General features: G+C 50.8%; 4 protein-coding genes and 1 long non-coding RNA gene across 6 annotated transcripts; 3 read left to right on the plus strand and 2 right to left on the minus strand.

Annotated features, from left to right (window-relative positions):
* Positions 1-977: 977 nt before the first annotated feature.
* LOC308606035 lies at positions 978-28,745 on the minus strand. Of its 2 annotated transcripts, none has more exons than XR_014013767.1 (5): positions 28,656-28,745; positions 25,952-26,144; positions 20,639-20,846; positions 17,951-18,193; positions 978-1,296 (listed from the first exon to the last, which is right to left on the minus strand). It is a non-coding gene; the product is annotated as an uncharacterized lncRNA (long non-coding RNA). The 2 variants fall into 2 exon arrangements; XR_014013768.1 differs by having other exon boundaries at positions 20,639-20,851.
* SMPD3 (sphingomyelin phosphodiesterase 3) lies at positions 28,516-56,237 on the plus strand. Its single transcript, XM_081216450.1, has 8 exons — positions 28,516-28,803; positions 43,376-44,897; positions 49,842-49,917; positions 50,034-50,189; positions 51,209-51,298; positions 51,557-51,620; positions 53,484-53,646; positions 53,899-56,237. Exons 2-8 carry the CDS (start codon positions 43,587-43,589, stop codon positions 53,998-54,000), a joined length of 1,962 nt encoding a protein of 653 aa, XP_081072576.1. The 5' UTR covers positions 28,516-28,803; positions 43,376-43,586; the 3' UTR covers positions 54,001-56,237.
* A 1,718-nt stretch (positions 56,238-57,955) lies between these two features.
* On the minus strand, positions 57,956-104,591 carry PRMT7 (protein arginine methyltransferase 7). The gene is made up of 17 exons (XM_081217762.1): positions 104,470-104,591; positions 101,618-101,654; positions 91,045-91,194; positions 83,905-84,013; positions 78,377-78,489; positions 73,492-73,733; positions 73,114-73,294; positions 68,994-69,121; positions 68,446-68,581; positions 67,361-67,444; positions 66,924-66,971; positions 66,160-66,249; positions 62,337-62,498; positions 60,950-61,024; positions 59,444-59,604; positions 58,421-58,517; positions 57,956-58,182 (listed from the first exon to the last, which is right to left on the minus strand). The coding sequence occupies exons 1-17, from the start codon at positions 104,562-104,564 to the stop codon at positions 58,003-58,005; spliced, it is 2,088 nt and encodes a 695-aa protein (XP_081073888.1). The 5' UTR covers positions 104,565-104,591; the 3' UTR covers positions 57,956-58,002.
* Positions 74,000-76,866, plus strand: LOC308606660 (COMM domain-containing protein 6-like). The gene has a single exon (XM_081217803.1). The coding sequence runs from the start codon at positions 74,066-74,068 to the stop codon at positions 74,321-74,323; it is 258 nt and encodes an 85-aa protein (XP_081073929.1). The 5' UTR covers positions 74,000-74,065; the 3' UTR covers positions 74,324-76,866.
* Positions 87,044-88,586, plus strand: LOC308606289 (ras GTPase-activating protein-binding protein 1-like). The gene has a single exon (XM_081216970.1). It carries the CDS (start codon positions 87,148-87,150, stop codon positions 88,534-88,536), a length of 1,389 nt encoding a protein of 462 aa, XP_081073096.1. The 5' UTR covers positions 87,044-87,147; the 3' UTR covers positions 88,537-88,586.
* Positions 104,592-104,850: the final 259 nt, after the last annotated feature.

Genomic DNA, 104,850 nt, shown 5'->3' on the forward strand with positions numbered 1-104,850 from the left:
CACCAGGTAAGGCCCAGCCACGGAGCTGCTGGCCTGGACCTAACTCAAGTGCGAAATGGCTTCTGAGTGCTGCTTATTATTCTGAAGTCTGGAAGAACAAGTAGGAAGTCTTTTCTTTGCAAATGAATTTGGCCAAACTCCAGGGATGAGGAATGCCCATTGGGGCCTGGCCGGGCTGAAGGCCATGGCTAACTGGGGGAGTGATTTGGTCTCTTTCTGCATCAGCTAAAGACATGTAAACTGAATCCAGGGCCCCCACGTACCTGAGCCACAACCATGAAGCTTAATTAATGCTTGCCAAGTACTCCGAGGCCCCGGCTGAGAGGCCTCCCGTGGACGCAGAATACCCTTATTAATCACTGCTGCGGCGCCAAGTGGGCTGGCCTGTGGGGCAGTTGCCTCCATGCAGAGAACAATGGACTCAGCGGAGCAGTTAAATTGTGATTTTGAAGAGCGGTCCTGATCAGCTGGCCCAAAAGCAGCTCAGCTGGGGCAGGCAGGCCTGTGTGGGAGCCACTTAACTCACCTAGCCGTTATCTCTGTGCATTAAGTAGAGGTGGTAGAACCTCCCAGTTGGCTGGGCAGGGATAAAAGGGATAAGGGTGAAGCACCACTTATCATCCCGGGTAACCAGACTGTACAGCTTTGCAAGGGTTAGACAGGCTCCATATCGGGCTGGGTATCTTTGGGCAAGTCCGTCAACCTCTCTGAGCCTCAGTTTCCTCATCCGTAAAGAGTGATAATAATAAAATCTTCTCCCTTATAGGACTGTGAGATTCAAATGACACAGTACACGAAAAGGCCTTGGCCTACAGCAATGATATCAATAAAATAAGAATAATAATAGCAATAGCTGGTAAGGACGCTACCATGTGCCAGGCACCCATCTAAACACATCCCATAATTAGCTTCTCTGAGTCCCAATTTACAGATGAGGGAGCCTGGCACAAAGAAGTCAAGTGACCTCCAGTTTCCCATAGTCAGTGAGAGGTGGAGCCGGGATTTGGGCCCAGGCAGTCTGGCTCCAAAATCTGTTCTCTCCCCCACTCTCTGATGCTGCCTTTATCATTATTGTCATTATACTTACTTTAGGAATAAGGCTGTGTACTTCATCCATCCCATGGGGTAAATGCAGGAGCCAGTGCTTGGAAACTGGACCCTGAGGCATCTGCGATGTGGAGCATGAGGGAAGGGTCCCTGGTCGTCTCTGACCCTCTATCTTCCATAGGAAGGGAAGAAACTTGTTGTTATTGAGATGGAGGTGAAGTACGTGGATTTTCTCAACTCATCAAAATTCTGGAGGTACAAGGAAATGTGTAGATAACAGTTTTTAAGGAGAAAAGTCAATAGATGCTGAAAGAGACTGAAAATGCAAACCTGCCCCGCCTTCTTCCTCAGGCTATGCACATTGTCCCCACAGGGGATAGACAAGGGGCTGCCTGTGGGTGATAGAGTAGGAGGTCCCTGGTCCCCCAGGCATCGACTGTCCCTCTTGCATTGGTTGATCCCAGAAATGAAGGCTTCTGAGGCCTGACTTGAAGTCCTGAGGCCAGTTCATGTGCTCAGCCCATGTCCCAGAACTTCAGCTGGCCCAGCAGGGGGACCCTGGCTCAGGGCTGTCAACCCCGAGCCTCTCCCTGTCTCACTGGTGGCCATAGCAGGTCTGTGAAGCTTCCTCCCAGACTCACCTGGCCCCTCCCAAGCCAGCCTCAGAGGTGTGGCCTAGTACCCCTTGCCCCTCCAGGAGTAAATGCCCAGCCAGGTACTTGCTGGGCCCTAGCCTCCCCCCACTTCTTCGCTCCTCTCCCCCTTCCTGAGGCCCACTCCTACAGATAGACCAACCAGTGCCTCCTCTGTGCTTACCCCCTCTCCATCCTGCCCTTGAGCCCCCTCCTCAGCATCCTGTCCTCATGCTATCCCCGTGTCTTCCCAAAGAGATGCACCCAGGAGGCCTGTTCTAGATCTGCCTACAGATGGTTCCTGCTCCAGACCCCTCATCTCCAAGAAAAACCAGCAACTCCAGTTTCACACCCATTTTTGGATGAGCTCCAGGCCAAGGTTCAGGCCCGTGTGGCATTTACAAGGGGACAGAGCCAGGTACCTGTTGACTTTAGGAACAAATAAAAGATAGATTTTCCTAAGCCACCACCCCCTTGAAATGGGCTTTTCTGTTCTAATACGGGTTCCAAACTGGTTTGCAAGGTGACGTGTGACATATGGGATGCTAGGACAGACTACAAAATGCGTGGGATCCTCCTTAGCTGGCTTGAGGGGGATATGATGCCGACATGGATTTATTCTTTGCCTTTTCCACTTGCCTTTTGGGGAACATGTCCCTGCAGAAAGTGAGTCTCTCACCCGAGGAAAGATCTCAGCTTTAAAAAATTTAGTGCACTTCTTTTTATATCAGATAGTTATATTTAAAGTATTCAAAGGCCTAGATTTACATCATCTTGGTTAAATTACTCATCACATATCTCTCATCTACAACCTTTTTTTCATTTTCTGAAGGCTCAGTTTACATTAAGAGTTTTACTTTCAGTTTTTTTCCAGCCAAGTATGTGCTCATTTATATCATGAGTGTTTTAATTGTGTGTCCACCTGCCTAGATTAACAATCCGTGAACACCTTCACTGCCCCTGCTGCTGGTCCACACAGTCTGCTGGGAGCCGTGGATGCCTGGGTGGCCGTCCTTCTCCCACGAGAAAGTGAAACCCAAGGGCCTCGAAATGCCTCTTGGCTAATAGGCAGCATGTGACAGGGAGGAAGGAGGGAGATCAGACCACCTGATAGGGCAGGTTCATGAGAGCAACACAATTTCATTTAAAAATTATTATTAACGTCTTCCATTTATTGAGCACTTTATGTGTATCAGCCATGTGTTTACTGTATGTATCTTCAAAATAATCTTGTGATGCAGGAATCAGGCCCACTCCCTGGCTGAAGAAACTATAGTTCAGAGAAGTTGTCACTTGGCAAATGTCCCAGCTGGTAACCAGCAGCCAGGTCTGTCTGACAACACAGCCCTAACACTGTATGTATGTGTTTCTCATTAATACCTCATCTCGTTCCAAACAGACTCTGAGGCAGCTCAGAGGGAGCTGTGTGATACAGCAAAGCAATACAAATTAACAGTAGTGAGGAAGGTGTGTTAAGGGAACTCAGAAGGCACCAAGGGTGTCTTGCAACACGGACTGAGCTCCAAGCTACCTAGCAGCCAAAGCAAAGAAAGCCTGAGCTCTTCCCCAATTGTTGGTGTAGGTAGCATAAACACAAATCAAACACAGACCAAGGTCCCGAAGAAGCACAATTTTTCCTAAGTTCTAGTCCAAAAACAAATATCTCCCAAGTAACCCTTAGGAAGGCTTGAGTGTAACAGTAGAACAATTGAGACATCTCAGCAGCCCCGGCACAGCATGGCCAGGCAGGATAGCTCTGGATTGAGAGTTTGAGGGGGTTGGGGGGGTGCTGGGTGAGCCCTGCCTCTCTCTGAGCTCAGCCATGGCAGCTGTCTTAGCTTGGTTTCCCCGAGTTGTGTGCAGACTTGACGGTGAGTGCAAGGAAGTGACGAAGGCAGGATTGGGAAGAGGGAGAAACTGAGCCAGACTATGGTTGCACCTGAGGCCTTAGCAGTTCTGAAGGGAACTCAGGAGCTGAGATGGCCCCTCAGAGTTGTCCCAAATGGAGGCCAAGGGGCCTGGCCTTGGTGCTTCCTCCCCAGGCCAACCTCTGGGAAAGGGCTTAACCTTGAGTGAGGCAGTTCACCTCTGCCGAGGGCAATTCCAGGAAGGGATGCAGCTGCAAGATAGTCCCAGCATCTAGAGGATAGATGTGCCAGCCCTGAAGACAAGGTCTAGGCAGACACCACAGCAGCCACTACAAAGAGCCCTTGGGTATGGCATTTGTTTGGGTTTTTTCTTCTTCTTTTTGTCCGTGCTGTGCAGCATGTGGGATCTTACCCCAACCAGGGATCGAACCCCATGCCCCCTGCAGTGGGAACGTGGAGTCTTAACTACTGGACCGCCAGGGAAGTCCGGGTACAGCATTTGTGACTGAGTGCCCCAGAAATCTGTAGGGAGCTCTCCAGCCATGAGCTCTTAGGGGGACTGACACATCCTCTAAGGACACAGGCCTCCCGCCTGGACTTTGATAAAGCAGGCCCTTGGACAACCCAAGATGCCCCTGGAATACAGCATTGCCTGTGCTCTGACACACCAAGTGCTGAAGCCCTAAGGGCTGCTCTGGTTAGCGTGGGGAGTAATACCTTTAGCCTGGAAACTGCTAAACACCCACTGAAGGCACACCTACCTACACACACACACAACTTCAGAAACAAAAGATCCGCCAAGCGCCGGGCTTTAGCAGTATTACTGCTTCCTGGTGAACTTGCCAAGGTAAACTGTTTGCTAGGCATACAAGGAGGAGGCAGACTGAGGGGACGAGTTGGGTGACGCCTATAAGAGGAAACTGCCAGGGTTAGGGGAAGGCGACAATGGCCTTAGACTTGCAGTTTGTTGGTGATGTGCTGCAGGAGGAATTGGGACCAAGCCCTGCTGGGGCGGCTGCAATGACTTGGGGAGGGAACAGTGGGGCAGGAGTGTAGGCCTGGGACAGCTCAGGGTCTGAGGCCCCAGGGAGGGGGGAGATGGGAAGGGGCTCGCAGGGGACAAGGGAGAGATGCGGGAGGGGAGGAGTGAGACACAGCAAGAGGAAAGGGTCCAGCTCTGAGCCATGCCCCGTGACAGTTTTCATTCACAGCGAGGAGTCCTCTCTGACCGGGGCCCAGCAGGCAGCATCTGGCACCTGCCTGATCACCAGACACAGAGGTGACAGCAACCTGTACCTTTCCCTACTGGAGGCCTCTGCGCTCAGAGCCTCACGGAAGGCAGAATCCACAGCTCCATTCAGATTCCATTTGGCTCTTTCTGCCTGGCCTCACCTAGCTGCCCTTCAGCGCAGATGTTGTTGGTTTGTAGCCGATTCAATGAACTCTTTAAATAGCCACCCTAATGGATAACCAATCATTTCCGAACTTTAATACTAAATCAGGCTGTTGGACACATCTGGGGGCAAAGCTGCTGTATCCGAGCCAAGAACAGCCCTTTCTCTTTTACTTTGCAAAGCAGAGCATGTCACATTAAATACCTAATGGTCTCAGACAGGTCTCTTGTGACCTGAAAAAAAAGCTGAAGAGGTGGACTCTCTCCAAGAGCCCACAAATTACGTATGTAATTTGTAGATCTTTTAAAATTAGGCACTTCATTTGAAGAGCATAAAGGATAGTAAAATAGAACCTCATGTTAACGTTTAAAATAAGTGTTTTCTGTAAGTATTTTTAAAGTCAAGATTAAAATAACATAAACACAGTAGCCCTGGTTTCACTTTTATCTAAATTAAAAAGATCCTGCCAGGGAGGAAATTTAAGATGTGGGATAAAGTTTCCACAGACAGATCTCCTGGAAACTCCCAAGGAGCCCACTTTGAACCTTCTATCCAGGAAAACAGACCATCTGCAGAGCTGGCTGAAACCACAGCATGAACCTCGGCATTGCTGGTTGGGCTAAATGCCTCTCAGTTACCCACAGGTTAACCCAGCCAGGAGTCCAGTCTCTCAAGCAACGCTCCCCATGGCCCTGACCCCTGTAGACGCTTGTCTCCGGGTCCCCCTGACTCCACATTCTCCCTGTCACCCCTCTGTCCACTCCTTAGGCTTCTCCATGGAATCTGTTTCCTTAAGCTCGAATGCCCGTCATTCCTGGAGCTTGTCCTGGCCCTCTTTGGGCCTCACCCTATACTCTCTCCCTGTGGGATCTCGTCCGCTCTTTGGCTTCAGTTACCGGCCACCCGTGTGCTGGCCTCATACACTTTTCTACCTCTGGCTTGACCTTCTCTCTAACTGCACACTTTTATGTCCTACAGCACCTCAGTCCACCTGGATGTCCCTCAGGCACCTCAGTTTCTACCTGCTCAACTCTGACTCACCACCGACACCCACATTGCATACCATCCCTCCCATCTCATACTGAGCCCTCACATCTCAAACTGAGCCCTCACATCCCCCCAAGTGCCCAGGCCTCCTCCCAGGCCCACCTGTCCCTTGCCCTCCATGTCACACCAGCCCACCAGCTCTCCAGATTCATCATCTGTGCTTCCCCGCCACCATGTCCCTAGGTGACCAAGGCAACCGGGCCCTGCTGCCTCTGAGCCCTTCCCCTCCCGCAGCGCAGCCCGTGTGACCTTTGTAGGACACAAATGAGACACGTCACTCTCTCCACCCGATGTCTGCGGGATCTGGCTGCTGCCAGCCTCATCTCCTGCCACGCCCCTGTTGGCTGGAGCCGAGAGCCGGCACTTTCCCCTACAGATTCTTACCCATGCCATTTCTTCTGTTCCTACTTGGACACAAATCAAGAAACAAAAGCCAGCTCCCGTTTGTGGGAGCCTCCCACGTCTTAGCGGGACTGCCACCAGGAAACCTGACTGCATCTCCCGGACCCCATGAGTCAGGCTGCTGGTGTGGGAGACCAGGCTGAGCCTACTCCACAGGCAGAGCTGCACAAAACTGAGCAGAGAGGGAGCCTTAATTTGATAAAGAGGGGACACAGCTGTTCCTTATCTTCCCAAAGATGCCCTTAAAGATTTTCTCCAAGTTTTTAACAAAGAGGAAAGCCAGGATTTTCCTGTCCAGGCTGTGTTTTCAAAATACTCTCTCATTCCCCCATCACTTGCTCAGCTTCACAAAAGCAGTTAAATTACTTAGTGCCCTTTAAAATGTCCTCGTGACGGGAATCTCGCAGATACTTGTTTATCTTGCAGCTGCAAGGCCTTCACAGGTCACGCAAGTCCATGCGGCAGAGCCCTAGCAGAGTCTGGGAATGTCCTGGGGCCAGAGGCAGGGAAGGAGGCTGGAGCAGGGGATCTGTCTCTGGGCTGGGCCGTAGTCCGGCAGCGCCCTCTGTATCGCCAGCAGACCAAGCCAGGCCACACCTGTCCGCCTCTCAGGTGGAAGGCATGGATGGGCTGGTGGGAAGGTTCTCAAAGGCCCACAGGCCTACACCTTGCCAGGCAGCACCCCAGGCCAGTAGGAGAGCACTGAGACCAGAGATCCTCCCCATTTTACAGGCGAGGGAACTGAGGTTCAGGGGGTGAGGGTACTTGCTCCAGGCTTCACACTTGGTGTGGAGCAGCTGGTCAGGGATTCTGAACCAGGACCCCAGTCTGCACAGCCCATGCTCCACCCATTCAAAGTCACTTGCTTCGTGTCCTTGAACTTAAAAACAGAAATTTAACACACATAGGGGAGAGTAGAGAGGGGATTATTATGAGCTGTTTCCAAAGGAGGATTAAATCTTTTTTGGATTTTAATACACTGCCACGTTTTCATGACTAGCCTGGATTTCTCTGAGTCCACTTATCTTTTTACAGTTTGACCTTTAAACAGGAAAAACCTCAATGATTTTCCACTGTTTTGAATAAACTGAAATGGATGTATTTTTCTGAATGATTAGGGAATGGAAAACAGAGCCGGTCAGCATTAAAGTCCTTCAGGAGTGATTTTCCCTGGAGGACGCCGTTCACAAAACTACCCCTCATGATGGGGCTCTCGTACCTATTTGTTTGCCTTCCAGCTGCAAGGACTTTACTGCTCATGGTCTACCCAGAAGGAGAGGGGAGCTTCGTCCTGGATTCAGAGGCAGGAGCAGGGCTGGTTCCCCCGCTGCCACACCTCAGAGTGGCCAAAGCTGTGGAGGGTGAGGCAGGAACATAGGGCTCCACAGTGAACTGATGGGGCAGTGCCAGCATCAGCACTACCCTCAAGGGCATCACCGGGCTCCAGGCCAGTAGGTCCACCTGTTGTCAGAGAGCAGGCTTTCCACACTGGACACTGCCAGGACCCTGCAGGGAAGCAGAGGGTGACGTGGAAAAAGCATTCGCAGTGTGGCTGGGACAAATCACTTCAGCTTTCTAAGTCTGTTTTCTTTTCCATAAAATGGTAAAGATATGGGCTTCCCTGGTGGCGCAGTGGTTGAGAGTCCGCCTGCCGATGCAGGGGACACGGGTTCGTGCCCTGGTCTGGGAAGATCCCACATGCTACGGAGCGGCTAGGCCCATGAGCCGTGGCTGCTGGGCGTGCGCGTCCGGAGCCTGTGCTCTGCAACGGGAGAGGCCACAACAGTGAGAGGCCCGCGTACCGCAAAAAAAAAAAAAAAAAAAAAAAAAAGGTAAAGATAATAGTTACTTGCAGGATTGTTAGGAGGTAAACGTATTTAAGTTGGTGAATACATAGTAAGTGCTCAGTAAATCGGGTTCCATTCCCTGCTCAAGAGCCTAAACTTTTAAAAACACTACTTCCTAACATGTACCATACACTGCCCTACCTTCTTAAGCAATGGAGATGGAATATTATTCCACAATGTCTTCATAACTCAGGGATCCTCTTTACAAAAATGTGGGAATCACAGAATATCAGTCTTCAGTGGGAACCGAGAGCCTGTCCAGGCCAAGCCCTCCCTGCAGTGATCTCACACGTTTGAGATTTGCACAGCCATTTACCTTGTGCTTTTTTTTTCTCTTGATTTTGATTTCTTTAAAAATTGAAACCAGGTTACAATGTTGATCAGAACTGTGTGTTAAATAAAAGCAAGTCAGGGCTTCCCTGGTGGCGCAGTGGTTGAGAGTCCGCCTGCCGATGCAGGGGACACGGGTTCGTGCCCCGGTCCGGGAAGATCCCACGTGCCGTGGAGCGGCTGGGCCCGTGAGCCATGGCCGCTGAGCCTGCGCGTCCGGAGCCTGTGCTCCGCAACGGGAGAGGCCACAACAGTGAGAAGCCCGCTAAAAAAAAATAATAATAAAAAAATAAATAAATAAAAGCAAGTCGGCTCTGAGTGAGGGCTTCAGGGTCTCTCCTTACAAAGCAAAGCCCAATAGTATTGGAGGGGCGGTGGCAGCCATTTCTACTGCTTTCTGTTTACTTCTGGATTCACAGCTATGTTTTGGGAGGTAGACATGGCTGGAAATCTGTTGAATGTCCTGATCTTGACCTTTTATATATGTTTGGTGTTAGGCGGTTTGGTCACTTGTAGGACTTGGGGGCTGTCATCCTGACCATGAGCTTCCTCCCTGCCCACTCCCAAGGGCTGTGTCTGGCAGCCAGGAATGGCAGTGTATCTTGGCACTGGGCATTAGGCCAGTGGGGACTCATGGTTCCTAACAGGTTGCTGGTTGGGGGGACCTTGACAGTCAGTAAAATTTTCTTCCATGTCCTCAACATCCACTCATTCCTCGTAATCTGCACTTCATGCCCTCCCTTCCCTATTCCTCTTCCAGGAAGGTGCCTCAGTCTCATCCGACACTGCCTCTGCTGCCCTAGACTCCACGCAGTGTACTTTCCCAGCGTCCTCCCGCCTCCTCTCCTCCATCCTGTCACCTTGCTGCTTCTAGATGCCCACTCTCCCCACAGCACTATCTTTGGCTTGTTTCTCTGCTCAGCAAATGCCCCTTGGCTGCTCATAAACTTCCTGATGAAACTGACCCTCACCAGCCTCCCGCCTCTGGCTCCCCTGGTCCAGGCCCACATGTGCAGCTGCTAGCCGCCTTCTCAAACTCAACACATTACAAAACACACTTCCCCCATGCCCTCATTTCTGCTCAAGGCACACTGGCCTCCCAGCCACCCTGTCTCCAAACATGATGATCAGACTCCTGAATTCCTTTGTCTATCATTTCCACTTCTACCCCCCAACTCCCACCCTCAGCACTTCTTGATGGCCATCCCACTGCCCTGGGGTGTCCAGGGTATCACAGCCACTTCCCCTGGGTGCCACCAGAACAAAGCAGGGAGGGAGCTCCATTTTACAGAATCAAAAACCGAGATAAAGTTTGGGGCTTGCTTTAGTGACCCAACTGGTTTTATAAGGATGCTCTGCATGTTGGCTGCACCTTCCTCCACTGCTGTGCTCAGGCCTCATCTTCTTTGATCTTTACCTATCATCACTTCCACCTGCCCTGCCTTGATTCTTGTGGGCAGCCCAGCTGGCCATCAGCTCAGCCTCAGTCCATCCCCCGTCCCTTCCCCTCTAACCCCTCACTCCCCACCCTTCCATCCATGACTGCAGGGGAGGCAGGAGTGACTAAGCAGGGAGTCAGGACAGGGGCTCCTCCGGGCCCCACAAGCCCAGGCCGCCATCTTGAACTGTAGTGGTCCCTTTGGCAGAGGATGGTGGAAGGTGTCAGGGAACTGCCCTTGCCCTCAGACCCCAGCTCTAGGCCCCTATCTGGCCAGGCAGTGTGACCCCCGTAACTGGAGCTCCTCACTCCAACCCCACAGCGGTGCCCCAGTAACAAGTACCCAAGGACTTTGCCGGTTCTGATCGCTGCATTGAGGTGGTCCTGGCAGGAGGACAGGCCTAGGGGAGCAGGGGGACTGGGTTGACCCAGGGGCGGCACACAGGCCAGCGCTGCCTGGACGCTGCCCCCCCCCAACCATGCCCACGGGGGCACTCAGACCTTAAACCAGTTCAGCCACATGGTCTCCTCCTGCTGGCTTCTCGTTCTGGTCTCTCTCTTCACACCTTAATGCTGACAGCAGCCCTCACCGTCCTGCAGTGGCAGCCAACGATGGCCAGCGGGCTCCCTACCTGGGCAGAACTCACCAGCATCTGCTGCAGAGTCTGAGCGATTCCTGACCTGATATTTCAGATGCCGTGGTCCTGCCATTAAGAGTCTGCTCTGCCTAAATTCTCTCCATCCACTATAGGCTCAGGGCCCACCAATGCTGCTGGTATCCCTGTTACTGTTTATTTTACCTAAAGTACTTTTTGGGCCCTTCATCTGACTTATAAGTCCTTTTCCATGTCTGGGAAACTTTGGAATTAACAAACAAAAAAATTAGGATCTATTCCAGCGTTTCCATCCATGGTGATGGAGAAACAGATAAAATGATTCTCAGTCAAACCCTGCAGCAAAGTGAGGATTCGTAGTTGGGAAGGCTCGTGCGTGCACAGCTGTTTTGAGTCTTGAGTGATCAGTGTCAGGCTGATTTAAATCCTTCAGCCCACCCACTGTTTACTCTTTTTTTTTTTTTTTTTTTTTGGCGGTACGTGGGCCTCTCACTGTTGTGGCCTCTCCCGTTGCGGGGCACAGGCTCTGGATGCGCAGGCTCAGCGGCCATGGCTCACGGGCCCAGCTGCTCCGCGGCATGTGGGATCTTCCCGGACCAGGGCACGAACCCGCGTCCCCTGCACCGGCAGGCGGACTTCCAACCACTGCGCCACCAGGGAAGCGCCCACTGTTTATTCTTAACCCCTTTGCTTAGGGATGCCAGATTTAGCATATAAAAATATAAGACAGTCCTGCCCCTGAGGCTGGGGTGGCAGTGGTGAGACCCGCTGCGGAGGGGAATTCATGCGTCATCTGTGCCTGAACCTCAGAGCAGCATCTGGGGCGACAACACCAACAATGTTCAGGTGGGTGGGGCCGTCCGAGTGTATGGACAGCAAGGACCGCCCCTCAGCCCTCCCCTTCTCCCTCCCCCCAGGGGCATCTGCCACCCCCCCGCCCCAGAGCCCCGTGCTTCCTAACACCCACGGAGCAGGCACAGTGTCTAATACTAACACCGGCCCTCGTGGGGCATTTGTGTGCCCGGCTCTGGGCTGCGGACCTTCTGGGGACAGCACTTAATTCGCAGCCCTCGGGGGACAGGCGGGACAGAGATCCCCACTTCTCACGCGGGGTCAGACAGGCTGTGAGCCTTGCCCGAGTGGGCGATAAGCTCAGCGTCCTCCCCTGAGGGTGTAAAACTTGCGTGGAGGGAGTGAGGGCTTGGGGGACGGAGCTCCTTCAGCCTCCAGGGCAGGATAATCAGCCCAGGAATCAGCCGCAGGAGCGCGTGCTCCAAGCCAGGCACTGCGACGGGACTTCGAGTTGCCTTTAACCTCAGGACACCCTGATCTGGTGTTACTGAGCTATTATTCCAACCCTCACTTCAGAGATGTGGAAAACTGAGGCTCAGAGAGGGAACCTGATTAACGCAGAGCCCCCGTGCCGTCGTGCCCAGACCAGCACTCCTGCTGCTTCCCAGGTCCTCATTTCAGACACAACTGCCCTCAACACAGACCCAGTGCGGGAGGACATGAGGGACCCACACAGCCTGCCTCCACCACACGTGATGTCTTGTGTGCAATGCATCCCCCCTCCTGGGGACTTGATGTCCAGGCCACAGCGCTCTGCCCTCACTGCACTGTCCCCGCCTGGCCCCCCAGCCTCCCCGGCCTCAGCAGCCTCCACGAGACCCTGCCCCCCTGAGCCCAGGGCTCCATGTCTCAAGAAAGGCATTCTCTGCAGGGCCAAAATGAGCCCTCTAGGGACATTTCAAAGAAAAGCGTGAAATACAAAGGCTCTGTAGAGAAGCACAGGAATCTGCACTAAGTGAGGATAAAAGGCAGCTGCAAACCAGCTGGTAAAATGCAGTGCCTGCTTGAATCCCACCCTAAAGCCTGCTGGGAGGACAGCTAGAGACAGGTCAGCATTGTCACTGAGGGTCCCTCCCCCACCTACCCACTAGCAGGGCCCTATGAGACCCGACAGAGCCCGCAGAGCCCCGCAGTGAGTGCGCCATCAGAAGGGCCAAGACAGAGCCTTCTAAAAAGAAGTCCAGGACTTCCCCGGTGGCGCGGTGGTTAAGAATCCACCCGCCAGTGCAGGGGACAGGGGTTCTAGCCCTGATCCGGGAAGATCCCACATGATGTGGAGCAACTAAGCCCGTGTGCCACAACTACTGAGCCTGCACTCTAGAGCCCGCGAGCCACAACTACTGAGCCTGCGCTCTAGAGCCCGTGCTCCGCAACAAAGGAAGCCACCGCAATGAGAAGCCCGTGCACCGCAACAAAGAGTAGCCCCCACTCGCCGCAACTAGAGAAAGCCCATGCGCAGCAATGAAGACCCAATGCAGCCAAAAATAAATAAATAAATAAATAAAATTTAAAGAAATAAAGAAATAAATAAAATATAAATAAATAAATAAATAAAAAGAAGTCCAACATCACAACTGTACCCACTCATCCAACACATCATAACTGCCCACCTGCCCCTGGGCAGGTCCATCCAGGAGTTCTCCACAGTGAAAACCGGCAGATTTGATCATTGCCGGTTGAGAGTTATGAAAATGCTCCCACTAAGTTGCTTCCACTAATAGTGCTTGGCATTTTATGGTGCTTCTCCTATCTTTAGTTTGTGAGCTATTAGCATACAACTCCAACTGAATGGCTACTAGGAGCCAGCAGACACCCTGGGGTGCTGGGACTGTGTCCTTGCCCTCCTGGGGTTCTCAACCCAGGGGAGACAGAGCCATGGTTGAGTTCTTTACATGCAAAATGTACCAGGCCCTGGTACAGAGAAATAGGACACGGCCTCTTCCCAAGGACGGGCCAGACACGCCAAATGCCTGGGTCCTGGTCATGGCCTTGGCTGGCTCAACAAATCACAAATTGTGATTTATTCATCAATAAACTGATCGCAACAAAGCCAACCCAGGTTCACCCACCCAGATCTCAGTGAACGTGTCTGCCACTGTTGCCTACGCTTTGGCTCTCCCCAAAAAATTTCGATATCCATCTTTTCTTTTCTAAATATTTAAAAAATCTCTCCTCCATTTTCCTAGGAGTTTCCTCTGCCTCTCTTGCTGTTATAAATTCACAAATAATTAAATACTCATGAATTGACACGCTTTGTCCTAAATGTAACTGAAACTACAAAACTAATTGTTTTCCCTTTTCACCTTGGATTCCAGGAAGCTCGAGGCTAAATTTAGACCTTGATCACAGAAGAAAGGTTAGTCGTTGTGGTTAGAAATTTTGTATTCTCTTTTCTGACTGGGTTTTAATTTCCCATTTCTATTTTAATAACCTCACTGTCATATCTTTTGCTATAAGCCCCCCAAATCCTTTTTTGATAAGAGGCGAAGAATAAATGAAGTCAATTTTTAAAAAGGCATACTCTCCAGGAATTCTCTCAAGAGGTTATTGATCATTGGAATTATCCTTTTCTGAGGAAGATGGCTTTAATTGATCCCCATAAGCAGGGTGCTCTGCCCTTCCGGGATGCTGTCTCAGACGTGAAGTCTACAAATCGATGGAGACAGTTCTCACTGCCTACGTTCTGTTTTCCCTAAATGCCTTTAGCAACCTGTGTGTGAATCAACTCATCCCACCAAGCTACATTTATGATTAAGCAATAATTATAACGTGCCTGGACCTGCACCTCAAATGTTCACCTCAAGTCAAGATGTGTGTCCCCTTTAATCTTTTCCTGATCAAGCTTCTGCCTCATGTCTGGCCCCCACACCCCATTCTCCCTGGGAAGCAATCAGAAGACCACATTAATGAACAAACAGGCTGGAACACCCATCTGATTTTAGAAGATTCCCTCAGGCAAACATTAAATCCTGTCTCCACCTCCCTGCCCCCCATGCCCTGTTGTGCTGCTGTGAGCGACTTTCATTCCTAACAGCTGATTCTGTTCAGCAAATGTTTGTAAATGTCGGTGGTGTGTCTCCTCCACGCTACAGTGAGCTTCTGCCCCCTGCAACTGTGTTTTCTGAGGCTTTTGTGTCTCCTAATGGTGCCTGGAACATTTTGAACATGATAAGGAACTCAAATAAAATGAACAATAAGCGTCCCCAACCAGCTAGAGCTTTCAACAAGGCCCTTAATGAAAACAGTGAACCGCACTGACATCTGATAAAGGCAAACATCTGGAGATGCCAGTGGCAGATGCCCCCGATTCTGCTGAGGCTGATGAATGGGCACCGAGTTATCTGGGGCTCAGCAGCGTCACTCAGCTGGGCCTGCTGCTACTTCGACGACAGGCTGCCCCCTTCCCAGGACACAATCCCGCCTGGAGAGAGTTGGGAATGATTGCTTGTCCATTCACCAGCCTAAGCCATGCCAGCTGACCACCACCATGGGTCTGTTGCCTGTCCCCACAGAAGAGAAGGACCAGGTTAAATTTATTTTCTCTTTCACTTTTCCATTTCACAGGAATATCATATTTTCTAGACGAAGGTGTTAATTATACCATAGGCACCATCAAATGGCACTAAGTGATAACTAAATGTTCAGGAGGTTGACATGTATATTGTTTCAAGTAGCTCTGTGATTCATTATCTAATTTAGATAAACGGCAAATAGTGGTATCATAATAGCCCCCTTTTATTCTGGTTTACGCCTCATTGTCTCTGGGTGTAGAATAAGAAATGAATCATCAGACAGGCCGCATGGGAAAAATGGCAGGCTGGCTAAGAGCATAGGCTCCAGCATTAGACCCATGGGGCTCGAAAACCCAGCCCTGCTGCTGACCAAGGGCGAAAGCTGTGACCGCTGAGGGTTTCTCGGACGGGATCAGGGTTGAGTACAGAGTGGGGTAAACCCCTTGACACTGTGTCCAGCATAAAAAATGGGCTCCACCTGTGTTAGCTGTTGTTAAGTCTTGGGTCGAGGACAGAGGGATGTCTCTGGATTTCCACTCTCAGGGGTGAGGGGCACGTGCCCACATGAGCCTCCAAACTGTACCCAGTGAGAAGGGGGCGTGAACCGAGGGTTTTGCTGTGAAAGGGCAGTCCCTGAGGTGTGCCATCCTGCAGCTGAGCTGGCATCTCTCCAGGGCCCAGGTCATGTTTACTTACGTTTCTGCAAGAGGAAGAGGGCTTTCAGCCTACATGTTTTACTCCAAGTCACCATTTTCTTCTGAGTGTAGCTTGGCTCTTTGTGATGGGAGAGGAACATCAGGCCTCCCAGACAGAATGATTCTGTGCATCTCCTTTCATGAAGGCCGGCCAGGCAGCCAGCAGAGTCTTGGAAACCATGAAGTCCTGGCCAGTAGGACAGAAGCTACAGGGCAGCCATGAGTCCCAAGGATGTGACCCCAAACCTTTATCAAAACACCTGCCTTGGGGCAAGAAACCCAACTGTCCCCACTCACAGTGCCTCAGAAATAGGTCTCCACCAAAAGCTACAGATTCCATAAATAAGTTAAAAATCAAATTATCAGAAGAGGAAAATCCCATTTTCCAAGAGTTACCAAATGTCTGGGTAAGAGCCAGGGTCTACCCCAGCCTGGCCCACAGGGCCTGGCAAGTCCGGACACATGTGACTAGGGTTACAGAGGCTGCCCCACTTCTGGTGTCATCAAGAACAAGGTCTCCCACAGAGTGTGCCAAGTCACTGGAGTGGCCCCGCCAAGTACCAGTGCCTTTTCGTTTCCAATTTGGGCAGAAAGCTTTCTTTTCTATGTTCTATTCTTAGAAACAGTGTTTCAGGCTGTCGTGATAGCCCCTGATTCTGCACTGGGCTGGGCCACAAACAGTCTCTGGGGGCTGGAGCCTCAGTGACAGGTGGGCCAGGGACACAGGTGACTCCCCTCCTGCTCCCTGAGGGACCCTGACTCATCCTGCAGTCCTGCTACTAAAGGTTTCCCTCCAGACCCTCCTCGTCTACCAGCACTGCACACCCACCCTTGCGTTTGCTAAGCTGTGGTCACGGGGATTCCGGGAGAAAACACAGAAACCAGGCCAGGGGTGTGAGGCTGCCCCTCATCCCAGCCACGCCACAGCCTCACCGGGAGGACTGGTGCTCCCTGCAGTATAAAGCTCAAGGGCTTTCTGACAGCTCCTCGAGGGCCTTGGCGCCTTTAGTCACAGGCATTCTGTAAAAAGAGGAATCTTCTCTCCTCCATTGTAGGAGGATCCAGTGGTGTATCCCTCAGGGTGCTGGCCAAGCCTCAGGGTTGAAGTGAGCCAGGGTAAATTATCCTGCAGGCGATCAAACATCAGCAAATCCATCCTAATTCACTTCATTTAAAACTTTTGTTTTCCATAAAGGATTAAGCCAGGAAAGAATTTAATCACACCAAATCCACTTCCAAAATGGTTACAGATCCCACGATCAAGAGTAATGATTAGGGGTTTCCCTGGTGGCGCAGTGGTTAAGAATCCACCTGCCAATGCAGGGGACACGGGTTCGAGCCCTGGTCCGGGAAGATCCCACATGCCGCGGAGCAACTAAGCCCGTGCGCCACAACTACTGAGCCTGTGCTCTAGAGCCCTTGAGCCACAACTACCATGCCCACACGCCACAACTACTGAAGCCTGTGCGCTTGGAGCCCGTGCTCCACAACAAGAGAAGCCACCACAATGAGAAGCCCGCACACCGCAATGAAGAGTAGCCCCTGCTCGCTGCAACTAGCGAAAGCCCACACACAGCAACGAGGACCCAATGCAACCAAAAAATTTAAAAATAATAATAATAATAAGAGCAAAGCTAAATAAATGTCTTTAAAAAAAGAGGCAAGACTAGCTCCTCATCAATCCAGGAACAAAGCCTCCTCACCAGCAAGTCAACAGAGTGGGCCTCATTCCCAGTGAGCCATTCTTGTCCTCAGCATCTTCCTGGAAGCCTCCTAACTCAGCACACACTGGCTTCCCAGGGGAATGATGTGCCAACTTGGGGGTGTGTTCTGGACTGAGATACCAGCAGGAAAGGCTCTGACCAGCCATTGCCTTAAACTCTCAGTCACGGTACCCACCAGGCTGTACAACCAATCAGACCATTAGAAGAACGCCCCACGCCTTCCACCACCAGCGTAAACGTATCTTCTGACCTCATGTGGACCCTGCTCTGTGGGGCGCTGGTGCCAAGACTAAAAGCCCAACTGAGTCATGATTCTGGCCTAAAGCTTACCCTCAGATGATGACAAATGTACCTGCCAGGATCAATCCCAGGCTCACAGCCCTTAGCACATGGATGCAGTCCCCTTCCCGGGGCTGGTATATCTCACATCACCCCCATTTTATGGGGGAGACAAACTGACGGTGCTGTATCGCTCAAGGCTCAGTCAGGGAGGCAGAACCATGCAAGCATGATGGCATAAGGAAATTATTATAGGAGTCAGACCTTACCAATTGTGAGAGGAGCTGGAGAAGCAACAGTCCAAAAGAGGGACTTGATGGACCAGAGGTAGGTCACTAGCTGGCCCTGGTGTGGGTGAGGGTGTGTTGGAGCTTTGCAGAGAGGTCTGGAAGGCGGGCCCGTGCGGTGGAGGGAGGCTGGGGTAGGAGTCTGCGGAACGTTGTTGGCTGTTAGTCGCCACGACCTCCATGAGTTTGCAGAGAAGGGTCTGGGATCTCTGTTGGTCAGCTGGGCTGGCAGTCGAGAAAGAACCGGGGACAAAAATTTCAATCCAATCTGAAAGTAACAGATCCAATCACAGTCCCCAATAATCTGATTATTATTTGGCCTATGTGACTCCCAAACCACCGGTTAGAAGAGAAATTCTCTCCCACTCAGAGCTGGTCAGAAGTTTTCCAGGTCCATGAGCTCAGTGGCTGAGAGTTTTATGATCCTCAGGCACAGAAGGGGAAGGAAGGGCCAGCTGCACCTACTGGTTGATCTCCCAGCTTCGGTTTTGAACAGGGCAGTGTTCCAGGTGTCTAGGCACTTTTGTCAGGACTTGAAAGATGTGACCATGGCAGGATAAGGCTGCCGGTGTGCATGTGGCCAGTCTGAAAGTTGCCCCCATCTATGTCTGGGACACATGACTGTGTGTACCTATAATGTATGGTACTGAAAAAATTTGTCTCTTCCACTTAATTTTTTCTTAAAGCTGTCAGAAAGTACTGGTTGGTTCTTCTTGTCTGAGTCTAATCCAACCATCACTGTTGTCTAACTCACTGGACCAGCTTCTATATCTTGATAAATGTTGACAGAGCCACTACATTGAATTAGCAGCTGATTATATCTGATTTACCCTGTAACAGGGTTAGGTCCATTTCCTGGGATGTAGCAGAAGGGCCCGATGGTCACCAAGATGATCCATAATTGCCTCTTAAAATTGCAGCCCAAATGGGTCACGCCAACAGGTCCCTCAACTAAGGGGGACACACAAGCAGAGCTGGGCAAGACTGGACAAGAAGCACCATGGCTGCCAGTACCTCCATAAAGCCCTTGACCCAGGATGCATATCACCCCTGATGCTTCTGTTTGAGGGTGGCCCCTTCCAGAGGCCACTTGCCAAAGGCAAGAAATGAAACCAGGAGGCTGTGTGACAGGATAGATTGAGAAGAGCTCTGGTTTCAGAATCACGTGGACCTGGGTTCAAATCCCAGCTCCTCCACTGTGATCTTCGGCAGCACGCTTTACTTCTCTGGGCCTCAGTTTCCTCATCTGTAAAATGGTAACGACAATAGTAGCCACCCTGATATGGTGTAGAATGGGGAGGTGTGATGATGTCAGGAACTCAGTGTAAGCCCCATGGACCCGAGGGCTTCGGGGTATCATGGGTGTCACTGATGTGACTGTGTTTGTCCAGGCACTCCTCTCTGGACGTGGGCACTACAGAAATGATGTCGATACCTGGCAGCTGGCCAAGTCCTCTAATCAGTGAAGACAGGGAACCTGGCGGTCTGGGCAAGAAGCAGCTGACCGGGCTCTGAGTCACCCAGGAGAAATGGGAACCACCACCCTCCCCCCATATTGCAGTCAGCTACGCCTGGGGGAGCCTGGGCCTGGAGGGTCCTAGTATGTGGGTGTCCCCAAGATGGAATGGATGGCACTTAGCTCTTCTGGACCCCGTGGGACTAGAAGGGGTCCCCTCCACTCCCGCTCCCCTCCATCCCACATAGCAGCCGTGCTGGGGGGAAGGAAGGAGGGGGCCACCACTGTTGTCCTGTTTACATCCAAAGCCTGTGAAGACCAGGGACCAGTCCTCAAAAATGAAGCGAGGTGGTAACAGATGTGCAGTGGAACATCAGGCCACGGGGCAGTGGCAGCTGGATGGTAGCCCCTCCCGCCTCACCCGCCGCCACTGCCCACCACACCTCTACCCTGAACCCTGAGCAGGAGTCCACCTAGTAGGAGAGGCCAGAAGTCCCCACCTGGGCAAAGCCAGGCCTCACCCTTCAGCCCAGCCAGGCCTGATTTTGAATCCTGAAGTAACCTACCCCCACCCACACACAGAGGGACAGTTTTCTTCCTTCAGTGTTTGAATGAGAGGCCAAGAGCCCGAGGAAGCTCAGAGAGAAGCTCCTCGGCCCAAGGAGGCCTGGGGGATCTGTTCTTTTTTCTGAGCCAACAGCTACAGGCTCCGTGTTTAAAAATGTTTGAATCAACAGAGGAACTGTTTATCAATATTTAAAAAAAGAAATGTAATTAGAGGTTGGCAAACCCCCAGGGCTCCAGGCCATAGATGTCAAAGGCTTCCTTGACCTGTAGCCAGGCGGAGGGGTTGGGGGGAGACAGGGTGGAAAGCGATGGCAGACACCAGACACGGGCTGCTCCGCCATAAACCGCACTGGGCAGGGCTCCCTGCTGAGGCTCGTGAAAGCCTCTGTGGCCAATGGAATGGCATTTCACATGCCTCCACGTTTTCCTTTCCTAGGTGATTTTTCTTTCTAAACTTGGGAATACAGACATTCTATTTTAAGAACATTAATTACTGTCCAATTTTAATGTAACTAATGCGAGCAAAAAAACCAACTTTGAACCAAGGAAAGGAAACAATTTATGGGGTGATTTTGTGTTCACATCCCTCAAGATTGCCTGAGAACATTTGTCTAATGCATTTATTTCTGGTCAAGAGAAGTGAATACCTGACTTTTTGGTGGTTTCTGGAGAACGAGGTGAGGTCTGGCCACATCTGCCTCAGAGATGCCAGCTTGGTCCACCTCAGGCCAGGATGCCTCCTTGGGGCTCAAAGAGGTAGTGTCAGGAACGTAAAAATAGAGAGGGATTCGGCAGCCGCCTTGACACACGGTTTTCTCATCCCAGGGACTGCCACGTAGGGCCCTCCTGTTCCAGCTATTCTAAGTGAAACAGAAAAAAAGTAAGACTATCTGAGACCTAAATAAAAACAGTGCTATATCTTAGCTACTTTTTTTTTCTGCTTTCTTCCGCCTTCTCCCAAGTGCTCTTTCTGGCTCCGCTTTCCTCACCAAGCCAAAAATGGGATATGTCTCAAGGTTCTGTCCTTGACCCCTTTTTTCCTCCGCCTGCCTTCCTTGAGAACGGACGTCCACAGCTGTGGCTTCAGCTTGGGGTCCACGTGGCCACAGCCGTGCACGTTCCAGGCACTGCCCGCCTCTTGGACAGCCCCCCTCCCAGTATGAGGCCCCAACATCCTGGAACCAGATTTGGCATCTCCCTCTGGCGGGTCACATTTGGGGTACGTTGTCCCTCCTGGTCGTCAGTCCCCATGGCTCTGTCTGTATGCAGGTGGCCAGGTCCCTGCCCCTAGCCCCTCCAGAGCTCACCTCTGAGGCAGGGCTGGGAGCACCGGGTGCTGCCTGCAGGAGGCCCTCATACTGACCACTGGGGAGATCGGGAAGGCTTCCCTGAGGAAGACTTTTCAGCTGAGACCTGAAGCTGAGGAGCAGCCAGCCAGCCAAGGCAGGGGGGTTCCAGCATGAGGGGACAGCGTGAGGATAGACCCTGCCTGAGAGGGACCAGGACCATGGAGGAAACAGAAGGGCTCTGGAGGTACAAGCAGAGGAGGAGAAGACTGGCAAAGAGTGAGACGTGACAGGGTGGTGGGTTCAGGGCATGGATTTTATTCTGGGGGCCATGAAAGAGTTTTAAGCTTGGAAGGCACTCAGGTTTGCACGCAGAAAGATCACTTTGGCTTCTGTGCGAGAACAGATGGTGGGGGCCAGGCTGAAGGACCAGGTGAGAGACAATGAGCTTCGCCAGTGTGTCCTCACAGCAACTGCCCGGCCCCACAGCAATAGCTCCACCCTGTTCCTGAGGGTTCATACCTTCCAAGCCTCACCAGCATTCTGTCCAGAGCAACAGCCCTCGGACCAATCCACACTCTGGTGCTAAGGACAAATAGTGGCAGCATCCACCTCAGCTCCCTCTGGGACAGGAGGGTGGACACAGAGAGGGGGGAGGGTGGTGGCTACAAGCCTTCCCAGGCCCCTGGGGTGTTCCGCCCTGGTCTGTGGGTGACTCCTGAGCATTAGGCGGCCCTGGAGGGTCAAAGCGCTATCCAGGAGGGGCCCATCGATAAGCCTTCCCCACAGAGTCTGGGCTCTGCCACTCTCTAGCCGTGTGACTCAGACAAGTCACTTACCCTCCCCGAGCCTCAGTTTCCCTCTCCGAGTATGGGAGCAATAACATCCAAACCTTCCCAGGCTGTTCAGAGGATTAAACAAGAGGTTCTGCATGCAACATCCTTAGCTTAGCACAGTTTCTGGCATGCAGCGGGTGCCCCCAAAAAGGTTGATGATGATGATGATGGTAGTGATCTCAGCCAGCTGCAAGCACTACCACCAACACACATGAGTTCACACAGGTCTTTTAACATTTAAGGCTACATGTTTGCCTATTTCCCTTTATATAAGGCAGCCTAATGGATGCACTAGTTCAAACAATTAGGAGCAGTTTTCTCACAGCTCCTGCTGTGCCAACTGGTATGTACAGAGGGAACTGAACCTTTTGGTGACTGACTTTCTGGTCTGGCTAGAAACCATTTTATTAATTCAACCAAGGTTCCTTGAGTGCCTCTCAGGGACTGGGCTCCATGCTCTGCACTCGGGGGGCTCTGGGCTGCCAGCACAAAGCCCGGTGGGTGTGCAGTTGAAGGGAGGGGCATGACAGCTACAGAGCTGAGCCTTAGAGGCTGGGTGCCGGGTAGATGGACTGGGGAGGGTGTTCCAGACACAGGGGACAGCATGTGCAAAGGCACGGAGGCGTGAAAGAGCAAGGCATGTTCCAGGAAAGAGGAAAGCTAGAGGTTGAGGCCATCAGAATGAATCACTGGGAGGAAGAAAAAGGCAGATGTGAGGCTGAGGAGGGGGGGCCCCATCACCAAGGGCCCCCAAGCCAGGCAAGGTAGGGGGATTTGTTCTGTGCACAGAGAGAGATCTGAGATGCTGGACAAGGGCAGGATGAACTCAGACTGCTTGTGGTGGGGATCACAGGCTTGGACACGGAGCATGATGGTAGGGGCCACAGCCAGGCTTACTGGCTGTGCCACCATGCGGGCAAGAAATGAGGAGGCCTGAGGGGAAATGACAGCCAGAGAAGGGGGCAGCAGGGACTGGAAATGGACCGCAGAGCTCGGAGGGACTGGCTCTGGACAGGACACGTCGAGGGTGAGGAAGAGGCCAAGGACAGAGCCTGCCCACCCGACTGAAGGGGCCGGGGCTGCCAGGGCTGGGAGCTGGAGCAGAGAGGGCAGGGTGGTCCCTGGGGACAGGACTCTGACTCCTGCATTCCCTCCACTGCTTTCAATCTCCTCTCTTTCTTTCTCTCTTCTTTAAGTGCCACCAATAGGAAACCAAATACTTTTTTGTTTTGAATTGTGTTTATTTTTTTATACAGCTGGTTCTTATTAGTTACCTATTTTATACGTATTAGTGTATATACGTCAATCTCAATCTCCCAATTCATCCCACCAGGAAACCAAATACTTTTTCATTGTTTAATATATTTCCTTGTTTTTACTCTAAACAAAATGAGCAAGTGGAATGTTTTCTATTTCCTCCTCAAACAGAAAAGCAAAATTACCTATACATGAGCATTCATGTGCATGAATCTCTCAATTTTTATTTTCTCTGGGTGTATTAAGAAACAAAAAAGGGCATTTCAGGCACCAGAATGAGGTTTGGCAACATCATTTGGTGCCCAGCTGGCCCTGGGTGCCCCCCACCCCACCGCAAGAGAGACTCAGGCTGGCGGCCACGACTCAGCTCATCACTCAAGGGCTTGAGGGAGACCCTGACATGCTTTACCTGTAGGATCTGCAAATCTTCCCTCAAAGCCGGAGGGCACGTTCTTAAACCCCGGGGCGATGACATTTTGATAAAGTTTTTTTTTGAAAAAAAACGACTTCACTTTGCAAGACAAACAGCTAATAAAATAGAATCTTTTTTGGTAACCACCCATACACCAATCAATCTGTCACTCAGAAAACTTTCCTGAGAGGTGTGAAATGAGGCCACTCTGGTGTTCTATGGGAACAGAATGCCCCCCAGGAAGCCTTCTTCTCACCCGATGACACCTGCCACCCCAAAACAGGGAAACAATTTGATTCAGAGTACAGGAAATACACAGCTAAGTAGTTGCTCAATCAATACTGACTTTTGGAAGACGAGCATGAGGCAACTGTTCCAGTGTTTACAGGCAGCTGCCCACACATCCACATCATGAGTGTATCTCACCTCTTGTTTCCTTTCAATTCCATCCCTATTGGGAACAAAACACAGAAGCGTTTCCCACCCTGGGGGCCTGCAGAGTGAGCTGCACCATGTGGCCCGTTCTGTGCTGCAGCCATTCAGGTAAGAACTCAAAGGGTCAACAACAAAAATCAAACGGACAGGTTTCAGTCATAAAGCACGTCTTCTCTGTGCCCATTTGAGGCTACCGTCAGAATCAAGACCCTCCCTTCACTCACTCCATCTTCCCATCTCTGCTTGGCTGCTTCGTGTTTTTTCCACCTTTATTTTCCCTTAGCCCTAATTCTCTCACTGCTTAAAAAAAAAAAGTCGTATTATATTTTACATAGAACACAGTATAAGTCATCTTGAATTGTTTTTAGAACAAGATGGAATAAATCTCAGTTAATCAGAATCTCCCTCAAAACAGCTCTAACTGCAGAATTCTCCTGAGTTAACCTTGGAAGGGAAGCAGGCGCCACAGTGTTAGATACTAAGCAGCAGTGCCTGAACACAGTAGACCGTCAAGGAATGTCAATTAATTTGTTTTTAGATGATGGAATCTGCAAAGCCTCAGGAGCAAGTAAGGTGAACTGAGCAGTACCTAAGTTGAAAGAAATAAATGACCAAAATACTACTAACAGGAACAGATCAGAACAACAACAACAAAAAATGGCTGTAATGCCATGACTATAAAAGAATGGAAAAACATCTGGATGTAGTAGTTTGCCTAACTAAAACAGCAGAACAAAGGAATCAGTGATGTTGAAGATAAAATAAAACATCCAACCAGAAAATGGAGACACAGAAAACAAACAAAGGTGCAAATAACTGATCTGGAAAATGGGAAATGGGGTCGCAGCCCAAAAATAGGAGAGAGAGAGAGATGGATGGGATGAGGCATACGATGAGGAAAACATCTGGAAAGAAATAATACAAGAAAAGTTTCCAGAGATGAAAAAACAGCTCAGCCTAGAACTAAAGTATACACACTGTGCCTTTCAAGTTTGACTCTCAAGGAAAGAAAAAACATTTGCTAGTTCAATTTTTGAATGATAAATTATCTGGCAAGCCAAAATGAAGGGAGATAGGTTCTTTTGAAATTAGAATGACAAGAGAGCTGACATCATGAGAGTAAAGATACACCTCAGGAAAAGACGTGCAATTCTAACCACACGTGTATTCTAACCACACATCAGTTATGCTCCTAAACAAGACCTGCTCTGTACAAGTAGAAAGAAACAAACTCCTCTCACCGGCCATTCCTAGTAGTTATTCTAGGATACTTCTGCATCCCCCACTAAGGTCCCAACCAAACGCACAGACTAGCCAGCTCAGCTTGCCTGTCCAGCCATGCCTCTTCCCTTACCTTGGTGCTGGGGTTCTAGGGGTAACTCCTTCACCAGAGTTCAGTCAAGACCTTTCCCCAAGGCCAGCAGTTGCTCCCCACCCTCACCTCAAGGGGCTTCTGCCAACCCAACTTAGTCTCAGGTCTGCATGACATCTGACCCTGACACTCAGCTGAAGGGCTGTGCGACTTTGTGTATGTTACCAAACCTCTCTGGGCTTGAACCTTGTCGAAGGTAACCTGACTCCAGCATCATCATGTGGATAAACAAACCAACCTTCTAGGTGCTAGGCCCTTTGCAAACATTATTTCTGGACCTATAAAGTCAGTGTTATTATCCTCACTTCAAGAAAGTAGAAACAGAGGCTTGGTGAGATGCCCTGCTTGAGGCCACTACTTACTGGTCTAGGGAGCAGGTCCGTCCAACTCCACAGCTGGTTCTGCTCTCCAGGCTGTGTCTCAGGACAGGTAGAGGTATCCAGGAACCTGGACCAAGCTCCGTGCGTCTGGGCATGTGGTCTCACTTGGAGCTGCACGTCCATCAGGGGTCATCCCAGGTGACGGTCTGTGGTCTGTGGGCCTGTGGGCTTGAGGCTAAGGGTGGATAAGCAGGCAGGCGCGTGTTTAGGACCACTGCTGGCTCGGCGGACACTGCCTTGCTGTGCTGGGTAAATGGCCCACTTTCCATGCCCACCCCCCAGGCCCGCCCTAACCCCCTCCCACTGCCTATTTAAGCAACAGGCCCCAGCTCCACTGGCCCCAGACACCACCAGCTTCCAGAGCTAGGAGAGCAGTGCTGCAGGCCTCGCTCACTCGGGATGAAAGGTCCTTCTGTTTCACCATTTCCTACTGGTGCGTTTTAAATGATAATGCTGAGCTGGGTTATGGTGGGAGCTGATTCTGCTCGCCTGGGAGTGTATTGAGATGTATAACTGGCAGAGGGAGGCTCTGATTGAATTTTTCCCATTTCTAATCCCTGACTTGATGTGGTCTTATTTTCAAAGAGGGAGAAGGGCTGTAGTTTGTTTAAGGACAGAGGAGAGCGTATTTCAGAACAAGGTCTGGCTCAGAATATCAATGATCTGACATGTTTTTCTTTTCTTTTGAGAAGAGGAAAAGTCCTGTAATCTCAAGGTTGCAGAGATTCCATTTCCCCTCAGGAACCTCTCCCTAAATAGTTAGTTCCTGTCATTTAATTTTATTTTGAAAAAACACACAGGGGATTTTTCAGAAGAGTTTGGGAGGGGAGAGAGGCTATGCAGCTTATGGGGGATACTTTGGGGAATATCTGAAGACAAAGACACCCTCCTTGGCAAATCTCTCATTGAGAGATGAGGTGTGAGCTCCTCACAGCTCTGGGAGAGCCGCAAAGGTCGGGATGGCTCCTTTGTGTCCACTTTCAGATGTCTGCCAGCCTGTGGTCTAGGGGCAGGGAGAAGGCGGCTTACTGAGCGCGAGGAGGCAGGCGTCCCAGGCACAGGGGACAGGACACCCTCTAATGTCTTGGCAGGTTGGACTCCCCAGGCCATGGGTGGGGAGGGATGCCTGCCAAGTGCTTAACTCAGAGAAAATAAGCCAGGGTGTCCCCATAAAAACAAGGGCCCCCTCGTGTAGAGCACGTAGAGCGAGGACCCAGGGGCTCAGGCTTCCTTCTTCCCGCTCTGATCTGGTAACATCCAGTACACGTGCTCACTTCGTCCTGGCCATAGCCATCCCAGATCCTGTAGGGAACCCCAGTGTTATGGGGGAGGGGGCATCTGAGGCTCAGAAGTTAAATGACTTGCCCAAGACCTTTCAGCTGACTAGAACCCTTGTCTCACTGGAGCTTTTCTACTGGATTTCTAATCAGGAGGGCAGCAACTGTTTCCCAAGTGAGAAGACACTCCTTCCAGCTCCTCTGCAACATCGTTGGCTTGAGGGCAGAGGGCTTGGGACTCAAATTTCAGATTCTTCTGAAACAGTTCGGGTGATTTGCAAAATAAGTGTATATACAGGACAGGGGCTGGTCCAGAGGGGCCCTGGAGAGTAATGGTTGCCTTGCCTGAGATGTGAGGGTGGTAAGAGGGCTCTGGGCCGGGCAGCAGAACTGCCTTGAAAAGGTGTAAAGCCAACGAGCTCTGTGCAGGGTTGCGCGGGGTGCAGGCTGAACTTCCTGGGCCGAAATCCAAGAGGCCGAGCCAAAAGCCGGGGATTCGGCTGCAAATTCGGGGGCGTGACTTGGGACTGGAAGGAAGGACTAAAGAGCCAGGACTTTGCCTGAGGCCAGGGGGCGCGGCCAGAGAGCTGCCTGGGGCCAGGTTTCAGGAGGCGGGGCCGAGAGAGGCCAGGTAGTGCCCGAGGCCCAGGGCCCGTGACCAGAAAATCGGGGGGGGCGGATCCAACACCTGAGGCCGCGGCGGGGCTAGAAGGGTGGGGCGGGGCCAGAGAGTGAGCCGGGCCTAAGAACCCCTACTAGGGAGTGAGTGTCTGGGCCCGCCGATCCTTCTACTGGGTCAACAAGGAATGCGAGGAGCCGGTGGCTTCGTGTCCAAAGGTCTCCGCTCACACGAGCGCCCTCCCACACGCCCCCCTCCGAAGACCCCACTGGGTTCACGAAGCATCCCCGCTGAGCCTTTCCTCTGCCGGTCTGTCTACTCCTTATCTGCGGTCAAGCGGCTTCCTCCCCGTGCCCCACCCCCGTCCAGTAGCCACTGTCCCTCTTTCCGGGTCTGGGTTCAGCTCTCCCCCACCCTCAGGTGTCTTTGTGAGGCTGAGATTACACAAAGCTCCTGGGGAGAACTCTTGATTGTTCTAGCTTCGCCTATCAGATCAAACCCCTACCCCGCGGCCGGGCCGAATTCGCCTCTCCCCGCCACTCACCTGCACATTGCAGGCCTGGCCAGGGTCCAGCCGTCCACGTGGAAGCCTCGTGCCTCCCACCCACGGAGTCCTCCACCCCTGTCAACCCTCCTATCCCCCGGGCCTGTCTAGGTCTGTCCCACAAACCTCAGCTCCCACCCCCTCTGGCTGAACTTCGTGGGGACAGCGGGGCCCACACCCTCTCCTTGGCGACGTGGAGGGTGTGGCGGTGCCTCCGGCGCAGGTGCGGCCCCTCGGTCTGTGTACCTGGCTCACTTGTACTGCGCTGCTCAGTGACTGTGGAGGTCCGGACACCCCTGTGAACCGCTCACCTACTTTCAGGTCCTTGAGTTCACGCAGGGAGTGCTCCCTCTTCAGCCAGAAGGACAAGAAGGTCTCTGCGGCCCCTCCTCAGGTGAGAGGAGCTTCTGGAAGGGGAAGGGGGATGGGAGGTGGCGCTTCAGGCCTCCCCTCATAGGCTACTTATTAATGTTTTATATAAAGAGGTGCTGTGTGAGATTGTTTGAGAAAAGGTTCTGCTGCTTGGATAAAAAGTTTGAAAACACAGCTCTGGGATAAGCAATCTGGGGCAAGCAGTTTGGTCCCATTCTGAACCGACCCTGATGTGGTTCAATGCCTGCAGAGTGGGTATGTCTGACACACCCAAATCTATGGAGAAAATTCGAACTCCTTCAATAAGGAGGAAAAGGATTGAGGCAGCACCTCACAATAATGAAGGAATACAATTTAAATATCCTAGAAATTGTACTCAGATATCATTACCCATTAAACTATTAAAAAAATTTTAATGCTAAAACCCAGTGCATTTCACGGAAAGGATGCTGGGAAACAGGCACTCTCAAACAACCTTGGAGAAAAGCAGTTTGGCAATATGTATCAGAAGCTTTAAAGTTTACCTCGTAATTCTAGTCTCGAATCCATCCCAGAGAAATAATTCAAACTACTACAATAAAAGTGGAAACCAGAAACACATTTTCTGACCCCCTGACAGCTGGGAACTTCAGTCCAGGAGCCAGGACAGCAAGACCATGAAAAGAACCTGCTTCCTCCCAAATATTGGCAAATTAGATGTTTTCATGATTTCTGGGGAGGTCACCAAGCTGGGAGTAGGGAGATTTGGGGGTCCAAGGTGATGGTGACTAGATGGAAAAACAAAAGAGGAGCTGGATGAGGCCAGCAGTCCACAGGGAGGGAGGAAAATTATTAGGGTCTTCACTAAGGGCTCAGTGGGGGTGGGTGACAAATGTAAGCTTCAGAGACTGGAAAGACAGGGTGAGGATCTTGTTGGGTGGGAACTGAGGGGGAAGAACAAGCAAGACAAGGGGGATAGTGTGGGGAATTTGTCCTGAAGGCAGCGGGGCCTGGTGCTGGACAGCACTCATTTGCATTATTTTGCATATCATGTGTATTAAACTTTGGTGAGAAATGCAGAGAGGAAAGGGAAATTGGGGTCTGGTGACCAGGCTACACTTCTCAGGGACTGTCATTTACTTTTCTGAGTCTCAGTTTTCTCATCTGTAAATGGAGCCAACAATATCTGCTTGGGGTGATTGTACAGTGTAGCTGCACCATCAGTGTCAAGAGCACATTCTATGAGATATGTTCTGTGCAACAACGGCTCAGATGTCCCAAGAAGTGGATCTGTTAGTTGTGCTTTTCTGAGGCTCATTTCTAGTCTCCCTCATGTCTCTGCCATGGACTGGCTCGTAGTCCCTCCTCACAGGGAGAGAGTGTGGAAGGGAGGGAGGAAATGAGTTTGAGGTCCTGAGCGGGCCACAAGTGGCCCCAGATGAGCTGGATTGCTGAAGCCACCCTGGCTGGACTCCAGGTCTGCAGGGGGCAGGGCTGTCGCTTGTCAATCAGTCATCAGGGGTTCCTATTATCTGCCTACTCTGTGCCCAACACACAGGTGATGGGATAAAATACTGAGTGCCTGCAAGGGGAAAAAAGAACTTGAGTTCCCCAGGACTGGAAGTCAAAGTGGGTGGATGAGCTCCAAAGCTGCTGGTGTCACCATGTGGGCAGGGTCCCTGGTCCTGCAGACACCCTATAGGGCCACACACATAAGGCCCTCCCTCCCTTTGTTTTGAGGTATGGAATTTGCCAACATTGCTCAAGCCTTCTCTCTCTCAGTTCTGTGTCTAGTGTGGTAGATCTGAAAGTATGGGAGGCTGGTTACCTTTCTGGTGTGCAGGCTGCAAACATGCAATAAATGCATGGAAACTACCAATGTCAAGAAACTACCGGCTCAGTTGAGCCGGGCCAAAGGTCTCTAGTTATCCCTGGGGCCACAGAGGAGGGGACTGGCTGGGGTTTGGTGAAGAGACCATCACTGTGACTTCCAAACCCTGAGCGCCTCTACTGAGGCCTCATCCCTTCACACAGATGATGGCTGCAGGAAACTGCCTCAGCAAAGGCATGGAGGGCTAGAAGGGCTTCGGGGGAAATTGCGCAGGTCAGGGTGCCCGGGACTTCAGAAGTAGGCGGGGACGCAGAGCAATCAGGCTGCTGGGCCTCGCTACCCCCTTTCCTGTCCTTCCCTGCCAGGTGCATCTTCCTGGGGTCAGCAAGGGCTACTGAAGAATTTAGCAGGGGAGCAATGTGGCCCAATGTGTAGTTTAGAAAGATGCCACCAGCTGCCATGTGGATCAGAGGAGGGAGGCCAGCTGCAGGGGGACCAGGTGATGGCTGTCACAGTGTCTAGGTGGGAGAGGGTGAGGCCTGAACTGGGCATAGCCGTGGGAATGAATGCAAGGGGTTAGGGAGGCAGAACCGTGGGCTGGTGAGAGGAGCGGGGTATAGAGGAGGTCCAGGGGCCTAGGACCGCTCAGGAGACAGAGCTGGTGTTGGGGAAGTAGAGGGAGACACATGATCAACTTTTAGGGGAAGATAGAGAGCTGTCAATTAAATTCATGGGGTCAGAGGTCAGGAGAGACACCTGGGCTGGCTATCACCTGGGAACAGGTGACCCATGAGAGATCAACCAAGAGAAGAGAGAGGAGGCAGGGGAAGGTCCAGCTCCTAAGGGGTGGGCCAGGGAGGAGGGGACAACAAAGGGCTCAGAGAAAGAGCAGTCCCAAGGGCAGGAAGGGAACAAGAAGGATGGTGGCCCAGGACCAGGGGGAAGAGAGCTGAGGGAGAGATGAGGATCAAGCCGCTTAGGCCTCCTGTTGGACCTGTTTCTTAAAGCAAATCTGGTTGAAACTGCATAGACTGTTTTCGCATTGGTGCTGACCTCTGTTCTGGAAATGTTCTTTCCAAATCTCTACCAGAAAGCCCGGTGAGATACCCTGTCCACCTTCTGTCTAGCAGTGGGGGTGGTGCAGGTAGCGTCAAGCTGGGTGGCTGCCCAGACCCGCAGCCAGCCAGAGGGTCACAGCCAGGGGGTCACTCAGTCCTTCCAGAGTGCAGCCAGCACACGCCAGGCTCTCACTACTCTGAGGTCTGCGTGGTATGGGAGGGATGCTAACTGGACATTCTAAGCACTTAAGTTAAACAGAACCAACTAGGGGTAAACTGGAAGTGCATGCATTGGAGCCTCTTCTCAAGCCCATTTTCCACAGCTGCTCCTCCCCCGGTGTCTTCTCCCGGCCTGTAATCTGGGATCTGGCGGTCACTGTGGCCATTAAGGGCACAGGCTGGCAGGCAGGACTCCTGAGTGACACTGCCTTCCTCGTGCCTACTCTCAGCTCTCTCTGCCACCCCATCTTACCTCCCTTCCTTGCTCACTGCTTGCTTCACCCACCACCCACCACTTTCCTGTCTCCATACCCTCTAGGAGGACCCCCCCACACTCTAATATACACCCCTAGAAAGCAAGGCTCTGCCCCCAGAAATTCTTGGGCCCTTGCTGTGAAACACCCCGAGCAGCATCTGACTCATAGGGAATGGATGCCGAGCTCCCCCAGCCTCCCAGCTTGACAGCTGCTGCCCTGCCCCTGCCTCTGCCTCTGCCCCTCACCAGCCCTGGCAGGCACCAGTCAGCCAGCACGACCTGGCAGCGTCTGATCACGCCTGGCCTCTGGGCTCTGACACCCCAGGCTGTTGGCTTCATCTCGAAGCTCCCTCCTCCCATTCCCTGCAGGCCCTGCTTGGCCCCTGGGACCAACCGCATATACCTGCTGTGAAGTACTCTGGCCCAGCAGTGACACACATCACTTTCACTCACAGCTTGTGGGTCAGAGCTACTCACACGATACCACCCAACTGCAAGGGGACCAGGAGGTGCAATCTTGCCTCATGCCTAGAAAGTAGGCCCGCACTGCTCTAGGGGCCAGAGGAAGTGAGGTAAGAGGCCTGTCCTAGGCTTGCAGGCAGATGTGGGCAAAAAGGGAAGAAAAGTCTAACCTGGATCTTCACAAAGGCAAAGCATGCTTATCTTTTTAAGTTAGTCACTCCTGAATGGAGACACGTCACTGTCTACACTAGCATGTCTACACCAGCAATCTGGGGACATGTGGTCTCCATCCAAGAGTTCTTGTCTCCCTTTTCAGAAGTGTAGGATTCAACAGCTAAGAGCAGGTATAGACAGGGCACCACTACCAGAGAGGCAGGGGTGAACTGGAGCCCAGAGCCTCAGAAGACCCTTGGAAGCAGGTTTGGTGACAGCAATTAGAGGGAACTTGGGGGGCTATAGATCCCCATGATGTCTTCCCCACTGGTCTTTGCTATGGACAAATGACTAATTCACATTCTTATGCAAATGTAGCTCTAAGTCCCACTCCCCAGGGTAGCAGACAGCAGCCCCCAATCCCCTCCCAGTTATACCTTCTGGAGCAGGCCCAGGACAGCCCTGCAGTCAGGTCGGAGGCCTCCCCAAGCAAGCAGTCCATGGTTCGGCCTGAGCTGGGCCATCCTCTCTCAGGAGGTCTTCTGGCTGGTTCTCTCAGAGCCAAGGGCTCCTGTGGTACTGTGTGCAGAGGCAGGACCTGAGGATAGCAGTGGCCTGGTGTCCAAGATCTCTGAAAGGGCCCAGGACAAGGACCTCAGCCCTCAGTGGTGAGTGAGATCCAGTCTCGGTTCAGAAATGCAGCCCTGTATGTATGACTGATTCACTTTGTTATAAAGCAGAAACTAAAAAAAAAAAAAAAAAAAGAAAGAAATGCAGCCCTTGGGCCCAGCTGCCCAGAGCTACCGGGAAGGTTGGTGAGATGCTGATGCCTCATTTTATTTACTCATTCGCACTGATTTGCTTTTTAATCTTTGCATAAATTCTCCTCTAGGACTCAGTTTGTTAAATGTTCTTTGCATAGAAAACTTCAGGCTGAATGTGAAATGATTCCTTTCAGAAGAATTTTAGCAAGTCTATTCCGTTTTAGCGAGGTTTATTGTCTTCATCTGTGTTCTCTGGTGCCTTGAAATGCCTACACACTGCTCTGCCAGCCAATCCGTTCCAGGAGGAAAGGCTGTACTTGAAACACAGCTGAACACTGAGTCTGCATAAATCCTGCCATTTGTGTGGACTTGTATTTAAAGTTCTACTCCCACAGAAAGTATGTTGTCATTTCTTCTTAAGTGAAGTATGTTCCAAGCCTTGTTCGGCTTAGGGACCATTAACATCAGCTCTCATGTCAGGGAAGCAGGGACTTTGCTGGGACAAAAGCCTCAACAGCGGAGCCTGAGAGAAGCGAGATTCCTCCTAGTGTCCGTCCCTGAGGAAGGACTCTCCTGAGTGGCGTTGGCCAGCAGGGAATTTGTTGGGGGCTGGCACTCAGCTGGTCACACAGCAGACAAAACAGAGCTCACCTGAGGCAGGTGACGTGACCTGCTAGGGAGTTCCAGGATGCCCGGCTTCTCACCACTTGCAAGGCGAGGCTCAGACACAAACCTCAGCACCTGGGCAGGCTCAGAGCTCTTGAAGTAGGAGGCCCAGGCCCGTCTAGATGCTCAGCTGTTGGCACGTGACTTCTCCAGTAGTCAACAACTGCCTGCTCCAGTCCTGCCCTGGAGCCGCCCTGTCAATGCCAAGTGGAGCAGACCCTGTGAACAGGGCGATCTCAGACCTGATATTCATCATGCAGGAAGCCCTCACCCCCCAGCACCTCCCCACCCTGGGTTCAGCTGCCGTGAGGGCAGGACTGGCAGGCGCCCTATGGGCTTCAGCCCTCAGCAGACTCTAGGCAGACAGATCTGGCTGCAGGCAGGTTCCTGAACCTAATACAAGGGTACATAGGAATGAGAGAAGATGCCGCTCAGGATGGCTCAGGTGTGGATTCAGGTAGCAGCCACCATCCAGCGTTCTCCTTAACAGTCCCCATTTCAGTCACCAACAGATGATTCTGGAATGGCAGACCATAGAGGGTAGGGTGGCCAGATCTTCGAACCCAGCCCCACCCCATTATGGAGCCCATACTCCTAGGCAACTGGCCCACATCCCTGCTACACAAGGTCCTGAACCCAGAGGTCTTGCAACTCTGAACACTAGGTTGGTTGGGGCACCCCAGCACATATAACTTCAACTTGGCTTAAGATTTGCTTTCCGGTCACGCAGGAATTGGCTTTATCTGGGCTTTCTGAGTTCTGACATGGAAATGCCGAAGCTGACTGATTGGAGGAGTGCCACAGAGCTGCTTGCAGCCGGTTCCTATTCCCAAAAATCACATGACACGTTAATAGCTCCCATGGAAAATTACGTTTTGAAAATTTTATGGCCCCACTGCCTGCATCTGGCTTCTGCAGAGGCCTGTGACTTGGGCTTGCACAAGCAGCCCACAATAGACAGTCCTGTCCGGAAATGGAGGCCCGGCATCCCCTGCACCATCCTTGCCCCTCATTTGGGATAGCAGGGCACGCTTTTTGTCGAGCAACCAAGCACACGAGGAGGAAACTTCAAAGGCTCCAGCTGTATCTTGAGGGCCTTTGCAACAAAGAAATTAACAGTAGTAGTAGTAGTAATAAAATAATATTACAGTCGTCCTTCAGTATCCACAGGGGATTGGCTCCAGGACCTCCCACAGATACCGAAATCCAGAGATGCTCAAGTCCTTTAGAGTCAGCCCTCCGTATCTGCGGGATCCGCATCCATGGATATGGAGGAGTGAGGAACCGTGGATTCAGAGGGCTGACTGTATTAGAGATGTGTCAGGCACCATGCTAAGTGCTGCTCATCCATCATCTCTAACTACCCTGAGATACTGTTACTATGTGTGCTTAACAGATGAGGAAACTATAGCTCAGAGAGGCAGTTAAGCACCTTGTCCAGTATCAGAAGCAGGACCTGAACCTGCACTTCTGACACCAGAGTTTGTGCTTATAATGCCTGCACTGCCGTCTCCTAAGGGATGCTCATGGGGCACAAACCACAGGCACCAGGTCTCACCAGGCCTTCGAGGACTCAGGAGGGAGACCCCCTTTGCCCAGTAGGCAAGCCAGGGGGTACCAAAGGACGTCTGCACAGGAAGGGAACTGATAAGAATTAAGTTTTGGAAAAATCAAGTAGCAGGTATATATTAGTCAGGATCCTTTTGGGGGCAAGTGACAGAAACCCAGCTCAAAGTATCTAGAGCGAAGGAAAAGGTATTTTGCCAACTCGTTAGTTAGAAACTCTGGGGCTTGCGTTGGCCTCAGGCACAGGGAAACTGGAGCTCAAAGATGTCACCAGGACTTGGCCTCTTCCCTTCCAGCCCTAAGGTCTGTTTTCCTCTGAATTGGATTCACTCTCCAGGAAGGCTCCAGAAGCTTTAGGCTCTTAGTAATTCCATCTCAGAGAAAATGCAGCCTCTTTCCTGAGGGGTCCAGGAAGAGCTAGGGTCGTGTGACCATTCAGTGGGGTCAAGAGGCTGCTGGGGTGCCGACTGGCCTGTGTGGCTCACGGCCCTCCCCTTGCATTGTGTGGGGCAGCAAAGTAGGTCTGCCACATCCATAGCGCTGGAGCAGGCTAGGATTCGGGCCTGTGTTGGTGCTTGAGACTCCACTGGGAGCTCCCAGGCTGGTGGGGGGCCTGATGTGCAAACCGGCAGGTACCCGATTAGAGGGACAGTTGGGGATATGCAAGGGAGGGAGAGATGGGAGGGGTAGGGAGGCTGGGGAGGGCTTCAAGGAAGGGGAGGCAGGTGCTTTGGACATGGAAGGGTGAATAGACATTTACCTGGTACAGCTGTGTTGGTGGGAGTCGTTGCTACAGCACATGTGTTCACACCAGACCCTGGACCCCGGTTCTGCTTCTGGGATGTGGTTTCCAGGGATTAGCCTGGATTTGTCTCACCTGCGTCGCACGGGAAAGCATCCTCTTCCGATGTTCTTTCTGTCCTCCCAGCTACGAGTTGACTCCAAGTTTCAGCAGCTCAGAGCTCATGTTGCCATGCCAACCCCTCCCCAGCAGGCATCCAGGCAGAAATGGGCCGGCACTGATCTCAGTGCTGCCGGCAATGAGAGCACATTCTGGTCATTGGATTGGAACAATCCTCTCCGCCTTTCCTGCGGAAACCTGGGGCTTGGCCCAGCTCCTGCTAGACATGAGCCTTTGGAAACAAGGACGATGAGAGGAGGTCCCTCTGCTCCAGGACTCCCAGCCCTGCAGCCGGGATGAGAGGGCTCAGCAGGCATGAGGACCAGATGCAAGTGGTGTGAGGGAGGGCCAGGGCCCATCCTAGCCCAACATGGGGCAACACCTGGCCCAGATTCCCAGAAGTTCCCAAAGTAAGGCTTAGAGATCCCAAAAGATGGTGTGGGCTTCCTCAGAGGGGACAGGGCTTGCCTTCGCCAGTAGAACTGGTCTGGCTTACTCACTTTCATGCTGCAGGAGAAATTTAAATTCAAAGTCAGCACCCCTAGGACCCTTGGGGCCTCTGTGCAGCTCATCTTGGGAACCAGCACACATGCCAGGTCCACTTCAAAGGAAAGGGAGATGGAAGTGGGATGGCGTCTCAGCGCCAGTGTTATTTGGCATCCAGTAGCAGAGATCCTGTCCATTGCAGCTTGCCCACGAGGGCTGTTGGGGACCCATCTCTCTACCCTGCCATCTTCAAACAGGACCAGGCCTGGCCAGGCCCTGTTCCTGAGGATGCCCTCCCCAGCCCTGGAGCTCTGAGGACAGTGATTTTGATCAGTCCGAGTCCCCACTTATGCTGTGGTGGCCGCAGGTCACAGGTTGGCAAGCAGGGGTCTCCGTGTTGACGGGTCACCACAGATCATCAGTAACCTGCAGAAGCAACTGCGGTGTGAGCTGCTTGCTCTCAATGGCCCAGGCATTGCCTGTCTGGGAGTGGCTGGGCCTGTGGCCTCCCGGGTGCTGTCCAGGACCTGACCAGCCGCCTCCTCTCCCATCTGCAAACTGTGGAGCCCTCTGCTCCTCTGTCCATCCTGGCTCCACAGGCCGGTCTCCTTGTCGCAATCAGACCCAGTCCAGTCCTCGCCGCAGGGGGAGGAACAAGTTAGTGAAGGCCGGTGGCTCCGACCTAAAGTGTGGCGGCATCTCTGAGGAACTGAGGGCTCTGAAGGTCAGTCCGGGGCCTAGAAATACAGCAGGCAGGCTCGGGCTGCCCCAGAACAGAACACAGAACCAGCTGGTCCTGTCTGCAAACTCCACTGAGTTTACAGGTCGGGGAGAACAAACTGGGCACACAGGGGCCAGCCTCAGGGGAGGGGTGGTCAGGGAGGCCCTGCAAGGAGCGGAGGAGGTAGGGAAAGAAACAGGGCCAGCCACGTTAGCAGCCTGGCCCCCTTTAATCCTCATGATAGTCCTGGGAGGCAGGTATTGTTACTCCCATGATGAGACAGAGGCTCCGTGAGCCTGACTCCAGTGCCAGGATTTCATTCAGGTCAGCCTGACCTTTGAGCCCATGCTGAGCATTGAGCAATGCAGCCTGGGGTGAGGGAGTGAGGCTGTGGTCTCTGCTTCTAGAACAGAGCGTTTGAGTCCTGGGAGCCCTCTCTTGGGCACTGTGTAGACCCCCACTCCTGAGCCCAGGACCTGAAGGTGTCTGGGACTCCAGGCCTCCAGGCCAGTTCTGGAAACGATGGTATTGGGGCAGAGGTCATCCCAAGCAACCCTAGAAGCCACACACCAGGATTCACAATAGGGCTAAGCCTGAGGGTGATGGTCGGCTTTAAAATAGGAACCTGAAAGAGCAATCCTTCCTGCAGGGTTGACTGGCAGCAGCTCAGCACACAGGGCCTTTGAGGGACCTGTCAGCCCCACCAGAAATGCCCATGGTGGACTTTGCTTGGCAAAGGTGCCAAGCCCAGGACACGGAAGCAGAGAACTGCGGCGGGGAGGAGAGGGAGGTGTTCCTCCCTGGGAGACAGAACCCGGGCATGGCCAGGCGAGAGAAAGGGCTGGGACTGGGGGCGCAGGCTGGGCGCCTGTGCACTACATCCTGCCCTGCCAGCCCTCCGAGGACTCTCGGGTTTTCTGAGAAGCTGCCAGCCTCCAATGTTTAACTTTGCTCTTGTCTTTTGTGGAGAAAGTGTAGATCAGACTAATAAATGTGTTGTTTGTTTACCCTCCTTTCACTTCACTGAGACAAAATAATTAACCACAGAGCTTTAGAAACCAGCTCCATTGGTGGCAATCCCTTCTGTGTCAACAGCTTCTGTGCGTGGATGCAGGGACTGCACGCGGCAGCAGGGCAGGTGGGCAGCACCTGAGGCTCCTTATGTCCAGAACGCCGTGGAAGGAGAGGCAGGTGGACCTAGGAGAGTCGTGAAGGGCCAGGATGGCAGGCAGGAAGGACCGAGGTGCTCGGATCTACCACATCTTGGAGAGCTGCTGTGGTGGCCACCGCTGCCCATAGGCCCTCTGGGCTGCCAGCCCCCTCAAATCCATCGATGCCTGAATGGGGACAAAAAACATTCCTATGACCAGACCAGGGGAGGCAGAAAAGTCACACCTACCACTGCAGGCAGGGCTGGGGAGGGAACTTGCTGAAAAGGGTTTCTGGGGCCACAGCAGAAGTGAGGAGGACCCAGGGCAGCTGAAGAGGGACACTCACCACCAACCAATAGCCCTGTCCCAGCAGATCCCAACCCTGATCAGCCAGTGCTGGGGAAGAGCCACACAGAACCGAAGGTTTAAGAATTTATCTCAGGAAGTCTTTTATGAAGCGAGGCTGCATTTACCTCTGACCCATAACGGAGCTATGGTCACCCCATGGAACACAGGCCAGTTCTGCTTGGAGGGCAGCAAGGCGTGAATAGAACAGACCCTCTCCTCTCCTCCCAAATCCTTTCTCCAGAGCTGTCATCACAGCCAGGGCTCGGCCACGCCTGACTCCTACCACAGTGTGACGGTGCTCCTTGTGGGGCAGACAGCCCCACCCACTCCACCTTCCCAGCCTCTCAGCCTGGACACAGCAGGGCCCATCCCTTCCTCAGGCCCGCCCTGAGCTCAGCCAGGCAGTCCTGATGGAGTTCCGTTTGTGGGATCCAGATGTTAAACCACTCCAGTTCCTGCCAGGATGACAGCACAGCATGGAGAGGGTTTGGGGGTCACAGGCAGCCCTGGGTGGGTCAAAGAAGACCCTTCCTGCCCCCCCATCCCACCCCTCCAGGAGGCGGCATATCAGCTGGGCCCTGAAGAGTTAAGGAGGAGCTGATAGGAGACAAGGAAGGAAAGGAGTCTCAGGCAGAGAGCCCAGCAGGGGCAGGGGCCTGGAGGTCAGACAGCAGTGGGCATCAGAGGTGGCGGAGGAGCCCAGGTGGAGGCTGGGTGGGGAAAGAGGCCAGTGAGGGCAGGAGCACAGAGGACCCTAGACAGAGATTGGGAGACTGGACTTCGTCACCCGAGACAATGAGACCACCAAAGGGAGAAAGAGTCTAATCAGATTGTTTCGGAAGCTCCTCCGGACCGCGGTGCAGACTGTGGGTCTGGGGCCTGTGGCCTGAGACTGAGCACAGGGGAACGGTGCCGGGTGGGGCAGGGGAAGATGGTGTTGGCTGGGCTGGGCTGATGACGACCTCAGACTACAGAGAAGAGGAAAGGGGAGGGAGACGTGGGAGGGGGTCTATTCTGTGACACTGGGGAGACATCCAGGGCTCCCCAGGTGTCTGGCCTGGACCCCAACCCCGAGCACCTTGGTACCAACCGCGGGTGCTCCTGGCAGCTGGGGCAGCTCCAGACACCCCACCCCACAGGGACAGGACCTGCAGGCTCTTCCTAGGGGCCCAGATGGTTCAGGCGGCTGCGTCCTCTCTTGCAGCTCTCGCTGCAGCCAGCCTGAAGCCAGCCAGCTCCTGTAGGTGTACACTCGGGTGTGCCGTGGGAGAGGGGAAGGCAAACCCATCAGGCTACGTGGGAGTGCGAGGGGGCTGTCACCCCAACTCCAGGTTAAACTCAAATGAAACTGCTGGGATTTAAAGAAAGAACAAGTGAGTATGTCAGATGGCTGGTGTGGCCTCCTTGGGTAGCCACCAGCCCTTCCAAGCCTGAGCTGCGAGCCCTAAGCCACAGAGGTGACACAGCTCTGCCGTGGGGTTAGAGGAGATCATGGTACAGAGGGTCAGCATACTTGCAGCAAGTCCTCCAATTTCAGCCACTGTCATTATGAAATTGGTCTTGGGGCCCCAGCCCACCAGCCCGGCCTGAGTTCACAGGGCCCTTGAAAGAGCCGATCACAGAACCAAGGCCATCAGGATTAGGACATCCCTGACCCGGGGTCTGGCCCTCAGAGGCCAGGATTTGGGGTGGGTATGGGGGAGGTGATGAAGGCCACTGGCTGAGTCTGAGGCTCCAGGACAGCATGTGGCAGGGAGGATACTGGGGCCGGCTCTCTGGCCTCACCACCAGTGAGCCTCATTGCTCACACCTGAGTTAGGGGCTCCTGGTCAGATGGCTGTGGTCTGAGTAGACACACCTGCTTCGAAACGTAAACTTCCAGTGTTTGCTTCAAAGTGATTTCCTCTGAAGAAAGTAAAATCTTTGTGAAACACATTCTCCAGAACCAGACACAGCCACCGGCTTAAGTTCAACTTCCGACATTAAGCTCTGTTCCAGGTTGAGCACCACACCCCGACATCAGATGGTGGCCGCAGGAGTGCGACTGGGTGACTGAAACTCCCCCTCCTTACACCGTGAGGCAGATCGACCAACGTTCACTCACCCATTTCCTGAGATCCCGCTGCTGGTGCAGCCCGGGGAACCCCGGCGCTCTCAGTGCAGCTCCTTCTTCCAGGAAGCCCCCAGTTCTGCAAGGAGGTAGCCTCACCCCATGAGCGTTTATGATCTAGAATTGCAGAGATCAGGCCATGCCCAAGGGGGACGGGAGCCCCCAGAGAAGGTACCTAAGCCACCTGGCAAGGGGGACAAAAGGGCCTGTCTGAGGTGATTTCTAAGCTGAGTCTTAGCAGAAGGGTGAGCTAGAGGAAGGGCAGAGAAAATAGCAAGGCGTGGACAGGAAACGACATCCGGAGACTGGGAGGTGAACACAAAGAGGGCTGGGGCTACAGACATGGGTGGGCCTGGCTGGGGAGAGGCAATGCCCAATAAGTGCTGAGCAAGGCCTCAGTGGGGCTGAGGCGTCTGTGATGTGATCAGATTAGACAGAGTCTCTCCAGCCATCGTGTGGAGGATGGCCTGATGGGGAAGAGGCCGGGAAAGTGGGTGACATGTGATGCAGTCCTGAACCAGCACAGGGGCTCCACGGGGGCTTGGGTGGGCAGGAGGGACTGATGGGATGTGGGGACTGAGGGAAGGCAGAGTCCAGATGGCACCCAGGTCCCGGCTGAGGTGACCAGGAAGGCAGGAGGAAGAGAGGGTGTAGGGCCAGGACAGATGGCCCTGTGGACGCAGACCCCCAAGGTGCCATGGCAGAAGCAGGGCTGGGCCCGTGAGACATCAACAGGAAATGAGTCCCCCAGCTGATCTGGTCGTAAAAACTCTGCGTTATGTTTATACCAGCTGCACCACAGAATGATCACCCTTGGTCCCTGGAGGCTGGGTAAATAGTCCAGACCCTTGTCTTTATTGATTCTACATTCAGTACAATGAATGCACCTGCGGCCTCTCCCAGGTGGGGCCCTGGGCCTGCTCTGAGACCCATGGCAGCTCCTGCATGGGCTGGGGTGGGGACCCGGGGTGGACTCATTCTGGCAGCCGTGAGCCTCAGCTGGGCCCTGGGGTTGTGTGGCGGGGGTGCTTAGGGGAGAAGCTTGGGCCAGACCCTCAAAGCTCCAAGGAGCTTCTTCAAAGGTCACAGGGACCTTCAGGGTCCCCTGTAACTGGGTAACTCTGATCATTCTAGAACTTGGGAAGGCCCACACAGTGCCTGGGTCCTCGTCAGGCGGATATTTCTGCTGGGGCTCAGCAGGAGTGGGACGGCAGAGACGGTCTGATGCTGCAGGCTGGGGCACAGTGAGAGCCTGGTTGTGGAGGGACTCTCCCCTCTGGGGCCCCGCCAGCCACACTGCCCTCTGCCCCAGGACCCTCTGGCCCCTTTTCGGCACTCAGTGACAGGCGGCTGTGTCTGCGGCTCCTCTCAGGCTCACCCATCTCCTGTTCTAAACACACCCCTGGCTCCTGATGGGCTTCAGGCTGTCCAGGCCAGTGTCAGGCCCAGGCATCCTCTAGGACCCGCCATGTCCTGCATGCCCACAAACTGTGCTCCTCAAATCCTGGGCCAGTTTCCAAGCAACTAGCTTACAAGGTCAAAATGGTCAGCTAGGGAATTCTCTAGCGGTCCAGTGGTTAGGACTCTGAGCTTCCAATGCCAGGGGCCCAGGTTCGATCCCTGGTCAGGGAACTAAGATCCCGCAAGCCACACAGCGCAGCCAAAAAAAAAAAAGGTCAGCTAGAGGCAGTCAGGTCACCAGGCAGTTTCCTCGAAGAGAGCCAAACACACGGGCAAATGCAGCGTGCCAGGCCCGCTCCTGGTCCCAAACGCCCCATGTGAGCCTGCCAGCTCCAGCCTGGTCCTCAGAACAGTTCTGCTCATGTCAGAGGAGGCAGGAACGGGGTGAACAGGGCAACAGCCCCAGCATCTGACCTGCCCCTCTAAAGATGAATAAAAGCCCCCTCACTTTCTGTCTTCCAGGTTCTCCAGCAGCCTTTGGTGGCCCAGCATGGCCCACTGAGGGGAACCATGACTGGCTGGCCGACATGTGCCGCTGACCATCCACAGTCGTGTCTCACCAGCAGGTGACCCTCCTCTGGCTGCCCCCCACTCGCCCGCCCTGCCCAGGAAAGTGCCTGCACTGCCAGGGACATCATGTAGTAGGGCTGGCCACGGCGCCCAGTGAGCTGCAATGGTTTTGTACACGACCCCCTTTCCCAACAGCTGTCTGTCTGCCCTGCACGCCGTGTCCTGGGCCCTCATCTTCCCATGCTACTGGCTGGCGGACCGGCTCCTGGCCTCCTTCATACCCACCACCTACGAGAAGCGCCAGCGGGCGGATGACCCGTGCTACCTCCAGCTGCTCTGCACCGTGCTCTTCACGCCCATCTACCTGGCCCTCCTGGTCGCCTCGCTGCCCTTTGCGCTCCTTGGGTTCCTCCTCTGGTCCACCCTGCAGTCGGCCCGCCGGCCCTACGTCTACTCCCGGCTGGAGGACAAGGGCCCAGCCGGCGGGGCAGCCCTGCTCAGTGAATGGAAGGGTACGGGTCCTGGCAAAAGCTTCTGCTTTGCCACTGCCAACCTCTGCCTCCTCCCGGATTCACTGGCTAGGCTCAACAACGTTTTCAACACCCAAGCCCGGGCCAAAGAAATCGGCCAGAGAATCCGCAACGGGGCCAGTAGGCCCCAGATCAAAATCTACATCGACTCACCCACCAACACCTCCATCAGCGCGGCCAGCTTCAGCAGCCTGGTGTCACCGCAGGGCAGTGATGGCGTGGCCCGGGCCATCCCTGGGAGCATTAAGAGGACGGCCTCTGTGGAGTACGGTGGGCGTCACCCTAGCGAAGAGGCCGCCAACGGCCTGGCTTCCGGGGACCCAGCCGACGGCGGCAGCCTTGAGGACGCCTGCATCGTGCGCATCGGTGGCGACGAGGGGGGTCGGCCCCCCGAAGCCATCGACCCCCCCGCTGGTGGCCAGGCCAAGAACGGGGCTGGTGGGGGCCCACGGGGCCAGACACCCAACCAGAGTCATCGGGATGGGGACTCGGGGAGCCTGGGCAGCCCCTCGGCCTCCAGGGAGTCCCTGGTGAAGGCACGGGCCGGGGCTGATGGCGGCGGTGGGGAGCCAGGTACCAACAGCAAGCTCCCGTACAAGGCCTCGGTGGCGAAGAAGGCAGCCGTGCGCAGGAGGCGCCACCCGGACGAGGCCTTTGACCACGAGGTCTCAGCCTTCTTTCCTGCCAACCTGGACTTCCTGTGCCTGCAGGAGGTGTTTGACAAGCGGGCGGCCACCAAGTTGAAAGACCAGCTGCACGGCTACTTCGAGTACATCCTCTATGACGTCGGGGTCTATGGCTGCCACGGCTGCTGCAGCTTCAAGTGTCTCAACAGCGGCCTCTTCTTTGCCAGCCGCTACCCCATCATGGATGTGGCCTATCACTGTTACCCCAACGGGCGGTCCTCCGACAGCCTGGCCTCGAAGGGAGCTCTGTATCTCAAGGTAGGAGGCCTCAGCCAGCAGGGCCCAGAGCCACGGCGGGAGGCAGGCTGCAGCCGGGGTCCTCGCTCTCTTGGAGGGTAGGGGGCAGACAAGGCCTTTCATGGAGCGGAACCGGGGGGCCCCCAGCTCAAGAACAAGGGAAATAAGAATGCAGGGACAGGAGCCAAGGCTCCAGGCTGGGTGATCTCAGGCAAGTTCCTCAGATCTCTGAGCCACCATTTCCCCATCTGTAAAGCCGGGGCAACGTAGAGCCTACTCACAAGGTGGAGAGCGGCACGGGAGCAGCGAGGCCTGGGAGGTTCCCACGGTGCTGGTGGTGAAGGTGGTAGGCGGTGGAGGCAGGGAGCCCCTTCTCTGAATCATTGCAGACAAATGGCTGTAGGCTTGCAGGCAGGCCTCTCAGGCCCTGGCCGTTAGCACACCCGCTGCCTCAGGCCACCAGCCTCACTGGCCAGAACGCCCTCTCCCTCCTGGCTGTCACGCAGCTGCCACACCAGGCCCTCTGCCCGCCAGCCCGAGGCTTCACTTCCACAGTCACTAATTAAAGTGAATCATAATTATTTCTGCTAATTTGGATGCAATTGGGGGAGTTTTTAGACCATGGTAATTTGGTCATTACGCATTTACCTTCTTCTGAGCCTGACACGCTCAGCGTGTTGACTTTCTGCTCCCCATCCAAAAGCTGCTCTTGGTGCTTCTAGAGTTTTCCGAAGCACCGTTTGGCCAGCTGCTACAGAACAGGGCTTTCCGCCCCCAGAGGCAGCAGCTGCTTCGGGTGCAGATCTTCTCTGTATTCCCCTCAAGACTTCTCAGTTCTCCTAGAAGGGGTTCCGTGAACGGAGGGGGCTGGTGCAGCTACTGTGGAGGGCCAGCGTGGTGAGGCGCTCGTGCCCAGGCCTCAGCTCTGACCGTGCTCGGCCTGTCCAGGGAAGTGCCACCGGTCAGTCAAGCTCCTGCCAGGAGTGAGGGCCTGGCGGATGGTCCACACGGAGCCTGCCGGAGCCAGGGCCACACCCCAACGCCCAGAACTCCCCTCCCGTCGCTCAGGCCTCTTGTGTGGCTCAGCCGGTGCAGATCTGCGGTCCCTGGCTCTCCTGAGATGCTGAAATTGAAGGCACTCCTCTTACAGGAGACCAACCTCCCCATTTTGGCATACGGTTTGTCAGTGTTCTGTCTCAGCAGCCGGAGTGACCTTCTGGGAAAGGAGGGGACATGTCAGTTTGTGGGTGGGAGGGAACGCACCCTCTCCCTCCCACCTGCCCTACTACAGACCGCTCAAAGGCCAGGGCCCCTTCAAGCCTTCCCCCAGCCCACACGCCCCCTCCTCCTCTCTTTCCTCAGCCTGGCACCCCAACTATCATGCCCACCAGGGTCACAGGTCTCTTTGGGACAGCCCCTCCGACGCGGGCTTCCCTCCCACCCCCTACCTCTCCGGCCGTTCCTTCCAGGCTCCTTGTCGCCTGCCCATCCTTTAAATGCTGAAGAGCCCTCTACCTCCTGGATCTAAAACTAGTCTTCAGATATGTTTAATTTGGTCCACACCATTAAAAAATTTGTGTTGGCCAACATTTAAAAAACAAGCAATTTCACATGAAACTCAGTTTGCAACTTCTCTCCCCACCTTGGCAGATATGGCAGCACCAGGCCTGATGCATTCTGTCCAGCTCTCAGCCTGAGCTGGGCGTTGGCAGCCCCCAGAGCAGGTGACCCCCCTTGGCCAGCCCTCTTCATTTCCAAGCTGTTACCATGGCCAGCTGGCCCCAGGCACCTGCCCGGGGAAGGGGCTCCACAGCCTCCATTTCCGCACTTGCTGAGGGCTCTCTTGCCCTGAGCCCAGTCAATCCACCCGGGCTCCCACTTTCCCTTTCCAGATATGTCTGGGTCCACCCCGTATCTCCAGCTGCAAGATCACTGCCCAGGCCACCATTCCTCTGCCTCCACCCGGATGTTCTGGGCTGTCCTCCCCCTTCGAACCCGTCCTCCGCATGTCCCAAGTCCGACTCCTTTCACCCTCTCCCTGCTGCCTCAGGGAGAAGTCAGCCTTCCCCTGGGCCCCTCCAACCTCCCTGGGCTCTGCTCCAGCCACACCCTAAGGGGCCTCTCTGTGCCAATCCCCCTTGTCTTGGCTGCCCCACCTCAGTGGAGCTCTCCTCAGCAGCGTCCAGCACAAGCCAGCCTTCCCTCGGGGGTTCCTCAGCCCTGGCCCCAGATGTCTTGCTGCCCGCCTCTCCCGTCAGACAGAACTCGAGAGCAGAGCCATTGTGCCCGGCACAGCAGACCCAGCTCGTCTCTGTTGGCGAGAGTGTGCCTCTTTCTCTACGTGGAAGAGTGAAATAAGAGAGGTTTCAGGAGCCAGGCCAGCCCCAGAAGGGCCCAGGGGCTGGAAATGTGCTAGCCTGGCTGCTGCCTTCACCCGGGGCTCCCCGTCCAGCCCTGCCTACCCATTTACTCTGCAGAGCTTCTCATCCTCTAGGAAAGTGTGCTTTCCTGCTACTGAGACGCCCGGAGAAAGGAGGGAGGGAATGGACTGGCTTCTGCCTCAGGGGTGAGAGAGCCTGATTCTGGGCCCTGCTCTATTGACAGTCTTTGTCCACCAGGACTAAAGGCACAACCTCTCAGAGTGATTGTTTTTTGCAAGAGAAACACAAGCCTCTGAGGCTCCCGAGGACTCAAGCCGGGAATCAGTTAAGTCCCAGCACATAATAAAGTGGATCTTGGTGAGCTCACAGGACTGATGGAAGGAAGAGGGCGGGGGGCTGACATACCTCATTCTGCGTGTCTTCCCTCCGGGCGGGTCCTCCTCAGCAGCAGGGCCGAGTGGTGCATCCCTGCACTTGTCTCCGTCCCCACCCAGGATTCAGCACAGGCAGGTGACATGAAGTGCTGAGTAAGGGGCTTATACACTAAAAGCCTCAAATGGGCAGCTGCTGAAAAGCGTGGCTCAGTCACCAGGAGCTCGGAAAGCAGTGCAGAGCAGGGGGAGGAACTGGGCATGAGGCAAGAACGTCAGATTTGAGCATCAGATTTGAACTGGCCTCAGCCACCAGAGCCTCATGACCCCGGCCACTGATGGTGTAATTTTAGTATAATCCTCATAGTTGTTGTAAGGCTCTAGTAAAGCCGCATCCATGAAGCGCTAGGCATGGTGCTCACAGCGTGAATATTATTATAGAGGAGGGAACAGACTCCTGGCCTGAGGATGCAGACAGCACCATCGTGTGGCCTCTGGGGGCACTGTGGTTTTAAAGCTGTGTTGTGTTTTTGCAACAGGGGGAACCAATGGTATGTAATTTCCAAGGGATTCCAGGGGTGGGCCAAGGTCTGGGCCTGGAATATGGGCAAGAAGTGAATGGTGAACATATCAGCTTATAAACAGCCCCAAATCCAGGCCCATTATCAAGTAACCAGACATTCATCTGCCTGGGCAGTGGAAAAGGAAAGATGTGCATCTATCCAGGCTGGGAAAGGGGATGAAGAGCTGTAGAAAGCTAAGGGTGTTTGATGACGAGAAAGACCTCATGGAGGAGAATAATACCAACCTGACTTCAGCAGCAGAAAGAAGGATGGAAGCCTCCCAAGGCTCTCAGAGCAGAGGGCCTGTGATGAGTCCAGGGCACTGTTAGCTGGAGGACGGGCAGAGCGCAGGGCACCCGCGCTACTGCTGCATGCACCTCAGCCAAGAACTGGCCTCCACAGTCACCCTCCCTGGAGACTTCCTGAGGTCCAGGGTCTCATCATCATACAAAACCCAGTCTGGAACAGATTAGTGAAATATGGGGAAGACAGCTGAGGCTCAGATGGGAGGAAAGCCCAGAGAGGAAGAGGATGTGGATTCAACCAGACGCCTCTGGGAAGGGCACCCGAGAATGGTCTGGGGAGCACGCCAGGAGGGACTCTCCTGTCATAGCCTCCAGCAGAGGGCCTGAGAACCCGCAGGCTGGGTGGCCAACCCTCCCCTCCCCGGCCACAGCCCAACAAGGGCTCAGGCTTGAACCAGGCTCATCACTGGGGGCTGAGTTGTCTGTGCTGTACAGCTGAGATGCTCGTTTTCATTACGCCAACCCGTGGAAACAGTCTGCCAGGGTAACCTGCAATTGGGCAGGGAGTCAGGGAGGAGCCCTCGGCCCCAGTCCACCTGCCAGGGACGCTGTCTCCAGTGAAGGAGGTGAGCCAGAGGCAAAGACCGAGGTTGGGGAGAGTAGAGTGTGAAGAAGCCCCTGTGGAGGAAGGAGGACTGGGCTCAGGATGGAGGCCATGGGGTGCCTGGGGCCAGCCATGACATAGGTGCCATGGAGACACTGGCCACAGCTGTCATCCCGGATCTGGGGACTAACAGGGGACCACAATAAAAAAGCAGTTAAAATGACTGCTCATGAAGCCAGAGAGGCAAAGACTGGGAAGACAGAGCCGAAGGCAAGGTCCAAGTCCTCTCACAGTGGAGGAGGGTGGTGGGCTCTGTGGCTGCACCACATCCCAGAGGGGAGCCTGATTCAGACTTCACAGGAGTGGGCTCCAAGCCATGATCAGGTCCAGGGTGTGACCAAGGGGAGGAGGAAAGAGCCACCAGGCAGGAGTCGACAAAGAACCAAGGGGCTGGCACTTGAGGGTCATCCATGTGGACCTTCTGGTCACCAGGAGACAGCAGGGGTGTAGGGAGCAATTTCTGCATCTCTCTCCTGTGAAACCGTACCTGAATTGTCAGTGGCACTCACCATGCCACAGGCTGGTACTGCTTCACGCATCTGCCTCCCACACTGGAGCAGAAGCTCCTAGAAGCAGGACATGTGCTGTTCTTCCTGGGGCCCCAGTCTAGCCAGGAGTCGACAGAGCTGGGCTTCTGAGAGTTTGACCTGGCTGGGGGCAGGAGTCGCCAGTGTCCCCTTGTGCTCAGAGCAGTGATAACTCCTAGGCCTCCTCACCAACACCTCGCTTCCTCCCCTACAGGTGCAGGTAGGAAATACACCTCACGACCAAAGAATTGTCGGGTACATCTCCTGCACACACCTGCACGCCCTGCCAGGTAGGGTCCAGGGCCCCGAGCTTCAGCGGGTGGGGAATGTCCCCTCAGAGGGTTGGGATTGGCCCGGCTGGGGCCTGGCAGCAGCTTCATCATCTCTCTGTGGTTCTGCCGCACAGAGGACAGTGACATCAGGTGTGAGCAGCTGAACATGCTTCAGGACTGGCTGGCTGATTTCCGAAAATCTACCTCCTCGTCCAGCGCAGCCAACCCCGAGGAGCTGGTGGCGTTTGACGTCATCTGCGGAGATTTTAACTTCGACAACTGCTCCTCTGGTGAGGCGTGCTCACCATCAGGGTTGGCCACTCGGGGAGGCGTGGGTTCCAGTCACAGCTGGAAAGACTGGGGTTAGGCAGCTCAAGTAACTTCCTGCTCCTCCAGAGCATGGGGGTGGGACATTTAGCAAGACTATGATTTCTCTGCCCCCGAGAAATCCCAGAATAAGAAGCCTTGCTCTCCCTAAATAGCTCAGAGGCCACCTTGCTAGAGACAAAGAGATGCCCCACAGATGAACCTCTGGCAGGGAAGGCTGGGAGCCTCTGCAACCCAGACTAATGGGGTTAGCTAATGATACTCACCAAGTCTGTATTCAGCTCTTACTTTGCACCAGGCACAATTCTTTTTTTTTTTTTTTAAACATTTATTTATTTGGCTGTGCCGGGTCTTAGTTGCGGCACGCGGGATCTTCATTGCCACATGCAGCATCTTTTTTTTTTTTTTTTTTTTTTTTTTTTTTGCGGTACGCAGGCCTCTCACTGCTGTGGCCTCTCCTGCTGCGGAGCACAGGCTCCGGACGCGCAGGCTCAGCGGCCATGACTTATGGGCCCAGCCACTCCGCGGCATTCGGGATCCCCCCGGACCGGGGCATGAACCCGTGTCCCCTGCATCGGCAGGCGGACTCCCAACCACTGCGCCACCAGGGAAGCCCGCATCTTTTTTTTAGCTGTGGCATGTGGGCGCTTTTAGTTGTGGCATGCAGGATCTAGTTCCCTGATCCGGGATTGAACCCGGGCCCCCTGCATTGGGAGCATGGAGTCTTAACCACTGGACCACCAGGAAAGTCCCACCAGGCACAGTTCTGACGGCTGTTAGAGGGGGCATTCTCAAGGACGCAGAAACCCAGTGACAGATGAACCACAGATCCATCTGTCTGGGGACACAGACCCCACCCAGAGGCAGTTACCTGAGGGACAGGGACCTGGTGACTCTGGTCAGACCGGAACCAGGGGCAGGTGGCCCTCCAGGACAGGCCAGACATCCGGAGCTCCTCAGCACTCCCTCCCTCCCTGCACAGATGACAAGCTGGAGCAGCAGCACTCCCTGTTTACACGTTACAAGGACCCCTGCCGCCTGGGGCCTGGGGAGGAGAAGCCGTGGGCAATCGGTGAGCTGGGGCTGGGCACGGGCTCTGGGGTGGGAGGGGAGGGGGACTGGGGCAGGGGAGGGGCACTGCCGAGCCCTGATACCCCATGGGCTTCCCGGAGAGACCTGCCCCCAAGACCCCACTGCTGGGGGGAGGGGGGGCACTCAGCTGCCCAGCCCACAGAAGCCCTGGCCTACCCTTCCTGCCCCAGGGAGGCAGCCCTCCTTGAGGCTGGCTGGGCCCTGCCTGCAGTGACCCCTCTCACCTCCTTGTCCCCAGGTACCCTATTGGACAAGGACGGTCTCTACGACGAGGAAGTGTGCACCCCTGACAATCTGCAAAAGTAAGCACCCAGCACCCATGCTGCCGCGGTCAGGCAGGGTAGGCAGATCCAGGCAGCTCTCAGGTCTGGGATGAGCACCAACCCAGAAACAGGTGTGGAGAGATGGGCTCTGTGGGCAGACAAGAGCGCACAGCCCCACGGGACGACGCCTGTGAGAGCCTCAGGGATGCAAGCTGGGGGTGGGCGGAGGCTGTGTTGGACCTCACGCTCCAGGGGTATCCTTACCAAGAAGAAGCCTCCGAGTAGGCCTGGGGCCTCGAGGTGGTGTTTCCTACACCAGCACCCAGAGTCTGGGTCCACTCTACCAGAGCTTGGCCTGCCCTGAGCCCCAGCCTGCCTTGGGCACAGGAAAAAGGACCAGAATCTCCCAGGGCGAGGCCAAGCGCTGCAGAGACCCCTGCCGAGGAGCCTTGGGGATGGCATCTGCTGCAGGAGCCCGGCAGCTGGTAGCCACCCATTAGGCAAATAAAAACACCAACAGAGATAAGACAAGGCAGTCCTTTTCAAAGTAGAGACAGTTCCATCCCAGCCAAACTGCATTCTTGAACCCGAGACTTCCAAAAAGGACACAGTTGAGGCCAGCAGCAGAGCCAATTTATAATTCACAGCCTGAGACTGCACAGAGCCACAGCAATGGCTCCTTGCAGCTAATTTGAGCCAATTAATTATAGACTAAATTTGAAACATCGTCCTATGCCGAGAAAATTATCTTTTTATGGGATGGTGATTTAAAAATGACTATCAGTAACTCTTAGATCATTGATGCTGGAATTAATTATCAAAGGCAAAGGACAGTAATGGATTACATTTCTGAGATATAACGATGTTCTGCATGTCATTAGTGTTATTTATCTCAAGGCGGATAAAGACCCTGCAGAAATCCATGTTTGCTGGCTGTGCCTGTCCAGGTGCCCTGTCCATTTGTCCAGGCGTTAGCCGGGCAGGCAGGCCTGTGTAGTGTCTCTCAGTGGCTGCACCTCTCACTCCCAACATTGGCCTGCATCTGCCCTCTGAGATGGGGTGTTCTTTGAAGGCTCCTTCCCACTGATTTTCAGGCTCTGGAGGAAACCTGGCAGGAAGCAGATGGCAGTCAAGGAGTCAGAAGACCCGGACTCAGGGCGTAACATTCCACCTGAGCACCCTGCCCTCCCTGTAGATCCTTGACCAACACATACGCATCCCTATCAGTTTCCTTCCACTGAGAAATGGGGCGACAGCCGCATCCTACCTTGTTCCTTTCTTGACACACCTGGTCCCCAAAGTGTTCTGGGGCCACAGTCATCATTCTTGTGTTAGAGGGGACAGTGGAGGCTCACAGGTTTGACGGCACAGCCACTCAGGGACAGACCAACACAGCAGTCCAGTCCTGGGATGGGGTCTGGTTGCCTCCTGGCTCCCCTGGCCCCCTGCTGACCTGAAACAAGAGTCATGGGAGGCCTGGGGACTTCCAGAAGAGGAGGGTCCCCGAGGCTCACTGCAAAGATCAAGTTCCCCAAAACAGGACACTCTTAGCTCAGGGCAGAAACCATCCTGGAGAGGGGCTGGGCAGTTCTGTCCCCAACTTGGTCACAGGCTCTGGGTGGTGCCAACGTTCTAGTTCAGAAAGGGAAAGCGAGTGCTGCCAGCCCACGGTGGACACGGGACACTCCCAGGCAGATTCTGGAGTGGCCCAGGTCGGTCAGGAACTCAGGGTCGGGCGCGGTCTCTGTCCATCCCAGTCCCTTTTGGGGGCTCCCAGGGAAGACAGAGCTTAAATGCAGGGGTTTGATCTGACTTGCGGGCAGAACGTGGCTCCACACTCAGGACCTGGACCGCAGCGGGGGCGGGGCTCACCTTGCCTTCCTGTGCCTTCTGCGTGAGCAGGGTCCTGGAGAGCGAGGAAGGTCGTCGCGAGTACCTCGCTTTCCCCACCAGCAAGAGCCCCGGGGGAGGCCAGAAGGGACGCAAAGAGCTGCTGAAGGGCAACGGCAGGCGCATTGACTACATGCTGCACGGGGAGGAGGGGCTGTGCCCAGACTGGAAGGCCGTGAGTCTGGGCTGGGCTGGGCTGGGCTGGGCAGGGCAGGGCAGCCAGGCCGTGTCTGTAGATAGGGGACCCTAGCCCTGCACCCCTTGGCAGCACTGAGCTCTCCTCTGGAAATGGGACATGCCCATCCAGGAGGCCTTTGGGGCCCACGGATCCCCCCACCCCTCTGCCTTCAGGAAGGTCTGGGCCAGGCCTCTCCTTTACAGGATGTCCTTTGGGTTTAACTGGGATGTTTCTCCTCCCCCCGCCCAGGAGGTAGAAGAATTCAGTTTCATCACCCAGCTGTCGGGCCTGACAGACCATCTTCCGGTGGCCATGCGACTGATGGTGTCTGCGGGGGAGGAGGAGGCATAAATGGGCCAAGTCATCACGAGCAGCAGGGCCTCCGCCAGCCCTCTGAGCCGCAGTCCCTCCCTGGCTATGTCCCCTCCAGCGAGCACCACCCGTGCTGGGGGAGGAGGGCAGGGGCCTGGGAGAGCTGCAGCCAGTCCTGGGTGAGCTGGAACCAGCGCTGCCCAGCACCTCTGGGCACTCGCCATGGACAGGAGTCAGGCCGGCCTTGGAGTCCTGGCTGCCCAACCAGTGCCATTCTTTCAAATCGTTATTTTCTACAAATCTACAGCACAACCTAGTTTGTAACCCGTGGGTTAGTATGAGAACCGGGTTTCTGTACTCTTTGTATCTCTTCTCAAGCTTCGTCCAGGGTTCATTATTTTTGTCTGCTGTCGTGTTGTCTCGCATGCCTACACCCTCGCATGCACGCTGCCTGCATGCCACGTGCCACGCTGTAGCCACAGACCCCTCACTCGGGCCTCACCCAAGGCCAAACTCCAAACACAATCAGAACCAGCCAAAGAAGCATTCCTGGACACACGGCCGCCGGCTCGCCACCTCCAGCCTGGACAGCTCATGAGCAGGGACCGTGAGGGCTGTGTCCAGTTACCAGCGAGCCCGGGCTCTTCCCCAGGGTCTTGCATTCAAGGGCGATTACATTTTTAAAAGAAAATGAAAAAAGTTAAGAACAAAAACAACCCTTCACTTTAAAGGGTCTGCAAGCCACGAGGGAGAACGCTGCTCTTCCTGAGACAGGCACAGCAGAGCCTGGAGCCTCCCCTGGAGACTCCATTCTGGGCAATGGAGCCATAGACAGGAATCCAAGGAAAGAGCATCACTTTTTTACAGGAAAAAGGGCAACTCACGGCATATGGGGGGAGGAGGACTTCTGGTTTTGAAAATGATAGATTTGTAGCTTCTCTTCTGTCAAAACCAACACATCCTCTTTCTGCCTGATCCTGTCTCCCCTCCGGACACCCTTCTGGTTTGGGACCAATCTTTTCCTGGGGACTGTCCCCACCATCCACGTGCTGGCTGAGCTCAGGAACCGTCCACCTGCCTCTGGGTGGGGCTGCGGCTCTGTCCTCCCAGGCCAATACTCAACAGCGACCCGATCCGGGGGCCCTGGACAAAGGGGCTGGAAGCCAAGGCACAGAGCAGCCTGTCCCCTCACCAGCGTGCAGGCTGGGGGTGGCAAGGCCAATGGCCACTGCTCGCCCCAGGCAGGGAGTGGTACTGGCTGGCATCCACTCTGCCACCATGTGACCAGGGCCAGCCCCGGGCACATGCACACAGCATGGCAGAGCCTGCAGGTGAAGCCCACAGCTCCTCATCCCACGGCAGCACTGCCTCTGCCCACCTGCCTTTTTAAACTCACCTGGGGACGCCCCCGAGTCACGCTGGGAGGGTTTTGTCTGCAAGGCCCCTTCGACTCTGGGAGCTGTTACTGACATCTCCCAATGGTCTGCCCTCCTCACAGCGCCCCAACCAATGTGCCCGCCTGACTCGAGGCCAGTTCTGCCCAACAAGGCTGGGGACACACCAGGACCATGCTGCCAGGAGCCTCCTGGTGCCAATAAGCTGACGCTGTGCCTTGTCACCCACTGAGCTGCAAGAGGGACCCAGAGGGGGCCAAGGCCAGAGGCGCTGGAGTCAGACACTCCTGAGAGCCACACTCACAGTGGCACTGGTTGGTCTGAATGCCCCTGGCTGGGGCAGCAGCTGAGCTGAGGGCCTCACTGCTTGGAGCACTTCCCTGGCCAGGCCCCCAGTCCCACCCCCCAAGTCAAGCCAGGAGGGGCTGCTCACCGTCTAGGGTGTAGTCCTCCTTGGGCTCTCTGCTGCACCCCTCCTCCAAGGCTGTGGCTCTCAGGGCCCTGGCTAGGCTTCACTGGGTCAGAGGTCTCCAATCCCAGGAGCAGTCAGGAATCTGCTCACAGGTGGAGCTCAACGGGGCAGATGTGATGCCTAGATGTCTGGGCCTGAGCTGAGGCCCCTAGGCTGCAGGTCATCTGTTTGCCCAGGACAGCAGCGGAAGCAGGGCCAGCGCTCCTGAAGCAGAGCGACTCCAGCACAGCTTTCATCCTTCAGAGGGGCCGCCTGCCTCCCAGGGCAGCTGCGGGGGGAGCCAAGGCACAGGGGGCCATGCTTCTCTCCCTACTCACAGGCCGGCCTTAGGCAAGTCATACCTCCCTGTGCCTCAGTCATTTCCTGTCCTAACAAGGTCGCCTCTGCCCAGCCTGCCTAGTGTCCAGAGCAGAGCTGGCCTGGCTCCCCCCTCCCCTCGCACCGCCCTCTGGCAGGGCCTCAGCACTGAGGCCGCCATCGCCCAGCCACGAGTTTCATCAAGCCTGTGCACCCCCGGGGCTATGTACAAGCCAGACTTTTCCATTTCGATTTTTAAAAAAGAAAGAAAAGAAATATCTCAGATGTTTCTGTGGCATCTAGGCCTGGGAAGGACGGACCAGGGGTCACCCAAATCCCCAAGGCCCCGCACCTGCCCCGGGCCCAGCCTCCTCCAGAGAAGGCAGGAGGCAGGGGTCAACTTCGGAAGAAAACGGTCATTTCATTTGTCCAGACCACCTTGAGTTTTAAGTATGGATATTAATCTTGATGCTTTTTAACTATTGTATCAACTTGCTGAGATTTAGAAATACTGTTTTAAAAAAGAAAAAAAGACTTTTTTAATTTCTGTATTTTTTTCTGTATTGTATCCTCATGGGACATTAGGGGTTTTATATGGTAAGCACACCTGAGGTTTTGGTAAGAACATTATCAAATATATATCCAGAAGATTCTTCCCTAGGAGAAAAACAATCTTTACACCTGATAAAATATTTTGAAAAGAGAGGTGTTTTTTTTTTTTTTCCTTTACTGGTGCTGAAAGGATGGATAATGAGGAAAAAATAAAACTGTGAGGCTCAAGGCTGGTGTTCTCCACTCATTTAAGTGAGAAGCTGGGCTGAGCCCTGCTCTGACTCCAACGGGCTAGGCGGCCAGGCGGGGCTGTGGGGAGACCACTGTGGGGGGCCTGCCTTTCCTGCCTCTCCCCACAGGATGGGCACAGCCTGAGTCTGCCCTGAACCACCAGGAAACCAGGCCCCTTGGGTCCTCTTACTCCCTCTGGAACTGGGAGTAAACAACAGAAGGGCACCTTGAGTGTGGGAAGAAAAAAGGCTGGGGCCTCCTTGGGGCTCTCTGACCTTCCCTGGCAAGGCAATGTCGGGGTGACTGCACTCATACCCATCCGCCCCAGAATTCTAGGGGACGAGGTCCTTCTGCTAGAAGGGGGGCACGCGAGAAAGGGCCGTACCTCTTGGCCCCCTTCTGATGGCTGGTTTCCTGGGTCTGCCTCTGAGGAACTGCTTTGGGACAGCCTCCTCCCTATCCTCTGAAAAGCAGCCTGGTGTCCAGGTGCTGGTCTTGGTCACCTGCTGGTGCTGCACATGGAGGCCAGACCCTTACAAATGTGGATTGGTGCCACTACTTAGCAAGTGAAAGGGTCTGAACTCGGTCCTTGACCTGGCCCTGCCAGGGTCTTCAAGGCCTGGGGCCCAGCCATAAGTCAGCGACTCTGCCCCCAGAAGCCCCTCCTAGCTGAAGCAGGCAGGTGGGACTCAAACGTTCCCAGTGCAGGCCAGGCTAGGCCAGCTCCCACGAGAGCAGCATGCCCGCCCCAGCACTGCATAGCCAAGAGCAGCCCAAGCTGCCCAGCTCAGTCAACTCTGGCTCCGCTCCCTGGTTGGGCAGGAGGGACGCTGCAGCCTTGGAGCTTTCTGAGCACTTCATAACCACTGCAGGGTGGGCTCCTTGGCCCCTCCTCAGCTCCAAAGCCATCCCCGCTCCCCACGACATCTGGAGCAAGGAGCCGCAGTGCAAAAACACAAAAAGGGAAGAGGTCTCCTCCAAGCCCAGAGGCCGAGCCGGGCCCTGAAAGGAGAGGCGCCTTCACCTTCCTTCACAGAAAGCCACACCATTCAGAGCCTGGCGCCCTCCGCCACTTTATTTCTCAACAAGTGAGGGTCAGCACCCACGGTCCAGGGCATCTGAGAGCGTGAAATCCACGGTGACATCTCCAGTGTGGGGGTGGAACTCCACGGTGTAGGTGACGGTCTGGGGGTCACCTGGTGGCACTCTGGGGTCTAGTGTGGTGTTGAAGAAGTACACGGCCTGCTTGCAGTGGGGGTTCCAGCAACAGTACCCCTGCAGGGGAAGCAGCAAGAGGGCGGTGAGGGCTTCTGACACCCCAGCGCCCTCCTGGCCAGCCTCCAGCCCAGGCAGCTCGTGGTGGGAAGCTGCTGTTCAGGGCCAGGTGACCTGGGGCCACTGAAGAGTTATCATCTGGCTGAACGTGCCAGGAACACCCGGAGCGCAGGCAGGTGGCACAGCAGCACCTGCTCTCAGGGCCGGCCCACTCTGGGACCCGCGCACACAGCACTACCTTGTCCTCCGCAGGCTTCAGGAGACCGGTGCTGACCGTGCTGTCCGGGGTCAGGTGGTATTCCATCCACAGGACGGCCCCGTGGCTCCTCCCGGGCCTGGGGGTGAGGGTGGGATTGGGGGTGGGAACGTTGGGCCAAAAACAAACAGCCGCACGAGAGACTGGCTAAGCATGGTCATGGCTCCCCTCTGCTTTTCAGAAACCTCTCGTCTCTTCCACTTCCATCCTGCCCAGTTAGGAGGCTCCTAACGCTCCACCTGACTAAAGGCAACTCAGTAAAATGTTGAGCAAGAAGAGCCACAACCCAAAGCTCCCACTAACTCCCCACAGCCTGGCCAAATACTCAGAGTAACCCTGGGGCAGGGCCAGCTTGCTGCCGGACCAGCCTCCTCGGCCTGAGGTCAGAGAAAGGTTTGGCTCAGAAGGCTCAGAGAGGAGTCCAGGCGTCAACGTCTAGAAGCTCTCTCCCACATACTCTGGGTGGCGGGGACAGATGGGCAACTGCCCTGCCTCGCCCTTGCCACAGGAGCCCAGAGGCGTTCTGGGCTCACGGCCTCCAGCCAGTTAGAAGAAAGTTCTTCCTCCAGGAAGAAGCAGCCCCTCCCCATGAAGGGAGCGAGAGCTGGAGCTGGATGGGCCTGACCATGCATCACAACGACAGCCCCTGCCAATTCCTAACCTGCTTTAATTCCCAGGAGAGTTCAGGAATAGGAGCTAATGGGTAACCATAGCAACCAAGTTCACATTTCTCTGCAGCTGTGTGTAACATGCTGCTTAGCTCAAAGGAAGCCTCAGATGTGGGAGGATCTGAGAGAGCCCACTGTGGCTCGCTCTCCCCACCCAGAAGCTGTGGGGACCCACTATTCACTCAGGGCCACTTCAGGAAGGGCAAGGCTGAGACAAGGACAGCCATCCCACCCACATGAAAGTGGCCAATGTAAGTGCTTAGCCACTCGGGCAATAACTATGAGAAAACAACCCTGCCACTTCCCCCACTCCCCCCACCTCGGAGCCCACACTCACCTCCTCAGCTCGATGGCACCCTCAGCACAGACAGGCTGCGGGGGGACTGGCTGCCGAAAATCAAAGGTCAGGATCTGCTGGGGCTCGGAGCGGCTGCGGCATGGGTACTCCCACAGCGGGTGGGGCTCGGCCTCCTTGCTCTCCCTGAAGTCGAGGGCGTGCTGAGAAGGGAAGAGGAGGCAGGGGTGTGCAGAGACAAAGCCAGGTGGCCAGGGAACAAGGCCATGTCCTCGTCTCCAGAGTTTATCTATGCCAGTGGCCCCTAACCTCCATGGCCCTGGTCCCTCAGGGTAATTGCCACGGTCACGTGGGGCAGTGGGTCCTCACAAAAGACCACAGGTGCCTGGCCCGACCAGCTGGCTTCTGTTCCTGCCACCACTCACAAGCCGTTTCCTCGGTGAGTCACTCTAAGCTTCATTATCTCCCTTTTAAAACTGGATGACTGGGAATTCCCTGGTGGTGCAGTGGTTAAGAATCTGCCTGCCGATGCAGGGTTCGATTCCTGGTCCGGGAAGATCCCACATGCCGCGGAGCAACTAAGCCCGTGCGCCACAACTACTGAGCCTGCGCTCCAGAGCCGCCAAGCCACAACTACTGAGCCCGGAAGCCACAACTACTGAAGCCCACGCGCCTAGAGCCTGTGCTCTGCAATAAGAGAAGCCACCGCAACGAGAAGCCCGTGCACCGCAACGAAGAGTAGGCCCTGCTCGCTGCAACTAGAGAAGGCCCGTGTGCAGCAACGAAGACCCAACACAGCCATAAATAAATAAATAAATAAATTTATATTATTAAAAAAATTTTAATATTATACACAATTTTTAAAGGTTACTTTCCATTTATAGTTATTACACGTGTGAATTTTCTTAATACATAAAAATGGGATGGTGCTCCCTGCCCTGCCCTTCTAACGGGGCTCATGACTCTTCACATCCACCCTGGCTGAGCCAAATATCGCTGGCACTTTCATGGCTGCTCTGGGTTCTGGGAGATGCAGACCCTGGTGGCTGACTCCATCCCCTACTGACGTACAAATAACCCTGCAGGACCCTCCTTCCACATCCCACCTCCCTCCATGCTCTAGCACTTTCCCCTGGAATAGAGTCCCCAAAATGAAAATAGCTGGCTCAGAAGGTTGCCAAAATTGCCTTCTAGGGAGACCGTCCGAAAAGAGAACAAGCTGCTGACATTGGCAGGAATGGTTCCAGTGGCCTGGTGGTGGATGGGCCCCAACCCAAAATTCTGATTCAGGGGTTCCAGCCCAGGGCCTAGAATGGCCTAATACCAGCCAGACTTGGAGACCCAATGGCTCTCAGGTTCATGCTCATGGTGAACCAAGTAGAACAGATACACCTGCCCTCGCTGCCCCCAACAGAGGAGCTCTCTGCACGCTGCCCGCACTGCCCAACCCAGGTCCCTCCATGGAAGCCACATGTCCCCATCAGAAGCCTATGGCCATGTGGAGTGGGTGGGTGGGACACTGTGGGTGGGAGCTGTGGCCCTGCCTACCTTAATCATATCATCCATGATGTGCACATTGAAGCCTTCACAGTCACCACAGGGGCTCCGGATCCTCCACAGGTCCTGTAAGGAAGGCACAGCCTTCACTGACACCCACCCAGCCAGGGCACACCAACATCCGCACTCACCCAATGGGGGTGGGTGGGCAGGCACGCCAAGGGTTCTGTGGGACAGCACAGAGATGTCCACGCCCACCCAGGCACACAGAAGTGTGGTGACAAGAGCAGGAAGGGTAAGTGAGGTCAGGCTGGGGGGCTGCCCCAGGTCCAAACCTGAGGCACATCTTGCTGCTCCCGCAGGCCTGGAAGAAACGTCCACAGTTGAAGGGACCCAGAAGACACCAAAGACCCAGGATGGTTCCTCAAACCTGTAAAGCCCCCCATGATCCCAAGCTCTCTCCTATGAGGGACAATTGGCCAGAGCTACCAGGATAGTGTCTCTAACTCCCTCCTTGTCCATCCTGAACACCGGTTCATTGGGAAGAGCTCTATCAACCAGTTCTCGAGGCTCTACGCCTATAAAGAAAGTGTGAGGACAGGATCCCAGGAGGGGACCAGAGGTGCACTCAGGCCAGTCAACGTTGCATCCTCTGTCTCTTGGACGTATGCCTAGGAACAGTATCATTCTCCACATTCCCTCTTTGGCCATGAAAACCAGAATTTACATGGAATCTGATGAAGTGAATCAATAACACAAAAGAAATGCCCAGAAAATTAAGTGATGGAACCACTAAGCTACCAATGGATAAAGTCGTTCTTATCAAAGAAATCTCAAATGACGTTCACGCTACATTTCAGGTTAAAAGCATTTCAAAATCCTTTTAATAAAAAATGCCTTTGCCAAAATGACTTTGTGACTGTGGTTCTGCTTTGATGAGAAAATTAAAATGAAGCTTTTCAATTTTTCTCGCATAAAGAAGCGACTCGCCATCTCAAAATGCTTTTAACAACGGGAGCCTCAGCTCTCTCTTTTTTTTTTGCCAGAACAGTCACTTTATTAATAGAAAGCGGGGGGCAGGCCCCTTGGCCCAGCGCGGCACGGGCTGCGTGAGGTAAGGTAACAGAACTGGAGCCTCAGCTCTTACTGAGAGCAGAGCAAGCTGCACAGCTTATCTTCTGAAACTCTTCATTCATATTTTAGAATTAGTCTGATAAGCCATAATTGTAAAAGGACAACACACAGCCATTTCCATTTCATGTGCCAAATTACTTCATTTTTACAAAGGCAAGCCTCTTCTATTCAGCCCTGCAGTGTGATGACACAGAAAAACAGAGGCCCAAACTATTAAGACCCTAGTTGATCCATCTGCATCCAAAGTCTTTACAAGAAAACAAGGTCCCCCCACCCCCCGCCCGAAAACTTCTGGGTGGCCTACCCTGAACTCCACGACCATCATGTGCAGCGAGGCAGCCTGGGGCATCACCACAGCGCCAGGCGCCAGGTGCCTGTCCACAGCAGTCCGTACATACCAGAAGTACAAGTTGTGCCACGGAAGCAGGCTGGTGGTGAAGAACGGCTCACCCAGGAGGAGAGAAACCTGGCGATCAGAGCAAGAAGCAGGACCATGGCGTCAGAAGGATTCGGCTGAGGAGTAAAGGACAGGTTACAAGTTTCACAGGCACATTCACTCATTCACTCACCCACTCGGTCACTCAGTCAGTCAACAAGCATGTCAAGGTCTGCACCTGCCCTTGAGGATACAAAGATGAGAAACAGACGTGAGCCCTGCCCTCAGGAGTGCAGAGTGGAAGGGGTAGCAGACAAGGCTGGGAGCCGTCCTCAGAGAGTGCAGTAAGCTCGGACAGAAGCAAGGAAGGGGCTCGTGGAGAGACTCTAGAGGTAAGAGCGTAGGGAAGGGCTTCCAGGATGGCATCCTGTAAACCCTACTCAAAGCCTTATCATGACAGTTTATTATCAGCGCTAGTCTGTCTCCTTCACCAGGCTCGGAGACCACAGAAGTAGGGACAGAGAAGTGGCAGGCACAGTATTCCCAGCACAGCACCTGGCCCAGAGCAGATGGTCAGTGAAGGTTTGCTGATTAGATGAATAAATGCATGAACAGGAGACAGAAAAGCAAAGGAGGAGGGATGGGCAGAAGCAAAAGCAGGGATGTGAAAGAGAGCATGGCCCTTTGGGGAGCTTGTCAGACGAGCAGGTGGGCTAGGACGGTAAAGGGCAAGGCCACAGAGGTGGAGAGAGGCCAGGTCACCAAAGGCAGCTGATGACAGGTAAAGGGGACTGGACTCTGCCCTGGAGGCAAGAGGGGATCACGAAAAGCTTTAATCAGGGTTTAATATGAGAAGGAATGTGCTTTAGAAAGATCCCTCAGAAGTTCCCTGGTGGCCTAGTGGTTAGGATTCTGGGCTTTCACTGCTGTGGCCCACGTTCAATCCCTGACTGGGGAACTGAGAGATCCCACAAGTCGCACAGTGTGGCGAAAAAAAGAAAAAAGAAAGATCCCCAAAGTATGTAGGAAGTAGTGAGGCTACCTGCAGGTGGAGCTGGGGACAGGACATGACTTGGGCGAGCACTGCTACAGTCCAGGCAAGGAGTGGGGAGTCTGTGTCAAAGGGAGGAGAACCAGACAGCAGATGCTGAGCAGCCAGACCACCCAGGGCTGGGCCCAAGCAGACAGGCATCAAGGACAGGGCCAGTCCAAGATGACGCATGGGTTCCTGGTTGAGATGACAGAGATGCAGAAGGAAACAATGAAAACAGAAAGGGGCTGGCCCTGTGTATTCCCTGCTCCCCCCAACACTGAGGCAAGAATGCCCGCTCTCACCACTTCTACTCAACAGTGACTGGGATTCTAGCCAGTGCACCATATCAATGGCTTTCAGAAGTTAAATTTTCTTTCTTTCTCTTTTTTTTTGGGGCCGTGCCGTGCGGCTTGTGGGATCTTAGTTGCCCAACCAGGGACTGAACTCATGCTCCCTGCAGTGGAAGCATGGAGTCCTAACCTTTGGACCACCAGAGAATTCCCTAAATATCGTTTTAATCCTCATCTATAAGGGAAAGAAAGAGCAACTTGTACACGAATGATCAGAGCAGCATCCTTCATGGTAGCCAAAAAGGAGAAACCACCCAAATGTCCATCAACTCTCCATCAATATGGATAAATAAATGTCCATCAGTACAGACAAATAAAATGTGGTATAGCCATACAGTGGAGTAGTATTCAGCAGCAAAAAGAAATGAAGCATTGACTTATGCTGTAACATGAATGAACTTTGGAAGAAGCCACCTACGAAGGACTATACGTTGCATGATTCCATTTATATGAAATGTCCAGAATTGGCACATCCATACAGAAGGAAAACAGGCTAGTGGCTGCCTAGGGCTGGGAGGTTGGGGATAAACAGGGAGTGACTGCTAATGGGCAAGGAGTTTCTTTCTGGGTGATGAAAATGTTCTAAAATTGATTGTGGTGATGGTTGCATAATCTTATGAATATACTAAATCACTGAACTGTACACTTTAAATTTCTTTGCTGCATGAACCATATCTAAGAAAGCTGTTCTTAAAAAAAAGGCATGGGAGGAAAACAGGCAAAAGGCTTAAATAGATATTTCACTAAACAAGATATAGAATAGCTAATAAGCACATGAAAAGGTGTTCAACATTATTAGTCATTAGGCAAACACAAATCAAAACTACGAGACATCACGACACACCCACTAAAATGGCTATGCTAAAAAAAGAAAGAGAGACAATATGAAGTGTTGGTAAAGATATGGAGAAACTGGAACCCTCATACATTACTGGTTGGGATGTAAAATGGTATACCAGCTTTGGATAACAGTTTAATAGTTTATTTAAAAGTTAAACAGTGAATTCCCTGGCGGTCCAGTGGTTAGGACTCAGCACTTTCACTGCTGAGGGCCCAGGTCCAATCCCTGGTCAGGGAACTAATATCCCACAAGCCATAGGGTGCAGCCAAAAAAAAAAAAAAAGTTAAACAAAAATATCACACAACCCAGCAATTCCAAGCCTAGGTATCTAAGGGAACCGAAAACACAAACCCTCACAAAGACTTAACATACCCATGCTCACAGTAGCATTATTCATAATAGTCAAAAACTGGAAACAATCCAAATGTCCACCAACAAGTGAATGGGTAAACCAAATATCACACAGCCATACCCTGGAATACTACTCAGCATTGAAAAGGAACAAAATACTGACACATTCTACAACACGGATGAACCTTTCAGCCATGAACAGTGAAATAAGCCAGACACAAAAGACCACATATTGTATTATTCCACTCACATGAAATGCCAAGAAAAGGCAAATTTACAGAGACAGAAACCACATCAGTGGCTGCCTGGGGCTAGGGGCTGGGTGATGGAAGTTCTAAAACTAGACAGTGTGACAGTTATATAATTCTGTATACTTACTAAAAAATCTTCAAATTGTACACTTGAAATGGGTTAACTTTATGGTATGTCAATTATATCTCAATAAAGGGGTTAAAAAAAAGGGTGGCAAGAAAGATGACAGGTTCCAGCTTGAAGGGCCTGTGGGATATGTGAGATTTGAAGACCCGGCCTGGACACCCACGATTCCCACTTGGGAAGGGATGTGATGGTCCCGAGAGGAGATGCAATGGAAGAGAGGACAGGCGAGGAGAGAGCACCAAGGACACCTGCAGGGAAGGATCAAGTGAAGGAAGAGAGACCGATGAAGGGCTGAGAAGGAGCAGCCAGGAAGAGAAGAGGAAACCCTGGAAAGGCAGCCCCTTAAGGGCCTAAAGAGAAGTATGTCGAGGAGGGAGAGGCCCCTGTTGTGAGGGTGCAGGAAGCCAGGGAGATGAAGCGGCAGGGAGACCGTGTCTAGCAGCTAAGGTTACTGAGGGCGGGGAGCAGTTTCGGAGGCACACGGGGGACTGAGGAACAGATGGGAGGCGGAAGCGTGCACAGCAGTGCTGTGAAGGGAAAAGGGAGGGGACACGATGTGCCGAAGTCGCTCCCAGCAGAGCCCGTCTGCCGTTGCTGAAGGAGCAGCCATTAGCCACTTGAGAGCTGTGCAAGTATTTGCTCAGCAGGCATCTCTGCAAACCTCACCACACCCTCAACAGCGGTGAGTCCTTAGCTGGTGAGTGACTGGGGGGGACACGGTGAGGTCCGGAGAAGGGGGCAGTCGGGCTGTCTCAGAGCTGTGCTGTCCAGAGCAAACGCAGGGCACTCACTACTTACCTTTTTACCCTCCAAGTCTGCAGGTGTTAATAATTCAGGCCGTTTCTCTATTATATTAATTTTATCTTCCAAGTGGTTAGCCTTGAAGATCTTAGAGAGAAAAACAAAATTATTGTTTTTGTCCAGAAAAAGAACATCTCAGTTGCTTTATTTGTGTGCAGTTCTCTGGCCAAACAGTTCTGGAGCACCACTTCCAGCTGCTTTGCATAACTTCTCCCATCCAAAGGCCTCCTACAGACCTCAGATGAGATCAGGAGCAAAATGTTGTAAGAGCAAAAGAAATTTCTCTTGCAGGCACATTGGCAAGACTTAGCTGTAGGCTTGTAGTTCTGGTGGAGGTAGGTTATCCCTCAGAGAGGGAATCACTGGCCAGGAGAAGAAACACTGTCACAGAACCAACCAGTCAGGTCAGTCTGTGAGCAGTGACTCCGTGGGCGCTGGTGCCCCAGAAACAAATCTCAAATTCAGTTCTATCACCACGAAGACTTTAGTTTTTTTCGTTTTATGTGAAGTGAGGAGAGAAGCCTACACTTCTTCAGCCACAAGAAACAAAGTAGAGTCTAAACGCTCACTGCTATTCAATGACAGCCCTAGAAGACCTCCAGGCCAGCTCTCGACTCAGGAGTCACAAGAACTTCACTGGCAGCTGCTACTCCTCCCAGTTCCCTTGGTACCAGCACTGCTTCAAAGCAATCAATCCCAGACTCAGGAAGGCAGGCCCCACAGGTCCCCTCATTACTTCAGTAACAACAATTATCACTTACTTTTTTCATCAGTCTATGAGAAGCTGCTGAATTCTCTATCGTAAATACCTGAAGAGGATACCATGCTATTAGTTGTAGGAGATGCACTTAACAGAGAAAGAAAACAAAGATTAAAATGCAACTCCAAGGCAGAGGACAACATCTAACTAACTCTACCTGTGCTCATTATCCCCCTGGGACAGTACAACATTCTGCGCTGAGCCTAGCGAGGCGGCAGACTCAGACTCCGGAGCTGTGGCGATGGGGCAACAGCTATAGCCTGACTCCTGCCCGCGCACGAGGCAACAACCCCTCAGCTACCAACGCAAGCACGCCTGCCACATATGTGGCAGCTGCACTGGAAAGAGCTTTAGTCACAAAACTGTGTACCCAGACCACGTGACACCCGAACTCAGGAGTGGCTGTCAGGAACCTGGTAGAAGGCACACGTCCAGTACCTGCTCTGCCCCAAGGTGATGGGCCAGCATGGAGAGCAGACTGCCATCGCTGACGCACAGGCAGACGCTGTCCGGCTTAAGCACCTGCAGGAAAGAACAACCTCAGCACAGATTTTCTTACCATGTCAAGCAATTCCTGTTGACAAACTGACAGGAACGTCTCCCATCTGACCCAACTCACTCTGTGATTAGTCAATCTTGATCTCCTCCTCACTCCATCCCCTACACGGCCCGGCTGGATCTTCCTATGCCCTAACATCAGTCATACCTGCCTTCCAGGCCCAGGTGGTAACCAGCACCCCACTCCAACACACCCACCTCCCTCACCTCTCCCCACCATCAGGAAAGACTGTCCTCAAGCCGTCCTAGAAGGCCCAGCTGAAGGGCTGCCCTGTTTATCAGAGGCAACCTCCCAATCCATGACCACAGGTCTCTTCCCTACCTGGTCACAGCACAGAAAGCTGTGGGCACATCAAATGACTCCCCAAAGCAGGAATGCCTTTATGGGTCAACAGATCCCTCTGAGAGAAACTTAGGATGGTTGGGACCCTCCCTCCCCCAAAAAATGCATGCATGTGCATACACGCACACATATTTTTCTGCATATGACGCCAAGGGGTCCAGAGACCCCCATCTAAACCTTGTGTGTGGTCCCCAGGCTGAGAGACCCCTTCTACAGGTAGCAGGGAGCAAAGGTCTTTCAGGAGAGTTACATGACAAAATTTACATTCTAGAAAATTTTAGAAAGGAAGCAGGAGATGAGAGGAATAATGAGGTGGCTGAATCCACAAGGATCACGCAAAGGAATTGCTGGTGACCATAAAGGCAAAGTGTCCAGAGGGAAGGCAGGGGCCAGGAAGAGGCTCCCATAGAAGAGCAGAGAACAAGCCCTCAGGTAGTCCAGAAACAAGCTCCCTGGCCTCTGCCCGAATACCCGCCCAGAAGGAGCCAGCTGAAGCCACTCATGGACAGAGAAGGGAGCACAGAAAATAAAACCAGCTAATCATAAGTGAGCAATGAGCTCGGTCAGGTCCATGGGACAAACCTCTCCTGGCCTACAACCACCTAAGGGGCTGGACACTTACCGTCCTCAGGGCCTGGACGTATTGATCAGTTCTGTTCTGATCATTGATCTCTCCAAACCGAGGCCGGTTCCAGAGCAGGTGAGCCTGGCAGTCACACACAGGGCGTGCTGGGTGGGCTCTCCCATCCTTTTCGGGGCTGGGCCAGGAAATGAACAGACACAGGGTGATGACCTGCTAGGCACCAGCGAGCATGAAGGCACGGCACAGGGACCTGCCCCGGGGAAATCGAGATGGAGAGGGGACACACGCATGGTCCTCTAGGGGGCAAGAGTCTAGGCACTGGCTGTAGAGTGGGCGTTAGAGGTTGGAGGGCCCTCCAATTCAAGGCTTCTCATATATATCTGCTCCAAATGGGGGTCCTGCCACTGGGGCAGCCTCTTCTGAGTACACACAAACAGGCACTGAAATACCCAGTCACAAACTTTCACTCTTATTCTGTTCAGATACAAATGTGCCCACTCAAACCTCTACAGGGTCCGTACAGGGAATTTATATAAAGGCACAGTGTCACAAGCCTAATGTCCCACCCAGTGAGGCTCGGGGCACACCTGGTCCTCTGGAGGCTGTACCACACACAGTAGTCGTCGTGGTGGGCTACCAGGCAGAGGGCTGAGCCCTGGACAACGGGCTCCTCTTCTGGCAGGAAGTACACACACTGCATCCAGTGGTCCCGCCACTGAAACAGGAAGAGAATCAGCTATCACCAAGCTGCAACAAGAGCAATGCATCTAATCCGGGGGCCAAAACCCAATTCAAAAATCAATTTGCAGGGCTTCCCTGGTGGCGCAGTGGTTGAGAGTCTGCCTGCCAATGCAGGGGACACGGGTTCGTGCCCCGGTCCGGGAAGATCCCACATGCCGTGGAGCAGCTGGGCCCATGAGCCATGGATGCTGGGCCTGCACGTCTGGAGCCTGTGCTCTGCAATGGGAGAGGCCACAACAGTGAGAGGCCCGCATACCGCAAAAAAAAAAAAAAAAAAATCAATTTGCAGGGAAACCACTGTGTGGACTATAGATAGCTACTATGGCCAAAGAGATAAAGAAGAAAATCCTCAAGTCAGAGAGGCTAAAGGTTCAAAATCTTGCTGGAACACTGCTGGCTTCAGAAAGACAGAATGTGGCCTAGGGCAGTGGTCTTCAAGGTGGGCTCAGGGGAGGGGACTCCAGCCTCTGCCACGCGTGCGCGCGCGCGTGTGTGTGTGTGTGTGTCTTCTCATATCTAGAAAAACACTAAATTCATTAACAGTGACAGTCGTGACTAGCAGTAACCTTCTCGTGACTAGCAGGAACCTTCTGCCAAAATGTGTACTTGATTGCAAGTATCTCCCCTCCACTAAAATCATACCTATACTGACCTCCTGCCCCCACCCACACCTCTTCAGAGTAGCTCCTCAGAGCTGAGAAGCTGTCTCCCAGGCTACAGTCCTCATCTGGCTTCAAATAAAGTTAAGTCACAACTCTCACACTGTGTTTTTTTTTTTTTTTTTTTCAGTCAACACATTCTATACTACCTGATCTTGAACTTAACTTAGAGACAGGTGAATGACATTCCCATATATCTAAGATGTCTATTTGAATGTAAAAGCTAGAAAATTTAAATCTAACCAGATACATTCTGGAAAAAATAAACACTAACAAGGAGGGAAAAAAAGATCCTCTAAAACCTGTTATTCATTCTTTACTATGCCTCCCTGACCCCTCCCGGGCTCCCACAGTGCTTCCTGTCACCATGTCCCTCCCACACACCAGCCTCCCACACCAGCTAAAGAGCTATGATAGCCAGAATCCACTGTCTGAGGCTGATCAAAAGCAGTTTAGTGAAGTCATGAGGGAGATTCATTAGCAGCTCTTCAAATTCCAAACAGTCCAAAAGTCACCACTGGTAGAGGAAGGACACAAGCCCCACAGTCAGGACACCTGGGGACAAGCACCCACCAAGGCTGCCTACACCTGAGGCCCTGCTCCCTTCATTGGGCCCGGCTCTGAGTGGTTACCCAGCATGTCTTATATGAGGATTCAAGGAGAAAATACACATAGAAGCACTTTGAAGATATACAAATGAGAAGTATTAACATTTTAATGAAATTCTTATGCTAATTTTGCAATCACCACATTCCTAGAGAGGAAGAAAGCAGCCCAGTGCCAACCTCAATTCTGTGGGAGAATTCTGACCCCCCCCACACACACCCACACACACCCCCCCCCACGCCCCACACCCCACACACGCTCTCAGCCTACGGAGGACTGAGGCTATGCAGAGTGGAGCCGGGGCAGCTCAAGGGCGCAGGAGGACTGACTGAAATTGCACAGCAGTCATGACCCTTTGGCCTAAGCAGTAACTCAGGGAGCAGGATGAGATGCTAAGGTCTTCCCTGAAGTCACCATTTATACACCCAGAACCAGCAGCTGAGCAATCAAAGCAAAGCCAGTGCCCAGCAAGTGGGAACAGGAAGTCAAAACACACAGAGGACAGTGCCCAAGGCCTCCCAGGTGGAGGGAACGTTTGATTCCTTGGTCCTGAAGCACCTTTCCCACTTTCTTCCCTTGTGTTTGTGTACAGAGGGGTAGATAATACATGCACATGAGAGAAAACTCAAAAGATATAAAAGGGTCATGGAGTGAAAAATAAGTTTCCTTTCCACCCCTAACCTCCAGCTCCCTTCCCAGAAGCAACCATTTTTACCAATTTCTGTGAATTCTTCCCAAGACACCCTTGCATACATGTACCACACATAAAGGCTGATAAACACATATATTCTTATTTTTAATAACGCCAACGCTGGCACAGCACACACTGTTCTGCGCCTCTCATTGTTTCACTTGATCTGTCCTTGAGACTGTTCCACATCAGTGCAGAGACAGCCACCTCACCCTCTGCATGGGTGCAGGAAAATGGACTTGGCCAGTCCCTGCTGGTGGCCTCTAGGTTGTTCCAGTCTTTTCTATTTAATCAGGGCTGCAGTGAGTATCCTGGCACACATGTCATTCTACACATATGCAGCTCCATCCAGAGCCTAAATGCCTAGAAGGGGCGTCACTTCCCCTCCTGACAGACTGTGGGCCTTGCTGCACTCCACAACACTCCGGTGATCACCCTCCTGCACTGCCCCACGGCTCCACCAACAGTGTGCAGACTCTGAACTTTATTCACTAATACATGAAAAACAGTATTTCACTGCAGTTTAAATCTGCATGGTTCTTGGACTTCCCTAATGGCGCAGTGGTTAAGAATCCACCTGCCGGGCTTCCCTGGTGGCACAGTGGTTGAGAGTCTGCCTGCCGATGCAGGGGAAGCGGGTTCGTGCCCCAGTCCGGGAGGATCCCACGTGCCGTGGGGTGGCTGGGCCTGTGAGCCATGGCCGCTGAGCCTGCACGTCCGGAGCCTGTGCTCTGCAACAGGAGAGGCCCCAGCGGTGAGAAGCCCGCATACCGGAAAAAAAAAAAAAGTATCCACTTACCAATGCAGGGGACACGGGTTCAAGCCCTGGTCCGGGAAGATCCCATGTGCCACAGAGCAACTAAGCCCATGTGCCACAACTACTGAGCCCGCGCTCTAGAGCCTGCGAGCCACAACTACTGAAGGCCACGCGCCTAGAGCCCATGCTCTGCAACAAGAGAAGCCATTGCAGTGAGAAGCCAGCGCACTGCAATAAAGAGTAGCCCCCGCTCGCCTCAACTAGAGAAAGCCCGTGCGCAGCAATGAAGACCCAACGCAGCCGAAAAATAAATAAATAAATAAAATTAATTAAGAAAAAAAATATATATATATATATATTTTTTCCGGTACGCAGGCCTCTCACTGCTGTGGCCTCTCTCGCTGCGGAGCACAGGCTCCGGATGCGCAGGCTCAGTGGCCATGGCTCACGGGCCCAGCCGCTCCGCGGCATGTGGGATCCTCCCAGACCAGGGCACGAACCCGTGTCCCCTGCATCAGCAGGCGGACTCTCAACCACTGCGCCACCAGGGAAGCCCAAGAAAAATATTTTTAAAGAAAAAGGAATATAATATGTATTTCCTTTCCTGTAGTTCACATCCTCCCCACTTTCCATTGAGCTGAAGAAGGCAGATTTTGAGGCCACAGAAAATGCGGCTGTAGACAGGCTGTAGTTCTCTATCACAAGCTAATCTTTTTTTTTTTTGCGATACGCGGGCCTCTCACTGTTGTGGCCTCTCCCGTTGCAGAGCACAGGCTCCAGACGCGCAGGCTCAGCGGCCATGGCTCACGGGCCCAGCCGCTCTGCAGCATGTGGGATCTTCCCGGACCGGGGCACGAACCCGTGTCCCCTGCATTGGCAGGCGGACTCTCAACCACTGCGCCACCAGGGAAGCCCTATCACAAGCTAATCTGAGGACCCCTGGATTACTCGGTGGGCAGGTCTAAGAGTGGCTGTACCAGGACGAGAGGAGAGCCAGCACACCAAAGCTGCCCTATGGCTCACTGTGACCACTGGTGCTGACCATGAACTTAGCCTAAAAGGGCTATCTTATATCTTACTACAGCTAGCCTTGCTTTTTTTTCTTTTAAACTCTTCTTTGACATTGATTCTGACATAGTCCCTTCTATCTCTAAATTCTTAGGAATCTAAGATTCAACATGCTCCTTTCCCAGGACCAAAAGTAGACAAGTTTCCTGATTTCCACGAAAACGTGCTCAGCTCCTGCCTCTTACCTGGAGCTCCTCTGGATCTGAGTGTGCCCAGAAGGGGGCCATGGTGCACTTGATCTTCCCCTCAGGGTCCATTTCAATATCCCACCAGGAGAGAACCACCTGAGCTTGGCCAGATGCCAGAGGTTCAAACTGCCTGCTATGGGAGGCTGTTGAGCTACTGACTTGCTTGCTGAAGTCCACACTGTGGAAGAATATTCAGGAACTGAAGCATATTTTAAGCTCACACACTCTATCTTTAAGCATTTATGGTGACCTCACCAGCAATGAAACTTGTTTGCAATGGACTCCTGATGTCAAAATGAACTCAAAAAGAACTGCCAAAGACCGCAATTCACCAAGTGTCTCCAAACGCCATGACCCTGGGTGGCTCCTTGGTACCTGAACATAGGCAGCACGTTGCTGAGGACAGTGAAGTCAGTGGGAGACACCTGGTTCAGCTGAATGTCGTAGACAGAGGGCGCGCCAGGACACCTCTCCAGTTCCAAGGGGGGGACGATGACTTGCTCTCCAAGGCTGGTCTGAACACGGATGGGAAACAGCTTGTTCCATGACCACATCCTCCTGGACTCCACCAGCTGCGCGTAGACGGTTGCTCTGTGAGGCACTGCCTCACAATTTTCCTAAGTTTATATTTAAAAAGTAAAACAAAAGAACAAAAAAATAACCAGTTACGTTGACCCACAGTAATTCCCATTGAGCAAAAGAGATTTATTCCCTAATACTAGGCAGGTTTAGTAACATCTAATGCCTTATCACTATTAGGACAGTGAACTGTTTTCAGCCAATGCCCTTGGGAACAGAAGAAATCAGACTTCAGAAAGAATACACATTATGCCTAAGACGACTTATGTCAGGTAAGTTCCTAGCTACCTGACACTCTTGAATATTTCAGAAATAAACCTTGCCCCGGGAGCTTCCACCTGAGCGGGTGGTGGGATTCCGGGGTGCTGCTATGGAGGGGTGTAGCGAGCCACAGCTGGATGCTAAGGCCAAGGTCACCAACCAGCTCACAGATTTTCAGTGGAAGCTGGGTATGGCTGTGAGCTCAGACAGCTGCAGATCACTTAGGTATCCTTATGTTGCAATGATGCTCAAAGTGGCAGATCACTCAGGCCAAGTAAAGAACAAGTCCTTCGAAATGACAATTCCACAGTTTCAGAATTTCTACAGACAGTTCAAGGAAATTGCTGCAATTATTGAAACTGTGTGAAAACTGATTACTTGGTTGATGAATTGCTACCATCATTCTAAAATCATGGACTTTACTTTCTGCAACAAAACTGCGTAAGGATCAAATGATATTTATTGAATGAAAATTACACTTTTGGTTTTCCATTTTTTTAAATAATAAAAAAGAAAATCAGACAAACAGGAATTACAAAGTGGTGATCACTGCACACTTTGTGAATGTACTAAGAGCCACTGAATTGGAAACTTTAAAGGGTGAAGAACTCTGTGGTATGTGAATTATATCTTAATGAAAAATAAATCTGACAGGGGCTTCCCTGGTAGCGCAGTGGTTGAGAGTCCACCTGCTGATGCAGGGGACACGTGTTCGTGCCCCGGTCTGGGAAGATCCCACATGCCGCGGAGCGGCTGGGCCCGTGAGCCATGGCCGCTGAGCCTGCGCGTCCGGAGCCTGTGCTCCGCAACGGGAGAGGCCACAGCAGTGAGAGGCCCGCGTACCGCAAAAAAAAAAAAAAAAAAGAATAAAATAAATAAATAAATAAATCAGACAAACAGTTGAATGATAAAAATAATAATAATAATAAAAATAAATAAATAAACCTTAACTGTCATCATGCTGATTAACTCCCACACCAACTGTGAAGAAAGAGTCTAAGTCTTCCCGCTAAGCAGTAATCCTGGCACTGAGCTCCGAGCTTCCCTTCAGTGTAGCTCTCACCCAGACACCAGAACCTTCTTACTGCACAGCCCAATGGACAAGTGTCCATCCTCAACCGACCTGACCTCCTGGCCTCACCTGGCACTACCGACCACTCTCTTCACTTGGTTTTGGCTGCAGTCCCTCATCCAATTTCCCTCCTGCTTCATTCATCCAACACCCCCTACACGCCAGGCACTAGGGGCCTAGCCACGAAGAGGACACTCACAGCTGCTACCGCACAGAAAGCACAAGCACAGGATTTCTCTACCTCAGCACCAGTGACCTTTTGGATCAGGTGATCCTTTACTGTGGGGGCTGCTCTGTGCATTGTAGGATGTTTGGTAACATCCCTGGCCTCTACCCACAAGAGGACAGTAGCACCACCTCTCAGCTGTGACATCAAAACTGTCCCCAGACACAGCTCTGGATGAGAAGCACTGCTCTCCCCCTCTGTGTCCTTCACAAAGCTGTGCTTCCCCTGCCCATCCCTCACAAAGGGAATTCCCCAAAGACCTGGTCTGGACCATCTTTTTCTCCCACTGTGTACTCTCCTGTTTGACCTCAACCACTCTATCTTCATTTACCAAATACATGTACCCAAATGCCTCCTGGTCCTCTCTACTTGGCTGACCCTCAGCTCAAAGTCTGTCTAAACCAAACAAGTCACCTTCACCTCTCCCCCACCTTCCCAGGCCTGGTCCTCCTCCCAGTCAACAGGGAGCACCACCATCCAAGCCAGTCACCTACACCTCAAACCCTGGCATCATCCTCAATGTCTCCATATCTAAGTAACAGGAGTCCTTGACCACCTTCCTCCTCCCCGAGTCTACCTCTCTGGGCTCCATTTCTATGGCCTTGACTAAGGCCTACCTTGGCCCAGCACCTGGACAACTCCAGCCACCTTCTAACTAGTCTTCCTGCCTCTAGTGTTGCACCCCAGCTGCTCTCCACATGCCTGCCTGCATAAATCTGACACTGATCCTCTGCTTAAAACCCTTCTGAGCTACCACATTGCCTTCTGGAGCACAGGGGCCCTTCTTGGTCAGGCCCTGCCCAGCCCTTCAGACTTCTCTCTTACCCTGCCTCCCACAGACGCATAACCTGACTCATCTTCACATCTTTGTGCAGGCTGACCTCCTCTGCCGCGGCTCCCCCCAGCTGCCAGGCCAAACCCTGCTCACTCTCAAGACTGACTCAGCTCATGCTTCATCTTCCCCAACCTCCCCGCCTTCTCCCACCAGAGTGGGCAGGACCTCACCCCACCGACCACCATCAGCGTGGACCTCAAACTGTACTGTGACCACCTGCCCACCTACCTGCCTCCCCAGGAGCTCACCCTCGTATTCTTGGTACTCAGAAAAGGCCCTGCAAAATGAAGGCACCAATAAATGTGTCTTCTGAGATCAATTCCTGGGTCACTGCAATACCACATGGACTATCTGTCAGACACTCCAGCACCCCAGTTCCATGACCTCCAATGTGGCAGGAAAAGGGACAGGGTAATGGAGACTGTGTGCCGCCATAGCTCCTTCAAGCTGAGACTCAGGCTGGGCAGATGGGGACAGTGATTAGAGTGGACAGTGCACACCTGGCTGCTATGGGCCAGCTGGGAGAGGAAGCTGAGGACGGCTGCCAGTGTACCTTTTTTTTTTTTTTTTTTTTTTGCGGTATGCGGGCCTCTCACTGTTGGGGCCTCTCCCGTTGTGGAGCACAGGCTCCGGACTCGCAGGCTCAGCGGCCATGGCTCACGGGACCAGCTGCTCCACGGCATGTGGGATCTTCCCTGACCGGGGCACGAACCCGTGTCCCCTGCATCGGCAGGCGGACTCTCAACCACTGCGCCACCAGGGAAGCCCAGTGTACCTTTTAATTACTAGATGAATTAGAGAAAGGCAGATTGGACAACATTAACCTAATTCTAAACATCCTTGTTCTCTATTTCAGGGATTCATCTAATTGATGGTTTTAATGTGGAGAAACAGAAATAATTTCTACCAAAGTTACTAGGAAGAATTTTGCATTTTGGAGACAACGAGACATCTCACGCAGGATAGGGAGCTGGAGGATGATCACCATCACATGCTGACCATATGAGTAATGTGGACGCTGGCCCCAAATGCCTTGGAAGGAGCCCCCTTCCTCACTCCAGGGGTACTAAGTACCCCTCAAAAGAATCCCGGGCTAAGACAGTTACAGGCTCATGTGAACAGTGCCCACATGGCAGGTGCCAGCAGAAGCAGCAAACACTCACACCTCCCCAGCCGGCCTTTGCCTTTGAGTCTCCACCTCCCAGTTTATGTTCATAAAAAAGCAAGACCAACATCTCTGAGCTAACATTTTCAGCATATCTATCCCTTCTCAAAACAACTGTTGGGGCTTCCCTGGTGGCGCAGTGGTTAAGAACCTGCCTGCCAATGCAGGGGACATGGGTTCAAGCCCTGGCCTGGGAAGATCCCACATGCTGCCGAGTAGCTAAGCCCGTGTGCCACAGCTACTAAGCCTGAGCTCAAGAGCCCGCAAGCCCCAACTACTGAGCCTGTGTGCCACAACTACTGAAGCCTGCGTGCCTAGAGCCCACGCTCCACAACAAGAGAAGCCACCGCACTGAGAAGCCTGCATACCGCAACGAAGAGTAGCTCCCGCTCGCCACAACTAGAGAAAGCCTGCACACTGCAACAAAGACCCAACACAGCCAAAAATAAAAACAAACAAATTTATTAAAAAAAAAAACAACCTGCCAAAGATTATCACCACCCAAACTCCTTCATCTGGAACAGCCTGGCATTCAAGGTCTTCTATTCTCTACCCCATTCTCCACATTAGCTTACAAGCACCTTAGGCTGGTGTGCCCACTGACCTACCAAACAGGTCCTCCACCTGGGACATCTCTCCTTTTCCTCAGTGCCTCTCCAAATTCCACCCTCTCCACACATGCCCTCATCTCCTTCCTGAGCCTTGACCTTTTCCACCAGCCCTAAACCAAATGTCAGTGGTGCTTCTGCCTACCTCTCCATTTGGCCCATCAAGTCCTTACCACTGCTGACTAGTGTGGATGGAGAAGCAAGAAGAATGGCTTATACTTCTCCCTGGATGCTAGAACACCTTACACACAGGTGACATTCAAAGAATGTTTGCTGAATTGATACTGAAGATAGTTTCTAGTCTTTCGACTCTAACCTACTAAGACTTGGCATTCAAGAGGCACAGAAGTCATAATTGAGGATAATCAGAATCTCATAGGAATCAAAGGGTGCCCTAAGGTGTACAGAGAGGCACTGAGGGCTCAGGCTATATAGAGCGTGGTGTGTGAATGAGAGCTGTGTGAGTCAACTGAGATCACAGCAATTTGCCCGAAGGAGGCCCTCAGTCCCCTACCTGCACGAGATGCCTGTGTGCGTGTTCATAGGAGGGCAGTGCTCCCTCCCCAATCAGTTCCGTGTCAAACAGCTCTGTGATCAGGATGTTGGCACGGCATGGCATGTCACCATCTGAGAAACAAAAGGAAAGAGTCAGAAGCAAGCAACAGATTGGAACAAATATTAATAGCAAATATGTAAAAGATAAAAGGTTAATAGGTCACTAAAATTGAAAGCACATACATATGCTGAAGTATTTAGAAGTGTCATCATGTCTGCAACTCACTTTTCAACGGTTCAGCAAAAAAAAAATAAAATAAAATCCACATTGATATAACATGTATACATCAAAATGCTAACGAGTGACTAAGTCCTGGTTAAGAGAACATGGGTGTTCACCGTACTACTCTATCAATTTTTCTGTATGTTTAATATTGCAAGGGACTTGTAAAACTGATAAGAAAACTACAAACACCCAAGAAGAAAACCAGGCAAAAATACATATAGACAATTCAAAACAGAAAGAAAATCAATCAAATATATGAAAAAATTTTCATTCTTATTAGCAATTAGAGAGATACAAACAATTAAACTATTAACTATTAAATTAGCAAAAATTATTTGAAAAGCAAAAACTGAATGCTGGTACTTCAGATATTTCTAGGCTGCAGAGACGGGGAGAAAACTAAAGCAAGAGAGAGGCTGATTCCACTGATACCCAATGATACAACTGAGATCCAGGATTCAGAAACCCCAGTTCCTTACACTAAATCCCCCTTAATCAAGTTAGTTTCTTGTTACCAAACAATCCTCCAAATAAGTTTTTTAAGGACAGTAGGATTATGGAAGGTCTTTCTGTTAACTCTATTTTTAAAACCTCTATAATATAATGTAAAGTAATGTTACTTCTACAATCACAATTTTTAATGAGCCGAGATAAAACTGACTTTGGAAGGGGTATTCATCATGGAGAATTAACTGTGAACACTCCTAATGGCTCATGAATTACAATTTGACAAAGCCCACTCATCTTCCCTACACAGAAGACAAGTATCACACATGAAGCAAGAAAAGAGCAGCATTAAGAGGTTCAAAGAAGGACGCAGTAGAGGGAGCTTGAACCTTGAGTCACAGAGAGCTGGGCCTGGATCCCACTTTCTAGCCTTGAACCCTCAGTCCTGACCATAAGTCACCTCATCTGTAAAAGAGTGGTAGGTTACAAGATCTGCTTCACCTGGTGGTGTTTCAAATAACAAAGGTAAAACCTATCCAGTTCCTATGCAGTACACGTGTTCTCAATGGCAGCACAACGTGAAAGGAGGCTGAGAAGAAACTTCTGTCTCCTGGCACAGAGACCACCCTCCCGGGTCACTGCCCATCCTCTCTGATATCATGCCAAACTCCAACTGAAATACACTGTCCCATACTAAGCCAACCACCCCACTTGCACACACCTGCTTCTCTGTCCAACATTTCTTCTCAATTGAACGGCACCACCAGTCACACAGTCCTGAAACCTGGGCATCACTGACCAGCTCCAGGAGAACAGGAACCCTGACTGGCCTGTTCACCATTGTACCCCAGTGCCTAGAACAATGCTGAGCACCCAGTAACAGTCAGCAAATGTTAGCTAAATTCTTGATTCCTCCCTTTTTGTCACCCTACATCTCATCAATCACCAAGCCCTACCAATTCTACCTTCTGAATAATTTTTAAGCCAATTATGTAACTTAAAATGATTTATTGCCCAAATCTGCTTCAAAAATAAAGCTTTATGATCTAATGAATTTCAACAAACACTTTTTGAGAGCCTGTGAGTACTAATTATAAGGGTACAGAGGGTGCAGGGGGAGCCAGAGGAGGGGCAGTTACCCCAGGTGCCTCAGAAGTCTTCACCAAATGACTGGATGAATGAATAAACGCCACCCCAAGTCGGCTGCTACACGTCTCAGCATGCAATCCATCTCTGGGGAATAGGCAACAAACTCAGATGCCATTTTTTAAAAGGGCTCAGAACAGAAGCTTGGAAATATGCATTTGGGAGCAAAAAGGAAGCTGCAAAGGAGAACCAAGACTCGGAGATGTCACTGAGGCCTGGGAAGGGAGAGTTTTCACAAGGACTGAATGGCAGAAGTACCAAAGCTGCAGTGTTTGTAAAGCAGGCAAAAGACCATCAGCCCAGGCAGTGAGGAAGCCACTTGTCAAGTTGAAGAAGTAGAAACAAAGTCCCATTTACAAGGGGTTAAGGACTAAGCAAAGCTGACAATCTACTCACTAAACAAATATGACTGAATTCTTTCATGTGCCAGGCCCTGTGCCAAGTTATGGAACGGAATTAATATTAATAAGACTACATAGTCCATGAGCTCAGGATGCTTCAGCTGTGTGGGGATACAGACATTAAATACATAATTACATAATTACTTCATTATTGCAGTCATAAGCACTACATAGAAAAATATTAAGAAACATATGAGGGGCCTGGCGTGAACAACACACAGCCTGGAGGAGGCACAGGGCAGAGCACAGAGTGAGTGACACGGCAAAGGCTGCTCAGCAGGTGAGTCTCCGCACTCTCAGGATCTCGGGCCAAAATGGAGTAACTGGGATCAGACTTAGCCACCACCATAATCAACTAGAAAACCTGGCAAAATATATGAAACAAGTGGTTTTAGACGTCGAACAATGGGAAACAAAGTGACCCCTACTACTGCCCTGGCTTCCAGCCAGCAGGCTCTTTCCAGACCATGGTACTCGGTACACAGAGTGAGAAGCCAAGCAAAGTGTCTTGCTGAATAAGGAGACAGCAAAGAGTTCAAGGGAGTGGAGGAGGCTACACTTCAGGGAGAGAGCCGGACAGGAAGTTACACAGAAAAAAGGCTTCAGAAATCTGCAGAGGGTTCCCCTCATGTCTCTTGCTGACTATATTCACACACACACAGGCTAAGCCTCTAGAAGGCCGGGCAAAGGATGACCACGTAGCTATAAGCTGAACAACTGCCAGAGCTCACAGGACTAAGAAACATTCTAGTTCTGATTAGCCAGCGCCCAGGCACTCAGCAGAGACCCCAGAAAGGTCACACTGTACTAGTATGGCTAAAGCTGGCTTAGAACAAGGGTTCTCAATAGGGGGAGCTTTGCCCCCACCCACCTACACACACCTGGCACATTTGGCAATCTCTGGAGACATTTTTTTTTTTTTTTCTTTTTTTTTTTTTTGCGGTATGCGGGCCTCTCACTGTTGTGGCCTCTCCCGTTGCGGAGCACAGGCTCCGGACGCGCAGGCCCAGAGGCCATGGCTCACGGGCCCAGCCGCTCCGCGGCATATGGGATCCTCCCAGACCGGGGCACGAACCCGTATCCCCTGCATCGGCAGGCGGACTCTCAACCACTGCGCCACCAGGGAGGCCCTCTGGAGACATTTTTTGTTGACACAAATGGTGTGGAGGAGGGAGGTGCTATGGGCTTCTACCGGTTAGAGGCCCGTGGTAAACATCCCACAATGCACAGGACAACTCTCCCAGCAAAGAATTATCAGGCCCAAAATGTCAACAGTGCTGCAGTTGAGAAACCCTGTCTTAAAGCTATTCTAACCCTGCTCCAACAAAGCTTAAAAACAAGCCTTGAAAGGATCAAACTGATCTGCAAGAAACCCAACTGCATGCCAGACAAAGCTTTTAAGGGAAGAAAACAAAACTCAGCACTTAGCAATGCCAATCTCCCAATATACACAACATTCAAATAAAAATTACTAGACACACAAAGAAGGAAAACAGGACCCAAAACCAGGATAAATATTAGTCAATAGAACAAACCGAGAGAAGACAGAGAGGCAGTGGAAAAGAAGGATGTTATAACAGCTAATATAAATATGTTAACTATTTAAAGGAACACATGAACATATAGAACGGGAGTTGTAAAAAAAGAATCAAAGGGAGCTTTCAGAGATGAAAAATACGTATCAGACATGAAAAGTTCACTAGATATGCTTGACAGCAGATCAGACACCACAAAAGAAAAGATCAATGAACCTAAACACCTATCTAAGAAACTACCCATGTCCAACAATAGGTGAAGGGATGAACGGATTATGGGATGTACACACATGGAGTGCTGCTCAGTAACAGAAGGAAATGAATGCTTTTTACATAAAACACTGTGGACAAAACTCAAAAGCACTGTGCTACAGAAAAGAAAGCTGGCACAAAAGAGTACACACTGTACAATTTCACTTACTCAAAATTCTAGAAAAGGCCAATCTAATCTATACTGAAGAAAGCAGATCAGTGGGTGCCTAGGGCCAGGGATATGGGGGGGAATGACTGCAAAGAGTCATGAGGAATCTCTTTGAGCGTGATGGAGACATTCTAGTATCTTGATGGTAGAAGTGGTTACAAGTGTGTTGACATTTGTTAAAACTTGAACTATACGCTTCAAATGGGTGCATCCACTTTACATGAATTATACCTCAAAAATGTTGATTAAAAATGGGATGATCTGTGTACTCTTCTATATGTATGTTATGCTTTAAAAATAAATAAAGGGTATACTAATCCCTTCTTTTGTAAATGTTTCCAATTCTCCATAAAAAATGTTTTTCAAATGGGAGAAAAATGTTGACTTTAGGTAGATGCTTCTTCTTTTTTCTTTTAAATACATTTATTTATTTATTTATGGCTGCATTGGGTCTTCGTTGCTGCACACAGGCTTTCTCTAGTTGCGGGCTTTCTCTAGTTGTGGCGAGCGGGGGCTACTCTTCGTTGCGGTGCATGGCTTCTCATTGCAGTGGCTTCTCTTGTTGTGGAGCACGGGCTCTAGGTGCACAGGCTTCAGTAGTTGTGGCACACAGGCTCAGTAATTGTGGCTCACAGGCTCAGTAGTTGTGGTTTGTGGGGTCTAGAGCGCAGGCTCAGTAGTTGTGGCACACGGGTTTAGTTGCTCTGTGGCAGGTGGGATCTTCCTGGACCAGGGCTTGAACCTGTGTCCGCTGCATTGGTGGGCGGATTCTTAACCACTGTGCCACCAGGGAAGTCCCCCTAGAAGCTTCTTGTCCACTGTGCTCTTCTGGTATCAGTGACATGTGAAATGTTAGAAGTCTGATTCAAATTCCTAAACTATAAAAAATATTCTGAAAACCTGGACAGACCGAGCTACACAGGCAAATCTCTCACACTGCATACTGAGACAGGATATCGGAACTAAGCAAATCTCTTTCCACTATCAACTTAGTTTTACTTGTCTGATAAAACTCAAAATTCAGATAAACTGAACCACATAAGAATTCCAACTTGCTTAAGCAAAAGGTTTCATTTGTTTGCATCACCACTCTTATACTTGATTGGCTCTGGTTTACTCATTCCTGATTTGTTTTAACTAGTAGAGAAATAAACTAACAGAAAAGCAAAGTGCTTACCTTCAGATCAGTACATGGAGAGGCCCTAGTCTCTGTGATTACCTGGGTACATCTATTCCACAAACTGGAATAAACCTTTTCCTCTCTCCTACAAGAGCAAGTAAAACTTTTGACACAGGATGTGTTGATCTTACCTGGCCCTATGGTCACCTCAGTGGAATGCTTGTTGATAATCTTAATCTTATCACTGAAGCCATTTTTCTCCACAATCTTCACAGCAGCATCAGCCATAGGTTTGAAAACCTAAAAATTAGAGACAAAACCCAAGTAAAAATGAGCAGTAAATTAAATACCATCCTAAAATCCAGATATGCCTTGATTCTGGTCCTATGACTTGTAGTAAAAGAGGCCTACACTACAGAATTTCTTCCTGAATACAAAAAATGTACCTTTGTTACCATCTGATACAGGCAAAATACTTCATTGGGCTGATTTAAGTTCATTTAATAAATAAACAAGACTTCATCCATGTAACTTAAATACTTCTCCAAACGTGTGTCTTGGAAATGAATACAAAAGGATGAGATTCCGCTGGGTTTAACTTGCAGCTGGGCCTTCCCATTACATGCCAGGCACAGGAGGGATGCAGGGGGCTCCCAAGGAGGCTGCGCTACCTAGTAAGGATGGCAGGTGCCAGTGCTATGCTAGAGGGAACCAGGAAGGGGACTTGCCTCACAAAACCATGATCTGTGACCTGGGACAGGAAGTGTATGTGCTCTCTAGAGGAAAGTGAGACTGTAACCTAGTAGATGTTAAGTGTGAGCAGGTTACCCTCCTGCTCAAAACTGTCTCAAATCCCTACTGCTAGCAGAACACAGCCTATATTTTCTTACGGTATTTGAGGCCCTCCAAAATGTCTACCACCTTACTTTACCCAGCCTTACTCCCCTCCCACACCCTCCACCCTCCACCCGACACACACACACACACACACACACGCGCACACACGCACACGCACACACACACACACACACACACACCCCCCCAATGCTACAGCCACGCGGATGTCCTCATTGTGCAGGAGGCAAGCCTGAGCCTTCTCTGCCCTACCCCCACCTGCCAAAGCAAACCCAATTTTCCAGGGCAGCACAAATCCTCCCCCTACAGAAGTCTTCCCTGAACCCTTCACAGGTGCCTAAATATAAGTTTCTCCAACTCTTACTTTCCAGCCTGCCCAATTTAGATTGCACAGCTCCAACCACGTCACTGCATAAAACATACAGATGCACATGTGGCCACACACAGAGAGGAAATTTTTGAAAATGATAAAGTGCCTGGTCACGATGACAAGATTTCCATTTTTCCTAGGACCTTTTCTGCATCACCCATATTTTCTGCCACGATCACATATTTCTTTTATTACAGTCAAAAGGGAAATGCTATATTCTTCTATAAAGAATGCATATGTGCTCAGCTAGGAAAAAAAATCTTCACAATCTATTTCAAATTATTTCTAGGCTCTGGCTTGATGGTTTTGATGTATTCATAGTTTGAGGGCCTCAAGCCCTCAGTTCTCACCTATCAGTTTATCTCCACCCCAAAAGTATCACAAGCTCACACCATCCTCTCAGCCCTCCTGCCTCTTATCATTCATCTCCTCCACTGACCCTTCAGGCTCTGTCATTCACAGCCTCCTCCTCAGCCACCAAGAACTCAAGAACTCACCCCAAACACTATCTGGAATGAACCCTGAAGCTGACTTCCCAACATCATTCTGTGTCCTCCCCCGGCCCTCAACTCAGTTTGGGGAACTGACCTTCTTTCAAGTGGTGCACCTGTCTGGTCTAAGGTCAATGAGGTAAGTTAAATGGCATTCAACCTTATTCTGGCCAATGATACCTGAAGAGAGGTCTGCTAGAGATGCCTGGGAAAGTTCTTTTTGCCCTTAAAGAGAAGAAAGAGAGGAAGCCAGGACCATGCTTTGTTTTCAAGGCATTTGCCACAGAAATCACTGTAACCAATGCACCTTCCCCAAATATTCCTTCCTTTTCAAATGTACTAAAAGAGAAGCCTACAGTCAATGTCTGTGATTTCTTATATTCCATCCATTCCTCAACCTTACTCTCCTGAAAATAACACCTAAAGGGGGGTCACCAATAACCTCCTAGCTGCCAACCCACAGCTTTCTCAGTCCTCATCTTGCTCAATTTCTACACCTGTGCTAATACAGTAGCCATATGTAGCTATTTAAATGTAAATTAAAACTGAATAAAATTCAAAAATTCAGTTCCTCAGGCCTACTAGTCACATTTCAAGTGCTCAGCAGCCACATGTGGCTAGGGACCAGCATACTGGCCAGTAGAGCCGTAGAAGATTTTCAACATCAGAAAGTTCTGTTGGACAGTGCTGCTTTATAACATCCACACCTACTGACCAATCCCTCTTTCTCACGATTTCTATGCAGTCTGCCCCTACCCTCTAGGGTCTCTTGGTGTCTGTCTGGACTTGACTTTATGGCCACTCTTCTTCCCTCAGCCCCCTGAACACAGGCGTGTTCCAAGGTCTGCTCTTTTCAGTGTACTCTCTCTCTGTGGACAACCTCCTACACTGCCAGCTTCGCCCGTCACATCTTTAGCAAGTGAGTCCCAAATCCACTATATACGCAACTCCCTCAAGGTTCAGACTTCCGTCTATAAGGACCAGCAGGTTCTCTCTCACTCTTTCTTCTGGACCTATCTTTCCTGTTGCCATGAAGCTCAGGCAGAGCTGAAACCACAGGGCAATCCACAGACAGGAAGAACAGAGGATCAAACACGTAGTCACTAAAACAAAAACTGGGAGGCCACCATAAGATGTCAAGAGTCAAACAGAAGAGGTCTGAGAGTCACAGGCGAGAGCAGCAAGAGAATTAGAAATCCAGGTAAGTGATGTAAAAATATGGAAAAACCTAAGAGTACAGTCCTACCAATTCTATCGAAAAATATGTTCTCACCCTATATTTTTAATTAGCAGTCCACGTATATACTGGCTCCTGCCACAAGACCTCTCTCATACTCAACACGTCCAAAATGAAATGCACTGTCTTTCCTGCAAAGTAAGTTATCTTCCTCTGAGTTCCTCTTCCAGTCAATGGCATCCCTGCCTCCACCCCAGACACCCACACTAGAAAACTAACTCTCACATACACGCGCACCCTCCCATCAAAGCTACCAATGTGGAGTCAGCACCATATTAGGAACCAAAAAGACCAAGCTCCAGGTCTAGCTCTCCTACTTATTAACTGTGGGGCTTGTATCTTTAACCTTTATGGGTCTTAGTTTCTTCATTTACAAAGATAATAAGATCTAGTTGAGTTTTTCGTTTGCTGCCGTGCTGTGGAGCAGAGCTCGTTCCTCTCCCGCTCAGCCGTGCGGGCTGAATCGACCAAAGCAGTGGTTATGGAGAAGCCTAGTCCCCTGCTGGTCGGGCGGGAATTTGTGAGACAGTACTACACACTGCTGAACCAGGCCCCAGACACGCTACACAGATTTTATGGAAAGAACTCTTCTTATGTCCATGGGGGATTGGATTCAAATGGAAAGCCAGCAGATGCAGTCTATGGACAGAAAGAAATCCATAGGAAAGTGATGTCACAACATTTCACCAACTGCCACACTAAGATCCGTCATGTCGATGCTCATGCCACTCTGCATGACCGTGTGGTGGCCCAGGTGATGGGCTTGCTCTCTAGTAACCACCAGGCTTTGAGGAGATTCATGCAGACCTTTGTCCTTGCTCCTGAGAGCTCTGTTGAAAATAAGTTCTATGTTCACAATGATATCTTCAGATACCAAGATGAGGTCTTTGGTGGCTTTGTCCCTGAGCCTCAGGAAGAATCTGAAGAAGCAGAGGAACCTGAAGAAAGACAGCAGACACCTGAGGTGGTACCTGACGATTCTGGAACGTCCTATGATCAAACTGTCAGCAGTGACTTAGAAGAACATTTAGAAGAACCTGTTGCTGAACCAGAGCCTGATCCTGAAACAGAACCAGAGCAAGAACCTGTGTCTGAAGTCCAAGAGGAAAAGTCTGAGCCAGTATTGGAAGAAACTGCTCCTGAGGATGCTCAGAAGAGTTCTTCTCCAGTGCCTGCAGACATAGCCCAGACAGTGCAGAAGGACTTGAGAACCTTTTCTTGGGCATCTGTGACCAGCAAGAACCTTCCACCCAGTGGAGCTGTTCCAGTTACTGGGATACCACCTCATGCTGTTAAAGTACCAGCTTTACAGCCTCGTCCGGAGTCTAAGCCTGAATCTCAAATTCCACCGCAGAGGCCTCAGAGGGATCAAAGGGTTCGAGAACAGCGAATAAATGTTCCTCTCCAGAGGGGACCTAGACCACTCTGTGAGGCTGGTGAGCAAGGTGATGCTGAACCCCAAAGAATCGTGAGACACCCTGACAGTCACCAGCTCTTTATCAGCAACCTGCCTCATGAGGTGGACAAATCAGAGCTTAAAGATTTTTTTCAAAATTATGGGAATGTGGTGGAGCTGTGTATTAACAGCGGTGGGAAATTACCCAATTTTGGGTTTATTGTGTTTGATGATTCTGAGCCTGTTCAGAAGGTCCTTAGCAACAGGCCCATCATGTTCAGAGGTGAGGTCCGCATGAATGTAGAAGAAAAGAAGACTCAAGCCACCCGGGAAGGGGATCGCCGAGATAACCGCCTGTGGGGACCTGGAGGCCCTCGAAGTGGGCTCGGTGGTGGGATGACAGGCACCCCCCGAAGAGGCATGGTGCAGAAACCAGGATTTGGAGTGGGAAAGGGCTTTGCTCCAAGGCAGTGAATTGCTCTTCACCGATCTTCAGGCAGCAGTACAAACCCTAGCTCCCACAGAATGGTGAATTTCTTCAGCCAACTTTTGGTATCTTGGAATCTGATTCTAGTCTATGATACACTGCTTATGTTTGTACAATTTTACTTTTTGTATTAATGGTGTGTGCTCCTTCTCCCTCTCTCACTGACCCCGCCACCTTTTAGTCCTTCACTTCCAATTTTGTGGAATGATATTTTAGGAAAAATGGATTTTTAAAGAAGAAAAAAAAAAGACTGCATTTCCTTGTTTTACTTGCATATACAGACTGGTTTTCTTTTTAACAGTTTCCCCAAAGGAATGTGTCTTGCTTATTACTGACATTTGGTATGTTTCATTCATTGGAATATTTCTTACTTATTTTCTACATGTTTCAAAAGCCTGTGAGAATTACAGGATTCGATAAACACTTCTAAGGCAGGAAGAACCCAAACTGTCTCTTCTTTGAGTCATGACTACCCTCTGGTGTGGAAAAATTGCTGTTGGAAAAATTGACAATTTAGATTCTCTCTGGTATGGTTAAAAACTGAATTAAAGGTGTTAGTGGAGTTTTTCTTTGGATACGTGGTCACAAAACAGTTCCAAAACCTACTGTTTTTACCACTGAAATTTAAATTGTGAAATAGGTTTTAAATGTCTAGAATGCAACTGATAAGCTTTTCTTGAACTGTAAGGTTTTTTTTGAAGTAGTGTTTTCATGTTTAATTTGTATTTGTAAAAAAAAAAAAAATTTTTTTTTTTTTAAATCTGAATAACACAAAACCAGAGCAAAACTGTTGTGCCTTCTATTTATCTTTGATTACAGTCTTGGCAATTGTTTAAAGAAAAATAATAATTTAAAAAACCCCTAGATTTGTTCTATCAGGTTCAGAGTATGTTGGGAGCTACAGAATCCCTCCTTTCACGCTGTCTTGTGTTCATTTGTTATGGCTTACTCGGAAATTGAGTCTCAAACTGGAATGCCTTTGAGGTCAGATGCTTCTGTAGAGGTTCTTTGACCTGAATAGTTCAGCATTTGTATTAAGTTTTATTTCAGTGTCTCTTCAGAATCCTAATCATAGCCCATAAGAAAGAATGTAACTTTAATATTTGACTTTGCTGGTGTGCTTGAGTGTGCACTAGTTTTTTTTCTTTAAATCACAGCCATATGGTAAATTTTCTATTCTGTTATGGTTCCCTTTTATTGGTGGGCATGCAGTGGGTGTTTCTTGGAAATGGCCAATTTTTATTAAAATGTTTCTGGAAGAAAATTTTAAAAAAAGAAAAATCTAGTTGAGCCTATACTGATTTCTTTTTATCAGCTCAAAGACTCCCACAAAGGTAAAGAAATGGCTCTTAATCAATTTAATGAAATCCTGAGGCAAGTGTACAGAATTGCATGCACCCGTGCACACACCCCTCTCAGGACTTTTTTTTTTTTTTTTTTTTTTTTCCCTCTCAGGACTTTTATGGAGACCTGAAGCCCATTATTCTTACTTCAGGTTAAGAACACCTAACTCAAGATATTAGAGTTAAAAGTCTTTATTGAGACACTCAGGTCTTCCGGAGTCTAGCTATAATCCACCTTTCTGGGTTTTTCTACCATGACAACCCTCTGCCACAACTCTGGATGACACCTCCCCAAACACACCACAGTACTCCCTCAGCCTAAAATGCCTACCTTTCTAGACCATAAGCATGAGGGCCACCCTGTAAGCAAGGGGTGGCAGGGGAACTGGAGTCTGGGTAGGACACCCAGAATGCTGACCTCTACACTTCATGTGAGAAAGCAAAAAACTTCTTCTATCTCTTTAAGCCACTATTATTTTGGGTCTTTGTTATCTGTAACTTAATCACCATATGAACCAAATTTTGTAGGGCAAAGTGCTTAAATACATGCCCCTTTTCCCAAAAGCTTGGAAGAAAATACACCAAAATTTTAACAATGGTTAACTTTGAGTTAACACACCATTTTTATTTTATATTTACCAAATCTCGTATAAGGATATGTATTATTTACATTATCAGAAAAATAATATATGTTTAATGTTTTATTAAAGGAAAGAAATGACAGACTGCAGAACTATTGGTAAATGTAGTAAGATGGCTGGCTCTGTGGGGACCTTTAAGGTAGTAATCTCAACTTTGGTGCACATTCAAAAATCCCAATGCCCAGGCCACATCCCAGAATAATAATTAAAATGGGTAGGCGGGGGGAGGACATGACAACGACTGACTAGACATTAGCTTTTTTAAAGCTCCTCAGTGATTCTGACATGCAGCCAAGGCTGAGAACCACTGTTTTCAGGGAAGAAAATGAGCTCCTGGAGGAAGGAACTGTGTCTGATTCATCTCTGTGTTCTCCAAACCTGACCCTGTGCTTGGCATGGAGTGAACACTCCATGAATGTCTGTCTGTGAACAAACAGATGGGCAGAGTGCAAGGGACACAACAGACTTCCCACATAGGACACAGGACACACATGTGAAGAGTGTGCCTCACCTCAATGGCATAGCAGAAGTCAGCACCAGCCGCGACAGCCATCATTGACAAGAGTCCAGTGCCAGTGCCAATGTCAAGAACCAAGGCCTTCTGTCCTTTGTCCTTCACCCTGCTCACAGCAGCCCGGATACCTTGGTAATATTTCATATTCTAAAAAAAGGGGGAAACAGCTGTTATTTCATACCAGTTATTATAAATAAGTGCTTTGTGAAGTTCTGAAGTCATGGTTGGCAGCAGCAGTGTAAGTCATGACCCTATAACCTCTGTGACTTACACTGGCTGAGTTGGGCAGGCCTCCTGAGGCTCCAGGGGCACTAGGTCAACCTCTTAAATTAAGCGATTGTCTCTCCCCTTCACATCCACTCTTCTATACTCTGCTTAGACATGCTGGGGCTAGGGCTCTGCAAACTACATTCTCCTCTTTCCAGCTGTTAGGACTGGACAACAGGGGAACTAGAGGGTGACTGGAAGGTAGGAGAAAGGAGAAAGCTTGTTCCTTCCCGCATAAGGGCTCTCCTTGGGCCCTTCAGAGATAGCAGCAGCACTCAAGCAGAGATTCCTCTCAGAGATCTGAGCACTAGCCTCACAGGACCTCTCCTCCACACATCTAGGTTCTGGAAATGCCAGTCTTCTCCCTTTGTGGCCCCAGCCCTAGGAAAGGGGACTGCTTCCTGCAATTACTATCACTAGGCTACCCTGGTGCCTCCCAGCGCTCCCACACCTGTGTAACCAATTCCCTCTATTAAATTCCCTCTGTTGAAATATGTAACGTTGCTTTTGGTCTCCTCACTGGACTCTAATTCATACAGCTTCCTGGGATAAAAAATATATTCCTCTCACAAAATCATTTCTTCGTTTTTAGTTCTGCTCCTTAGTAGCTTAAGCAGACACATTTTTTCCTCTGTAAGAGTTTGGCTGATTAAGTACCCTGATCCTTCTGTTGAAAATAACTAAAAATGATGGGGGAAATACATGTAAATCTGTTTAAATGCACTGATGACCTTGCCAAGTCAGTAAGCAATATTAAGAGGCCAAACATGGACTTCCCTGGTGGTCCAGTGGTTAAGAATCCGCCTTCCAATGCAGGGGACACGGGTTCAATCCCTGGTCAGGGAACTAAGATCCCACATGCTGAGGGGCAACTAAGCCCATGCGTTGCAACTACTGAGCACACGGGCCACAACTAGAGAGAAGCCCACGTGCCACAATGAAGATCCCGCGTGCCGCAACTAAGACCTGTCACAGCCATACATACATACATACATACATACATACATACATACATACATACATAAATATTTAAAAAAAAAAGAGGCCAAACACCTAGAAGTGGATTCACCTGAGTTGAGCCTTAAGATGACTCCCCTACCAGCTGACACCTTGATCACAGCCTATAAGAGACCCAGAGGCAGGGAACTCAAGCTAAGCTGAGTCCAGATTTCTGACCCACAAAAACTGTGAGATACGGACTTCCCTGGTGGCACAGTGGTTAAGAATCTGCCTGCCAATGCAGGTTCGAGCCCTGGTCTGGGAAGATCCCATGTGCCATGAAGCAACTAAGCCCGTGTGCCACAACTACTGAGCCTGCGCTCTAGAGCCCAAGAGCCACAACTATTGAGCCCTCATGCCACAACTACTGAAGGCTGCACGCCTAGAGCCCGTGCTCAACAAGACAAGCCACCACAATAAGAAGCCCATGCACCGCAGTGAACAGTAGCCCCTGCTCGCCACAACTAGAGAAAGTCCACACGCAGCAACGAAGGCACAAAGCAGCCAAAAATAAAATTAATTAATTAATTTTTTTAAAAGTGAGATAACTCTTTTTTTTTTTTTTTTTTTTTGCGGTATGCGGGCCTTTCACTGTTGTGGCCTCTCCGTTGCGGAGCACAGACTCCGCACGCGCAGGCTCAGCTGCCATGGCTCACGGGACCAGCCGCTCCGCGGCACGTGGAATCTTCCTGAACCGGGGCACGAACCCGTGTCCCCTGCATCGGCAGGCGGACTCTCAACCACTGCGCCACCAGGGAAGCCCCAGAAAAAAAGATTTTTGAACATTAAGAAATTTTAAACTCACAGGTGAAAGACTAAAGCAAAAGGGAATTAGAAAATATCTAGGGGGCTTCCCTGGTGGCGCAGTGGTTGGGAGTCCACCTGCTGATGCAGGGGACACAGGTTTGTGCCCCAGTCCGGGAGGATCCCACATGCCGCGGAGCGGCTGGGTCTGTGGGCCATGGCTGCTAGGCCTGCGCGTCCGGAGCCTGTGCTCTGCAACGGGAGAGGCCACAACAGAGAGGCCCGCGTACCGCAAAAAAACAAACAAACCTATATATCAAAACTCATGGGATGGCTAGAGCAATATTTGTAGAGAAATGCATTAAAAAAAGACAAAAGATGAGACAGGCACTGCAAAATAAACTCCAAATGAGTAGATGAATAAAAATAATAAAGAATAATCAATGAATTAGGAAACAAATATAAAACAGAAATCAATCAAGATAAAATTTAGTTATTTCAAAAGACCAAAAACTTGAAGAACCTCTGGTAAGACCAGTCCAAAAAAGAAAAGGAAAAAAATGGTAAAGGAAGAAAAAGAAGTACAAGTAGCCAAAAACTGGGAACGAAGGGCAGGTGATGAGGTGGTGATATCAGTATATATGCTGCAGAGATTAAAGAGTCCACCAGGGGGGTACTTCCCTGGTGGTGCAATGGTTAAGAATCTGCCTGCCAATGCAGGGACACAGGTTTGATCCCTGGTTCAGGAAGATCCCACATGCCGTGGAGTAACTAAGCCCATGTGCCACAACTACTGAAGCCTTAGTGCCCTAGAGCCTGAGTGCCACAACTCCTGAAGTCCACACTCCTAGAGCCCATGCTCCGCAATAAGAGAAGCCACTGCAATGAGAAGCCCGCGCACCGCAATGAAGAGTAGCCCCGACTCGCCGCAACTGGAGAAAGCCCACGTGCAGCAGCAAAAACCCAATGCAACCGAATAAGTAAATAAATAAACAAAAGAGATTAAAGGATATTAAAAACAATCTTTAGCAAATAAATTCCCCAAAAATCAGATGAAGTGAACATTATATTAGAGATTCTATCCAACACATTAGAGCAAGAAAAAATGAAATAAGATCTAGATAGAAAGGAAGAAAATTATTATTAATCACATATGAGATGAGTGTGAAGAAAACCCAAAACACCTACAAATAATTATTAGAATTAAGAGAACTGAGAAAGATTACAGGATCCCAAATCAGTAAATAAAAAACAACTGAAATTCAGTATTATCAGCAATAGCTTTTAAGCCCTTGGCAAAAGGAAGGATTTCTTAAATATGGGATAAAAAGCACCAGTCAATAAAGAAAATATAAGATAAATTTGACATTAAATTTAAGAACTTGTATTGTGAAAAAAAACGCCACAAACTAAGAGACCAGCAATACATACAACTGACAAATGGTTAGTACCCAGAATATATAAAGAATTCCTACAAATTACTAGGTCATAAAAGAGGAAACATGAATAGCCAACAACAAATGAAAAAAGCTCACATTCAGCAGTGATCAGGGGAATGCAAATTAAAACTATAGTGAGAGACTAGTTCAATCCTACCAGATTGTCAGAGATGTAAAAATTGGTTAATACACAGGTTGAGAATGTAAATTGGCACGATTAGTTTGGAAAAGAATCTGACATTACCCATAGAGCTAAACACACCTGATGGCTGATGGCCAGCAATTCCATTCCCAAGTATACACACCCTAGAGAAAAGTACGCATATGCACCAGAGTACAGTTACTGGAATGTTCCAGGTAGCACTACTTACAATAGAAGGAAGCTGGAAACAACCCCAAAGCCTATCAGCAGAATGGGTAAGTAGTGATGTATTTACACAATGGAATCTGTACAGCGGTGAAAATGAATGAACTTACAGCTACCTGCAAAATGGATGAATCTCAAAAACAACGCTGAGCAAAAAGACAAGTCACAAAGAATAAACACATTATGACTCCATTGTGTAAAGTTCAAAAACAGGCAAAACTAAGAATTTATATTTTAAGGACATGTAGTAGGTGGTAAAACTATAAAGAAAAGCAAGAGAGTGATACAAAATTCAAGACAGTGGAAACTTCTGGAAGGAGGAAAACAAATGCAATCAAGGAACACATAAGGAATTCCAAGTAATGGTAATGTTCCATTTCCTAAGCTAAGTAGTGAGTCTATGAGCATTTGTTTTATTATTTTTCTTTAAACTATACATATACATTTTATACTGTTTTGTGTGTCTATGTTATAACAAAAAGGTTTTTAAAGAATACGAATAGTACTAGACTTTAAAATGTCAAAGCCTTTAAAATAGTACTAGACTTAAAAAGAAAATGGAGTGATAATGTCAAAATTCTTAAGTGATTTCCAAACTAGAATCCAGCCTTAAGTGTGAGGATAGAATACAGAAGTTTTTGGATAAGCCAAGTCTCAAAAATCTTACTTCCCACGAACGCTCTCACAGGAAAGTGAGAAAGGATGAGCTTCACCAAAGAGGGAGGGAACCAAAGAGGAATACATGGTATCCAGGAAATGGAGGACCCAATAAAAAAAGAGGAATGAAGGAAGTCTACAGACAATAAACAAGAATCCCAGGACGACAGATACACAGCAGGTCTAGAAGGCACCCAGTCCAGACTGGAGCAGGGCAAAATGATCCCAGAGACAATCTCCAAGAAGATGAAACTGACAGAATAGCTGATTGTTTTGACCTTTCCTTCAGAAAGGAAATTTATACTACTGGGAGAAAGTTTGGGCATAAAAGGATGAGTACATAGAAAACAAAGCAAGGGAATTCCCTGGCAGCCCAGTGGTTAGGACGCCACGCTTTTACTGCCAAGGGCGCGGGTTCGATCCCTAGTCGGGGAACTTAAGATCCTGCAAGCAGCAAGGCGTGGCCAAAAAAGAAAGAAAAAAAAAGAAAGAAAAAAAAGCAAAAATAAGATATTAATAAAGAGTTATTCAAGAAAGAAAAAGCAATCAAAGTACATCACATAGCTCAACTGTGAACAGTGTTTACACATGCCTAATAAAGTCAACATACGATTTTAACTAACATGCACATTTATGTGTTTACCCCATTACAATCCATCAAAAGGAGGTATTATCGTTATCCCTATTTTACAGATGAGAAAACAGAGGCACAAAGAATTTAAGTGACTTGTCTACTGAAACACTGAATATTAATTTAGCAAAAATTATAACTACATTGGGACAAACGGAGAACGAGTGGGAAGGAGGAGCTGAAAGAATACTAAACTCTCAGCTCTCACAGTGGGAAGTCGATAGATAATAGTTATTTAGATCTGGAAGTAAACATAAAACAGCTCAAAGAAAAGAAATGAGGTTGCCTCTGAAGGTAACCATTAAAAGGTACTGTCTGGGGGATGATACACCAGGGGACTGCTTTTTTTTTTTTTTTAATAAATTTATTTGTTTATTTATTTATCTTTGGCTGTGTCGGGTCTTCGTTGCTGAGCGCAGGCTTTCTCTAGTTGCAGTGAGCGGGGGCTACTCTTCGTTGCAGTGCCCGGGCTTATCATTGCGGTTGCTTCTCTTGTTGTGGAGCACGGGCTCTAGACGCACAGGCTTCAGTAGTTGTGGCTCGTGGGCTCTAGAGTGCAGGCTCAGTAGTTGTAGCTCATGGGCTTAGCTGCTCCGCGGTATGTGAGATCTTCCCGGACCAGGGCTCAAACCTGTGTCCCCTGCATTGGAAGGGTTCTTAACCACTGTGCCACCAGGGAAGTTCCCCCCCCCTTTTTCTTAAACGGGGTGTTTTTGTATGTGTGTGTGTATTCTGTCTACTCAAGTTTATTTTATTTATTAGAAATTATTTTTTATTTATTTATTTTTTGGCTGTGTTGGGTCTTTGTTGCTGCACGCAGGCTTTCTCTAATTGCAGCAAGCGGGGGCTACTCTTCGTTGCAGAGCGCGGGCTTCTCATTGTGGCGGCTTCTCTTGCTGCGGAGCACAGGCTCTAAGCGCACAGGCTCCAGTAGTTGTTGCTCATGGGCTCAGTAGTTGTGGCTTGCGGGCTCTAGAGCACAGGCTCAGTAGTTGTGGCGCACAGGCTTAGTTGCTCCGCGGCATGTGGGATCTTCCCCAGACCAGGGCACAAACCTGTGTCCCCTGCATTGGCAGGCGGATTCTTAACCACTGCACCACCAGGGAAGCCCTGAGACTGCTATTTTCACAATAAGCCTCACAGAAATATTTGACTCCTAAAGTAACTGCATTTATGCTTTGGATAAAATCAGTATGTCATTTTATGTTATGTACTTTTTACCACGATGAAAGAAAAAAAAAGTTAAAAAAAAACAGGATGGCAACTGTTAGAACTGTTGAACTAGGAAAATCAACATCAAATACACTATATCCCCAAAAAGCAGGAGGGCACAGTTTTGTGTAGCTGTGCCTGTGGGGTAACAAGAAAGAGAGTGGGACCAGGAGCTGGCCTGGGAGTTTCAGTGAGCTGATCACCTGAGAACCCTAATTAGCAGCATCCTCAAAGGTAAACCAGGGCCCGCATATGTTCCAAATTAATAACACTCATTAAATTAGCTATCACTTTTTAATTATCTAACTTTGAATCTAGAAAAATGGTGCAGATGAACCGGTTTGCAGGGCAGAAACAGAGACACAGATGTAGAGAACAAACATATGGACACCAAGAGGGGCAAGTGGCAGGGGGTGGCGGGGTGGGGATGAATTGGGAGACTGGGATTGACATGTATACACTAATATGTATAAAATAGATAACTAATAAGAACCTGCTGTATATAAAATAAATAAAATTAATTATCCAACTTTAAAGCTACTATTGGAGCCCTCTTAAAAGGCAATTGGTAGTATCTATCAAGAGTCCTGGGCTTCTCTGGTGGCGCAGTGGTTGAGAGTCCGCCTGCTGATGCAGGGGACGTGGGTTCATGCCCCGGTCCCGGAAGATCCCACATGCCACAGAGCGGCTAGGCCCGTGAGCCATGGCCGCTGAGCCTGCGCGTCCGGAGCCTGTGCTCCACAATGGGAGAGGCCACAACAGTGAGAGCCCCACGTACCGCAAAAAAAAAAAAAAAAAAAAAGAGTCCTACCTAATGTTCAAAACCCTAGACTACACCAAAAAAGATATTCGGATAGCAAATAAGCACATGAAACGACATCTGACATCATTAGCCATTAGAAAAAAATGGAAATTAAAACTACAAAGATAGGGACTTCCCTGGTGGCACAGTGGTTAAGAGTCTGCCTGTCAATGCAGGGGACATGGGTTCGAGCCCTGGTCTAGGAAGATTCCACATGCCGTGGAGCAGCTAAGCCCGTGTGCCACAACTACTGAGCCTGCACTCTAGAGCCCATGTGCCACAACTACTGAGCCCGAGTGCTGCAACTACTGAAGCCTGTGTGCCTAGAGCCCGTGCACCGCAACGAAGAGTAGCCCCCACTCGCCGCAACTAGAGAAAGCCCATGTACAGCAACGAAGATCCAAAGCAGCCAAAAATAAATTAATTAATTAATTAAAAAAAATGTATAAGAGTAGAATTGCTGGGTCTATATGTTAAGTGTACATTATTTAACTTTGTAGTTTTTTAAAATTAATTAATTAATTTATTTATTTTTGGCTGCCTTGGGTCTTCGTTGCTGCGTGCAGGCTTTCTCTAGTTGCGGCGAGCGGGGGCTACTCTTCGTTGTGGTGCACGGGCTTCTCACTGTGGTGGCTTCTCTTGTCGTGGAGTACAGGCTCTAGGCGCACAGGCTTCAGTAGTTGTGGCACTTGGGCTCAGCAGTTGTGGCACGTGGGCTCTAGAGCGCAGGCTCAGTAGTTGTGGCGCACAGGCTTACCTGCTCCACGGCATGTGGGATCTTCCCGAACCAGGGCTCGAACTCGTGTCCCCTGCATTGGCAGGCAGACTCTTAACCACTGCGCCACCAGGGAAGTCCCTCTTATACATTTTCTGAAAGAAATGAAAACATGTCCATACAAAGACTTATATGTGAACGTTCACAACAAAACTATTCAAAAATAGACAAAAACTGGAAACAATCCAAATGTCTGTTAATTGGTAAATGGATAAAACATGGTATATCCATATAATGGAGTATTACTCAGTAATAAAAAGGAATGGATATTGGGACTCCCCTGGAGGTCCAGTGGTTAATACTCCGTGCTCCCAGTGCAGGGGGCGTGGGTTCAATCTTTGGTCGGGGAACTAAGATCCCACATGCTACATAGCATGGCCAAAAAAAAAAAAAGAAAAAAAAAGTAATGGATATTGACACATTCAACATGAATGACCCTCAAATGATGAATGAAGGGAGAAAGACACATAAGACTATATATCGTATGATTCCATTTAGATGAAATTTCTAGAAAAGGCAAAACTATAGAGACAGAAAACCTATCAGTGGTTGCCTGGCGGGTGGGGGCAACCAGGGAGTTGGGTACCAGGATTGACTACAAACAAACAAGAAATAATTTTATGGGATAATGGAAGTGTTTTAAAACAACAGGACTTCCCTGGTGGCAGAGTGGTTAGGAATCTGCCTGTTAATGCAGGCGACATGGGTTCTAGCCCTGGTCCAGGAAGATCCCACATGCCACGGAGCAACTAACCTGTGCGCCACAACTACTGAGCCTGTGCTATAGAGCCTGTGAGCCACAACTACCGAGCCTGCATGTCACAACTACTGAGCCCGCATGCCTAGAGCCCATGCTCCACAACAAGAGAAACCACCGCAATAAGAAGCCCTCGCACCACAACAAAGAGTAGCCCCCACTCACTGCAACTAGAGAAAGCTCGCGCACAGTAACGAAGACCCAACACAGCCAATAAATAAATAAACAAATAAATAAATAAATAAATAAATAAATAAATAAATAAAACCTTACTAAAAAAAATAAAATAAAACAACAAAATGTGAGGCACCATGCAAAAGCATAAAGAAATGTGTTTTTCTTGACTCTGCCACTAACCAGCAACTTCTGACTCCATTTCCTCATGTGCAGAACTGGGGAGGGGAGAACAGAAGTTAGAGGTAAATAATGAAGAGTCAGGAATGTTCCACCAAGGAAGCTGAATTTTACCTCAAAAGCAGGGAGAGGGGCTTCCCTGGTGGCACAGTGGTTGGGAGTCCGCCTGCCGATGCAGGGGACGCGGGTTCGTGCCCCGGTCCGGGAAGATCCCACGTGCCGCGGGGCGGCTGGGCCCGTGAGCCATGGCCGCTGAGCCTGCATGTCCGGAGCCTGTGCTCCGCAACCGGAGAGGCCACAACAGTGAGAGGCCTAAGTACCGCAAAAAACAAAAAAACAAAACAAAAAAAGGCAGGGAGAGGTCACTGAAGGGTTTTAACCAGAGGAGTAACATGGTCAGATGGGCATTTCAGAAAGACCCCTTGGGCTGCTGTATAGAGGAAGGAGAAGAGGGACCAACGCCAGTAAATGACGGCTGAGCAGGCAATGGGGTTGAAAGAACCATAGAATTTGATGACCAACTAACTACAGGCTCAGATAAGGAAAAGGGCGCCATCTGGCTTGGCTGACCAGATGGATGACAATGCCATTTGTCCAAATCCCCTGGAAGCTGGGTCAGAAAGGACCCTCACTGGAGATGACACTAAAATCAGAGAGGCTCACAGGCCCACGAGTCCAAGAAGAAGACCATTAAACTAGAAAGGATTAGTCAAAAGCCGGGAACAATATTTGTTCCACATTCTGTAATTCCCCAACAGCTCAGCAGAGGCACTCAGATATTTGACAAAAATTAGAGAGGCACCTAGCCCCTCCCGTGGAGCCTACACACTAATGGTGCTGAAGGAGGTCCTTCTGTCATAGTGTTGCCAAGAAGTAGGCAAGCTGAGCAGTTAACCAGGGCTGGGTGAAGGAGACACCACCACCAACACAGCCTCATGACCAGCCCTGCCACGTTCCCTGATCTTTCTGCAGTGCACTGCTCAGTTTTTAAGTGTGGCCCTGCATCCTTCTACTTCAAGCCTCCCAATTTCTGAACCATCTGGATGAGGCTGACTAGTCAAGCACTCTGGTAGACCAGGAAATCCTGGGTTGCTAGCCATCATAAGACCAGAACTGTAACATTTACTCAAACCGACAAAGAAAACTCAGGTGAAACAAAGGACAAAAGCCAAAATGTAATTCTGCAGTGAAAGCCAAATATGCTTTACAAAATACAGTCTGCAGTGACCTCTAGAGATTTTATTTTAAAGTTACAAACTGACTATACAAGGTGAAACTGTGTAATTAAAGTATTTTTATCTAGAGATCATGGAAATCAGCTAGTATGGCCCACTCACTGTAAATTCTAATAAATGAGGTCTGCAGAGGTCCCATGTTTTCTCCAAGGTCACGCTCAAGTCAAAAACAGAGCAGGAAGTAGGACCCAGCTTCCTGATTTCCCAACCACTACACCGTACTGCCTCTCTGCATCATTCTAACATCATGTCTCTGGGGGAAGTTTTTAACCTTCTTGTAATGGAAGGTTTCAAACACCACATCAAGATAACAGTTTCCTTCTATACTTACCCTGTCTTTGTCATGCAGCATATCAGCATAGGATGACCTAAAAAAATAAAAAGACAGGTCAGAAACTTCTGCTAATAATGATAAACATCAACATATGAGAATATTCACATATATAACTATATTCTTTTATCAGATGGAACAAATATCCAGGCCCATTTTAAACTATTTTAATAGAGCTATAAGCTGTCATTCTCCTGTACTGCAGAAAAAAATCTCAGAGACAGATGTTTATTTTCAGTAAAGAATCTCGGACTAAAAATGCTGATAGTTAGCCCTGCCACAGTAATTCTATAGTCCTAGCATACTGATCATGTTGTACATCATACGATTTTTTCCTCAGGGACAGCTCAGATGTGTCCAATACTTTACATAATCTTGCATACATTTGTACATTGGGATGATCACAGATTTAACACTGGGGAGAGGAATCGGGGAAAGGGAAAGTATATGCCTGCTGTATGTGAAAGGTATCATGCCTGGCACTTTCCCTTAGTTGTCATCAGGGACAACTAAGAAGCGTTCACCAAACTACAAGGAGGAGAGCTGCTTATCCATATTTTCTGTCGTAGTAATTCACAAACTTGAAAAATCTCTGGCAGGGTCAGGATAAGCCCCCAGAACTCAATAGGCTTAGCCCAAAGATGCTTTCTGAGAATTCCAGGTGAGAGTTGAGGCACTCTCATTAAACAGAGGACCTCCAGCTTCGGGTCGACATCAGAATTAATGAAGAGCTTATTTTACATGCAGATTCCCACAATACACACAAAGAGCTTCTGATCTAGAAGATGGAGCTGGAGTCTGGAAATCTGTACTTGAACTGGTGCTCCAGGCAACTGTGACACAGGTATTTCATACTCTAAATTTTGAGGAACACTGCACCAAAAGCAAAGGCTTCTTATTTTTTTTAATGGCATACCAAGGTTTTTAACATTTGAACCCACCTGCGAGTGTTTAGTTGAAATCTGGTCCTTTCTACTTTTCTCCACCTTTTAAGGGGCATTTTCACTGCCCCATCTTCCCTGCCTCACACCCACTCACTCCCCTGACATCACTTTCCCTAAGCACCACCAGCTCACTCACATCACTAACATCCAGGATTTCTCTGACCCTGCTGGACACTCCCTCTTCCTGAAACGTTCTCTTCCTTTCTACTCTCTGGCCATACCCTCCTGGTTGTCTTGCCTCATCAGCTATTCCAGGATTCCTTCTCCAGCCCTCTACCTTTCACATTCTACACAATCTCTGAAAGCCTGCAATCTCTTCCAGTTTCAACTCTAACAACTGCAAACTGTCTCCAGACCCATATTTATCTGCCCAGTGGCATTTCCATCTGGATGTCCAAAGCCAGATACCTAATCTTCATCACCCCAACAACACCCATTCCTCCTGCATTCTTCTCAAGAACAACAGTTCCATCCACCTAGTCACTCTAACCAGAAGTCTTGGTGCTTACTTAATTTTCTCTCTCTCCTTCCATCACTGCATCCAATGAGTTACCAAACTCAAGCTCTCTCAAAGCTTTTTCCTCCTCTCTCCACCTCCACTGTCTCAGCCTTGGGGCTGCAATATCCACCCAAATGCCCATATGTTTTTCACACTCTCCAACCCACTTTCCACACTCTCCAACCCACTTTCCACACTGCTCTAAGGTTAATGTTCCAAAATGCAACCTAATCTTTTTTCTTCCCCATTTAACACCTCAATCACTCAGAAAATAACGTCCAAAATATTTAGAAAGAAAGTAATGTGTTTGAGCCCTGACTCTGTACCAGACATTGTATTTCATTCACTCATCAAATAACCATAAGAAAAGGGTATTATATGCTGAGATATACATATTGTTATACTGAGGTATATACTGTTATACTGTATATGAGGCATATATTATTACACTGATCCTCAGAGAAGTTTAGTAGCTTGGCCAATGTCAAGCTACTTGACGTTAAGAAGTCAAGTAGCTTAAGAAGTGGCTAAACTAGAACTTATACAATCCGGTCCCTCTTCCTGCATTTTGCTACCACCAATTACAACATGACCCCTGCCTACCTTTTCAGCATCCTCTCTCACCATAGCCCTAATTTTGCACCACACTCCAGCCACACTGACCTACTAGCCATTCCTCAAACTAGCTCATGTGGAAGTTTGCACATAATCCCTGCTGCTCAGAAAGCAATCTCCCTCCCTTTAGATTCAGGAAATCATTCAAATATCACCCTCCCAGCCCAGTTGGTTCTTGCTGCTTCCACGTACTTTTGTGCCCATTTCCACTGACTTTTATCTCATGGTGTCATAATTTTTTATATGTCTGTCTATTCCACAAAACTGCATGTTCTTTGAGGATGAGAACCTTATCTTTGTCATTTTGGTATTCACAGGCTTAGCACGGTGTCATATGCACTTAATGATTGCTAAACAACAGTAACTCATTTACATACTTTTAAACATCCCTCCAAAGGAAAAAAACCCTCATTTTTTCCCACTTTTTCCATTAAAGAGAATTTAACTATATGATAAATGTGCCACCATTTCAATGATGCAAGTAAATAATTAAATTTCATAAACTCGTCTACTACTACTACTACTGAACCTTGGGTCCTCTTTGGTCCACAAGACAGATCCTCGCGGACTCGGGTACAGCTGCCACAAGCTGTCTGACTCTCCACACAGGCATAACTTTGACTAACTCCCACACAAACCTACTTAGATGAGCACACCTGCTGGTGACCAACACCTGCCCTGATCAGAAGCACTGGGTGACAGCCTATTCCCCACTCACACTGGATTCCAAGGCATCTGCTTTGAGATCAAGGGCCCCACCCAGCTGCAGCCAACTGTGGAAAAACCCTTGTTACCTTGCGATCTCCTGGTGGTAATCATAATGCTCATCCTCCTCCAGCCACTCCACAGATCCTGTGGTTGGGTTGGCCCGCCCACAGAAGACTTTCATGGTGCCAATTAGCTCCTCAGTTTTAGCATAGAAAAGCAGCCTTGCCAGCTGCTTGTAGACAGGTCTGATCGTCAGAAATCTCTTCAAATTGTAATGACCAAAAATGTAGAGGAAAAAAAAAAAGAAATCAAGAAATAGACAAAAATGTCAGAGCCACTGAAAATATTTGTTAATCAGCATTTTAACCTTTCCAGCAGAGTTACTTGGTTTTATATTCAGCGCATAACATCAAATACTATTAAGACAAAAACTCAGAAAGCTATCTGGAAACTTCAGCAGTCCTCAA

This window comes from Mesoplodon bidens, assembly GCF_964165515.1.
Source record: "Mesoplodon bidens genome assembly, chromosome: 18".
In the NCBI taxonomy this organism is placed as follows: Eukaryota; Metazoa; Chordata; class Mammalia; order Artiodactyla; family Ziphiidae; genus Mesoplodon; species Mesoplodon bidens.

Excerpts from the sequence above, each read along its gene's own strand:
- PRMT7 (XM_081217762.1), bottom strand. The coding sequence starts at position 104,564 with ATGAAAGTCTTCTGTGGGCGGGCCAACCCAACCACAGGATCTGTGGAG. Across the intron at positions 68,582-68,993 it reads TACAGCCTCCAGAGGACCAG|CCCCGAAAAGGATGGGAGAG; the intron begins GTGTGCCCCGAG and ends TTCCTGGCCCAG. Across the intron at positions 61,025-62,336 it reads TGATGGTCGTGGAGTTCAGG|GACCTGTGGAGGATCCGGAG; the intron begins GTAGGCCACCCA and ends CCTTCCTTACAG.
- SMPD3 (XM_081216450.1), top strand. The coding sequence starts at position 43,587 with ATGGTTTTGTACACGACCCCCTTTCCCAACAGCTGTCTGTCTGCCCTG. Across the intron at positions 50,190-51,208 it reads CTTCGACAACTGCTCCTCTG|ATGACAAGCTGGAGCAGCAG; the intron begins GTGAGGCGTGCT and ends CTCCCTGCACAG. Across the intron at positions 51,299-51,556 it reads GGAGAAGCCGTGGGCAATCG|GTACCCTATTGGACAAGGAC; the intron begins GTGAGCTGGGGC and ends CCTTGTCCCCAG.
- LOC308606289 (XM_081216970.1), top strand. The coding sequence starts at position 87,148 with ATGGAGAAGCCTAGTCCCCTGCTGGTCGGGCGGGAATTTGTGAGACAG.
- LOC308606660 (XM_081217803.1), top strand. The coding sequence starts at position 74,066 with ATGGAGGGGTGTAGCGAGCCACAGCTGGATGCTAAGGCCAAGGTCACC.